General features: G+C 35.1%; 2 protein-coding genes across 4 annotated transcripts in view; both read left to right on the top strand.

Annotated features, from left to right (window-relative positions):
- The first annotated feature begins 13,256 nt into the window (after window positions 1-13,256).
- On the top strand, window positions 13,257-95,707 carry Hen1 (Hen1 methyltransferase). 2 transcript variants are annotated; one of them, XM_089100935.1, is made up of 9 exons: window positions 13,257-13,327; window positions 31,727-31,994; window positions 36,306-36,410; window positions 41,993-42,240; window positions 52,516-52,698; window positions 63,639-63,784; window positions 82,444-82,550; window positions 84,249-84,394; window positions 94,467-95,707. In XM_089100935.1, exons 2-9 carry the CDS (start codon window positions 31,755-31,757, stop codon window positions 94,672-94,674), a joined length of 1,383 nt encoding a protein of 460 aa, XP_088957061.1. In that variant the 5' UTR covers window positions 13,257-13,327; window positions 31,727-31,754; the 3' UTR covers window positions 94,675-95,707. The 2 variants fall into 2 exon arrangements, with proteins under 2 accessions (XP_088957061.1, XP_088957062.1); XM_089100936.1 differs by having other exon boundaries at window positions 13,308-13,423.
- A 17,976-nt stretch (window positions 95,708-113,683) lies between these two features.
- Dcr-2 (Endoribonuclease Dcr-2) overlaps window positions 113,684-115,402 on the top strand; it is a 247,146-nt gene continuing 245,427 nt past the window's right edge. Inside the window, exon 1 of one of the 2 annotated variants that reach the window (XM_089101646.1) lies at window positions 113,684-113,776. The gene's annotated coding sequence lies outside the window, so the exon portion shown is untranslated. The remainder of the gene's footprint in view (window positions 113,777-115,402) is intronic. The other variant, XM_089101647.1, reaches the window with a different exon arrangement.

The following is a 115,402-nucleotide window of genomic DNA, read 5'->3' as shown; positions in this document are numbered from 1 at the left end:
AGAGCCAAACCTTCAGTCAATTTAAATCCAAATAATTACATAGAACTAGCCATCCCCCGGAACAATTTCACTCAAATTCTAAGAATTAAGTTCCAAATATCATACTTCAATCTTTACCACCTGTGTCGCAACCAACCCTAAACTACCGGGAAGATAAACCAGATTCCTTCAACACGTTACTGTAAAATATCATTCAAGATATCTTGATAACTTTTACTATACTTATGTAAAAGCTGATCATACTGAGAACAAAGCTTTTTAAATTGCCAAGTGAGTTTATCGGCGTAAAAACCTCTTACGATTAGCTTCTTGCTAAGTAACATACATCTGCTTCTAAAATCGATGTAATTAGTATAAATTCTTGCATATCTAAATAGTTGAGAAAAATACGATGAATATGTTATATTCGAATGAATATAAATTTTTGGAAATAGAAAATGAACTATTTCAAAATTAAAATCGTCGGTTTTATTGTATATTTTAAAAATTATTGTATTATTAGGTGCCACATTAATCTCTAAATCTAGAAAATGGTCATATTTGCCAAAGAATATATTTTGCTTGAAATCTCTAAGAAATTTGAACAATTTATCGCCAGAAGGTCATCTAAATATCTTGTATTATTTGAGAGCAAATACTTTATGTTACTTTTTATCCATCATATAATCAAATTCTAAATAATTTAAAAACAGGTCTGCTATAACTGGACTGGCATTATCCCCCATAGGAATTCCAAATTTTTGATTATATAGATTACCATTAAATTTTATAAAAGTATTAAATAGAACAAATTCTAGTAGATCTAAAAACATATCTAGGCTATAACATCTTGAACTAGTGGTACTATTAAAATAATTAGTCCATCTCGCCTTCTTATTATACGTATCAATTTTTAAAAACGGCAAATTAGACAAAAGAAAAGCTTTCTTAATAATCTTTTTTAAATTTATAAATTCTAAATTAATGGGTAAATTTGTATATAATGTAGTGAAATCAAACGAGTCCACTCTTTTGGCTGAAACTAAAGCAAGAGAGTCTATTACTTGCAGTGAATTATCAACGCTACAGTATGGATTAAACTTAGACAATTTTTTAATTCCCGAGCAATATGCCTCAAATTTATTTTTGATTTCTCCTAAAATACACGACAGGTCAGTCGCCGCAACTCTGGTAGGTCTTCTTGCTGCACCCGCAATAAGTGTGGTTTCGGGGGATTTTTATGAAATTTTGCCGTCCAATATAAAAAAGGAAAATTTTTATCATTATCATTAACATTAATATTAAATTTTTTAAAAAGTTTATCCTCTATTCCACTCAATAGACTATCATTAACATCTTGAACCTTTTTATATGTATTTGTTGTATTAAGCTCCTTTGTTAAAACATCACAATATAGCTTCTGACAAATTATTGCAAAATTATTTTTCACTTTTTCAATGGGTACAATTAAAAAATCCCTCTTTATATTAGCAATCGCTTGTCTTATCTTAGAATATAGGGTTCACTCCCTAGTCAATACCTCGCTCTTTAAGCCAAAGATTTTTTAGTACTTTCATAAGAGTTATTTGTTCTAATTAACGGCCTTTGTGATTAAGGAGTCATTTTTAAATAATTGTAACAAAATTCAAACTTTAGCGTAAAGAGCCAGGTATTGACTAGGGGGCGAACCCCCCAATATGCGTATTAAAAATATATGAATATAGAAATTCATTACATAAGTTAATTCATAAGTTACGTATATTTATTATTAATAAAAACGTTCGTAAATAAAATTAAACAATGTTCGAGAAAGCCATTTAACCAAATAAAAGTAAAATTAATATGCAAATTTGGTGTTGATTATTCATTTACAGTGAGCCAAAATTGAAACCTGCATTTATGCAAAAACGTTCAAAAATTAAATAAAAAAGACAAGTTTTAACTGAAAGTAAGGAGCGACGCTAAAACTAAAAACGAGCAGAAATTATTCCGTATATGAAAGGGGCTGTCGCCTCCTCAACGCCTCGCTCTTTACGCTAACTTTTTTTATTTTTTAAAAAATAGAGTTGTAGGAAAGTCAAACTTTGGCGTAAAGAAAGAAGCGTTGAGGCGGGGACAGCCCCTTTCATATACGGAATTCTGTTCGTTTTAAGTTTTAACGTTGCTCCTTGCTTTCAGTTAAAAAAAAAACTTGTTTTTTTTTACAAGCACACACTTTCACATAATAACTACACGCACACAATCAACAAAAACTGCATTGATTGTGGTAAGATATTAGAAATGGAGGTTGCGGTTGCAACTCAATTGCCATGCTGAAATGTGTTTAGTTAGAATCCGTTGCTTTAACAACATGCGAAGAAACAATTGGCACACAAATTACAAAAGGTGAGGACATTGGTCTTTTGGTTTCTCTCAACGCACCAGTTTCTTGGTGTTTCATTCGACAGGATTTTATCAGATGGTTCATCTATAAAGGCCAAGACTGTCCACAATCTCCCAGAAAACAAAACCATAATTGATACAGCTCGCACGAAGGGCCTTATCAAGGACTTTTTTCTGCAGAGAATCGGCTTAGAAAATAAGCTCAAAACTACCCATAAGTACTATAGCCAAATCCAAGGACCTAATTGAAATTTCAAATCAAGAAAAATTTTGCCTGTTTGTCTGTAACCACGAGAAGGACTGGGATGTCGTTACAGTTGAATACAATAGAGAGCATTGGGCCAAAGTATTCCCAAGTCTTTTAAGTTTATGGAAAGTGTATTTTACCAGAAATTATTGGTTCACGTGTAGCGATAAAAAAATGGACTGGCGATTGTGGTAATAAAGATGACCGCATCAAATGCAATATTATACTTTAAAGCTGTGAACTTACGCCTTATAAGTTCTCCGATAGCGCCACTTATAGCGCAAAAGACTGCGCCATATGTAATATTATTCTTTAAAGCTGTGGCGATTAAGATGCACCAAATGTGGCAATGCAGTCGGGGGCCACAAATGTAATACTATGATTTAAAGCGGTGTACCCATCGCACCACTCGCTGAAAGCGATAAAACAAAATGCGCAGCTATAGTGAGTTAGAAATTCTCCAACTATCAATTTGGGAGCGCAAACTCACTTCCTCGGGTTATCGCCGTGTCAATTAGCTCTAATATCAATTAGAAATTAGATTCCTGGGAGCGTTACCGATGGAGGCATACGAACTAGTCGCCTGCTTTGCGATCAGATACAGACATATAAATAAAATAAACACAAGTAGAAAAGCGATAGTTTTATTGAGATTTACATTTTAGGCGTACAACAGTGCTTCATTTCAAACTGACAACGACAGAGGCAAGGATTAAATTGGCTCTCAAAAATAATGATGATGGCAATAGAGACAATCAATAATTGAAACGAAAAACAGTTTTTTTTCACTATATCACACAAATACAACTTCTGCGCTCTGCTAGCCTTTTCACGATTGGCCCAAGTCCTGTGGAGGGGGCCGCTACCTTGTACTTATGTTTGCAAACTCACTTCATTATGCTAACTCTCTATCCAATAATTTGTTTTAAATATTTCGATGACTTAAACATTGACATTGCTCTTCTAACTTAAACTTCCTGAGAAACTTTGTTCCTAGCACTTTTTTTATTACCAATTATCTTAGCGAAATTCAAAACCGAATTGCGTCGTTGTTTGGCTGAGGCCAAAACGCAATTTCTCTTTTTGCTGATTAAGAATTTAGACTCTTGGATACGGTATTTGAACTTAATTAGGGGAAGTCTAATTTATATCGGAATTATCTTTAGAAAAAAGGAATTTTATTTTTTTGTATTTTAAATATATCACATATTACTCACGGTGCACACGCCTTGTTATAAATCTAGAACCCAGAGAAACAACTTCTTTTGGAAAAGTTATAGAAAGGGGGGGTGTAGTAGCGGTAAGAAGTAGATTTTGAACCCAAATAATAAAAACCTAAAAAAAAACAGAGGAAAAAAGATTTAGCAGAAGAAGATTTTTTGCCAATCATTTGGTGTGACTCGGAACCTGAGCCATAGTTATTTTTTGTGTTTGATCATTTGTTTTTACGACAATTTACTGAGCGATGAATATATACATCATTTACCAGTTAATTTAATATGAGCTTGAATTAAATTTGCTGAAAAGAAAAAAAATTATAAACATTTAATGCTTATCATATTAATTATCCTTGGTTGATTGATTATGATAAATACACACCCAACTGACGCTCTGGCTTTTGATGGGATAAAAAGGCGTCACGTTTTTATTTGTGATAAGACTGACTTTTCATTGAAATGTTTAAACCTAATAGGGTCCATTTATTCATCCAAGATTAGTCAGGTTAAACATCAATTCAAGTTTAGTCAAGGTTTTATTCCCAAGGCTCTTTAAAAGAAATGTACGAATGCAAGTGACCTCGTGACCTGGAAGATGAAATCCTAATCAACATAAGGTCTGAAATCCCTAGTTTTTTCAGAAATTTCTGCATACTTATTATTCAAATTATCAAACTTTTTTTGTTTTTTGTTTTTGGCTCTCCACGAAAAATATTCATATGCACGTCCCCTTCACTTTGGCTATCAGTTTTCTTCAATCAGTACGACGAAAAAAGTCCAATGACCAACCTGATCTGACTATATCTACATATGCTGGGGGGAGGGGGGCTGGTTATGCGTAAGAGAACTTAGAAATCAGACAAATGAGTATGGTTTGCTTGTTGATTAGTTCTGCAAACATGACCTAAAGGCATTGCACCAACAGGAGAAAAATTATGTTCAGTCAAAAGATTTGAGTGGATTAGAATTTACATACATTGAAATAGAACTTCAATTTCAAATATAAAGTAAACAAGAGGTTTTTGCACCCTTAATACCGTATCTTATAAACTTGATAACTGAATAAAGACCGTTTTTTCGTTGACAGTCTGGTAAAATCATCTGGTTCTTAATGACTGTCCTACAAGATCGCTTTAAACTGCTGTCTGGAATTATTAATTTCTAGACTAAGCATTATAATAGCAAAGGAATGGGACCCCTAGATTCACATTCAACACTATTCCCAAGTTTAATGGCTGCTACCATGATTATTGTGTCCCAGACTAGAAAGGGGGAGGGGGTTGAACGCAATAGTCACGTTAGTGACCATTTGTAAGAGAACATACTACGTCTGTTCTTTGTTGCTACAGTAATGACTTCAAAAGATGCTGTGCACAAGCATGCTATCTATAATAGCCCCCCGTCCCCTAAAAGAAAAAAAAATCAGGAGTTTGTTCAAGATTTGGGGTACACTCAGAGTTACATGTCTTATTGGCATTATCACTATTGCCTGATCATTCAGTTAACATAAAAATACAATAGTAAATTATTATACAATACACTCATAATACAATGAATAAATTCATAACCTTGCGAGGTGAATCTATTAGCGAGCGGGTTACAAATGTGCGTATTTCAAATTCACCTGGTCTCTGAATATAAAGTAATTTAACTTTAATTTCGGATAACTATTTTGTAAAATTAAACTTCCAAACTTTACTTCATTTTTCTGGTTCTTGTTTCGTAATAGTTGATTCAATTTAGGGGCACACGGGTTCAAATAGGAGACGCATAGGCAGAATGCTTGGCAATTATGTAATTTGGGATATATATTTATAAATTAGAGGACAGGGGATTGGCCGTAAAGTATAGAAAAGCTGTATGCCAAATGTGTTGGCTACAATCATTATGCAAATTATGAAGTAAGAATTGTTTTCTTTACATTCCGCTAATTTACATTACAAACTACAAATCCGCTTATCAAGACTTTTAACAAAATTTTGCTTACCCAGAAATATTCTTGCTTATAGCCTTAACTTTATCAAAATTAAATTTAAATAAATAACAGGGAGCAATATTAAAAGTTAAAACAAACCGGAATCGATACATATATGAAGAGGGGGGGGGCGCCCCGTCCTCGATGCCTCACTCTTCACGCTTAAGTTTTCATTATTTTCCAAAAAGCTTCTTATTGTTCTATTTAAACAATCCTGTGTTTCAAGAGTTGTTCTGAAAGGATGGACAAAATTCAATTTAAAACCCTAGCGTAAAGAGCGAGGTATTGAGGAAGGTGCCACCTCCCTCATTTACCTAATAATTTCTGTTCGTTTTAAATTTTAATGTGGCTTTTTACTTTCAGTTTAAAAAAAAATTAATTTAATCACTAATCATTTCTTAAAAAATTCCGGGAAATCCGGCTTCACCTCCATGGAAAGATATTCTAGATAATTCAATGCTACTACTAATAATAATAACTTACCGCAGCACCACGCCGCCAGAAGCAAAGACAGTTCCACACGATCCTCCTCTATTCCAATTCACTGAAAGCCTCCCTCTTCAAAGGCAGATATAGAGTAATATCTCGAGAGGGAGGGGGAAATGTGACAAGGGCGCCAATAATTGACCAAATCTACAATTTTTTTTCAAATAATTTGACAGACAGGGTGGGAGGTTCCTTTCCCTTTTTATAACCTCCTAGGAATTTCCCGTTTTCCTTAAGTCTTTCCTTATTACTTCCTCCCACTGAACCGAGAACGATCAAATATCCGTTTATCCCTAGAAAGTTGGCTGAAAAGACAATCTTTGGCAATCGGTCATCCTTCATTCGCAGAATGTACCCTTGCCATTTCAAGCATTTCTTATTATAGCCTTAGAAAGTGGGACTGAACCACTGACTTAGAGCCTATGTAAAGATCAATCTGTCCAGCCTGAGTTATTTCTGATTATGAAAAGACATCTTTCTATAGATTAGTATGTACAATATCTTTTAAAATTTATGCATATTTTGAAATAGCGCTTAAAGGTTTGAGAACTTTCTGAAAAAAGTGTCTAGATTTTTGAATTAGCATAGCGAAACAGACACTGAAGTGATTCCTGCTGATCTTTTGTTGAAGATCCTGCTGATCTCCTTATTTATTATATGCCAAGATGACCATAACAAGATGTTGGAGCGGACTTATTTCCAAGTCTCATGCAAAAACTCACAATTATTGACTTTCAGTGGCGCAAGCTACCACATGCTTTTAGCAAGGCCATACCCAGAGGGAAGGTTAGGAGGGCTTGAATCCCCCCTCCGAAATGTCTGTCTGACTCGTAAAAACGTAACAAAAATGGATATAAACGAATCTTGTTGGTTTGTTTGTTTTATTTTGTGTAACCCCCTGCCCCCCCCCCCCCCCCTAAAAAAAGTCCGTGAGTAAAACCACCCCCGAAAACAAAATCCTGGGTATGACCTTGGCTTTTAGTGACTACGAAACAAAAAATTTGAGCAAAATGAATGCAGAATTGATGTAGAGAAAAATTTGTGAAACGAGGAAATTCGTCAACGTAAGAGTTTTTCCAAATATAGTGGATTTCATCAAGAGGATTTTGTTGATAGAGCATTAAAATGTAGAATCAGAAATTATTTTTCTTGAATGAATAATTTCAAGACAATAAAGCAGAACAGGTTAGAAAAAAGCATTAAAGCTGGTGTGACCATAAAATTGTGACTGAGAACAAAAGATGCAGTTTGCTGTAAAAAAATCAAAAAAGTATCCGCTATTGCAAAAACGTCTATATAGCCCCTCCACCCCCTAATCAGAAAGACATATCCAAAAGCTAAGGGATAACACTTAAAAAACTATAAAAATTGTGAATAATTAAAAATACAAATGAAACTCAACACGAAGCTTCACGAACAACCCAGTGGCTTATAATAAACCAGTGTAACTTTTAAAACTTTCATAGCCACTTCTCTGGGAATTCGGGATCTAAGAGAGAAAAAGGGAGGCAAAAAAAGCTTCCTGTATATGGAATGAAGGAGGAAAAACCATCGGGTCACCATAGGTTTACCTGCCTCCCTTGTTAGATAAGGGTTTTATTGTATATACCCTTATTCACTGTTCATTCAGAGTTCATGGTGAAAAGACTTGTTTTGGATTCAAACCTATTGCGAAGGATTATATCAATGCAGACGAAAAAAATAGCTTTCTCCTGGATTATAAACAAACCTGTGTGGCAAGTTTATCAAGTTTATCTAACTTAATTTACTTTTATTCAGCGCTCGTCGCCTGACCATCACGTGTACTTCGCGTGTGTTGGTTTAAATTATTTTTGAAGTGAATTTATAATGAGATGAGCGTTTCCGAGCTTTTGTATTCACCACTGTTGAACTTTGTTTTTGAAAATTTAAGTGGTGTTGATGAAGCCGTTATTTTACGGAAAGGAGTGGACTTTTTTAAAGATTTGGAAACTGTTAAGTCAGAGAAAGCAAAGCTATGGAGTTTTGTGAATGAAAATGATCCCCCTGTCAGAAGGGGCACTAATGTAATTCTCAGTCACCTGCAAGATATTATAGAATTTATGAAGAAATGTGATGCCGATGGAAAACAGCTCCCTTGTTTTGTCATCAAAGGCCAACAGAAGTCCCTGTTATCTCTGCTACAGCGTTTACACACGTCGAAGCCAAGCTTACGAGCCTTGAGCAAGCGATTTCGCTAGTTTCTGCTAAGATTGATTCGTACAATCTGAACTTTCCTCAAATACCTGTGACTAGCCAACCTGCTGCGTGTGATACGCATACTACAATTTCGATCTCCGATCCCCCACCTGAGCATGGTGACCCGCTAAAGCAAAAATCAGTAATAGACTCAATTTCCGGTCATCAGCTGGGGTCCAAAAGTGCGAGCGACTAAAAAGCGGTGGACGGTGAATATTGAGAAATCTGCAGCAGAAGATTTTTGAAAATCAGCAAAGGAAGCTCTACCTGGTTCTAGTGTGAAAGTTTTATCTAAAAAACACACTGGTGTTATTCGAGAAGTCCCGTCAGATTTTGACCTTGAAATGCTACGAACCAGCTTGGTATAATCGGGTCTAGTCGATTTGGAACAAGCAAATCGGTTAAGCTTGAATTTGCAGACGCGATTTCCAAAGGATCATTTCTGCGAAACGGTGTGACGATTGGGTATGAAAACTTCCGTGTTTATGAGTTAAAGCAATTGCCAAAGTGTTGCTTCAAGTGTCGTTCCCCTGGGCACTTGGAAAGTGCATGTACTAGTAGCACTCCCAAGTGCGCTCGTTGTGCTGAACCTCATTTATCTACGAACAGTGATCGTTGTACGGAATCTCCGAAATGTGCCAATTGGGGAGGATCTCATCCTTCTTACAGCCTACGATGCCCTGTGATTAACAAGATCACTGATAAGGTATATTCTCAGAAATGAATCCGGACATAAGTAGTACTACTACTACTACTAACAATTCACTGCAGCACCAAACCGCCTGAGGCCAACACAGCTACGCACTATCCTCCTCCACCCCAAACGATTCAAAGCCTCCCTTTTTACACCCGCCCACGAAGTTCCCATTTCCTTTAAATCTTTATTTATGATGTCCTCCCACCCCAGACAGGGACGACCTGCTTTCTGTTTAGCCCTAGACGGTTGGCCGAAAAGAACAAACTTCGGCAATCTGTCATCCTTCATCCACACAACGTGCCCTAACCACCTCAACCTTTCCTTCATTATAGCCCTAGAGAGCGGTATTGAACCACATTCGAAATATTTCTTTCTTTGGTGAAAATCAACTTGGTTTCAGACCTGGTGTGGGGTGCCAACATGCTCATCGTGTCTTTTCTTCTATTCTATTTTCTAATTCTTCTAAGGGTAAAGGCGAATATCTCTGTACACTTGATCTTTCAAAGGCTTTTGATTCTGTTGTTCATAACCAGCTTTTCTTTTCTTTGGCTTTTTCTGGTGTTAATTTTTCGGTTATTTACCTTCTACGGTTCCTTTCGGTGGCTTGGTATTACTGTTTCTAATTCTCTAGCTCTCTTTCGTAAACAGATTGTTGCTGATTCAGTAAGAAAAATTCAGTTCAGTTATTCCAAAATTGTAGCAAACCGTGGAAAATATAACAGAAGAGCTCTTAGGTGCTTATTCTCGACTCTTTCTGATCATTCTGTGCTTTATGTTTCAGGTGTTCATTCTGTTCTTAAGCTAAAGGATTTAAAAAAGATTAAAGTTACTTATTTCAAATTTTGTAAATTTCTTCTTTCTCTACCGCCATGGACTAGAAATCGGTATCTAGTTAAAAATCTTTATGTTACGGATGTAACTTAAAAGCTCGGTGACCTACAGAAAAAGCTTTCTGCAGATGCATTTTGTAAATTTGGCCCTGACCACGGTCTTTTACAGTTCTTTTCTTAGTTTAATTTATTTGCTTGTGTTTGTTGAGTTCTTTTTTGTTTTTCTTTTTTATTATTATGTACTCCACTTGTACTACTTTTTGTTAGTTGTGGGAAATAAATGATTGATTGATTGATTGATTGATATTCATCTGTTCTGTTTATGTTTTCCTTTGTTTATACTCTGCTTTTGTTGCCTTGATGATTTAGGAACAAACAAAACCCCGCCGCCGCACCGATAAGGAAAGACCGGCGGTGGCGGGGACAAAAATAGCAGCGGTGCATTTCCTGCGTGCCACCGGTGTATTTTTGCGTCACCACCGGTGAGATGTCGGCGGTGCACCGCCGGCGCAATCAATGTTGACCGCAAACATTAATGTTTTCATCAGTCTTTCTGAAATCCCAGCTTGAATTTACAAAAGATTCGGGCCTAGTCATGAGTTAAAAATTTCTTAAGTGGCTGGCTGGACGCTTGTCTTCTTCGCCGGCGCAATCAATGTTGACCGCAAACATTAATGTTTTCATCAGTCTTTCTCAAATCCCAGCTTGAATGTATAATAGATTCTGGCATAGTCATGAGTTAAAAACTTCTTAAGCGGCTGGCTGGACGCTTGTCTTCTTCGTTATTTATAAAGAGAAGTGGTAATCTGGTAGAAACAAAATGGCTGTGGTTGTGGTGTTTCAGAAGATTCGCCGTGGCATTCAATAAGATTCAAGGAATCTAATTGAAAAGGCAGTACACACAAATCGGATCGGATTTTTATGCTGACTTCAAATATATAAATTTCATCAAGTTTAGTATTACCCATCAAAAGTTATGAGTCTGAGAATATTTGCCTTATTCTTGAAAAAGGGGGCACACCCCCTAAAAACATAGAATCTTAATGAAAATCACACCATCAGATTGAAAATCAGAATGAAAATCACATATCAGATAGCTCTATTGAAAAGATTTAAAGCCCCTACATGCAAAATGTGGAATTTTGTAATTTTTTTCTGCCAGAAGAAAGATCACGGATCCGATTTTTTTTTATCCATCCAGTGGTTCGTATCCACCCAGTGGTCCAAAAATATCGCATGAGGGTTTATTCAAACGAAAATCAAAAGTTCTAGTGCCCTTTTTAAGTGACCAAAAACAATGAAGGGCAACTGGGCCCCCTCCGACGCTCATTTTTTCCCCAAGGTATTGGATCGAAATTTTGAGGCATCAATTTTGTTCAGCATAGTCGAAAAATCTAATAACTGTGTCTTTAGGTGTAAAATGACCCGCCACAGTCCCCGGGGGAAGGGCTGCAAGTTGTGAACATTGCCCATGGTTAACATATAATATTTGTTATTGGAAAGCGTACAGTCATTTTTTTGGGGCGGGGGTGTGCTTGGGGTGGTTTTCTAAGGGGAGAATCTTCCTTTGGGAGGGAAATTTGCGATGAGTGAATATTCTAGGGGAAATGTTACACTGGGGGGTTTTGACAGAATTACGATACGAAATTCTTTTAAATTGTCGTACATTGTCTTCGCCATATTTGTTATATGGAGATGTTCTGGGGAATTATCTGTTTTTTTCCTTTTGCTTTGTTTTCTGGAAAATAATTTCTACGGAAGGGGGCATCTCTGGAGTGACCGAGAAAATGATTATAGATCAAAGTCTAATTCCAATGAAAAAATGCTAAGCAGAATTTTTCAGGGTGAATCGTCCATTCACCCTGAAAATCGGGGATTCTCAGCAAGGCAGGAACTGTCTGAAGGGAATTTGAAGGGGGGAGGGTGGATAAAATTTCCATGGAGGAGTTCCGTGAGTGGGAGGGGTATTTTTTTAGATAGACGGAGAGCTAGATTTACCGGCATTATTTGAAAAACGAACATAAATTATGCCATATATGAAGAGTTGCCCCCTTCCTCAATACCTTATTCCTCACGCTAAAGTTTGACTTTTTACTAAAGTTGAAACACAATGGCTGTTTAATTAGAATAGGAAGCTTTTTTAAAACTGCTAACAGCTTTAATGTAAAGAGCAAGGTATTGAGGAGGGGTGACATTTTATATCTGGAATAAATCTGCCAAAACTAATATGCAAATTATGTTTAATTTTTCATACATGATGAGCTAAAATCGAACCTGCATTAGTTGAAAAACGTTCAGAAATTAAATAAAAAACAAGTTCTTTTTAACTGAAAATGAGAAGTCACACTAACACTTAGAACCAACAGCAAGTATATGAGAGGGGTTGTCCCCTCCTTAACACCTCGCTCTTTACGCTAAAGTTTGACTCTTTGTCAACACTAATTTTTAAAAAAATAAATAAACTCTAGTGTAAAAAGCGAGGCACTGAAAAGGAGACAGTCCCTTTCATATACGAAATAATTTCTGTTCCTTTTAAGTTTTAATGTCGCTCCTTACTTTCAGTTAAAAACAAAACTTGTTTTTTTTAATTTAATTTCATAAAGACGATACTTTTGTCAACATATGAAGACCCGTCTATATTCCAATTATATATGTTTGGTTTATATGCAAAGTAACACAAGAGACAAAAATTAACGAACAAAATAGTAGTAAAGAATTATAGTATACAAATTAATATTTGGCAGGGATAGTTACTAGTGATAAATCACTAGGGGTGGCACCGTGATTGGGTGATTTTCGGGCATTTGGGGAATTTTTTTTCGGGGTGACACATAGATGTTTGGGGAAATCCCCGAATTCGGGGATAGTGCAAGCCCTGCTTGATTTCTAATTAGGAAAATCGAAACACTTAACCACAGGAGAAAAAAAGCTCCGACTTTGCGGTTGACGCAATAAAAAATTGCCGCAAAATTAATTCAAAGCCAACCGAACGCCACCACCTCTGCCGGAGGCGGCGTTGCGACACTTCGACGGCGGTCAAACGGGCCTCTCGTCGGTGGCGTTTGGTCGATGTTCTGGTGTGGCGCATCTTTAATCAACGGAAATGCCAATATTAAACTTCCTTGTGTACCTGGGAGAACTAAAACTTGACATAAGAAATTTGTCCAAAAAAGTGTAATTTTAGGTTAAAGGAATCACTATCTTTTTCATTGGATTCGGCACAATTCTAAGATTTGGCAAAAGCTTATGAAACTTAAAATCGTTCTATAGATGATGAGCTTTTTATCATGTTGAAAGGTGAGATGGGAGAAAGTACCTTTCTGGAATGAATTTAGGGCCTGAATTATTTCCCAGGAAGATGTTCTGAAGCTCCTATCTCTTTTACATTCTTAGGTAAAGCCTACTGTTCAGAAAATCTGTCTAAATGGACATCCACCACATGGCTATGGTAAAAAACCAGTAGGCTATCCAATAGAGCAAAATTATGTAAAACTAAAAACCTCACATCTTGTTACCAAAGAGGAATTGAGAAGGATTGGGTATATTAATGAATACCTAAAATTCTAAGCTATGCATCAATATGGTTAGCCTATTAGGCCTATTCAGATTATTTAAGATCAATCACTTGAAACTAGCCTATTAGTTTATTGACTTACCTGCAGGGACCTCTTTTTGGAAATACCAATTAATCTCACATTTTCGACCACATTTTCAATTTATGCTGACAAATCATTGGTGAAAATTTGACCAAGAAGGTGGGGTTCTTGTCACTGCTCTCACATTGCTTCATGTTGTAGTAAAAAGGGGTGGTCCAAAAACCCATTGCTATTTTCCTGGAATGCCAAAGAAAAGTAGTCTTTCCCAAAAAGAGGTCTTTTACCCTAACATGGGAGTTAATGTCATTTGTGATGCAAATGGATGTTATGTTTAGATTGAGGATGCAATTCTAGGTATATATTTGCATATTAGGGGGGTGGGGGTATATATACTGTGAATAGGCCTATATAGGTTCTAGAAAATCCATGAATTTCTTAGACAAACTTGAAAAACAAGGAAAGAAGTGAAGATAAAGGCTCTCCCCCTGCAAATGTGTCAACTAGGATTATTCTGCACATTATGGAGTAGGAATTGTTTTCTTAATATATTTTCTTACATCCAGCTGGACTCCTAGGCTTAAAATACTGGTTGGTCAGTTGGCTAATTCAAAGATTTGTATATATATACACTGTCAAATTGGTAAATTTTTACCAAATCATATTATCGAGTTACAAATAAAGTGAATATACCACTTGATGCCTTTTTTTATGCTCTTTACAAATATAAGAATCATTTTGGTTGGAAATGAATTTTAGCCCCCACCCCTATATATACCAATTCAAGGTATATATTTGCACATTTGGGAGATGGGGGGGCAGTTTAACCTTACCTCTCATTTATATCAGAAGTAAAATTTACCCTACCCCCCTAATATGCAAGTATATACCCTGAATTGTATAAATAGGGGTGGGGTAAAATTTATTTCCAACAAAAATGATTAATATAATTGTAAAGAGCATAAAAAGGCATTGAGTGGTATATTCACTTTATTTGTAACTCAATAATATGATTTGGTAAAAATTTACCATCAAATTAGCCATCTGGTGGTATCCCTGTCTAAACAATGGAAATAGGTGCATTTCTGGTAAAATTCTACTTTTGTTACTTTTGATTATCTTGGAAAGGGGTTATTTTGGGAAAATGAAACTTTTGGGGATGGTTCTACAGGCCAAAGTATGTCCTGGTAAGGTATTTTGTAGTACCTACCTCACCTCCTTCACCCTCTAGAGGGTCCTGACATATGATAACCTTTGAAAATCTGTGTGTTATAAACTTTAAACCTTGAAAAATAGATATTCTGCTTATATGAAGTACAACAAAATAGTTTTCAGCTTCACAACTGTGGTCAATCACAACTTATAATTTTTGACAGATTTGCAAATATATTTCCAAATTTTGGAAAAAAAATATTGATATGGCGTAAAGTTTTACTCAAATAACAGGAATTGCATTTTCAGAACTAAAACCAAAGAAAAAGAAACTGAAAATTAAGGTAAAAGGTTCTTTTGTCAAAATTTCAATAGGTATCAAACCTGTCATATAGGCAAAGTTTAGGACCCTCTAGAGGGAGAAAGAGTAGAGGTAGGTACTTCAAAATACCTTCCTGGGACATACTTGAGCCTGTAGACCCATCTCTGAAAGTTTCACTTTCCTAACCTAACCCCTTTCCAAGATAGCCAAAAGTAGCAAAAGTAGAATTTTACCACATTTCTCTTTAATTTTGCTCTGAGTCTACTTTTTCAATTTTTTAGGTTGAGGAATCATTATCCATCAATTTGATAGGATTCCAAATCATAGTCTATTAGAAGTCTGGGTCTAGGCCTAATTAAGATTATCATATGTCCATACCTTTAGAGGTGGAAATGGTAAAGGTACATTCTCTAAAATATCCTCCTTGGTAGGGGTTGGGGAATAGTTGCTTTCCAGAATGAGTTATGCTAGAACAAAAAGAGATGAGTTTTTGATTATTAATTTTGGTAAATTTCTAGTTGCACTATAATTTAGCTAAGGTGAAAGTGAAAATTTCATTTGATGCCTTTTTTACGCTCTTTTATAATCCAATAATTGCTTCTGGAGCTAATTGCATCTTGAACCCATAAAGAGGCCCTGAAGGTATCTTATATGTATTATGAAAGAGCATAAAAAAAGCATTAAATGGTATTTTCACTTTCATAGCTAAATTATATGGTCCACTGCAAAGATACCTAGAAATGTACCTATCCTCACCCCCCTAATATGCATATATATACCTTGAATTGTTGATGACAAAGTTTCAAATTGCAAAATTCAGCACTATTTTTGTTAATGGCATTTGAAAAACTTGAAATGGCAAAAAACAGTTTATATTTGAGTTGCCTAATAAATGAGGTTTGACTGTATAAATAAGTATTTTTCTAATGTATTACTCTTGAACAACTTATTTATAAACCAGTGATGTGTTTTTGACCACTGTTCAACAAATTAACTAGTGTTGATAACCTCTTTGTGTGGTTACAAAAATTAAATACCTTCGGGGCCCCTTTAAGGGCTCAAGATAAAACTAGCCCCTAAAGCAATATTGAACTATGAAAGAGTATAAAAAAGTCATCAAATGACTTTTTCACTTTTATCTTAGCTAAATTATAGTGCCACCTAGAAGTTTACCTTAATTTTATGTTCTTTTATCAATAAATTTTCTATTTCTGACAATTCACTCCAGATCCCCTTATGGTCTCATATATATCCTAAGGCTGTATAGGCAATTAAACAGAAAAAAATAACACAAAGAAATTCTTATATTATGCCAGATTTTGCACATGCCAGATAGATGAGCTTTCTGCTTAAAAAACAATTGCAATATGTAGAAGCACCAAAAAATCAACTATTTCTTTTATTATTCCTATTTTTGTACCATCCAAGACATATTTGACTTCTTTGGTGACAGTCACACCCACTCCTTCTCCCCCCTACTAATAGGCTAAGAATTTATTAATCATGGTACAGTATTTCCTTCAGGTGTTTTCTATATAGACCAGGGCTATGTCAGGCCTCTTTGCTGGGGATTTGATTTGTTTCAATCATCACAATAGCCAATAATAGCAGGGTTGTCATATTGTCAACTTTCCTTAGAATGGAAAAAAAAGTAAATTCAAGGCACTAATTTTCTATACTGCCTTAATATAGTAAGAAGTAAGACACAAGTAAGATTTACTGTCTTTGGAACTGGAAATTTCTACACATGGTGTTTTTTAATGACAATTTGTAGTAATATTTCAGAGTATAACATTATTTTAATTTCTCAATATAATTAAAAATACTTAAATTTTTCATATGTTAATTGTTGAGCTTGCTTATTTTAAGCATAAAATCATAATTGTTCATTAAGTGCATTGTAAAAACATAGCAGCCTAGTTAAGTATAATTGTATAAAACTGAATCCCATAGCCATTTAGGTTAAACAGGAACAATCTCAGGATACAAAATTAAGTATGTGGTCAAAACCTGAAATTACTTAATAAGCTACATTTAACATATGGTACCTTTTTGTAGATATCAATTAAGTAATGGTTTGGCAGTTTATATTCATGAAGTAAGAAACAAGCTTTAACACAAAATCTATAGTTATTGAAAATAATTTCTGAGACCACACTGGCTAATCATGATAAACAAAAAATCGCGAAGAAAGGAAGAAAACAAGGACAATTAAGAGCCAGTGAAAAAAAAGCCAGTTTTTTCACTGGCTGTTAATTGTCCTTGTTTTCTTCCTTTCTTTGCGATTTTTTGTTTATAGTTATTGAAACTCCAAAACAGTTACTTTAGCAAATTTTGGTAGAAGTTTATTACCTTAAATTGCAGCTGGGAGCTATTTGAGGATTTTTCCTTGGGAAGCTCCAGAGATGATAACTGAAGTTCTTTTCTATGTGATTTAGTGATTTGGTGAAGTTAGATGATCAGTAGCTTCCCAATCGAGTTTACTCTCCAGTCAAGTTTCCAATATGAAATTTATCACATTGAAATCCTTAATTCTTAATGGGCTTTGGTTAGTAGAATTATATGCAGCAATGTGACATTTATAAACAAAAACACACCTATAAACCCAAACTAACAAATTAAAGAAAGTCATAACTGCATCTACTAACTTTCCGAACTTCTTAATCCCCATAAACGTCTGTCACTTAATATAAATTAAATAAAAAAAACAAGTTTTTTAAACTGAAAGTAAGGAGCGACATTAAAACCTAAAACAAACAGAAATTATTCCGTATATGAAAGGGGCTGTCCCCTTCTCAACGCCTTACTCTTTGCGCTAAAGTTTTTTATTTGTTTTAAAAATAAAGTTGTGAGAGAGAGTCAAACTTTAGCATGAAGAGTGAGGCGTTGAGGAGGGGACAGCCCCTTTCATATACGGAATAATTTCTGTTCATTTTAAGTTTTAATGTCACTCCTTACTTTCAGTTTAAAAAACTTGTTTTTTTATTTAATTTCTGATCGTTTGTTAGTTAATGCAGCTTTTATTTTGGCTAACTGTCATTGAATAAGTAAACAAAATTTGCATAAAAATTTTTCTTTTCTTTTGCTATATGGATGTCTTTACAAATTAACTTACATAACTAACTTCTAGATTTGTATATTTTTCTTCTGGCAAAAAATACAAAGTTGCAGATTTTTGCAGATATGAGCTTGAAACCTATGTAATAGGGTTTTCTGATATGCTGAATCTGACGGTGTGATTTTCATTAAAATTCTTTCACTTGTAGGGGATGTTCCCCCCCCTCTTTAAAAAATTGAGTAAATTTTCTCAGGCTTGTAGCCTTTGATGAGTAATACTAAACTTAATAAAATTTATATATTTAGAATCAGCATTATAAACACATTCTTTTGATACATTTATTGACATCAAAATTCCGTTTTTAAAAGTTTTGATTACTATTGAGCTGTATTGCTTGTTTTTTTATTGTTTTTTTATTACTTATATGTTATTACATATATGAGGGGGTTCTCTCCTTAGTCAATACGACGCTCTTTACGTTAAAAGTTAAAAAAAAATTTTATTAACAAACCCCTGAATCACAAAGGCCGTTTAATTAGAATAGATAGCTCTTTTGAAAGCACTAAAAAAAGCTGTAGCATAAAGAGTGAGGTATGGACTTGGGGAGAACCCCCTCACATGCGTTATAATTTCTGTTCATTTTAAGTTCTAATGTTGCTTCTTACTTTCAGTTGAAAAAACTTGTTTTTTTTATATAATTTCTGATTATTTTTTTTTCAAATAATGCTAGGAAATCTAGCGCCCCCTTCATAGTAATGTCGTTTATACCAAAGAAACACCCTCCACAGAAAGATTCTCCAGAGTAATCCCCTCCTCTAGCCCCCCCCCCCTCCAGAAAAAAATCCTTCCTGAAAATGTCTGTATACTTCCCAATAACCAATAAATAATGCTCACAAGTCCGGCGCCCCCTTCATGGCAACTTCTCTTCCCCCATGAAAACTTCCTTCATGGACAGATCCTCCAACATAACCCCAACCCACCCTTCCCTCCCACTACCAGAAAAAAAACCTCCTGAAAACTTCTGTATACTTCCCAATAACCAATACTATATGTTAACATTGGGTAAAGTTCATAACTTTTAGCCCTCCCCCTGGGGACTTCGGGGGATTAAGTCATCCTAAAAGACATATTTATCATATTTTTGACCATGCTGAACAAAATGGCTATCTCAAAATTTAGATCGGGTGACTTTGGGAAAAAAATGAGCGTGGGAGGGGGCCTAGTTGCCCTCCATTTTGTTTTTGGTCACTTAAAAAGGGCACTAGAACTTTTAATTTCCGTTCCAATGAGCCCTCCCACGATATTCTAGGACCACTGGGTCGATACGATCACCCCTGGGGAAAAAAAACAACAAAAAAACAAACACACATCCATGATCTTTCTTCTGGCAAAAAATGCAAAATTCCACATTTTTTTTAGAAAGGAGCTTGATACCTCTACAGTAGGGTTCTCTGATACGCTGAATATGATGGTGTGATTTTCATTAAGGTTCTATAACTTTTAGGGGGTCTTTCCCCCTTTTTTTGAAAATCAGCCAAATTTTCTCAGGCGCGTAACTTTTGATGGGTAGCACTAAACTTGATGAAAGTTATATATTTGAAATCAGCATTGAAATCTGATTCTTTTGATGTATCTATTGGTATCAAAAACCCGTTTTCTAGAGTTTTGGTTCCCATTGAGCTGGGTCGCTCCTTACTTATAGTTCATTACCATGAACTGTTTGATTACACCCATTTTCCATGATAAAACAAAAATCTCTCCTCAGTATCTAACTGTTTACCAACACCCCAGAAACAGGGGAAGTTATCCTCCCCATCTCTACACATTGGAAAAAAGGACCTTTTTTTGTGCCTTGCTCTTTGTACCTGCTTTTTTTTGCTTTGTACCTGCTTGCTTTTGTACCTGCTGTCTTTGTGCCTTGCTTTTTTTGTACCTTGCTCTTCCCAAACAATTTTTGTATTTCCAAGTAGTTAAACTTGTTTTACTGGTTTTATCTACTTTTATTTTTAATTTTTGACAAGATCACTTTGGAGTAGCATGTGCTCAAAGCAGAATAAATAAACCAATCATTATTATGTCTACATGGGGAAGGAATTAGCTGGCCTAGTACTGGTTTTGACATGGGGCAAAAGTAGGAATAAAAACATGATAAAAATGAGGTCTCATGTTTCCTCTGAGTTATGATGGTCAAGTGAAACAGTAGGGTGGAGAACTCTGTAACAGGAGAAAAGCTTCAAGATGTAGGGGTTAGGACGTAAGTTCATATGTGCTGCAGAAATAGCCCCAAACTGGGAAAGACACATATTGAGAATCTATATCCTAGGTAAATTACAAGTTTATACATATCTTGAAGAAATTTTCTTTTCTCAGATATATATATATATCTAGCCTACTCATAAAACTTAATTGTCATACTTTTATCACCTGGTCTTATTGGAAAAAGACCATTATCAGTGCCCAGCACCCTTGACAGTTGCATGCATGGCAAAGCTGGTCCTAGATCCCCCTTTTGCTACTGGTGTATGACTAGTGAAGAAAGCACTGTTCTTTTTCAACTGTATTTAAATGTGGCTCACTTCTAACAGAAGCACAGAACCAAAGGACCTGAAATGTTTCTCATGTAAAATTTTTACATATAAAATCTTACAAACAGAGTCAGTGCCATTTTAGCTCTGCATCTGTCTAATGTTGTAAATGGGTATTTTACAGCACATTGTAGTTTTCATCTTGCAATACCCAAAACCTGGGAGAAACAGGCCTGCATATGATATTGTGATTTTTACTAGATATACAGCAGGACAAAAGAAAGTAATATAATTGTTAATTGTACTGATTAATTTCATTTTGAAGTTTTTATAATACATTAGTGTTTAACTCGCCTTTTTCTTGCAATACATTACCTTATTTGTATATGATTATTCTCTTTTAAGAAACAGATTACATAATCTATCCACTAAAATAATTTCTGAAAGCAGTATTATTTGGCCCATTGATCTGTGGCATTGTTACCTGGTCCACAACCCAAGCAAACCTGGCGTTTTTTTTTTTTTTTTTTTTTACCAAGCATGTTTTGTTGTTGCTACTCTAGCATAGATACACTGGGCAGCAAATACTCTACTGTTGTAATGTCAGTCAATCATAATAGATCTGATCTGTCATAGATCATAAATAGATCATAAGCCTTTTTATATTTTTCATTCAAATAATTGAAAAAAGTACAAATCCACCCTCCCCCATATACATTGGAAAATAGATTGTATGCCCCTCTATGATAGGCAGCATGCCAGCGCTGCCTAAGTAAAGAACGATGTGGGTACAATGTGTTGTTGTTGTTGTTTTTTTCTCAATACCTGGACACTTTGTATCAAAGGATTTTTTGTAGAAAGTTGAAAAAAAGGCTCATTTGATTGTAAATTGGAGTGGCTAGTGCCCTTTTTAATAGTCAAAAGTGATTGGAGGGCAACTAGCACCCCCCCCCCCCATGCCCATCATTCCCCCAAGCACATCCAATCAAAATTTTGAGATAGCCATTTTGTTCAGTATAGTTGATTTCCAGATAGAAAATATGTTTTTGAGGAGGACACTCCCCTACAACCCCCGGGGCAAGTGTTTTGAGTTATGGCCTGGGGGCATTTAAGGTTTTTATAGAAGGCGTTGTCAAAGAAACTTCAAACAAGGCTCATTTGATTGGGAACTCAAAGGGGTAGTACCCTTTTTAATAGTCGCCAGTTGAAAGTTGAAACCTTTTTGATAGTTGAAAGTGATTGGACTGTAACTAACCCCCCCTCTCACGCCCACCTTTTCATAGGCAGCGCGCTAGCGCTGCCGAAGTAAAGAACGATGTGGGCACAATGTGTTGTTTTTTGGGGTTTTTTTCTCCATACCCGGGCACTTCGTATCGAAGGAGTCATCGTAGAAACTTCGAAAAGAGCTCACTCGATTGGAAATTGGAGTGGCTAGTGCCCTTTCTAATAGTCCTAAGTGATTGGAGGGAAACTAGCCCCCCCCACGCCCATCATTCCCCCAAATACATCCAATCAAAATTTTGAGATAGCCATTTTGTTTTCCAGATAGAAAATATGTTTTCTTTGAGGACACTCCCCCACAACCCTCAGGGCAAGGCTTTTACGTTATGCCCTGGGGACATATAAGGTTTTTATAGAAGGCGTTGTTGTAGAAACTTCAAAAAAGGCTCATTCAATTGGAAATTCAAATGGCTACTGCCCTTTTTAATAGTCGAAAGGTAGGGGTGGACATTTAGCCCCCCCCCCATGTCCATCAATCCCCCCAACACTTCCCAACAACATGTTGAGTTAGCTATATCGTTCATCAGGGTTGATTCCCAGATAGAAAATATGTTTTTGAGGGGTGCACTCTCCCAATACCCACGAAGAAAGGGTTTTAAGCTATGCTCTAAGGATATATAAGGTTTTTTATAGAAGGTGTTGTCGTAGAAAATTAAAAACAGGCTCATTTGATTGGAAATTCAAAGGACTAGTTCCATTCTTAATAGTCGAAAGTGATTGGAGGGCACCTAGCCCCCCCCCCACGCCCATTGTTTTTTTTTCTCCATACCCGGGCACATCATATCGAAGGAGTTGTTGTAGAAAGTTCGAAAAGGGCTCATTCGATTGCAAATTGGACGGGCTAATGCCCTTTTTAATAGTTGAAAGTGATTGGAGGGCAACTAGTCCCCCTCCCCACGCCCATCATTCCCCCAAACACATCCAATCAAAATTTTGAGATAGCCATTTTGTTCAGCGTACTTGATATCCAGCTAGAATATATCTTTTTGAGGAGGACACTCCCCCACAACCCTCAGGGCAAGGGTTTTAAGTTATGCCCTTGGGGCATATAAGGTGTTTATAGAAGACATTGTCGTAAAAAACTTCAAAAAAGGCTAATTCGATTGGAAATTAAAAGGACTAGTTCCCTTTTTAATAGTCGAAATTGATTGGACGGCAACTAGCCCCCCCCCCCCCACGCCCATCATTCTCCCAAACACATCTAATCAAAATTTTGAGATAGCTCTTTTTTTCAGCATAGTTGATTTCCAGATAGAAAATATCTTTTTGAGGATGGCACTCCCCCACAACCCTCAGGGCAAGGGTTTTAAGTTATGCCCTGGGAGCATGTAAGGTTTTTATAGAAGGTGTTGTCACAGAAACTTCAAAAAAGGCTCATTCGAGTGGAAATTCAAATGGCTAGTGCCGGTTTTAATAGTCGAAAGTGATTGGGGGTCAACTAGCCCTCCCCCCTCCGCGCCCGTTATTCCCCCAAGCACATCTAATCAAAATTTTGAGATAGCCATTTTGTTCAGCGTTGTTGATTTTCAGATAGAAAATATGTTTTTGAGGAGGACACTCCTATACAACCCTTGGGGCAAGGGTTTTGATTTATGCCCTGGGGGCATATAAGGTTTTTATAGAAGGCGTTGTTGTAGAAACTTCAAGAAAGACTCATTCGATTTGAAATTCAAAGGGCTAGTGCCCTTTTTAATAGTAGAAAGTGATTGGAGGTCAACTAACCCCCCCTCCCACGCCCATCATTCCGCAAAACACATACCATCAAAATGTTGAGATAGCCATTTTGTTCAAAGGAGTTGATTTCTAGATAGAAAATATGTTTTTGAGGAGGACACTCCCCTACAACCCCCGGGGCAAGTGTTTTGAGTTATGGCCTGGGGGCATTTAAGGTTTTTATAGAAGGCGTTGTCAAAGAAACTTCAAACAAGGCTCATTTGATTGGGAATTTAAAGGGCTAGGGCCCTTTTTAATAGTTGAAAGTGATTGGACTGTAACTAACCCCTCTCTCACGCCCACCTTTTCATAGGCAGCGCGCTAGCGCTGCCTAAGTAAAGCATGATGTGGGCACAATGTGTTGTTTTTTGGGGTTTGTTTTCTCAATACCCGGGCACTTCGTATCGAAGGAGTCATCGTAGAAACTTTGAAAAGGGCTCACTCGATTGGAAATTGGAGTGGCTAGTGCCCTTTCTAACAGTCTAAAATGATTGGAGGGCAACTAGCCCCCCCCCCCCCCTCACGCCCTTCATTTCCTCCAAAACATCCAATCAAAATTTTGAGATCAATATTTTGTTCAGCATAGTTGATTTCCAGATAGAAAATATGTTTTTGAGGAGGACACTCCCCAACAGGTCTCTGGGCAAGGGTTTTAAGTTATGCCCTGGGGACATATAAGGTTTTTATATAAGGCGTTGTCGTAGAAACTACAAAACAGGCTCATTTGATTGGAAATTCAAAGAGGTAGTACTCTTTTTAATAGTCGACAGTGATTGGAGGGCAACTAGCCCCCTCCCCACGCCCATCATTCCCCCAAATACATCCAATCAAAATTTTGAGATAGCCATTTTATTTTCCAGACAGAAAATATGTTTTCTAGGAGGACACTCCCCCATAACCCTCAGGGCAAGGCTTTTAAGTTATGCCCTGGGGGCATATAAGGTTTTTATAGAAGGCGATGTCGTAGAAACTTCAAAAAAAGCACATTCAATTGGAAATTCAAAGGGCTACTTCCATTCTTAATAGTTGAAAGTGATTGGAGGGGAACTAACCCCTCCATGCCCATCATTCCCCCAAACACATCCAATAAAAATTTTGAGATAGCAATTTTGTTCATAGAAGGTGTTGTCGTAGAAACTTCAAAACAGGCTCCTTTGATTGGAAATTCAAAGGACTAGTTCCATTCTCAGTAGTCGAAAGTGATTGGAGGGCAACTAGCCCCCACCCTCCCCACGCCCATTGTTTTTTTTTCTCCATACCCGGGCACTTCATATCGAAGGAGTTGTTGTAGAAAGTTCGAAAAGGGCTCATTCGATTGCAAATTGGAGGGGCTATTGCCCTTTTTAATAGTTGAAAGTGATTGGAGGGCAACTAGCCCCCCCCCCCCCTCCACGCCCATCATTCCCCCAAACACATCCAATCAAAATTTTGAGATAACCATTTTGTTCAGCATACTTTATTTCCAAATAGAAAATATTTTTTGAGGGGGATACTCCGCCACAACCCTCGGGGCAAGGGTTTTAAGTTATGCCCTTGGGGCATATAAGGTGTTTATAGAAGGCGTTGTCGTAAAAAACTTCAAAAAAGACTCATTCGATTGGAAATTCAAAGGGCTAGTGCCCTTTTTAACAGTCGAAAGTGATTGGGGGTTAACTAGCCCTCCCCCCCCTCCGCGCCCGTAATTCCCCCAAGCAAATCCAATCAAAATTTTGAGATAGCCATTTTGTTCAGCATAGTTGATTTCCAGATAGAAAATATGTTTTTGAGGAGGAAACTCCCATAGAACCCTCGGGGCAAGGGTTTTGAGTTATGCCCTGGGGGCATATAAGGTTTTTATAGAAGGTGTTGTCGTAGAAACTTCAAGAAAGACTCATTCGATTGTAAATTCAAAGGATTAGTGCCCTTTTTAACAACCAGAAGTCATTGGAGGGCAACTAGCCCCCCCCACCCCCTCACGCCCATCATTCCCCCAAATACATCCAATCAAAATTTTGAGATTGCCATTTTGTTCAGCGTAGTTGATTTCCAGATAGAAAATATCTTTCTGAGGAGGACACACCCCCACAACACTCGGGGCCTCGGTTTTAAGTTATGCCCTGGGGACAAATAAGGTTTTTATAGAAGGCGTTGTCGTAGAAACTTCAAAAAAGTCTCATTCGATTAGAAATTAAAAGGGCTAGTGCCCTTTTTAATAGTCGAAAGTGATTGGAGGGCAACTATCCCCCCCACGCCCATCATTCTCCCTAACACATCCAATCAAAATTTTGAGATTGCCATTTTGTTCAGCGTTGTTGATTTCCAGATAGAAAATATCTTTTTGAGGAGGACACTCCCCCACAAGCCTCAGGGCAAGGGTTTTAAGTTATGCCCTGGTGGCATGTAAGGTTTTTATAGAAGGCGTTGTCGTAGAGACTTCAAAAGAGGCTCATTCGAGTGGAAATTTAAACGGCTAGTGCCTGTTGTAATAGTCGAAAGTGATTGGGGGTCAACTAGCCCTCCCTCCCCTTGCGCCCATCATTCTCCCAAACACATCCAATCAAAATTTTAAGAAAGCCATTTTATTCAGAGTAGTTGTTTTCCAGACAGAAAATATGTGTTTCAGGGAGACACTCCCCTACAACCCTTAGGGCAAGGGTTTTAAGTTAGGCCCTGGGGGCATATAAGGTTATTATAGAAGGAGTTGACATAGAAACGTCAAAAAAGGCTCATTTGATTGGGAATTAATAGGGCTAGTGCCCTTTTTAATAGTTGAAAGTGATTGGACGGTAACTAACCCTCCTCTCACGCCCACCTTTTCATAGGCAGCGCGGTAGCGCTGCCTAAGTAAAGAATGATGTGGGCACAATGTGTTGTTTTTTTCTCCATACCCGGGCAGTTCGTATCGACGGAGTCGTCGTAGAAACTTCGAAAAGGGCTCACTTGATTGGAAATTGGAGTGGCTAGTGCCCTTTCTAATAGTCCAAAGTGATTGGATGGCAACTAGCCATCCCCACGCCCTTCATTCCCCCAAACACATCCAATCAAAATTTTGAGATAGCCATTTTGTTCAGCGTAGTCGATTTCCAGATAGAAAATATGTTTTTGAGGAGGATACTCCCCCACAACCCTCAGGGCAAGGGTTTTAAGTTATGCCCTGGGGGCATATAAGGTTTTTATAGAAGGCGTTGTCGTAGAAACTTCAAAAAAGGCTCATTCGATTGGAAATTCAAAGGGATAGTACCTTTTTTTATAGTTGAAAGTGATTGGTGGGCAACTAGCCCCCCACGCCCATCATTCCCCCAAATACATCTAATCAAAATTTTGAGGTAGCCATTTTGTTCAGCGTAGTTTATTTTCAAATAGAAAATATTATTTTGAGGAGGACACTCCCCCACAACCCTCAGGGCAAGGGTTTTAAGCTTTGCCCTGGGGGCATATAATTTTTTTTATAGAAGGTGTTGTCGTTGAAACTTCAAAACAGGCTCATTCGATTGGAAATTCAAAGGGCTAGTTCCATTCTTAATAGTCGAAAGTGATTGGAGGGCAACTAGCCCGGCCCCCCCCCCCCATCAGTCCCCCAAACACATCCAATCAAAATTTTGAGATAGTTATTTTGTTCAGCATAGTTGATTTACTGATAGAAAATATGTTTTTGAGGAGGATACTCCGCCACAGTCTTCAGGGCAAAAGTTTTAAGTTATGCCCTTGGGGCATATAAAGTTTTTATAGAAGAAGTTGTCGTAGAAACTTCAGAAAAGGGCTCATTTGGTTTGAAATTCAAAGGGATATTGCCCTTTTTAACAGTCGAAAGTGATTAGTAATATTTGTTTTTGTTGTTGTTGTTTAGACCTGGGAACTTTGTATCAAAGGAGTTGTCGTGGGAGCTTCGAAAGGGGCTCATTCGATTGAAAATAGAAAGGGCTGAGGCCCTTTTTAATGGTTGAAAGTGATTGGACGGTAACTAATCCCCCTTCCACTCCCACCCTCCCATTTTCCCATTATGTTTAAAAACTAAATGTTGCCTCAAGATTAAATCAAAATGTACTGTGATAATTCTAATTCTCAATAAGGCATCTCAGCAGTATCCCAAGAACGAATGAGGGTATTATGTTCAAACTTTTGAGGCTACTTCTGCTCTTAAAATTTAACCAAATCAAAATAGTGTAAATGTATCAAAGCTATCAAATAAAGTAAACAGATTTTTTGGGAAATGGAATCAAGTTTTCCATTTCAGGTCAAATAGAGGAGGTATGACACTAAGTTAAACAGTACTATTTGTGTCAAGATTTTCAAAATGGTGTATGTTGTTAAAAATTGCTGAAAATTTTTCTCCAGCATACAAATAGCAGGCCAAACTATAAAGTCTTAAAAAACGAAAAGATTTATGGTGGTCTTTTCTTTTTCCCTGAAAAGACTATGTCAATATAAAACGAACAGAAATTAATTAAAAAAAACTTTTTCCACAAAATAAGCTTTTAAAAGAAAAGTAAAGAACTTCATTAAACAAAAAATGAGCAAAAATAAAATCAAATAATCTACCTAGCTCGAAACTACCACAAATCAGCATCGACAAATAAATGAAACCCAAAACGGACAGAAATTAAAATAAAATAACCGAGTGAAACGCAGAACGAGCAGAAATTAACATAAGTTGGGCTCAAAACTCCTATGCCTTCACAAGGTCAGATCATAATTTGCACTTTACTGAAAAAAAATATAAATGTTTTTACTTTTATAATTTTAATAAATCAAATAATATTAAGATTTTGATTACTAAATATCAGTATATGTATATTAAACTGACATTGCAGATTCATTTATATTTTTAGCGTATTAAAGTAGAGGTAGTTATAATTCCTAAATGTTAAAATGTTACCTGAAATAAAATTCTGTTTGCAGTTTAAGACAGGGAAGTAGCTCCAGCATTTTTATCAGGGGGCAAAAGGGGGCTATTTCTGGATAGTCTTGAGGAATGAGCTATATAATAGTTTTTTTCTATTTTTTTAATTTGGGGGGGGGGGCGTAACTGTCCCCCTTGCCCCCCCCCAAGCGACGCCCTAGGTTAAAGATAGTTTACAGTCTTATCAAATAGTTTGTGGTAATGAGCTGTAAGTAAGGAGCCATGCACCTCAATAATAACCAAACTCTAAGAAATGGAATTTTTATACCAATGGAGAGGTATGGCAAAAGTTCTAAAGCTGCCAGTAGCAGAACTTGACAGAATTCCAAAAGCTGCAAAATCTTCCAACAAGTTTCAAAATCTGCCAATAAATTTCAGTATGCCATGAAAACTGCCAAGTAGGATTGCTACTATGCTACACCACTTTTTCCATGGAGGCCTATGGATATGTCAAAAGAATTGGTTTATTATGTTGATTCTAAATGTACAAGATTCATTAAGTTTGGAGTTAATCATCAAAGGCTATAAGCCTGAGAAAATTTGCCTGATTTTCAAAAAAGGGAGGAACACCCTCTAAAAGTCAGTCAATCTTAATGAAAATCACACAATCAGATATAGGGTATCAGAAAACCTTATTGTAGAGGTTTCAAGCTCTCATCAGCAAACACATGGAATTTTGTATTTTTTGCCAGAAAAAAGATCACAGATCTGTATTTATTTTTTCGTTTTTTCCTAGGGGTGACCATATGAAACCAATTGCGATAGGACATCAGGAGAGGGCTCATTCTAACAGAAATTATAAGTTCTAGTGCCATTTTTCAGTGACTAAAAATTAGAGGGCAAGTATAAGTTTTAAGTGTTGTAACCTAAAATAAGTGTTCTAAGTCATGCCCTGGAGGTATATAAGGCTTCTATGGAAGGAACTATTGTATAAACTTTAGAGGGGACTCATTTAATTGGAAATCAGAGGTTTTAAAGCCCTTTTTATGAGTCAGAAGCTATTGGAGGGCAACTAACCCCTCCAAGCTCTTTTTCCCCTAAATGCACCCAATCAAAATTTTTAGATAGCCATTTTGTTAAAAATAGTTCAGAGATTAGACAACAAAAACTCTAGGGTTGACATACCCCTCCCCCTCCCAGAGCCCTGGGGTATATAAGGCTTCTATGGAATGGGTGGTCATATAAACTTCAGAGGGGGCTTGTTTCATTAGGAAGTTATTTTTCTAGTTCCATTTTTAAGAGTCAAAAGTGAATGGAGTGCATCTAGAACCCCCTTCCCCCTCCACTTCTTGTTTTCCCCAAATTTATCCAATCCAATCAAAATTTTGAGACAGTCCAAAGATGAGATATCATTTTCTTTCATCTTAAAACTCTGTACAGCCTTTGGCAAACATAATGTCTTACCTCAAGGTGCTTAATGTGTCTAATTGGCTAATAGTCTATCATTATTGACCACCAATTGTTTTTGTAATTTTTTGGTGAAATGTTGATATTTGTTTGGGTTGTGGTGGCAACCCTACTGGTGACCGTCATTCTTACTGATAAAATAAGTTTTTAGGTATGATTATTTACTCAAACACTTCTTTTGGAAGTTAGCAGACATTGTAGAATAAACCAATATCAGAAATAATCCTTCAAAGATCATTTCTAAACTCATTCAAGAAGAGTCTCAGCCAAACACATCAATTGGGGGGGGGTGGAATAGCCTTCCTAGATGTTTAAAAAAAATGTTATTTTTGGTATTGCCATTATACTTATTGGGGGATTATAATTGACAAAACAAAAAAGTTACCCTCCCCCTGGATTTTGAAAAGCCTGTTTCTTTCTCCTACATTCTTGTGAATAGACATCCCTCGTCTTAGCTTCTGTTGAACTACTATTCTTGCACAGGAATGTACACTGAAAGAGATCTTCAGGCTTTTTACCTTGCTGGATCACATTTTTTTTTTGTTTTTTCTATAATTCTGTCATTTATGATGTGTTTTCTCTCGGAAATCTTCGGGTTTTTGTTGGCAGTTTCTGTATTGAAGTCAAGGAAAAAAATTTCACAAATTACTTTCTGTAACTTCAGTCTCTGATGTAACCTTTTCATTCTTCCATGATCAAAATAAACGAATACAATATAAATTAATCCTAAGGGTTGATCCCCCTCCCTCCAATATTATGTGTTTTCTGTAATTTTTTAAATAGTTTACTGTTTTATCTGTACTTTTTTGGCCAATATCTTTCTCCTTAATAATTTTTATATAATTTGCTCTTTTATAAATGTTGTTTTTTTTCAAATATCCTCACTTTTGAGATAAAACCACTAAATATGTGTCTTGTGCAAGTAACCTTGCATTATTAAAAGTGATTTTGGTTTATTCTGTTGTTTTCAGTATTTATACATTAGTTGAAAATGAATCAAGACGTTGACAAATATTGTTAACATTTGAATCAAGCACGGATTGTCAGATGTCAGATTGACAGATTGTTAACATCTTAATCAAACACATATTATTTCATTTACATATGTTCAAAGTTGATGCAAAATATGGGTAAGGAATCTCAGTTTTCAGATGTTGATGAAAATTGTTAACATTGGAATTAAACAAAGATTGACAGATTGTCAACATTTTAATCAAACATATTTTATTTCGGTTACATATTTTCAAAGTTGATACAAAATTTGAGGGAGGAATCTCAGTTTTCACTTAATCAAACACATAATATTTCAGTTACATAATTTGACGTTGATGCAAAACATGGGGGGAGAAATCTAAGTTTCCAGATGTTGATAGAGACTGTCAACATCTGAATCAAACAAAGATGGAAAGATTGTCAACATCTTAATCAAAGACATTTTATTTCAGTTACATCTTTTCGAAGTTGATACAAAATATGAGTGAGGAATCTCAGTTTTCACTTAATCAAACACATAATATTTCAGTTACATAATTTGACGTTGATGCAAAACATGGGGGGAGAAATCTAAGTTTCCAGATGTTGATGGAGACTGTCAACATCTGAATCAAATAAAGATGGAAAGATTGTCAACATCTTAATCAAACACATTTTATTTCAGTTACATATTTTCGAAGTTGATACAAAATATGGGTGAGGAATCTCAGTTTTCAGATGTTGACAAAGATTGACAGATTGTCAACATCTTAATCAAACACATATTATTTCAGCTGCAAATTTTTGACATTGGTGCAAAATATGGGGGAGGAATCTCAGTTTTCAGATGTTGAAGAAGACTATCAATTAGTGGAAGAAAAGAGAAACATAGTAGAACATAGCTTACTTAATCCAGTAGCTCCCAGCTTCTATCCGTCACCTGTTAAGAAAAAGTTCCGGAATTATACCCAAATTTCTGAAGGTTCTGGAATTGGCTGCTGGCAAACAGTGTATCAGTTTTCTGACGTGGATGTGATACCTCACGACTATGGGGGAGATAGGGTATAATGATTTTTCTTTAATTTTGTCTTAAAGTTTTATTTGTAGTATTTATTTAACTTAAAGATCCATAAAATGTTTTACCAAATTTTAGTTTTAATGACAAGTTTTCATTATATATAGCCTTCATTCCTGTATTACATTTATTATATGGCACGTACACTAGTCTTGTATGTTGTCTATATTTCCTTAACAGGATGCCCCAAGCAGTGGTGTAACTAGCATGGGTGCCACCCGGCTTGGACTCTATAAGTTCTGCCCTCTTTCTGAACATGACACTTAAAATAGAGTGGAACAACTATTTACACAAATAATGAAATATAATAAGTTATTCAATTATGTCCATCAAACTCTGGGAAGAAAGTAAATTAATACTGTGAATACCCGGTTCTTGACTCAATGTGTGTGGGACCACAGTGTCAGAGGTGTATTCTTATCTTCTGCTTATGCTTCTACTGGTGTCTTTTTCTTTCTTGATAGTTGGAACAGGAGGGTTCGATACTTCAGAAGAGTGTGTGGGGGGGGGGCGGTTATTTTTAGTTTGGTTGGGGGGGGGTGCATGAATTGGTCTGAACTAGTGTGTTAATAGAGTGTGGGATCTGAAGTGTAGATGGTTGTTAATTATGTGGTTGAGAGCTGTGGTTAGGTGTTTGCAAATATGAAATTATTACAGTGTATTTAGCTTATTAACAGAAAAACCTTAAGTTATCAAAAATAGCCAAGGATCAAGAATGCGCTCTGAAGTCGCAGTCCTACGTAGGGGCGTAATTTGCTATGGGACAAAGGGGGGGTGGTGGTGGTAAGTTTACCTCCGAGACTCGGTTTTCAGTTTTCACTGTCATATTCACTTGATTTGGTAAAACTGGCTCCAAATCCCCCCCCCCCATGATCTTGGCGAAATTACACCACTGGTCCTATGTATAGTGAGTCACACAGAACAGATTATGTTTGAAAATCTTTTCAGAGACTACTTAAGCTTAAAAGGCCCCATGCCGCAATTTATTTCAGAATATTAGACCAACTGTTTTTCTATTAAAGCTGTAGTCCTTCTTGGCCATCTTTAAATATTACAAGATATTTGTTTCTCTGTATTGAAAATATGAAAGACCTGTAATAAATATGCTAGATTTAAATAGTAAGCCTAACAAAATTTGGTTCCTCCAAGTAGTTGATTTACTCATATGGTTATGAATACCATAGCAAAAAATAAAACGCAAATTAATGTAGAAAAAGCTCAACAATTTGTACAGTAGAATAAAAACAGGAAGAATTGCTTTCTTAGTTTTAACGATGTTTGACTTTCTTAGTTTTGACTTTCTTAGTTTGACACGCCCATCAACAAACTTCCTTAGTTTTGGCTTTCTTAGTTTGTCACGCCCATCAACAAACATCTTTGGTTTTCACTTTCTTAGTTTGACAAAACCATCAACAAACCTCTTCAGTTTTGACTTTCTTAGTTTGACACACCCATCAACAAACTTTTTAAAATTGGACTTTCTTAATTTGACACGCCCATCAACAAACTTCTTTTGTTTTGACACGCCCATGAACAAACTTCTTCAGTTTTGACTTTCTTAGTTTGACACACCCATCAACAAACTTTTTAAAATTGGACTTTCTTAATTTGACACGCCCATCAACAAACTTCTTTTGTTTTGACACGCCCATGAACAAACTTCTTTAGTTTTGGCTTTCTTAGTTTGACACGCTTATCAACAAGCTTCTTTATTTTTGGCTTTCTTAGTTTTAAACGCCCATCAACAAGTTTTTTTTTGTTTTTACACGCCCATCGACAAACTTCTTTAGTTTTGGCTCTCTTAGTTTGGCACTCCCATTGACAAACTTCTTTTGTTTTGACACGCCCATCAACAAACTTTCTTAGTTTTAACTTTCATAGTTTGACACGTCCATCAACAAACTTCTTTCGTTTTGACTTTCTTAGTTTGACACACCCATCAACAAACTTTTTTAAATTTGACTTTCTTAGTTTGACATGCCCATCAACAAACGTTTTTTAAATTTGACTTTCTTAGTTTGACACGCTTATCAACAAGCTTCTTTAGTTCTGGCTTTCTTAGTTTTACACGCCCATCAACAAGCTTCTTTTGTTTTTACACGCCCATCAACAAACTTGTTGTCCCATCAACAAGCTTCTTTTGTTTTTACACGCCCATCAACAAACTTCTTTAGTTTTGGCTTTCTTAGTTTGACATGCCCATCAACAAACTTCTTTTGTTTTGACACGCCCATCAACAAACTTTCTTAGTTTTGGCTTTCTTAATGTGACACGCCTATTAACAAACTTCTTTTTTTGACACGCCCATCAACAAACTTCTGTAGTTTTGGCTGTCTTAGTTTGAGATGCCCATCAACAAACTTCTTTAGTTTTGGCTTTCTTAGTTTTACACGCCCATTGACAAACTTCTTTTGTTTTGACACGCCCATCAACAAACTTCTTTACTTTTGACTTTCTTAGTTTGAAACGCCCATCAACGAACATATTTGGTTTTGACACGCCCATCAACAGACTTCTTTATTTTTGGCTTTCTTAGTTTGACACGCCCATCAACAAACTTCTAATGTTTTGACACGCCCATCAACCAACTTCTTTAGTTGTGGCTGTCTTAGTTTGACACGCCCATTTTCAAACTTCTTTAGTTTTGGCTTTCTTAGTTTTACATGCTTATCAACAAACCTCTTTTGCTTTGACACGCCCATCAACAAACTTTCTTAGTTTTAACTTTCATAGTTTGACACGTCCATCAACAAACTTCTTTAGTTTTGACTTTCTTAATTTGACACGCCCATCAACGAACATCTTTGGTTTTCACTTTCTTAGTTTGACATGCCCATCAAGAAACCTCTTTTGTTTTGGCTTTCTTAGTTTGACACGCCCATCAACAAACTTCTTTAGTTTTGGCTTTCTTAGTTTGTCACGCCCATCAGCAAACTACTTTTGTTTTGACACGCCCATGAACAAACTTCTTTACTTATGACTTTCTTAGTTTGACAAGCCCATCAAGGAACATCTTTGGTTTTCACTTTCTTAGTTGGACACGCCCACCAGCAAACTTCTTTTATTTTAACTCGCCCATCAACAAACTTCTTTACTTTTGACTTTCTTAGTTTGACATACCCACCAACAAACTTTTTAGCTACAAAATGAAAAGAAAAAAAATATCAAAATGTTGTATTCCATTTACGAACTATATCACGTGACGTTCGTGGGGGTCGAAGGCCAGAGCTCCTTATTATGCCAAGTAACGTGAATGTTGTTTACAGACTCCTGAACCAGTCTCTTATGTTTAGTAATAGTGTTAAGTCATTAATCAATCGGGTGTTTTAACTGGAAAAGAAAAAGAGGAATAGGAGGACTTGATGAATTTGGTTTTAGAATGGCTCATAAACTTCATATAAGCAAATTGTGTAACCAGGAAAAGATTGTATGAACTGGTATAGTAATTTTTTTTTGTTTTCTTCATTGACTAATTTTCAATGACTAACTAAATTATTTTCAAACGATTACTTAATAAATAAGTTATTTTTCAATTTATTATTTAATTATCATTGATTAATCGATTTAAATATTTTATTTATTTATTTTTATTCTATTAATTGATTAATATTTGTTAATCATTTCTATTTGTTAACTGCGCCCTCTACTTAATTTTAATAAAATATAGATTGGAAAAATTACAAAACGATTATGACCGTTAGATTATTCGTTAGAAATTTTGCGCCCCTAAAATTTCTGTGCCCGGGCAAAGTGTCCCCTCTGTCATATTGTATTGTTTTTTATTGTTTTATTTTCATTTAAAGTATCAAAGATGGTGAAATTGAAATTTAACTATTTGAACTGGCTTAGAAACTGTAAACAACCACATAAATCTTAATAAGTTAGAAAAAAAGGAATTCATTTTAAATGAAATTAATCACCATATGCAGTTTTTGGTATGATGTGCCAAGTAAAAAAATAAATGTGGCTAAAAAATCAGGGAAAAAATTGCTTAAAACATAAACCACTGATCAGCTTATGAATGTATCTTTCCGTTTAAAGTTATCTTGGGGAGTCAACAGATTGTTAATGTTTGAATTTTTACCATTGTCAAGTTTAGCTAATTAGTTTAGTTTGTTTATTTTAATGGTTCAATGTGGCAATACTGACGGACCTGTAGTATTTTCTTAAGAACGTCTCAGTTTTGAAATAATTCAAAGAAAAACCGTATAAAAGGTGGTTTTCAGCTATGAATGGGTACAAATATCCAGGGAACAAGAAATAATCTGCCGGGATTTAACACCTTCTTTTCTTTACAGCTCAAAGATGATAATGAAAGAATAATCTTATTTGATCCACCCGTATATATACAACGATATTCTGCAGTTGTCAGTGAGATTTTTGACTACCCAAACTATAGACGGGTATGATATCTTTTTTTCTGATTTTTCTGCTTTGCGAAATACCACGATATTTTGCAGTTATCAGTGAGATTTTTGACTACCCAAACTATATACGGGTATAATATCTTTTTATCTGCTTTGCTAAAAATTTGAATCATCTGTATGTTACAAAACCAGAATTATTTCAGGCAATAAAAAAGTTTGGATGTTCTGGAATTTAATATGTGTGAACAGTATTTTGTTACCTGCAAAAACGCTGCACAGTTTTTTGTTACCTGTAACGCTGCACAAAAAAAAAAAAAATTTCAATAACAAAAATTTGAAAAACAAGACAGGGCAAGTAGGAAAATTATATTAGGATGACTGAATTCCTAGAATTCAGTGCCTCTGGATCTAAAAACATAAGTAGATCGTCAACATTTATCTTGGTTGAACAGTCTTCCCAAGTAGTTCTTTGAAGTACTTAAAATAATGTACAGGCAAAATAATAAGAGCTCCCACTTCCCTATAATTAAAAATACTATGAAGTACTTTTGTATTTTTATAAAAATTAAAATATTTTCTAGAATTTATTTTAACTATTTATTTAGAATTATTTATTTAGAATTATTGTTTATTTTTAATTATTTATTTAGAATTTAGAGTTGTTTAATTAGGATTAGAAATAATTATTTATTTAAAATTAATTAGAATGAGTAATAAGAGGTACTGGAACCATTTTTGGTTTATTTATGGGGAATAATAATCCATAAAAAAAACTTTGGAATTTTGCCACTTTTTTGCCATCTCAGTCAAAAACTTGGTCTTAATTGAAATTGTTAATGTTTATTTAGAATTAAAGTATTTTTTAATTAGAATATTTTTATTTAGCACTTTTACTTTTAAAGAGTATTACGAATTACTTTATATGCGAGTTACAGCAAATTTATTCCTTTAAGATATAGGCTTCTCTGAATAGAAAGATATTGCAAAATTATATTCAGATGAAGGCCTTCCTTACCTTGCTTATGCGTCTCCTCTCGGCAGGGTTGCCACCCCTAATGATTTATCACTATTTTTAGTGATTGTTTATATTGCCTAAAGAAAAAAGAACTAAATTAGCGCATAAATCATTAGGTTCTTGAAGAAAATCATTAGATCAACTAAAATATCACTAAAATCTAGTAATTTTTTCCACGGGGTGGCAGCCCAGCCTCTATGGGATTGATTAACCCAAACTGATAGATCTAATCGTCAGTCGGCTTATTGCAAATATTTGAAGTTTTTGAAAGATGTAATTTTCGAGAGAGTAATACTTGCTTTCTGGGATTGCACAGCATGATAGACTTAATAGAAATATTATCTTCTTCTGAATGTTTCTGTTTGATTTGTGACTTCCTTTTTTTCCCCTTATTTTATATTCCACTTTTTTTGTGTGTTAGCAGCCACCAATAAATTATTATTATTAGTACAGAAAACTATTAGAAAATCTTGCAGACGATGAAATGTCGGGCATTAGGGAAGGAGGAGGGGCTGATATTATATCTTTTTGCTCTGCCATCAATTTTGATTATCTGTTTGTTATGGGACAATAATTGTAGACAAATGAAATTTGAATACTCTGGAATTTTACATATGCAAACCTGCTTTTTTCAGTTGTTATGCTGCATATTGAAAAAATTCAGTAATAGAAATTCGAAAAAAAGAAGAAAAGTAGGCAAATTATATTAGTACGTAAATATAAGAAGCAATTCAAAGAACTTATTGAACATTGAGATTGTGGGCATAAAGAGAAGGAGGAGTTTGATATTTAATGTATCATTTAGTGTATCAGCTAAAGCTTAGTTTATTTGTGTTACAGGACCTGAACATTTCAGAAAAATAAAATTAGAATATTTAGAGACTTTGTCTCTTTCAAAATTACTTGCTGGAATTTTAATGTTGCAAACTTAAAACAATCAAAATATTTTTTTGGTATTTTTCAAAATTTAGACTTTGTATGTTTCAACAATTATTTGCTGAAATTTTAATGTTGCACACTTGAAAAAAAACAAATATTTTTTGGCTGATAGAATTGGCTCTAAACTTGGTTGGCTGGTATTCTTGCTTTTAATGTTGCACACTAAAAGATCCAAATATTTTTGGGGTGATAAAGCTGGCTCTAAAGTTACTTTGGCTGGTATTCTTAAAAGAATGGCCAAATTTCTTTCAGTATTGTTCAACTTCATTAGAATTTATTATTGCTTGGAATTTTTGGAGTATTTTTTAGCTCAATTTCACAACGAGTTGTGAAGTCTTTTGAAAAAGACGGCCAGATCAAGAATTTGTGGAAAGGTCAGCGACTTTCTATTATCAGTGGCCTTCTTATGTTTTATTGAGTTGCTTGTAGTTGACTCATTAAGTTGTCCTTTAGTTCTTTAGTGAAGAGTTAGATGGTAATGTTTTGTATATAGAAATAGTCTTTAAATACTGTTATAGTATTTAAATAATCATAATATGCTATTAAAGTACCAAAGACATCAAAATGAAAACCTATTTTTTGGTCCCTCGGTCCATCTTAGGTCTATTCATATCTAAAAAAAAGGTTTTCTGATATCTTTATTTTGATTGTTACAAAGGCCAGAATTTGTGCGCCAGATTTTTCTGTGCCCCGAACCGTGAAAAACAATATTTAGAAACTAATTTGGTAAATTCGATTGATTTTTTAAGCAGTCGAATGATTTATTATTTTTTTAATTAATTAATTTTGTAAATTCGATTAATTCAGTTTTTCGGACTTGAGCATTCAAAGATATTGCAGAAACCCGCAAAAAATTATGAATTGTAATTGTAATTCTGAAAATTGTAATTCCAGTGGACTTTCCCAGTAGGTAAAGCTCACATGAAATGAACAGTCTTAGTTCCTCCATTGCTGGCAAGTTCTGTGGACATGGTCAGCTATAAATCTTTGAATCATTTTTTGAGGAGTCTCCAATTGCCTGACAGTACTGATAGACTAGTTGAATTACCCTTACTCTATGCCTATGTACCTTTGTTGTGCCCTAGGATGGATGATAGACTATCAACAAGTGAAATGAATCATTTTTATACAACTCTATAAAAGTTGCGTCAGCTTTGCTTCCACCAGATTGATTTTAGTTCAACTCACTGATTTTAGTTTAACTCACTTCCTTGTCTTGACTTTCCCATTACAGTTTATTCCATGTTAATTCTACAAGGGGCTGATCTAATTAACTATCATATCATCGAGTCAAACACATTAGGGTGATATTTCAATAGAAGTCCTTTTTGTTACACTCGGAAGTGAAAAGAAATATATTTCTCTTCTTGTCTTCTGAATCGAAACAATTAACTTAATATTATGTACTTTATGTGATACGATTTAAGCAATAAAAATGATAATTTTGAAAAAATATTTTTTAAGAGATAAATACCACAAAATAGGATAATTGGTCTTTATAATAAGGGTGAGGATCTTTTTGTGCTTAAATCACTACTGAAAGTATTTCCTGAAAGTTTCATCTTAATGCCCTCTGCTGTTCTTGAGAATCTGCAGATACTTGCTTTTGACAACTTGAATGCACATAATGTCTTTTGAATTTAATCAACACCCCCCTCATATTTTACTGAATATTACACTCAATACCCTTATTTGTTCCTGAAACTTTTATTGCAAAATAAAACATTTATTTGAGCAATGACCAATTTAATTTATTTATGTGTCTTGTCCATAAATTACGTTGACTTCTAAGTCAATAACTAATAATTCGGAGCCTTGAAACATTTTGATAAATAAGCAAATTAATGTATAGCTTAGAATCTTAGGTATTGTATGACATTTTTTTCAATCCTTATCGGTTAACAATGTGTTACAACTTCAACTTTTTCGTATGCTGACCAGTGGTCTGCGTTGCGCAGGTACCGATCCCATGATTCAATGCCTTCGGCTGGGAGTGCAATACGTGGTTGGGAGCAAATAATCCGATGCTTCTCGTCTTTTTCTCCCAGATTTCCCCAGTTATTCATTTTAGAGCTGGATCGACTCCGGCTGAGCTTACAGAGTCAAAACAGTAACCCCTGCTCAAAATAAAATACCCAGCGACTCCAGGACTCGAACGTCTGACCTCAGGATTTCAAGTCTGGAGCGTCAACCACTCGGCTAGAACGGCTTATTATGCTAGAGTTAGCCTATATTTTTTTCATAATTTTGCTCATCACTGGATTTTTACCTAGTTTACTGCCAATTAATGGTCGTATTCTCCTTCAGCCATAGCAATCAGGTAAGTTACTCTTTCTGGAGCTCCATAATCATTTATTTTTTTTTTAATCTTTTTCTGCTGATTTTTTATTAACGTTCTTCTGATTTTTGAATAAAAAATTGAAGACTTTTTTTTCATTAAAAATCGAATTTTCGGTTTTTCCTAACGTTTTAAGAAATTTATGGGTGGGTAAGTTTCCACTTAACCAATTTAAAGAATCAGATTTCATTTTTAGTATACTTGGTACTTTAATAATAATATACTTTTTAAATATTATTAAAATACTAAGTGTTTTTTTTTTATATAGAAATAATAATTTTTTTGGTGAGTGCACTTTGCAGTGATGTATGGAATTTAAGTTGACTGTAAGTCAAACTAAAGCTATTGTGTGATCGAGCATCCCTTATCTGACTTGTCCGGTTAATAATAATTTCCCCAGATGCAATTTATAAAAATGTAACAACAAATACTTATTCGGTACAGTTTTTTTTTAATAATAATGATTTATTTACCCACCATCTACAAAATATTATGGTGCAGCGAGAAAAAAAGAAGAAATTAAACACAACAAGAAAAAGAAACACTTAAATTGTTATTGGTGAAAAATCATCGTTTATGCATCTTGATCTTGAATTATCGTCTGGAGAACCGATGTATTCCTAAATCATCTTAAATGAGGAGTTACCACAGTAGGTTACAATCAAGGCCATATAATGCAGGACTTCTGTCAGGGGCGGGATTTCTAAAAAGCTTTAAAAACGTATCAACATTTGTTTACATATATTTTGATACTATTTCATAGGTCATGATGTTATGATTTGTGTTTCTAAGATGAAAAATAATCTAAAAAATTTGAAGATAAAAAAATTTTATGTAAAATTTTTTTTGTATCATCATTTTTGTCTGAAGGAGCCAAGTGTTGAAGTTTGCATTATTCTTCTAAAATAGATAATTATTTTTCTTATTATATTCAATATATCATCTTCAATAAATATTTACCTCATTACAATGGTAAAGGCGCTCACGTTTGGTAATGGAGGACCTGAGGTGAACTATTCTGTGGGTGGCTTCATATATTAAATTTTACCTTAAAACTAATTTAAAGGAGCTTCTCTTTACTGAAAAATTTGAGCCAAAAGATGTACTTTTTATTTTACCGGATCCCTTGGATATAGGTAATATTTTATTGAAAAAGAAAAATCTTCAAATGTATTATTTTCATATGATGAGAAATAATCTTCTTATTGTTTTATCTGCTGTTTGTGTTCGTATGATTAAATTTGTTGGACAGCCTAATTTTGAAATTCTTTATTTTTCCGAAATTAAAATTCTCATATAAACTTCAAGAAATATTATTATTTTCAGATGGTAGACTTCGGTAGTTCAACCTGTGCTGTGTTTCGCTACTTGAAAACACTGTCTTTTCTAGAAGAGATAGTTTTAGTTGATGTGGACGAAAGCACCCTTAGAGACAATTGTCATGTTGCCAAACCTACTATTTGTGACTCTCTGGAGCGCAGAACGCAGCCTTTGGAAGTTTTTATAATGTCTGGAGACATGTCTGAATTTGAAGATAGGCTACAAGGTTGTGATATTGTGACTGGAATTGAGGTGTGAGTATTTTAGTTTTATTTTATTTTTTAATTCATAAATTTGTGGTGCCAGTTAAAGTTAAATATCTGATTTGTCACTAGTCTTTTATCAAGGTTTTAGATGACTGTTGAATCTTCTTTTGAAAGAGTCAACAGAGAAATTTTTCAGGGATAACTTCTCCAGGAAGATCATTCTAGATTGAAATGCAACATTGACTGAAGCTGTTCTTCAATTACTCTGTTCTCGGCTTACCAGCCTCAAGAAAATTGGGTTGAACTGTTTGCCTACGCGTCTGTTTTATTGGTTCGATTATTGGGAACCCAACGCGAGAAAGCTCTAAAGAAGGAGGTAAATTTATATATTTGTTGAAAATAGTCATAAACGTTACATCAAGCCTCTCGCTAATAAACTGGAGAGAGTCGTGGGGTATGACTGAACCTGCCTATTAGCTCTATTCTTGATCTTTGGAATGTCGTCAATAACGTTTTCGGAGCACCAGCATACAGCGGGCGTCCATACTCGGTGATGGGTCTGATACAAGACTTGTAAAGTGGGATGATCGAACTGAGTGGTAGAAGCTTTTTGCAATCAAGGGTGATCCCCAGCTTTATTACACAGGAGATTCTCATTTGATTTAGGTGGGTTTTCCAAGAGAAATCTATGGACATGTGGATTCCAAGGAGATGAAGCTCGTCAACTTTCTGTATAGCTTCGTTTATAAAGATGAAGTTGGGTTGTATGCGTGACACTTTTGATTAGTAGATCATCAGCCCTTTTGTTTTTGATGCATTAAAGCTGCTATAAAGCTGACCATCAAGACATCGGACTACTTTTTAATTTCAAAAGGTCCTTCTGTAGGGGCAGGGAGGATTGGATTGGGTCTTCATGTTTTGGTATGACTGAATGTGTTGTGGTGTCATCGATAAACTGATGTAATGATCGGCTTTTTCATTGAAAATTTTATCATATAACATGCAACCAAGAAAATTGAAGAAAAGATAAACAATTTTGAAAACTTTTTCTTCTTTCTATTGTCTTTTGATGTTGTACTTGGTTTGCGGTTGTTAACTGATAACCGATTTCACACTCAACTTAACAAATTCTAATGAATCACCATATACCTTTAACTTACTTTTTTCAGTCTTCCATTTTGAAAATTAAGAAAAATCACATTTTTGCGGGACTAGTAGCGATAAATTCCAATGAATCACCATATACCTTTAACTTTCTTTTTCAGTCTTCCATTTTGAAAATAAAGAAAAATCACATTTTTGTAGGACTAGTAGCGATAAATTCCAATGAATCACCATAAACCTTTAACTTACTTTCTACAGTCTTCCATTTTGAAAATTAAGAAAAATCACATTTTTGCAGGACTAGTAGCGATGTGACTCCATTTTCATCCTTTTTGTGTTGAATTAACGACGCTTCTTGACTACTAAGCTCCTTACGTTGGCTCTGAAGTATGTTGCTACTGCTGGTTTCGAACAAAGGGTCCCGTATTACTAAGCTTAGGTCAAACCCACTGCGCCACCACATCACATTCCTTTACTTTATAAGGGGTAATTTTATTGAACTAAAGGTTATAGAATACTGGGCGAACTTATTTAATTGTAAATTCAAGTACCATCTTTAAATGATGAAATAAATTATACCCTAACAAAGTGGTGCTTTTCTAGCAATTTCTGCTGCAAAACGTTATTTTTGGCTTATTTTGGACCAAAAAAGATGAAAAATGAAAATTCTAAGTAAAACAGTTGGGAAAGGGCCTGTGGCGTCATTTTGAGGGGACAAGGGGGGCAGTGGCCCCCCAATAATTTGTAGAAAAAATTATTATATAGCCCATGTCCCTTGACTTTCCGGATGAAGACCCCTCTTGCCCATTTCCTCCAATAAAAGTACTAGAGCTACGTCCTTGGAAAGGACCACGGTGTGTAAAGCAGTTGGGAAATGACTAGCCCATCAAGGAAACCTTCCCCCTCCAAACATTTAGCAAGTGATGGTTCTAAATTTGACCTTGTAATTTGTCGAAATCAAACTAGATTTACAATGCTAGGGCAATGTGAAGTATTGCAGCAAACTTTGGTCAGTTTCATCAAAAAGAATATTTTGATATGTTTCTTCATATTTGATTAAGTAGTCTAATGTGTCTAATCTAGTCTGTCTAGTCTAATCTGTCTAGTAGGTCTTGTCTAGTCTGTCTAGTGTATTCTGTCTAGTTTTACTAGTCTGTTTAGTCTATCTAGCCCTGTCTAGTCTAGTATGTCTAGTCTTGTCTGTCTAGTGTAGCCTGTCTAGTCGAGTCTGTCTAGTCTGTCCAATCTAGTTTGTCTAGTCTTCTGTGTCTAGTGTAGTTTGTCTACACTACATTAAGTACCTACATTAAGTTTGTATACATTACCTTCATTAAGTACCTCAAAAATTAATGATCAAAATCACTGATAATCAATCTATTCAATCCTCAAAAATTTAAATCCTGTGTCTTAAAAAGAATTTTTCTTAAAAAAAAGTGTATGTATTCAACGAATAACGACGTGTTTTTAAAATCAGCCTTATTCTCTATTTCTTGGCATCCATTTAGCGTTGTTAGCTTTAAAATGCACTGCTAATATTTTATTTGATTGCCCCAAAACATAAATCTTAACACAATCTATGTTGTTTACTTCTGAAATTGCAGCATGCACAAGCTAAAGCTACGTTACCTTGCCTCAAAATATAATATTTACCAATTGTTTTGTATATGTATTTGATGGTGAAAACAATCCGACTCAGCACTTATCACTGACTGATTGTCACATGTATACTTTACTAATAATTACCAAATTACCTTATTGTGTTGGACCATTATACATAATTGCTGTGTAACCACTTGCATGAAGACATATTTTCTTACCCTAAAATGTATTAGAAACAAATAAAAAAGTAGGCCAAATAGTACATTTATGCCTCATTCCTGAGTAGGAACATGGTTTACGGTTGTGGTTCTTTGTGATAAGAGGAGAAAATCACCGAAGAATGAGAACTTAAAGTCTGGTAGTACCAGGGCTATAAAGCCAAGGGTCTACTTGCTTCTCGACTAAACAATTGGCGGTGGAAGGTACTCTTGATTGAAGGATCCACTTTGTGCCCTAGATCATGCAGATACAAACTCATGAGGTAAGTGAGGGATGTGTTTTCGAGGGGCCATGGGCATATTATGGGCCTGAAATCATACAGTTTGAAAATCTTTGTACGTTTTTGATTCAAACAAGGTGCAACATGCCAATTGCCTCCTTAAAATTTCGAGGTGGCAGGGATGGGGGTCATTGAAGGGGTATCTATCCCACTGTGGCTCTTCCATCACAAACATTGAAAAGCCTTGCGTGTTTTCGCTTCAAACATGGTGCAACATGTCTGTCTTTCTACTGAGAAGCTATCGGGGAGGAGGCTAGGACAAGATCTCTCGTCTACTCTGGATCTCTATACGAATTAAAAATCCTTGTGTACTTCTAATTTAAATACGGTGCGAAGAAACAGTTTTTCTTCTGGCAAGTTGGTAACAGTAGGGGTTGGGAAGAGGGAGCGGTTGAAGTAGCCAAGGATTCACTTTTGCCTTCTTTAATAAGAATCAAGAATCACTGCATGTTTAGAATCACTGCATGTTTTTTTCTATGAGATCATGGCACTTGGCCGGTAAAACTTTTGGGTCTGATATACCTCCAGTCAACTTTGTTTTCATTGCTTTTGCTATTATTTTAATTCAGTCTGGTTTGATAGAATCAACATGCTTGTTTTCAGGGACTAGGTTCTCGGGATATCTGGAAAAGCTGAATGTAGTAAAGTAATAATAATAATAATTTATTTACGCCCGCTCATGAATAAAAAATGACAAGCAGAGTACAAAGAGAAAAAAAGGAAAAAAGCAAAAAAACTATAACAATCAAATCATACGCACTATAATACCACACTAACTAATCAGCACAGTCATAAAGGGTGTGCACCGGCAATAACTCAGATAATCTTTCGAATGATCTTTTTCTAGACTGATTTTCCAGATCTGGCGGAACTTCAGTTGGGTCACTCAAATTATACGAGCTCAGGAGACGAGTGTTACGTTCGTATAACGGTAGACGCAGCAAAAATTTAAGATACTTGCTATAAACCGATCGAAGTTCCATTTTTTTTGTTGCCGTTAACCAATCCCATAGCGGTGAGATATATAGAAGATATGGCAATGCAATCGCTGAATAAAGTTGTGATAACACTTTTATATTGTAACTATACTTGAGTGCTGTTAATTTAGCATAACTAAATCTAATCACGGTAGATACTTTTTTGATAAGCAGGGACCTAGAACTGATGATGCTAGAGCCATGCGTAACATCAAAGTACTTAAGTTGATGTACCAAAAAGATTTTCGTTGCATTAATGATGGCATAAGGCTCAATTCTAGATACTAGACTACAAGAGGGAGACCGCGGATAAATAACCATGAACTCTTGTCTTTTGGGCATTCACTTTGAGACCTAAGCAATTGTACCCACCAATCAGCTGGTCGAGGTTACCCTGGAGGCTTGCAAGGCTACTACTTATCATAAGCACATCATCAGCGTAACATAATAAACTAAAATCACAAAGTCCTAGGAAGAACTCTCCATATATATGCTTTGTTACTGACGAAGTAAGAACATTGAACATCACCAGACTAAGAATTGATCCCTGTCGAAGCCCTCTAAAAAGCCTTATAGGACTAGATAATTCTTGACCCAGTTTAACCCGGACAAATGAATATCGATACCAATAAGAAGGAAGTACCATAAGCGTTTACACCATTTTCCAACAAATTAATAAAAACCAGGGCTTGAGTTACCGAGTTGAAGGCAGACGATTTATTAACACTATACACGAACAGGCGGCTCCCCGATCCTCCTGCTTGCGAGATAATGCGCTTCAAAATCCGATGAGCAAACGGGCAGCTAAGGTTTCGACGAAACCCAAACTGACGGTAATCTATAGAACAATTCGAGACTATTTCCGGCAAAATTACTCACAGCACCCACACAAAAAGATTTCGGGACCACTACAGAATCTATGCACATTTGATACAGGAGTGTTAGATGTTCTAATAGTCGTATACAACTATTAGACAGATGTTCAGACTAATTGTGTCAAATCCAGGAGCTTTCCTTCTCTTCTGCTGTTTAATAGCAACCTTAACATCAGCTTTCTTAACTACGAATAAATTTCACTTTTCAAGCAGGGGTTCTAGTTTACTTTTCAGTTCGGACTTGCTAGCACTTTTAAGACCTGGATCTGTAGATCCAAAAACGGATGAATAATGTTTTGACCATTCATCTTCTCTAATATTAGTAGCCGATGGCTTAGGCTGCGGTTTTGATTTTCTAAAGTAATTCCACATATTGGTTGGATTATTTAAAGCGTCACTTGATGCTCTTTCTGCTTCGTTCATTTTGAGATTTTTGACTAGCAAACAATAGTCTTTTTTGTTGAACGAAACAAGTTATATAAAATACCTGACCTAGGCTTGTCTGATTCACGCCATATATGATGCCATAGCTTTACGCGTCATATTGCGACTTTGATTGACGGACACTCACCCCAACCCGGCCGACGAGTTCCTTTTGACACTCGATACTTTGGCACGGCAGCCGATTCTGCAACTTTCATAGCATGGATGATTTCCGAACAGTATATATCTAAAGCGGTGGGGTCTTTCATACCGTGCATCAGTAGGTGGAAAGGCATTTTGATTTGGTTCAAGATGTTGTCGCAAGTTTCTACATATACTTCACAGTTTAACTTACGACATTCAGTCTTTGTGTAGAACATACCACCAGTGTTTCGTATCGAAGTTGGGCTAAACGGAACCTTGAAGTTTAGGCCAAGATGATCACTCACTACGTGATCAGAGTCAACTTGAACTGAACCGCTCAACTTTAAGTTTGACAGTACATGGTCAATATTGCTGGTAGAACCAGAGTTATGAATATATGTGAAATCCTGTGTTTTATTATGTACTACAACACAGTCAGATAAAGAGGCTCTTAAAATGTCAGATAGTTTACCTGGTAGCATGAGGTTGCACTGGAAATCACCACATATAACATACCGTCTGTTACCAAGCCTTCGCGCTAATCTGCCTAAGCGGTTACACGCTTCGGCAAACTTCTGCTCTGATCGGATATTATTCATATTTGTTGGTAGGTACACATTCACAAGAAAAAATCCAGTAGGACCGTGGAATTCCACTGCCGTGTAGAAATCACAAGATTCAAGGAATTGACATTGTAGGCGGTCGTCAACAACCACTGCAGTACCACCGGATGGCCTTCCCCTGCTGTAATGACGCTTAGCCTCATGAATAAATACGGATTGGCCCGGATATTGCTGCAGGAGTCCAAAATTATCACGGGTAAAGAGGTGCTCTTGAAGACAGACGACGTTATAAAATGAATACAGTTCACGAATATAATCGAGCTTTCCTGCATTATGACCATACACGTTACGAGAAAAATGGACAGATCTGTCATTTGTTTCCTTGTTTATTCTTTAGCATAACTATCTTTACGGCAGGGTAGCGAAGGCTATAACAGGGTTGGTCATTACTGCCGGCAGAGCACAGTGCACATTACACAGATTTGGGATTTACACGGATTGTCCTTGGTTGATTTTTGGGGGTTGGCACAGTGGGGGCACCTCATCTGCTGAGCACAGTCTTTAGCTATATGATCGAAGGATTGGCACTTAAAGCACCTTCTCAGCACTTCTCTGTATTCGGTTAATCTAAGGTGAGTATATTCTACATAAAGTCCATGTTTCAGGGCCTTGTCCCGAGAGTATGCGTCAGAGAATAGCAACTTGAGGCTGACCGAGTTATCGTATCTCCGGGCTTCAGTTACACTTGGGTTGCGACTGCAAATGTCATCTTCCGTTGTCTCTTGGGGTACGAATTTCGCTATGGCGGCCAAAATTGGTCTGCGATATTTTACTTTCAGATCAGGCTTATTGGCAAGGGCACTTGAAGAAGATTGGGCAGCATCCTCTGATTTCAAAAATGCCATGATACCACCTTTAACTAAGTCTATTTTCTGAATCTGGTCATTCCCAAGATGGTTAGGCAAGAATTCCTTCTGCTTGAGACACGATTCCGTAATATCGGGAGGGATGCTCCCAATGAAAACTCGGTTCAAGTTCATTTGGGCAGGAGGGAGTGGGGACAGAGGCTATGCACTGGTCACTATCTAACAAGTATTTAGTGCCTGGTGTTTCCTCTTATAGACAGTCTTCGTGGGATATGACATGGCAAATACTTTTAAAAATGTAATATGTTTGGGATTGGGGTGATTCTGAAGCCCCCCCCCCTCGCATAAAAATTATAATTCAATTGCACACAATACACCCCAAAAATCGGTTGCTTGAAGAAACGGTCGCATTCGTAACGGTATAATTTTTGTCTGATAGTTAACTCATCTTTTGTAATTTATTTTAACATGTGTTATGTCTGAGTCCTCTTGACAAAGCACCTGATATGATATTTAGCCAAATTCAACCAAAACTGTTCTTACTAGCAATACCTATTAAACTTAACGGGTTTAATAAGAGATTCGATTTAATAAGACATCTACGTTCATTAATATTAACAATGTTGCTCCTGGCCTTTTCTAAGGCATGTTTAGAAAAAGTTGTCCCTTCGAGTCTTTACGCTCACACATAAAAGAGCAGGTGTGCTATGATATTCCTCCTTATTGTCATACATGTTTTCACTAGGCGGCGTAAATTCACAAAAATTTAGGGGAGAGGGTGTAAAATATATTTTTCCGTATCTAAGGGAGGGGTAATTTTGTCTTTGTTTTTGATTTCTTCAATGAAAATAGAGGTTTTTTTAATGAAAATACCTCTGCGCGTAAATTAACAAAGATTTAGGGGGGAGGGTGTAAAATATATTTTTCAGTATCTAAGGGAGGGGCAATATTGTCTTTGTTTTTAATTTCTTTAATGAAAATATAGGTATTTTCAATGAAAATACCTCTGCGCGTAAGTTCACAAAAATTTAGGGGGGAGGGTGTAAAATATATTTTTCAGTATCTGAGGGAGGGGTAATTTTCTCTTTGTTTTCGATTTCTTCAATGAAAATAGAGATATTGTCAATGAAAACACCTCTACGCGTAAATTCACAAAAATTTAGGGGGAGGGTGTAAAATATATTTTTCAGTATCTGAGGGAGGGGTAATTTTCTCTTTGTTTTCGATTTCTACAATGAAAATAGAGATATTGTCAATGAAAACACCTCTACGCGTAAATTCACAAAAATTTAGGGGGGAGGGTGTAAAATATATTTTTCAGTATCTGAGGGAGGGGTAATTTTCTCTTTGTTTTCGATTTCTTCAATGAAAATAGAGATATTTTCAATGAAAACACCTCTACGCGTAAATTCACAAAAATTTAGGGGGAGGGTGTAAAATATATTTTTCAGTATCTGAGGGAGGGTAATTTTCTCTTTGTTTTCGATTTCTTCAATGAAAATAGAGATATTTTCAATGAAAAGACCTCTACGCGTAAATTCACAAAAATTTAGGGGGGAGGGTGTAAAATATATTTTTCAGTATCTAAGGGAGGGGTAATTTTGTCTTTGTTTTTGATTTCTTAAATGAAAATAGAGGTTTTTTTAATGAAAATACCTCTGCGCGTAAATTAACAAAGAGTTAGGGGGGAGGGTGTAAAATATATTTTTTAGTATCTAAGGGAGGGGCAATATTGTCTTTGTTTTTAATTTCTTTAATGAAAATGTAGAGGTATTTTCAATGAAAATACCTCTGCGCGTAAGTTCACAAAAATTTAGGGGGGAGGGTGTAAAATATATTTTTCAGTATCTGTGGGAGGGGTAATTTTCTCTTTGTTTTCGATTTCTTCAATGAAAATAGAGATATTGTCAATGAAAACACCTCTACGCGTAAATTCACAAAAATTTAGGGGGGAGGGTGTAAAATATTTTTTTCAGTATCTGAGGGAGGGGTAATTTTCTCTTTGTTTTCGATTTCTTAAATGAAAATAGAGATATTTTCAATGAAAATACCTCTACGCGTAAATTCACAAAAATTTAGGGGGGAGGGTGTAAAATATATTTTTCAGTATCTAAGGGAGGGGTAATTTTGTCTTTGTTTTTGATTTCTTCAATGAAAATAGAGGTTTTTTTAATGAAAATACCTCTGCGCGTAAATTAACAAAGATTTAGGGGGGAGGGTGTAAAATATATTTTTTAGTATCTAAGGGAGGGGTAATATTGTCTTTGTTTTTGATTTCTTTAATGAAAATAGAGGTATTTTCAATGAAAATACCTCTGCGCGTAACTTCACAAAAATTTAGGGGGGAGGGTGTAAAATATATTTTTCAGTATCTGAGGGAGGGGTAATTTTCTCTTTGTTTTCGATTTCTTCAATGAAAATAGAGATATTTTCAATGAAAATACCTCTACGCGTAAATTCACAAAAATTTAGGGGGAGGGTGTAAAATATATTTTTCAGTATCTAAGGGAGGGGTAATTTTGTCTTTGTTTTTGATTTCTTCAATGAAAATAGAGGTTTTTTTAATGAAAATACCTCTGCGCGTAAATTAACAAAGATTTAGGGGGGAGGGTGTAAAATATATTTTTTAGTATCTCAGGGAGGGGCAATATTGTCTTTGTTTTTAATTTCTTTAATGAAAATGTAGAGTTATTTTCAATGAAAATACCTCTGCGCGTAAGTTCACAAAAATTTAGGGGGGAGGGTGTAAAATATATTTTTCAGTATCTGAGGGAGGGGTAATTTTCTCTTTGTTTTCGATTTCTTCAATGAAAATAGAGATATTGTCAATGAAAACACCTCTACGCGTAAATTCACAAAAATTTAGGGGGGAGGGTGTAAAATATATTTTTCAGTATCTAAGGGAGGGGTAATTTTGTCTTTGTTTTCTCCAATGAAAATAGAGGTATTTTCAATGAACATACGTCCAAAAGAAGGCATTTTTCAAAGTCTAAGAGGAGACAAAAATATAGGTGCTTCCCTCCCCCCCCCCTTTGCCACTGTTTGTATCATTCGCTTCGAAATAAACGCCACTGTTTCTATCTAATTGGCCTAAGTCATTTTTCCCATTTGCATTCATTATATCTGTGATTGCTCTTTAAATATCGTGTGTAGGGATAGTGTGAAAAAATAAATAATTTCACTAAAATCAACACCAGCTGCATGATATTTACATTCAGCTGAAATGTATATAAATAAAATGCATTAATTAATAGTAATAGAATTGTAATCTAGAATAGAGCATTTGTATCCTGACACTCTTGAAAAAATACCTGAGATGATATTCAGACGAATTCAGCCAAAACTGGTCTTGCTAACAACACCCAATAAGGAGTTCAATGTGTTATTTAGGAATGCTAAAGAAGTGAGGCATTGGGACCACAAATTCGAGTGGACTAGGGACGAGTTCAAAAACTGGTAAGCTCTACTTCTTATTTTACTTTTTTCATTCTGCATACTTTTTAATTCTGCTTCTTGACTGCTATTTCTTTACTCTTCACTTTTTTATCATTAATTTTTTTTACTAAGTTGCTTTTTTGCTCGGCAAGTAATATTGACTTGCTTAACCTAAAGGAACTAAGGACATCAAAATATCCCCTCCCCCATGGAAGTATCTAAGGTCTGTTCACAACGCTCTTTGTCCATAAGAATCCAAAAGTTAGCAATCTGCTGACTCCCTCAGACAGTTACATCTTCAACTGAAAGCCACTGTGTCTCAATCAATTTGGTGTCATTACGAGTTTTTATTGCTTTGACGTTTTGTTGATTTGGCATTGGCCTTTTAATTTTATGAGTTTTAATTTTTTTGACATTTTTACTTATTTGAAATTAAGCCTTTTATAATTTTTGTGTTGTTGTTTGTTTTTGTTCTTTTTTGTTTATTGACGCGGAAGTGCGAATTCGGCCCATTTGGGCTTGTGATAGCCGTTTTTCAGTAATAAATCCTATCTTATATGCTTTTAGCTAATTTTTTGCTGATTTTCACCAACGTTTTTATTTTTAAATTTGGCCTCTGTTACTACCAAAAACGGTATAAGTGTGTTATGGCGGTATTTTTCATGAATTGGATTTTCGAGTTTTCCTTATGTTTTAAGACACATACAATGGTTTTAAAATAGCAATATAAAAATAATAATTTATGAAATAAATTAAATAAACTGCATATAACAATAGTAAAAATTTACTAAAATTAACAAAATAACAATGGTTTTAAAATAACAATATAAAAATAATAATTTATGAAATAAATTAAATAGATTTAATATAACAAATGAAACTCAGAGAGGAAAGAAAATAACAAAAAGAAAAATAAAATAAAAAAAGGTGAAAAAACGAGGATTTTTTCAGCCAGTGGCGAACTATGAAGAAGAAGAAATAAGCAAATGTTTCGACAATGATCTCCGCCGAGTCGTCCTCAGTGCTAAACAAAAAAGAAAAGAAAAAGAAACCAACGAAAATCGAACCTTTCGAAGTTTACTTGCCAACGACAGAACAGAAACTAAATAAGAACCAGGTTGGAATCAATGAAAAAGAAATCTACCAAGGTGATTGGGCAATAATCCTTTGTCTTGCCATAGCTTTGGCTGGCCTACAAATTCGTTCATCATTTGATGTGCAAATAGGTTCTCTCCAGTTATACCGGGTGAAAATATTGATTGAATCCTTAAAAATTAAACTTTTGTAAATTGGGCTTAATGAAATATCTCCAGTATCTCTATTTATTGCTAAATTTTCAGTTCATGTATTTTTTTTTTATCTCAATTACCTCTTTAAAAGTTTGTGGTAGGCCATTTACAGTAGATATTAAGGTTGCTTCGTCAAAAAGAACCAGATGGGTCGGATTTACGAAAATATGCGAAGCCAATGCCGAATCAAAGTTGTCATACTTTGACAACTTTGTCAAATTTTCGTAAAATCACATATTTAAGATCACAAATCACATATTTTCGTTTCTGCTTTCTGCTTTAACAATTGAAATAATCAGGTTTCAATCCGCTTTAATAATTGAAACAAAGTGTTATGGAGGTGTTTGTCAGGAATTGAATTTTCGAGTTTTCCTTATGTTTTAAGACGCATGTGGTTGTGTAAGTTTCTGCTTTAACAGTTGAAACAATCAGGTAACAATCCGCTTTAATAATTGAAGCAATGTGTTATGGAGGTATTTCTCATGAAGTAAATGTTCGAGTTTCCTTATGCTTTAAGACGCATGTGGTTGTGTAAGTTTCTGCTTTAACAAAGTATTATTTTTAAAACCTCTCAACTTGTCTAATTAAATAGAGCACATAATTAATTTGACCTAGTTAAATTTGACAACGCTACTTGTTTGACAATTAAAAAATCAAACTGTCTTTGATATTAACTATTTTCTCTCTTTTTTATGTATTTTTCATTAGACAGGGTCCACAAAGTCTGGTTACATAAAAATTCTGATATTTTATTTGACATTTTTGTATAGAGGAGCTTGAAAATTCTATGGTGGGGTTCACTGGTACTTTGAATATGATGTCACGATTTTTATTCAGATTCCTTGAATTTTACGGGGTGTTTTCCCCCTATTTCAAAAATCAAGAATATTCTCAGGCTCGTAACTTTTGATTGGTAACACTAAACTTGATGAATTTTACACGTTTGGAATCAACACAATAAGTTGATTCTTTTGACGTATCTATTGATATTAAAATTCCGTTTTTAGAGTCTTGGTGAATTTTGAATATTCGTTCATATCTAGATTTTGTAGACACCCTGTATAACTAGCCTGCTTTGGGTTAGTTTTTATATTCTTTCTCCCTACAGAGACTATTATCTACATCCCTGTATTAGTGTTTTACAGTATGATAGTTTCTTATAAACTTTTTTTTAATGATAAAGGAAAAAAATACTAAAAAGGAGCTTAGAAGAATTATGAACGAAGTTGTTCAAACCCAACTCAACATAGCTATCACGATTGAGCGACCAAGGTGGTTTTGACAGATCTCCCAAATAGATAAAGACTGCCAAATACCCGACAAATAGATAATACCCTCCAAATAGCCCGTCCTGTCCCACCAAATTGAGTAGTCTCGCCATGTAGCCTGCACTGTTTCAAGAGAAATATTGGACACCCCAGATTAGGGTAGGACAAGCTTGCAAAGCTCAACTTAAAAAAAAAACTCAAAGTAAGAGCTTTCAAGAAAGGGAGATGGAATAGAAGTGTTTACCAGTGTGACCCTCAAATGACTTTACGGTACTTGTATGATATAAGCCCTACCTAATATTCTTCATCTAAGTAGAACCTAGGTAAAACCGTTTTTTTTTTCTTTAGTTTCTTTCAGTGTGAGACAAGACAGAGAGAAGTGACAGAATAGATGGAAAATATATAATTTAGGCTATATATTTGCATATTATGGGCGGGGGTAAAGTTTTTGGACAGTAAAGTTTAAAAACAATTCTTACTTCATAATATGCAGAATAAGTGTAACTAATACATTAGGCATGCAGACCCGCTATACTTTACCCTACCCTTCCTAATGTGCAAATATATAGCCCAAATTTGTTTTTGAAGTATTATATTTTTATCTTACTTAGGAATATTTCATTGGGATTGAGCGTCATAGAAACAGGTTCTACTTAGATGAAGAATATTAGGTAGGGCGTATTTCATATAAGTATCGACTTTACTTAATGACAAGTATGTAGCAGTAGTCAGAGGCAGCGCTATAGCGTTGCCTATAGTAAAGGCCATACGGCTCCAATGTTTTATTATTTTTTTTTTTTTTTCAGAGGCACTTCTTATGGAAGGGGTCGTCGTAACAATTTTGTTCAACGTGGTTGAAAATTCTGGAAATTAGGTCTATGAGGATGATAACCCCCCCCCAGCCCTCAGGGCAAGGGTTGTAAGTTATGCCGTGGGGGCATATAAGGTTTTTATAGAAAGCGTTGTCATAGAAACTTCAAAAAGGGATCATTCGATCGGAAATTGAAATGGCCAGTGCCCTTTTTAATAGTAGAAAGTGATTGGAGGGCAACTAACACCCCATCCACGCACAATGGAGTCCACAATCAACTCCACTCCACAATGGAGTCCCCTCCCTGTCCACAATGGAGTACCCAAAGATAATCTCCTAGATCCCTTCCTGTTTTCTGTTATGATAAATAGCCTTACAAAGGAATTTCCTGACAGATGGAAATTTGGGGATGACATATAGGTTGTTGAAACCTGCTACAGAAGCTTAGTAAGCAACCCTATGAGCATCTTCAATGATGATATTAATGAAAGGGGTGAGGTCAATGATGAAGCTGCAGACTTAGACATGAGAGTAAACCCCTCTAAATCTATGATAATACCAATATGTTTCCTTAAAACCTCACCCCTTTTCCTCAACCCTATCCCCCCAGTTATTTCTGTCTTCCTTTAAATTACTTGATGTTACAATTTCCTCTAATTTAAAGTGGGATATCCATGTTAAAGATATTGTCCATAGAGCTAATGCGTCCATGTCTCTCCTTAAGCTCTTGAATAAATTTAATGTCCCCCATCCCATTCCTTAAGGATCTATACTTGCTTTGTCCGCCCACATCTTGAATATGCTTGTCCAGTTTTGTATCCTGGTATCTCCCGTGACGAATCAGAAAAAATTGAATCCATTCAAAAAAGAGCCCTGAGAATAATTTTTAAAGAAGGTAAGGTACCATACTCGCTCCTTCTAAAAAAAAAAAAAAGAGCAATCATGGCCCCACTACTAACAGGTAGTGTGCGAAGCAATTGAAATCAAACTTAAGATTAATAATAATATTTCCTTAAATAGGGACTTGGGAGAATATACACTAAATGCTCTATACACAAGTTTAATTAAATGATCTTACAAAATATTTAAATAAAAACAATAGACATTAACACAGAACCGGTCACAAAAAGACCTTTGAGGTTAGCTGCCAAAAAGGCTGGATTAGCAATAAGAACGTGTTTTTAAATTGTTTTTGTTTCCTCTCATTGAATCGCCTTGTTTTACCTCACGTTTTATCAGTCCTGGTCAGGGTTGCCTACTTGCACACTTTTCGTGTGAAATGCACTCTTTTTTTTCATTGCACTCTTTCACACCACGGACCAGATTTGCACTCTTTTTGCCCGTTATGTGCTATTTCCACTCTTTTTTGCACACTTTTATGAAATGATGATGGATAAAAAATATTCAGCGAAATAAAAAATATAATTTAAATTATTTAAGCTCAAAAGATAGAACAGCTAGCCAGTATGATCGTTGTTATATCTGCCTGGGCCGTCCCCCAGGCGTCTTTCTCGTTTTGTCAGCCATTTACCAAGAAGCAGATCAAAGCATAGATAACAAGTGAAAACGTGGTAAACTCAAATCAAGTTTTATAGAAGGAAGTTGAAAGCTGTTGGGCAAAACTGTTCTTCATGGAAAACTGATAACTATAACTTCTCAAACTGATAAAATTCTGCAAAGACTTTAGGCCTGTGCACCATTTTAAAGCGTGAATGACCCCTATCTTCTTGTGATAGCCATTTTTTTTTTAAATAAACATCTTATCTTACCAGCCAGGGGTCTGAGAATTTGGTTTGGATGGGACCCATACTATCAAAATGATATAAAAGGATAAATTAGGAAAATATGGGGTAGCCTAAAATTGTAGTTTAGACTTTGGACACTTCTTGTTATCTTGGAAAACATTTGAGTTTGGTGAATGACACTTTCAGAAATGAATCCAGGGCAAAAACAATTCGAGCCAATTGAAAATGACGATGAAAAATGGGCAAATATTGAGCAGTTCATATTTTTGACCAATGAATAAAGTGAACATACCACTCGATGCCTTTTCTTATGCTCTTTCCAAACAAAAATAATGGTTTTTGGAGCAAATTCCCTTCACCCCACCCCAATATACTAATTCAGGGTATATGTTTGCACATTGGGGTGGGAGTAAAGCTCAAACTTACCTCTACTGTCTGAATTGCATCGTGAATCAAAATTTATCATTCTTTTGCGTCAGAAATGGACTTTACAAGCCCCCCCCCCTAATGAGTAAATATATACCCTAGGGGTTGGGAGTAAAGTGAATTTACGCCAAAAGCAATTAGTATATTTGGAAAGGACATAAAAAAAGGCATCGAATAGTATTTTTACTTTATTCATAGGTCAATAATACGAACTGCTCAATATTCACCAAAAATTGATCAATATTGTACCAAAAAGAAATATATACTAAAAAAATAATACTTTTCTGTTGATGCTAGACTTGTGCGGGCCTATCTTAGGTTTGATAAAATTTTTGAAGACTCAAAATTTCAGTTTGGGCCAAAAACTGTGGCCAGGTATTAAAATCATCCACATCCATTTCGCTTGCTGAATTTTAAGTAGGACTGAGTTTAAAACATCTTTGTCTTTGTCAAGCTTTGCTTATGGACAAAGCCTGGCAGAAGAACTAAGTGCTTATATTCTCAATTTTAAGCAAAGCTAATTGTAGAATAGGCTAATCACCCCTTTTAACATTCTCGAGAGCTTATACAGTAAGCAAGTAATTTTGTACAAGAGACAAGGAGAAAAAAGGTCCCTATTATTTCTACCCAAGCCTTTTTCCTCTTTTGCAGACTGATTTCAGTCTTGGTTTTAAACACTATTAAAAAAAAACAAGAAATTTTCAACTGAAAGTAAGGAGCAACATTAAAACTTAAAACGAACAGAAATTACCTTGTATTTGAAGAGGGTCACCCCTCCCCAGCACCTCGCTCTTCACGCTAAATTTCTTATTACTTTTAAAAAAGTTTATTATTGTTCTACTTAAACGATCCTTATGTTTCAGGAGCCTTTTTTAAAGAATTGGGACAAAATTCAATTTTTAGCGTAAAGAGTGAGGTGTTGACGAGCAGACAAACCCCTTCATATATGTTGTAATTTTTGTTTGGTGGAAGTTTTAATGTTGCTCCTTACTTGCAGTTGAGAAAGTTTGTTTTTTTATTTAATTTCTGATCGTTTTTTAAATGATGCCAGGACTTAGCTTACTGTAAAAGTGTTATAAAGACATATTCGGATGTGTGGCAAACGTGAGGTGCCATCTTAGAACAAACTTCCACAAGAGCAGGGCTCAGAACAATCAGGCATCAATGCTGCAATATCAAGACCTTCCCAAAAAATTAGATGCTGAGTCTGTAATTGAAGCCAGCTTGAAGCTTACGTCGTGGGTCCTCTTGGAAGCCATTCCCATTAGAAAAATGGACACTTTAATACCAGTCCTAAAAAATACTTTTGAGACTCAGAACTTTGTAAAAGTTTCAATCAGGGCAGAATTAAAACTAGTGGGATAATTAGACACGTTATTGTCCCAGCAGAAAGAGATGTGCTTTCTTTTGAACTAAAGAAAGTTCACATCTCTTTAATAGTTGGCGAATCTACCGATAAATCTTGGCAGAAGGTCTTGGTTCTTATAGCAAAGTACAAAGACTCCAAAGATATAGTGCGAGAAGACTTTCTGGGGCTTTTGCCAGTAAGTGATGCCAGTTCAGAAGGCCAAAAACGTCTAATACTTGGACATTTGGAAAGTCTAGGAATACCCTTGCAAAATTTGATGGCGATTACCCTTGACAATGCCAGTGCTAACACTGGACATCAAAAAGGTCTTGGTGTACTGTTAAAAGAATATGTGCCGGATTTACTTGTGCTAGGCTGCACTGTCGATTCCCTTGCTCTCTGTTCTGCATATGCAACTAAGAAGTTACCAGATGGAATTGACATTTTTATTCGTAACGTAGTTGCAGATGTGGCAAATAGCTCAAAAAGACAGGATGAACTAAAGATCTACGAAAATTATTGTCACGTGGAAAGCCATAAGCTTTTGCAGACTTCAAGTACGCGATGGCTCACCCTTGAAGCTTCCGCTGAACTGATCCTTGAGCAGTGGAACCTGCTCCTTTTATTCTTTACCGACCATGGAGAAGGTAACTGCGCTGGAGATAGAGGAGCCGAAGAAAAGGCTAATAAAGTTCTTGCCTTTATGCGTGATTCATCTGTGAAAGTTATTCAGTATTCTCTATCGCTTGCCTTGCGAAAGATCAGTGCCCTAAGCAGAGAGTTTCAAGATAATGGATGACGGATTCACAGGCTTTTGGAAAGTTTGCGACAGACGTATATGTTGTTTCTAAAGCACTTTGTCAAAAAGGAAGAAATAGGGCGTGTATAAGATCAATTTAAAGTTCGGTTTAGCCCAGCTTATTTTCTTGTACTTGATAGTATAAATTTGGGACCAAATGCACTGTGCCTTATGGAAGCCTGCAAAACACTGGCCTATTGAGTGCTCAACAGGTTTATTGTACCCAGATGAGCTGTTTGAATTTGTTTTGGAATTGTGCTCACAAATGAGCAAACGGATTGACTACAATGACCTAACGTTGGAAAATCTCAAATGCTTAAGTCCACATGTTGCCTTATCTGGAGACGTGGACAGTATTGTTCCTCTTCTTCAACGGTTTCCGAATTTGCTGGGTGACATTGAGGCACAACGTGATAAAATGCAAATAAAAATGCAATAAACATCGCAATTTTGTGTGCTGTTTTGAAGGATGATAAATCTGTTTTGTTTCTGTTTCCATTTTCTTTTTCGCTGTGCTGGGGTACAGTACTTGACTTGACTACAGTCAAGTCAGCTGTAGTTCACAGCTTGTTACTTAGACCTCTTATATTCCTTTTAAAACGTTTGGATAAAGTGGAGACGAAACTTTAACTAAACATTGAATCCAGTCAACTATAATTCAGTTAAAGATCTAAGCATTTAAAATAAACACCTGCAAATTTCAAGCAGAGCATTACCTTTTAAGCTTAAAAAAATGATAATCATTATCTGACTTATTATTTAGAGGTTGGTTTCCCAACTTTATTTTAATTACAATTGAAAAATTTAAAGACGATAGGTTAATCGATCGAAGAATAACTGAACATTATGTGTAAAGGGCGTAAGAATGGTCAGAGCAGTGAAAAAGGCTGCGGCGCGGCGGCGCGCGCAAATTTTTTAACCTGCACACGCTTTTAACAACTTGCACTCTTTTTTGGCCTTGATTTGCACACTTTTTCGTCGTTGGCAGTTGGCAACCCTGGTCCTGATTGACCTTCGCTGAAGTAAGGATGCTGGGACTGCTTTGAAAAAAAAACAAACAAATTTTTGGTTTGATTAGTCGCATGTTGTTGTGAGTCTTTTTTCTTTTATATATTTTTGTCTGCCTGAGGACGGCCCTTGGACATACGGCTGAAATATTCATTCAAATTATCTTCACGGTCTTACAAAAAGATTTCCCTATTGTTCTTCTGGCTTTTGTTGTTTGGGGGGAGGTGCGGTTGCTCTCCTGTCATTTTTGACTATTAAAAAGGGCACTAGTCCTCTCAATTTCCAATCAAGTTCTAACCTTTTTGAAGTTTCTACGACAAAACTTTCTATAAGAGCCTTATATAACCCCAAGGGTATCACTTTCAACCCTTGCCCTGGGAGATGTGGGGTGGGGGAGGGTTGACATCCTCAAAGACATAATTTATGGACCTTTCAACTACGTTGAAAAAAATGGCTATATGTAAATTTTGATCGGAAGTATTAGGGGAAATGATTGGTGGCGGGGGGGGGGGTATTTGCCATCTGATCACTTTTGACTATGAAAAACGGCACTAGCCCTCTTAATTTCCAATCGAATTAGCCCCTTTTGAAGTTTCTACGACAACGTCTTCTATAAAAACGTTATAGAACCCCAGGACATATCTTACAATCCCCGAGGGCTGTAGGGGGAGGGGGGTTGTCATCCTCAAGGACATAATTTTCGGATCTTTCAACTACGCTGAAGGAAATGGTTATCTCAAAATTTTCATTGGATGTGTTTGGGGAAATGGTTGGCGTGGGAGGAGGGTTAGTTCCCTCCAATCACTTTCAACTATTAAAAAGGACACCATCCCTCTCAATTTCCAATCAAATGAGCCCTTATCGAAGTTTTTACGACAGCTCCTTCTGTACGAAGTGCTCTGGTCTAAGAAAAAACTAGAAATACATAAATAATACACTGTGCCAACATCGTTCTTTACTTAGGAAGCTCTACCTCCATTGAACTAAAAATGAGCAAAAATAAAATCAAATAATCTACCAAGCGTGAAACAACCACAAATCAGCATGGATAAATAAATGAAACCCAAAACGAACAGAAATTACAATAAATAACCGAGTCAAACTCAAAACGAGCAGCAATTAACATGAGTAGGGCTCAAAACCCCTATGCCTTCTCAAGGCCAGAACATAATTTGGTCTTTACTGAAAAAATATAAATGTTTTTACTTTTATAACTTTAATATATCAAATAATATTAACATTTTGATTACTAAATATCAGTATATGTATATTAAACTGACAATGCACATACATTTGTATTTTAATCATTAAAGTGGAACTTATATACTGGCCTCGGGAAGGCATAGGGGTTTTGAAGCGTACCCATGTTAATTTATGCTCTTTTTGAGATTCGCTTGACTATTTATCGCAATTTCTGTTCGTTTTGAGTTTCATTTATGTATCGATGCTGATTTGTGGTAGTTTCGCGCTTGGTAGATTATTTGATTTTATTTTTGCTCATTATTGGTTTAATGGGGTTCTTTACTTTTCTTTGAAAAACTTATTTTATGGAAAAAGTTTTTTTAATTAATGTAAACAATGGGCAAAGTTCGTAACTTGCAGCCCTTCTCCGGGGAACTGTGGGGGCTGAAGTCATCCTAAAAGACATATTTGTTAGATTTTCGACTATGCTGAACAAAATGGCTATCTCAAAATTTTGATCAGGTGACTTCGGGAAAAAAGTGAGCGTGGGAGGGGGCCTAGTTGCCCCTCCAATTCCTTTGGTCACTTAAAAAGGGCACTAGAACTTTTAATATTCGTTTGAATGAGCCCTCACACGATATTCTAGGACCACTGGATCGATACGATCACCCATGGAAAAAAAATAAATAAACACGCATCCTTGATCTTTCTTCTGACAAAAAATACAAAATTCCACATTTTTGCAGATAGGAGCTTGAAACTTCTACAGTAGGGTTTTCTGATACGCTGAATCTGATGGTTTGATTTTCATTAAGATTCTGTCACTTTAAGGGCGTGTCTCTCCCTTTTCCGAAAAAAAGGCCAATTTTTTCAGGCTCGTAACGTGTGATTGACAAGACTAAACGTGATGAAATTTATATATTAGAAATCAGCATAAAAATGCAATTCTTTTGAGTTATGTACTTGTATCAAAATTCCGTTTTTTAGAAATTCGGTTACTATTGAGCCGGGTCGCTCCTTACTTACAGTTCGTTACCACGAACTGTTTGACTGAATTTTAGCAAATTTCTTCTCTTTTTTTTTAGGTGCGAAAAAATATGTTCCTCCTACCCTGACTATAGCTTTGAAATCAAAGGAATTGGCCAAGGATTTGCAGGATCTGAACATCTTGGCTGTTGTTCTCAAATGGCCGTATTTAAAAGGATATCGCCAATTGGTGAAATTCAGTCAGGTCAGTTCTTCCTCACAGGTCTAGAGTTTTTCATGGCCTATTAATCCACACAGGTGATAAGTGTCTAATTAGTAATACTATTGGTTTATCATCAAATAATTTTGGAATAAAATCTGAATCGGGCTCTTTGTCTTGGTGAATTTTGTCCGTTTTGATTAGTTGCCAATTTGTGTTAAGAGAAAATTTTTGTTAATGTGTTAATTTGGCTAAGAGCCAAATTTCATTTATTTGGTTAATTGTTTTGACAATAATTGATTTGTCAATAATAACTAATAGCTAAATTGTGTTAAGAGCCAATTTGCGTTAATGTTTTAATTTGGTTAAGAGCCAAATTTCTTACAAGAGGCAAGTTTTTTTTGCCTCTCTGACTTTTTTTCCTCTCCAGGACTTATGAAGCTTATTGGGCAGTGTCACATTGTCGTCTGTGACCGCATGTTGTACCGTGGAAATAAGTAGACTAAGCTAAAATAATTATTTATATTTCCAATGCTTTTCGTTCATGAACATTAACTGTCTGCTGATTCCGTAAGAAAAATACACCTTCAAAGGTGCGGCCTTCTTAAGTCGTTTGGCACCATACGTGTTGTACCATATCCATTTGCATGTGTTTTTGCTCAACCATAGGTTTTGATAATTTTCCACCCGCTTTTGTTGTTAATCTGAAGCGCTCTACTGCAAAAAATCGCATAACTGGACATGGTTTTTCATTCATAATTGAACTCTTGATTTTTCCGAATTTTCTTCGACAAATATGGCTGCCTATGCTAATTTCACTTTCACCGCCCTTGGTACTTAAGGTAAGGGAAATTTACCGAAGAAAAATCTACCACAAATGTTTTGTCTGTATAATCAAAAAAGCGTAAAACACACACAAAAAAACAAGGGTTAAAAACAAAATTTAAAATAACGCGAAAATATCATAATACAGTGAGAATGAGCATGACCTACTCGATTCAAGCTTCAAAGAAAGATGTAAAAAAAAACGAAAAGATAAATAAAATGATGACGAAGGATGAGGTTATAATCCAAATCAGCTTGGCGTCCCCGGTTCAACTTCCAAGAAAGGTGCAAAAAACAGCAAAAATAAAAGTCGAGGTAATAGGATTGTAACAAGAATCAGTGGAGGCTTCTATGGTTTGAAATTCAAAGGAGGGTGAAAAAAATTGCAAATCTAAAAACAAAATTCAAAATAATGTAGAATTATTAGACTATAATTAGAATCAGCGAGGCTTCTCCGCCGCAAACTTCAAAATCAGGTTATAGAATAGGATCAGATTCAGCAAAGAGTCCTTGGTGCTAACTTCAAGAAAAAAAATATAACTGAAGTGAAATGGTAAAAACAAAGCTCAAAGTAATACAGAATTATCAGAATACCAAGAAGATAAAAATAAAAAATAAAACGCTGAAAATTCACGATAACAGTAAAAGATGGCTGGCGGTCTATCTGAGGCATACGAGGAGAGGAACCATAATCCTTGAAGATGTCTCTGCTTATGGTGTGGATCGCTCTTGCTCTGAAGCCACTGATGATATTCTCAGGAGTAAAAGCTTTCGGATATGCTTTCCCCAGCGGTTCAGCAATGTTACAAATTGATATAGTTTTACATTTATGTCCAGTCATAAACTTGCAGCTTCCCGGTTGTAGTAGGACAAAAGGGTTTAAAAAAACCCAGCGGGAATCTAAAAACAAAATTCAAAATAATGCAGAATTGCTAGACTATAATCACAGTATATATAATTAGCAGTATGATCTTTCCCTATCTTACCCATTATAAAAACCCGGACCGAGGTGCGAGTGCTCCAGAGAACGTATAAACATAAGCGACATTAGATCTGTCCACGGGTCGACAAGTCAGATCTCTCTTCAACGCGAAACTTGGCTTCAACGATGGAACACTAAATTTTGAAGAAACTAATTTTAAATTAATTTATTCCAATACATATATGAAAATCGGAAATTAGTGCAATGTTATTGTTAGATGTTTTTAGGAATTAAAAATAGGTTTCGAAGTCTCAAGTCGGTTTCAAAGGCATTTTGAGAAAGTTTCTTCCAAAATACGTGTTCCAGGGTAATTGGACCGCTGATGGCAGATCAAATGAGAGGAGCTGTTTTTACGCGCCGATATATATATATATATATATATATATATATATATATATATATATATATATATATATATATATATATATATATATATATATATATATATTATATTATATATATATATATATATATATATATATATATATATATATATATATATATATATATATATACTAAGAAATCTTTACGAAAAAGAAAGTTTTTTTTTTAAAGTAAAGCCCATATTAAACTTAAGATCAGTAGAAATAGAAGCCTACAATAGCTCAAACTCAAAACGATCAGGAATTACTATTAAAGAATAAAAAAGTAAATGTGAATTAATTCTACTGCGGTAAGACTACATATAAATTTATAAAAATGTATATATAGTTTGTTAATATACCGCAGAAGGTAAATATAACATCTGTTTAATACCCAAAATAAAGACAAAGAATGACTATAAAATGATAATCAAGTTAAAAATAAGTTCCTTTTGAACAATGCCATAACGCGATGACATTTGATTATGATATTTGGTGCTTCGCATTGATATTTCAGTTTTAAAAAGTTTATCAATTTTCTGAAAACTCCCTAAGAATTTTACGAATAACACATTTAAAAGACGTTTGGTATTTTTTTGGATAGAGCTACTGTGGCAACATATACCACAGCAACCAATAATTAGAACCCAAGTCATGAAATTGGTCTCAATCAGGAACCCTTATCGCTATCTAAATTCACAAAGTGCAAAGATTTTCAAACAGAGGTGTTTATTGTTTAAAGTTCAGGAAAGGTCTGCCCAGCCCATTTCATACGAAAAGATTGATTGAAAACGAAACTACTCTTATCTCGGCTCTTCGCCAAAACAGGTAATTAGCCTTTTCAAATTTCACAGGAACTACAATCTGAAAAAATAAATATCATGACGTGAAAAAAAAAATAATAACCCAACCAGTGGCGGATCCAGCGGGGGGGGGGGGGGGGGGGTGCCCCCCCCTCCTAAAGTAGTGTAATTTACCTAATTAACGCAAGTTTGCATTAATTAAACTCGCTCCTAGCGTAAGTTTATCGGATCAACCTATTTTGCGCCCCCCCCCTAAAAAATCCTGGATCCGCCCCTGAAACCGTCACACCTGTTCCACCAGTTATTAGAAGAAGAAAAAATTTCCTTATTTTCACAAATTTCATCAACCCCCTGGCCCCTTTTTTATAAAATCCTACATAGGCCAATCAGTTGAGTCCACTGTATATAAATAATAGATTAAGTCATAATTTGTATATAAATTAAGTCATACCTGTGAGATGGGACAGTTGCAAACCACTCAACAAGTTTTTTTCTGCTTTCGCAATTACGAATGCTGCAATTTCTAACCATTTCTCATTGATTGAAGTATACACACTAACCCTCTAATGCATAAATAAGTGGGAGGAGCTTTTTGTTCGCACCGAGAATGAAGAGCCAGAAATCATCTGCGGTAAACTTACTGCCTAATTATATAAACTGTGACTATAATGAAGGAAGGAAAATTCACGGTAACAGCAAAAGATAAAAATCCAAATGTAAAAATGGGTTCCTTCTCTGCAATCCAAAAAAATAACCTTAATTAAACGAAAAAAAGAAAAAAACGGCTGATTAAATCTGTTAGGTAGGTATTAATCCTCTGAACATTATTAATGGTAGCATTTTGTTTGAGTTTGCATGGGAGGAACGGGTGGATATTACATTAAGTGGATAGTATATTTACGGGGATTAGGAAATTCGAAAAGCTTTTGGGTACAGGTATGACACATAGGGACCATTTTCGATAATGTATTTATAAATTAATTTAGATTTAATGGTGTATCTTTTTTTATATTTATTTTTTCGCATTAACCATAGCCTATATTTAGAGTTCATAAATACCATATCGTTTTTGCGAAATTTTATTATTGCTCCATATTTAGAGTTCATAAATATCATATCATGTGGGTTTTCTATTCACCTGTTGTTGTTTTTTAAGTGACAGGGTTAATTACTTTAACAACATGTTCGTTTTTGCGAAATTTTATTATTGCTAGCTTTTGAGGCTATATATAACGCTTAAAAAGAAAAGCTTATTTACTCTAGTTATAGGTTTAAAGAGAATGGAAATGTTATATTAGCTAAGTGCATTTGCTGTTGAAGGCCCGAGTCGCCATCTCTTGATTGGTAGACTGAGCAGGCTCACCTAATAAAGGATTCACTAAGGAAGCTTACCCAATAAGGGACAAATCCCCTGATAGTAAAGGAGTGGTGTCAATGGGGGAGGGAGAATTCCCCCCCCCTCCTCAAGTTGTTTTGCCCCCTCCCTTATAATTTTCGAAAAATACCGTTATCTTCGGTATTTTCATTGAAAAAAATTAAAATAAAACTGCTTCCCCATTTCGGAAAACACATTTTGCACCTCCCTATTACTTTCGTGGATTGGCGCCTCTGGAATAGAGTTTTATTAGACTTGAGTAGATACCTATATTATACTCCTGTCGCTCACCCCTGCTGCCACCTACAACTTTTTTGCACCCCAAATATGGGCATAGAGTCCCTTGAGAGAACACGTGGTTAATGGGGTCAATGACATTTCTCCAGGAATAGATCCAAGTCATTAATGTCTTTGCCTCGGAAACAACTCTTTTGGTCGAACTCCAAAAGATATTAATAACCAAACGCCATGGAAACAATTCTCCAAGAAACATCTTAGCGATGAATTGTTTTAGCGCGGGAATCAGGTTTCTTATTAATTTGAAATGCGTTAGCGCAGAGATGCCAAAAACAAAAGGAACACGCTGAAATTACGTTTAGGGATTATTTGGGCGAAACAGTTTTAGACAGGTTATGGAATTATTTCGGCGAAACAGTTAGAGATATTTTAAAAGATGATTTTTGAAGAGATTTTGGAAGAGGATTTGAGGGTGAAACTCTGTGGTCGTTATACTACACAAGTTCCATTGAACAGTGTCGTGAGGTCCTCTACCCCAACCCCAAAGGGTTCCGATCCCCCTACCCCAACCCCAAAGGAAGTCCCCGGTCCTCAAAGGTCCCCCGGGCTCCCAAAGGACCACCCGGCCCTCAAGGGTCCCCCAAGACCCCCAAAGGACCCCCCGGGCCCCAAAGGGCCCCTCCCCCCCCTTGGCCCCCAAAGGGCCCCTCCCCTCCCTCTCCTCCCCCTCCTCACCGCCCCCTTCCCCCTCCCCCTCCCCCTCCTCCCTGCTCCCCTCCTCCTCCTTCTGCCCCGTTTTTTTAGTATTTTTTGCATTGAGACACAGAAGGGTCCCCCCGAGCCCCCCAAAGGGCCCCCGACGCCCCAAAGACTCCTGAGCCCCCATTTTAATACTTTTTTAAGGCATTATTATATCTTTTCAGAACAAATTATTATTTTAGGGAATTATTTCGGCGAAACGGTTAGAGACATTTTAAAAGATGATTTTTGAAGGTGTTTTAGAAGAGGATTTGAGGGTGAAACTCTGTGGTCGTTATAATACACAAGTTCCATTTGATCAGTGTCGTAAGGTCCCATACCCCCACCCCCAATGCCCCCCGTCCCCCAAATGCCCCCCGAGCCCCCAAAGACCACCGGGACCCCCTCCCCCCATTTTTTTTAAAATAATTTTTGAAATTTTTTTAACATGGTATTTTTTTTAACTTTTTTACGTATCTTAAAATGATATGAAATATGCTTACGGCACTACCAATCGTACTCTGTGCTTGTTCTTAGACACGACTCGGCTTTCCCACTGGTACTCTATGGCAGGTTATCGACACTACCTAGTTTATTGTGTGCATTAAATCAGTATTTTTTTCGCAGTGGAAGGATAAACACACAATTTATATCTGTAAAAAAGTGAAGATGAATTATTCGACAAAAGTATGTACACATGAAAAAATCATCGTCGCGTTGAATGCTGACAAGGAGAAATACCTGAACTATGAAACGAGTGCAAGTGGTAACACTATTGGAAAAATGTGCATGCGTTGTCATGACAGCGAGAAGTTAGATTTCTCTGGAGTACCCAAGAATTTCAATCGTGTAAACGGTGGATATGCGAGAGTAACATTACCAGAGGAATTAGTGCTCAAATAGAATGCAAACTTAAAAATAATTGTAGATGATTCGGGACAACTCCTTGCTACTGTTGCTGGTAACACATTACCTGTTGATACATCCTATCAGCATCTTTCCGGTATTAGCATTTTAAAGAGAACAAGAAGAAGACAAGCATACTCCTGCAATAATGTCATTAATCATATCTTGTCAATATGTCAAACCTGCTATCTATGTAAAAATAATGTGACAATAGACAGTGAAATCGCAGGCAGAATAAAAAGGACATTAGCAGACAGTATCATCAATGAATATAAAGATGAATTGACGGAAAGTGAAGCAAAATTGTACTAATAATGTATAATAATGTATTTAACATATTTTTATATTAATATTCTACATGTCGTTATTTCATTAAAAATATCATATGCATTATTTTGTTAAGTGTTCATTATTTTTAGGGTATGCTAGAACGTCAAACGTTCAGAATATCTATTAAAAAGGTCAGAGATGTAAGAAAAAGAATTTTTAGAGATAAAGATACTACTAGCAGGCTCAATTTTTCATAGAAGATAGAAGAGTTCAAGGTCTCTTCTGAATTTTACCAAAGAACACACTTCAATTCTAATTTCTCCAGAGAAAATAAAAAGCTTAAACTTCAGTTTTAAGTTCACCAAGACATAAAACATTTAAAGTTCAGTTCTAAATTTTTTCATAGAAGATAGGAAAAGTTATACCATGATTGTGATTATTTTCTATGAAGAGAAAAAGATTCACTTTAATTCTAAATTTTCTTAAATTCAGTTCCTACTTTTCACATAGAGATGAAAAAAATTTAAAGTTCTGTTCCAAATTTTTCATAGAATATTGGAAAAGTTATACTTTGATCGTGAATATTCAAGTTCTCTTCTGAATTTTACCAAAGAACACAATTCAATTCTAATTTCTCCAGAGAAAATAAAAAGCTTACACTTCAGTTTTAAGTTCACCAAGACATAAAAAATTTAAAGTTCACTTCTAAATTTTTCCGTAGAAGATAGGAAAAGTTATTCTATGATTGTGATTATTTTCTATGAAGATTAAAAGTTTCACTTCAATTTTAAATTTTCTCAAAGAAGTGAAAAAAAGTTCAATTTTGATTCTGAATTTTCTCAATGAAAATGAAATAAGTTATTGATCATTTCTATTTTCCCAAAATAATATAAAAATTTTCCACTTCAGTTCAGATTTTTCTCACAGATGAAAAAATTTAAAATACTGTTCCAAATTTTCCATAGAAGATAGAAAAGTTCAAGTTCTAATCTGAATTTTACCAAAGAACATAATTCATTTCTAATTTCTCAAGAGAAAATAAAAAATTTCCACATCACTTTTAAGTTCACCAAGACATAAAAATTTAAAGTTCAATTCTAATTTTTTCCATAGAAGATAAGAAAAGTTATACTATGATTGCGGTTATTTTCCATGAAGATAAAAAGTTTCACTTTAATTCTAAATTTTCTTAAATTCAATTCCAACCTTTCTCAAAGAGATGAAAAAATTTGAAGTTCTGTTCCAAATATTTTTCCGGAAGAAGAAAAGTTAAACTTCAATTCTGAATTTTCACAATGAAAAGGAAATAAGTTATTGATCAAGTCCGTTTTCCTAAAATAATATAAAATTTTCCACTTCAATTCAGATTTTTCTCAAAGAGATGACAAAATTTAAAATATTGTTCCAAATTTTTCATAGAAGATAGGAAAAGTTATACTATGATTGTGATTATTTTCCATAAAGATAAAAAGTTATATTATGATTCTAAATTTTCTTAAATTCAAGTCCGACCTTTCTCAAAGAGATGAAAAATTTTAACTTCATGTCCAAATATTTTCCTGGAAAAAGGAAAGTCAAACTTCGATTCTGAATCTTCACCTTGAAAATTAACTAAGTTATTGATCAATTCTATTTCAATAAAATAATATAAAATTTTCCACTTCAATTCAGGTTTTTCTCAAAGAGATGACAAAATTTTAAATATTGTTCTAAATTTTTCATAGAAGATAGGAAAATTTATATCATGATTGTGATTATTTTCTATGAAGATAAAAAGTTTCACTTTAATTCTAAATTTTCTTAAATTCAGTTCCGACCTTTCTCAAAGAGTCAAATTTAAAGTTCTGTTCCAAATATTTCCCCGAAAGAAGAAAAGTTCAACTTCGATTCTGAATTTTCTTAATGAAAATGAAATAAGTTATTCTTTTGATAATTTGATCAATTCTTTTTTCTCAAAATATTATAAAATTTTTCACTTCAATTCAGATTTTTCTCAAAGAGATGAAAAAATTTAAAATATTGTTCCAAATTTTTCTTAGAAGATAGAAAAGTTCAAGTTCTAATCTGAATTTTACCAAAGAACATAATTCAATTCTAATTTCTTCAGAAAAAATAAAAAGCTTCCACTTAAGTTTTAAGTTCACCAAGACATAAAAAATTTAAAGTTCAGTTCTAAATTTTTACATAGAAGATAGGAAAAGTTATACTATGATTATGACTATTTTCCATGAAGATAAAAAGTTTAACTTTAATTCTAAATTTTCTTAAATTCTGTTCCGACTTTTCAAATAGAGATGAAAAAATTGCAAGTTCTGATCCAAATTTTTCTTAGAAGATAGAAAAGTTCAAGTTCTGAATTTTACCAAAGAACACAATTCAATTCTAATTTCACCAAAGAAAATAAAAAGCTTCCACTTCAGCTTTAAGTTCACCAAGACATAAAAAATTTAAAGTTCAGTTCTAAATTTTTCCGTAGAAGATAGGAAAAGTTATACCATGATTGTGATTATTTTCTATGAACATAAAAAGTTTCACTTTAATTCTAAATTTTCTTAAATTCAGTTCCGGCTTTTCTCAAAGAGATAAAAAAAATTAAAGTTCTGTTCCAAATATTTTCCCGGAAGAAGAAAAGTTCAACTTCGATTCTGAATTTTCTTAATGAAAACGAAATAAGTTATTGATCAATTCTATTTTTCCAAATAATATAAAAAGTTTCCACTTCAGTTCATATTTTTCTCAAAGAGATGAAAAAATTTAAAATACTGTTCCAAATATTTCTTAGAAGATAGAAAAGTTCAAGTTCTCTTCTGAATTTTACCAAAGAATACATTTCAATTCTAATTTCTCCAGAGAAAATAAAAAGCTTCCACTTCAGTTTTAAGTTCACCAAGACATAAGAAATTTAAAGTTCAGTTCTAAATTTTTCTGTAGAAGATAGGAAAAGCTATACCATGATTGTGATTAATTTCTATGAAGATAAAAAGTTTCAATTTAATTCTAAATTTTCTTAAATTCAGTTCTGGCTTTTCTTAAAGAGATGAAAAAATTTAAAGTTCTGTTCCAAATATTTTCCCGGAAGAAGAAAAGTTCAACTTCGATTCTGAATTTTCTTAATGAAAATGAAATAAGTTATTTATCATTTCTATTTTTCCAAATAATATAAAAAGTTTTCACTTCAGTTCAGATTTTTCTCAAAGAGATGAAAAAATTTAAAATACTGTTCCAAATATTTTTATAGAAGATAGAAAAGTTCAAGTTCTCTTCTGAATTTTACCAAAGAACACAATTCAATTCTAATTTCACCAGAGAAAATAAAAAGCCTCCACTTCAGTTTTAAGTTCACCGAGACATAAAAATTTAAAGTTCAGTTCTAAATTTTTCCGTAGAAGATAGGAAAAGTTATACCATGATTGTGATTATTTTCTATGAAGATAAAAAGTTTCACTTTAATTCTAAATTTTCTTAAATTCAGTTCCGACCTTTCTCAAAGAGATGAAAAAATTTAAAGTTCTGTTCTAAATATTTTCCAGGAAGAAGAAAAGTTCAACTTTGATTCTGAATTTTCTTAATGAAAATGAAATAATTTATTGATCAATTCTATTTTCCCAAAATAATATAAAAATTTTCCACTTCAGTTCAGATTTTTCTCAAAGAGATGAAAAATTTAAAATACTTCCATATTTTTTATAGAAGATTGAAAAGTTCAAGTTCTCTTCTGAATTTTACCAACGAACACAATTCAATTCTAATTTCTCCAGAGAAAATAAAAAGCTTCCACTTCAGTTTCAAGTTCACCAAGACATAAAAAATTTAAAGTTCTGTTCTAAATTTTTCCGTGGAAGATAGGAAAAGTTATATTATGATTGTGATTATTTTCCATGAAGATAAAAAGTTTCAATTTAATTCTAAATTTTCTTAAATTCAGTTCCGATTTTTCACATAGAGATGAAAAAAAATTTAAAGTTCTGTTCCAAATTTTTCATAGAAGATTGGAAAACTTATACTTTGATCGTGAATATTCAAGTTCTCTTCTGAATTTTACCAAACAACACAATTCAATTCTAATTTCTCCAGAGAAAATAAAAAGCTTCCACTTCAGTTTTAAGTTCGCCATGACATAAAAAATTTAAAGTTCAGTTCTAAATTTTTCCATAGAAGATAGGAAAAGTTATACTATGATTGTGATTATTTCCTAAATTTTCTTAAATTCAATTCCGACCTTTCTCAAAGAGATGAAAAAATTTAATCTTCTGAATTTTACCAACGAACACAATTCAATTCTAATTTCTGCATCAATAAGAGGGAAAAGGATTTGTTGCCCTTTGCCCCCTAGGTGATGAAAAATCCCTTTTAGAGGGATATTTTTGCTGAAAAACAGCTTTTTTATGCTTTCTTGTAAGGGCTAACAAAACGGCAAATTTACACAGACCCCCTAGATATTGGATATTTTCTAATTAAAATAAGTTTCGACTAGCCCTAATATTCCTCATATTACCTGACACCCTCTCTCCTCCCCATGTAAAACATAAAAACAGAAGACTGAAATGTGGGACAGTTAATTGGAATTGCGTCATAGCAGGTATTTACTACAGTATTGGTCCCGCGGTTCAGATGGTATTGAGATACCATCTCAATATTAATCCAAAATTAATCCAAAAGAATAAAGCTATTTTAAATAGGTAATACGCTGCAACGAATATCAGCGACAGTCGAAACTCATTTTAGTTGGAAAATATTACATCTATTTAACCAGAAATCGAATTAAGAAATCGAAGCCAGGCATCAATAAGAGGGAAAAGGATTTGTTGCCCTTTGCCCCCTAGGTGATGAAAAATCCCTTTTAGAGGGATATTTTTGCTGAAAAACAGCTTTTTTATGCTTTCTTGTAAGGGCTAACAAAACGGCAAATTTACACAGACCCCCTAGATATTGGATATTTTCTAATTAAAATAAGTTTCGACTAGCCCTAATATTCCTCATATTACCTGACACCCTCTCTCCTCCCCATGTAAAACATAAAAACAGAAGACTGAAATGTGGGACAGTTAATTGGAATTGCGTCATAGCAGGTATTTACTACAGTATTGGTCCCGCGGGTCAGATGGTATTGAGATACCATCTCAATATTAATCCAAAATTAATCCAAAAGAATAAAGCTATTTTAAATAGGTAATACGCTGCAACGAATATCAGCGACAGTCGAAACTCATTTTAGTTGGAAAATATTACATCTATTTAACCAGAAATCGAATTAAAGGATATTTCCAATTAGCATATCAACATCACGAAATTTTAATAGTAGTCCACAGGCCAGAAGAATAATTTTGTTAAGTTGAACCCAATAAGCTGAATGCAAGCAAAAACTGAACGAGATATTCATACATTTTTACTTGATGAAGTAACTTCTTCTGGGCCCCCCCTATGGGACAGTCATGGAGGGAATAAATGTCGATACCAACACAGGGTAATAATGGGCTATGGGATAAAGACTGAGGTTAATTTAGTTACATACTTATTTGTTCATTTCACAACAAGCGATATCGATTTTTCGAAGCAAAAGTATTAGTTTTAGTGTGCATAATACAGGTTATTAAAACTGACAATTTTACCGATCCTTCAAATACGACATGAAAAATATCTCTTCTGCTATATAGCATAATCACGAGGCACCAAGGATGGCTAAACGGCAGCCACAAACGGCTAAACGGCAAATTTTTGACACAGATAAAAAACCATACAAGATGCACCTGCACAATAAAAACCTTCATACATACAGAATGACAAATGTTTCCGATGGAAAACCAAGTAGCAATTGAAACTATGGCTCTGACGTATATGCTCGGAGTCTAATTACGCGCTATGAAATGGGTTTCATGTTTGGAAAAAGATTTCACTACTGGTATATACTTATACTGTGCTACTATATCAATAACTGCACGGCAACTGATGCTATTTTGACTAGCCAAATGGATTTATTCATTGTTTATGGGTAAAAAAAGTAAATAGGAATAGGTATACTAAGAAGATAGGAAAAGGTATACTATAATTGTGATTATTTTCCATGAAGATAAAAAGTTTCACTTTAATTCTAAATTTTCTTAAATTCAGTTCCGACTTTTCACATAGAGATGAAAAGAATTTAAAGTTCTGTTCCAAATTTTTCATAGAAGATTGGAAAAGTTATACTTTGATCGTGAATATTCAAGTTCTCTTCTGAATTTTACCAAAGAACACAATTCAATTCTAATTTCTCCAGAGAAAATAAAAAGCTTCTACTTCAGTTTTAAGTTCGCCGTGACATAAAAAATTTAAAGTTCAGTTCTAAATTTTTCCATAGAAGATAGGAAAAGTTATACTATGATTGTGATTATTTCCTATGAAGATTAAAAGTTTCACTTAAATTTTAAATTTTCTCAAAGAAGTGAAGAAAAGTTCAACTTCGATTCTTAATTTTCTCAATGAAAATGAAATAAGTTATTGATCATTTCTATTTTCTCAAAATATTTTAAAATTTCACACTTCAATTAAGATTTTTCTCAAAGAGATGAAAAAATTTAAAATACTGTTCCAAATTTTCCATAGAAGATAGAAAAGTTCAAGTTCTCTTCTTAATTTTACCAAAGAACATAATTCAATTCTAATTTCTCCAGAGAAAATAAAAAGCTTCCACATCAGTTTAAGTTCACCAAGACATAAAAAATTTAAAGTTCAGTTTTAAATTTTTCCATAGAAGATAGGAAAAGTTATACTATGATTGTGATTATTTTCCATGAAGATAAAAAGTTTCATTTTAATTTTAAATTTTCTTAAATTCAATTCCGACCTTTCTCAAAGAGATGAAAAAATTTAAAGTTCTGTTCCAAGGTTAGGTTAGGTTAGGTATAAATAAATATTAATAAATAATTAGAAACATTTCTCCATGTTTAAGTTAGGATAGGTTAGCTTATCATGAGCGCTCATGATAAGTTAACCTAACCTAACCTAACTTAACCATGGAGAAATGTTTCTAATTATTTATTAATATTTATTTATTACCTAACCTATTGTTTTTGGTGGTTAGATGAATGAACTGAATTTAAGAAAAATTCGAAATAAAGTGAAACTTTTTATCTTCATGGTAAATAATCACAGTCATAGTATAGCCATTCCTATCTTCTATGGAAAAATTTAGAATTGAACTTTAAATTTTCATTTCTTTGAGAAATTATGAACTGAAATGGAAGCTTTTTCATTTTCATTGGTAAATTTCAGAATTGAGCTAACTTTTTTTCTCCTCTAAGAAAATTCAGAAGAGAACTTGTACATTTTGCACTTCTTCGAGAAAACTTAGAAATAAAGTGGAGCTACATATCTTCATGAAGAATATTCACAATCAAAGTATAACTTTTTCTATCTTCTATGAAAAATTTTTTCATCTCTTTGAAAAAAATCTGAATTGAAGTGTGAAATTTTATAATATTTTGAGAAAATAGAAATGATCAGTAACTTATTTCATTTTCATTGAGAAAATTCAGAATTGAAGTTGAACTTTTCTTCACTTCTTTGAGAAAATTTTAAATTGAAGTGAAACTTTTAATCTTCATAGGAAATAATCACAATCATAGTATAACTTTTCCTATCTTCTATGGAAAAATTTAGAACTGAACTATAAATTTTTTATGTCATGGCGAACTTAAAACTGAAGTGGAAGCTTTTTATTTTCTCTGGAGAAATTAGAATTGAACTGTGTTCTTTGGTAAAATTCAGAAGAGAACTTGAATATTCATGATCAAAGTATAAGTTTTCCAATCTTCTGTGAAAAATTTGGAACATAACTTAAAATTTTTTTTCATCTCTGTGAAAAGTCGGAACTGAATTTAGGAAAATTTAGAATTAAAGTGAAACTTTTTATCTTCATAGAAAATAATTACAATCATAACAAAACTTTTCCTATCTTCTACGGAAAAATTTAGAACCGAATTTTATATTTGTTATGTCTAAGTGAAATTAAAACTGAAGCGGAAGCTTTTTATTTTATATGGAGAAATTAGAATTGAATTGTGTTCTTTGGTAAAATTCAGAAGATTAAATTTTTTCATCTCTTTGAGAAAGGTCGGAATTGAATTTAAGAAAATGTAGCATTAAAATGAAACTTTATCTTCATGGAAAATAGTCATAATCATAGTATAACTTTTCCTATCTTCTATGTAAAAATTTAGAACTGAACTTTAAATTTTTTATGTCTTGGTGAACTTAAAACTGAAGTGGAAGCTTTTTATTTTTTCTGAAGAAATTAGAATTGAATTATGTTCTTTGGTAAAATTCAGATTAGAACTTGAACTTTTCTATCTTCTAAGAAAAATTTGGAACAATATTTTAAATTTTTTCATCTCTTTGAGAAAAATCTGAATTGAAGTGGAAAATTTTATAATATTTTGAGAAAAAAGAATTGATCAATAACTTATTTCATTTTCATTAAGAAAATTCAGAATCGAAGTTGAACTTTTCTTCTTCCGGGGAAATATTTGGAACAGAACTTTAAATTTGACTCTTTGAGAAAGGTCGGAACTGAATTTAAGAAAATTTAGAATTAAAGTGAAACTTTTTATCTTCATAGAAAATAATCACAATCATGATATAAATTTTCCTATCTTCTATGAAAAATTTAGAACAATATTTAAAATTTTGTCATCTCTTTGACAAAAATCTGAATTGAAGTGGAAAATTTTATATCATTTTAGGAAAACAGTATTTAACTTCTTTCCTTTTCATTGTGAAGATTCATAATCGAAGTTTAAGTTTTCTTTTTCAGGGAAAATATTTGGAACAGAACTTCAAATTTTTTAATCTCTTTGAGAAGGTTGGAATTGAATTTAAGAAAATTTAGAATTAAAGTGAAACTTTTTATCTTCATGGAAAATAACCACAATCATAGTATAACTTTTCCTATCTTCTATGGAAAAATTTAGAACTGAACTTTAAATTTTTATGTCTTGGTGAACTTAAAAGTGATGTGGAAACTTTTTATTTTCTCTGGAGAAATTAGAAATGAATTATGTTCTTTGGTAAAATTCAGATTAGAACTTGAACTTTTCTATCTTCTATGGAAAATTTGGAACAGTATTTTAAATTTTTTCATCTGTTTGAGAAAAATCTGAATTGAAGTGGGAAATTTTATATTATTTTGGGAAAATAGAAATGATCAATAACTTATTTCATTTTCATTGAGAAAATTCAGAATCGAAATTGAACTTTTCTTCACTTCTTTGAGAAAATTTAAAATTGAAGTGAAACTTTTAATCTTCATAGAAAATAATCACAATCATAGTATAACTTTTCCTATCTTCTACGGAAAAATTTAGAAGTGAACTTTAAATTTTTTATGTCTTGCTGAACTTAAAAGTGAAGTGTAAGCTTTTTATTTTCTCTGGAGAAATTAGAATTGAATTGTGTTCTTTGGTAAAATTCAGAAGAGAATTTGAATATTCACGATCAAAGTATAACTTTTCCAATATTCTATGAAAAAATTTGGAACAGAACTTTAAATTTTTTTCATCTCTATGTGAAAAGTAGGAACTGAATTTAAGAAAATTTTGACTTAAAGTGAAACTTTTTATCTTCATAGAAAATAATCACAATCATAGTATAACTTTTCCTATCTTCTACAGAAAAATTTAGAACTGGACTTTAAATTTTTTATGTCTTGGTGAACTTAAAACAGAAGTGTAAGCTTTTTATTTTCTCTGGAGAAATTAGAATTGAATTGTGTTCTTTGGTAAAATTCAAAAGAGAACTTGAACTTTTCTATCTTCTATGACAAATTGAGCCTGCTAGTAGTATCTTTATCTCTAAAAAATCTTTTTCTTACATCTCTGACCTTTTTAATAGATATTCTGAACGTTTGACGTTCTAGTATACCCTAAAAATAACGAAAACTTAACACAATCATGCATAAGATATTTTTAAGGAAATAACGACATATAGAATATTAATAGAAAAATATGTTAAGTACATTATTATACATTATTATTACACTTTCGCTTCACTTTCCGTCAATTCATCTTTATATTCATTGATGATATGGTCTGCTAATGTCCTTTTTATTCTGCCTGCGATTTCACTGTCTATTGTCACACTATTTTTACATAGATAGCAGTTTTGACATATTGACAAGATATGATTAATGACATTATTGCAGGAGTATGCTTGTCTTCTTCTTGTTCTCTTTAAAATGCTAATACCGGAAAGATGCTGATAGGATGTATCAACAGGTAATGTGTTACCAGCAACAGTAGCAAGGAGTTGTCCCCGATCATCGACAATTATTTTTAAGTTTGCATTCTCTTTGAGCACTAATTTCTCTGGTAATGCTACTCTCGCATATCCACCGTTTACACGATTGAAATTCTTGGGTACTCCAGAGAAATCTAACTTCTCGCTGTCATGACAACGCATGCACACATTTCCAATAGTGTTACCACTTGCACTCGTTTCATAGTTCAGGTATTTCTCCTTGTCAGCATTCAACGCGACGATGATTTTTTCATGTGTACATACTTTCGTCGAATAATTCATCTTCACTTTTTTACAGATATGAATTGTGTGTTTATCCTTCCACTGCGAAAAAAATACTGATTTAATGCACACAATAAACTAGGTAGTGTCGATAACCTGCCATAGAGTACCAGTGGGAAAGCCGCGTCGTCTCTAAGAACAAGCACAGAGTACGATTGGTAGTGCCGTAAGTATATTTCATATCATTTTAAGATACGTAAAAAAGTAAAAAAAAATACCATGTTAAAACAAATTCAAAAATTATTTTTAAAAAGAATGGGGGGGGGAGGGGTCCCGGTGGTCTTTGGGGACTCGAGGGGCATTAGGGGGACCGGAGGCCTTTGGGGTTGGGGTATGGGACCTTACGACACTGATCAAATGGAACTTGTGTATTATAACGACCACAGAGTTTCACCCTCAAATCCTCTTCTAAAACATCTTCAAAAATCATCTTTTAAAATGTCTCTAACCGTTTCGCCGAAATAATTCCCTAAAATAATAATTTGTTCTGAAAAGATATAATAATGCCTTAAAAAAGTATTAAAATGGGGGCTCAGGAGCCTTTGGGGCGCCGGGGGCCCTTTGGGGGGCTCGGGGGGGGACCCTTCTGTGTCTCAATGCAAAAAAATATTAAAAATGGGGGAGGCGGAGGAGGAGGGAGGGGGAGGAGAGGGAGGGGGAAGGGCCCTTTGGGGGCCAAGGGGGGGAGGGGCCCGGGGGTCCTTTGGGGGTCTGGGGGACCCTTGAGGGCCGGGTGGTCCTTTGGGAGCCCGGGGGACCTTTGAGGACCGGGGGCTACCTTCGGGGTTGGATTAGGGGGATCGGAACCCTTTGGGGTTGGGGTCGAGGACCTCACGGCACTGTTCAATGGAACTTGTGTAGTATAACGACCACAGAGTTTCACCCTCAAATCCTCTTCCAAAATCTCTTCAAAAATCATCTTTTAAAATATCTCTAACTGTTACGCCGAAATAATTCCATAGCCTGTCTAAAACAGTTTCGCCCAAACAATCCCTAAACGTAATTTCAGCGTGTTCCTTTTGTTTTTGGCATCTCTGCGCTAACGCATTTCAAATTAATAAGAAACCTGATTCCCGCGCTAAAACAATTCATCGCTAAGATGTTTCTTGGAGAACAGTTTCCATGGCGTTTGGTTATTAATATCTTTTGGAGTTCGACCAAAAGAGTTGTTTCCGAGGCAAAGACATTAATGACTTGGATCTATTCCTGGAGAAATGTCATTGACCCCATTAACCACGTGTTCTCTCTAGGGACTCTATGCCCATATTTGGGGTGCAAAAAAGTTGTAGGTGGCAGCAGGGGTGAGCGACAGGAGTATAAGATAGGTATCTACTGGCTTGTCCCTCGGGGTTGTAGTCATTTTGGGAATTCATATTTAGGGCCCATAATTCCTTACACTCCTCCCCCCCCCCCAAAAAAAAAAAACAAGAAGGTTAGAGAATCATTAATTGTTAAATTTCTTTCACTTAAATTCATAGATTTAATATTTGTGATTTTGTATTTTATTAAGCCCCTGTAAATATAAGGAAAATGGTGAAATGAATTGCCAACCACCCAATTCCTGCCCCTAGACTAGACTGCCCCTCTGGAACCAAATGTAGAGTCTTCATTTTAGTGCTTTTGTGTATTAATATAATCTTTTGTGCTTCCAGTAATTCACGAAGAGGTGAGTAGAACCCCTCAGGATAAATGGAACAAATACGAAGTTGTGGCACACTACTCTTATCCTGTGTATAGGGAGACCAGAACCCAGGATCAGGTAAATTATATTGCTAGTTATTAAATAATTATTAAGATATAATTATTAAATATTTGGTAAATTATTTTGCGGAAACCTCCATTATTGACGAACTAAAATCATTTACGTGCTGCTAACTCAAACACCCTTCAAATGGGTTCGATAGAATATATTCAAAAAATTGACATCGGCTAAGTTTAGTTTTAATCGACGGAAAATCTGCTAGGCTGCTATTTTGACTTAAATTTATTTTAACTAAGTTCTGAACTTTTAAATGTATGAGTCCTGGATTTCTAAGAATAATGCCCGGGTAGTATTAATGGCATATTTGTGGGCAATACCAAGTTACGCACGACTATATCACTAATTATCTATCCCTTTCGCTATTTGCCGATTTTACCAACGGTTAAATTTCAAATATATAACTTATGATCGATGAATCAGTGTTCAGATTAAGGGCATTATTTTTTTATTATTATAAAAGATGGACGCTTGTAACAGTAGTTTTCCTTCTTGTAAGATGAGAAGATTTGTTAAACCCCCTCCCCTCCTCGAAGAATTTTGATTTTTATTTTAAATTTTCGTTGAAAATGCCTGTTTTTGGATAACCCCTCCCCCCCAAGATTTTAAGGCTGCACTTTTGCCTTGCCGTCCTATTTTCGATGGATTGATTCCACTTGCAGAATTAGAAGGTAATTTTGGGTAAACCCTTGGTAAACCTAACCTAATTGCGTAAACCGTGAAACAAGCCTTATCAAGGTCTCTAGGAACAAATTGGTTGTTAGCAACTTGTAATCTGGTGGATCCGTCCTGGTATATGTAAGAACGTATCCAGGATTTTTTTTTTCGAAGGGGGTACAAAAAACTTTAAAAACGCAAAAATTGGTTTATATTCAATTTTTACGTTTTTAAGAATTGGACAAATGTTTTGGTGAGAGGGGGATACGGCCTTGGGTATACGTAAAGTATAAGTATTGTTTTATCACATAAAGAATGAAAAGATGTTTAAATGCAAGAAATCCCAACGAACGGTATGCAATAATGAAAACTAAGTGGTAAAGGAGTTATCTTTAGAAACCATGGCTCTATTCCTTCTGGCTTTTTGAAGCTAGTGCGTGGGAATAAGAACAAGTTACTATTAGTTTCTTATTGCTTGTTTTTTGTTGCTTCTGCTTTTCTCTGTCTTTTCCTCTTCGTTTTCCGCTTCTTTTTATTTTTTCCTGTTTCTTTTTTTTCTTTTTTTTCAGTTTTAAATTCTCCGTCTTTTGGTGTTTTTGTGTTCTGCACTGAAAAAAAGGCTTTCGGAGATCTGACAAAATACTTCTGCTATCTCAAATTTTACGCTTACTCAATAGTCTGTTTATTTTATCTCCCATTAGCTTAAGAAAATTTTAGGTTCCTTCCTTGTTAGTGGGGGGGATAATTAAATACTTACTGTAGGAGACATGGCTCTAGTCCCTTTAGCCCCCTGAGAGCTAGTGTCTGAGAGTAAGAATAAATCATTGTTAATTTATCATAGTTTTTTGTTTGTTTTTTTTTCCGTGATTTTTTGGTGGGGAGAGGGGCATTTCCTGTTTCTCAAGTTTTTTCGTTTTTTTTTTTCATTTTTTGCGATTCAATCTAAATGTTTTGCTTGCTCCAAAATTTGTTGTCTCTCCCATTAGTTTTGACAAATCATTGGTTCCTTGCTTGTCAATTCAAAATCATAATTTTTTTCAGATAATATTGGATAACGCAAGATTCAAGATCAGCAGTGTAATATGGGAAAACCGAATGGACCGAGGTCTGACCATTTTCGTCCGGGTTTCTGAAATTCTTAACTACCTACTGGAAATAGATAAAGGTGTAGATAAGGGAAGAATATTGTAAGTTGTAACTTGTTACCCTTACCCTTGGTTCGAATTTTTTTATATTCTTACAACTGCCACATCCTTCAAACTTTTTAGCATTTAAAGTTTTCCTTGAGTTATTTATTCTAGATTTACGAGCAAAAAAGAACGTTTGAGTGATTTCTCTCAGATTCTTTTCTTTTTGTTGTCTGCTCTTGCATCATTATTGTTTTCCGGCTGTGTTGAAATATTTTGACTCAGTTGCCGAAAATATTTTTCACTTTATCGTTTCCTCGACGTAGTGCGTTTAAATCTCCAGTTTTGACATCTTGGTGGTTTTCCGGCTCTTTAGAAATATTTTGACTCAGTTGCCGAAAATATTTTTCAGTTTATCATTTCCTCGACGTAGTGCGTTTAAATCTCCAGTTTTGACATCTTGTTTTCTTTTCTCTCTCAGTTGTTCGCTAGTATCCGTCGATGGCAGTTCATAATGTTTTGGATTTTTTGCAAATCGCGGACATTGGCGAATAACTCGCTTTTATGGTTGTTAGGTATTTGGTTTTTTGGTTCTTTTCACATTGACTTTCCGCGTTTATTTTTGGATACATTATTTCGTTTCGCGCTGAAGAAGAGAGGCGTTTGTCCTCTCGAAATATTCGCTTTATTGTGTTTTTTTTTCAGTACTTTCATTTGGCCTATAAAAAACCCCATTTTTGCATCGTTTTTTCTTTCTTTATGTTTCGCTATCTACCCGTTTTTGTCGCCAGTTTTGGCACCAAGATAGTTTCCGGCTGTGTTGAAAGATTTCGACTCAGCCGCCGAAAACATATTGTCACGTGCTGTTCTCAGGGAAAATCTAAAGGCTGCCATAAATGGTGTAAACTCTAATAAAGCCACAATGAAATGTAAAATATGTTCTGAGACCGCACTGGCTGTACAAGATGTTTCACCAAAAAACGAAAAAATACAATTGAAAATAATCGAGGAAATGAGGGTGATTTTCAGCCAGTGCACACAAAAAAGCGAAAACCCAAAGCCGTCATTGCCAAACCGTCCTCAGTGCTAGAAGAAAAAAAACTAGCCTTTTAACTGTGACAAAGCGGAAGAAACCATGAATCACATTGGCAGAACATGTCAACAGCTGGGGGAACGACTACATGAACACTTGCTTTCAATAAATAAATCGCTAAGATATGATAATATGATGATTTTGGTTCTGCCTTGCCCTTCCATCCTTTTGAACATCCTGATCATTTAGTTCTTTTGACGAGGAAATTCTGATTTCCACAGTAAATGGTTTGCCACAATCCCTTAGGGAGGCAATTAAAATTTAAAAAATACAAACCTAGCTTTCAATTGAGATACTGGAGATATTTAAATAAACCCAATTTACTTTTTTCTATCTATTCTTTAGATAGAAAAAAATTAATTCTCTTTTTTATCTCTATCGAGGATGTCTTAACCGTTAAGCAAATCACCGACATATCTGAAGGATGAAAAAAAGTATCGCAAACGAAATTTTAATTGAAGGTAATTTACTATAATTACGGATATTCTTTGTGATTTATTTACAAATTAATCTTTTAGATCGTCATGTATGAACTAAAAAGAATATTCATATCTACAAAGAAGTAGTATATAAATAATTTAAAATATAATAAATAATTCTGAGTTGAATTTTGAATATGAGATTTCTTCTTCCTTTGGATAATTCGGTAATTTCTTGAAACCCAATTTTAAGAGAATCGAATAATATTCTTAAGTATTATCAAATAATATTTTAATCTATAGTACATGGTTTACCACAACCTTTTAGGGAGCCAATTGAAATTCTAAAAAATATATAGATAGGAACCTTGCTGTACATAGAGATACTTTAGATATTTCTATAAACCCAACAATTTACAATAACTTAATGCTGAGAGAATCGCATAATATTTTTATATATTATCAAATAATATTTTAATTTATAGTAAATGGTTTACCACAATCTTGTAGGGAACCAGTTGAAGCATAAAAAATTGCATAGAGATCTTGCTTTAAATAGAGATACTGGAAATATTTCTGTAAACCAAATTTACAACAAGTTAGCATTAAGAGAATCGAATTATATTCTTTCTCATTTTAAATCAAGATTATTTCACCGCATTAATAAAAATGAGATCAATAGGCAAGCTAAGCTAATTTATAAGCAGAGAATTCTTGCCCAGTCTAATTTTCGAATAGCCTTTCAGAGATTGTCCTTGTCGGCCAACCGTCTAGGGCAAAGGGAAAAGCAGGTCGTCCTTGATTGTGGTGGGAGGATGTCGTAAGGAAAGATTTAAAGGAAATAGGAACTCCCTGGGAGGGTGTAAATATGAAGGCTTTTAATAGATTGGGATGCAGAAGGAACGTGCGTAGCTGTGTCGGCCTGAGGCGGCTTGGTGCTGCGGTGAATTGTTAGTAGTAGTAGCTTCATTTGTTCTGGCTTGGTTTTTTGTTTATTTGATCCGGTCTTTCGTCTGCATTGTTACAGTTCACTTCAAAATGTTTTTTTTTTAGCACTGAGGTCCTTGCCGAAATATCTGCTTTTGTTTTCGCTTATTTTTGTCCACATCACGCTTTTTTTTCTTTTTTTCTTTTTTTTTTTGTTAAACTGTGAAATGTAGTGGTAATAAATAATGATATCCGATCATGTAATCTAAATAAATGATCAGTTTAAAAAACTTTCCAGAAAACAAGTATTTAAAGGAAAAGTAAACAGCTCCATTAAACCAAAAATGAGCAGAAATAAAGTCATATTTTCTTCCAAGTGTAAAACTGACACAAATCACCATTAATAAATACATGAAACGAACAGAAATTGCTATAAATTACCAAAAAAAAGTCAAAGGGACCAAAAATTAACATGAATATTGCTGACAACCCCCATACCTTCTCTGACTCTTATAAATGGCAGTATAAATTTGTGATTTAGTTCAACTTTTGCCTAAATATTCCTTGAAAACTTCACCTTAACACTCTTAGTTTGCGTAGTAGCAATAGTTGTAGTAGGATTAGTAGCAGTATGTGCATAGTACCTTTGGTTTCTTCAACATCCACTTAAAAATACGCTGAAAGTTTAAACTTAATACCATCGACCGTTTCTAAAGCGGATTTAATACGTTCTTTTAGCAACCTGTGTGGGTAGAGGGTGTTCTAATTCAGTTCTATACAGTTTCAATATTTTCGAAATTTTTCGCCTTATTACCCTTAGTTTTAGTAGCAGCAGTAGTAGTAGTAGCAATAGAATTGATAGTAGTAGCCTTCGCTTTAGCGGCAGTAGTAGTAGTAGACGAAGTGATGATAATAGTAGCAGTAGTAGTAGTATGAATAGAGGCAGTAATAGGATGCAAATTTATCTTTTGGTCAGTTCGACATCCCCCCCCCCCAACAATCCCAGTTAGTTTCAACTTCACACACTAAATCGTTTGCAAGATATTGCTGTTATGCCCTTTTGACAACCTGCTCACAGACAGCGTGTTGTGATTAAATTCACCTCCCTCCTCCCCCCCCCCAAAAAAAAAAAATTCCTTGAGAATTTCACCTTCATACCCTTAGGCATAGTTGTATTAGTAGTCATAGTGTTCGTATTTGTATTACTAGTAGTAATATTAATAGTAATAGCGGTAACACTAATAGCAGCAGCAGTATTAACATATTGCCTTTACAAGTAGTTGCAATAGAAGTGGTTGTTGAAGTAGTAGTAGTAGTAATAAAAGTAGCAGTGATAGTAGTATTAGTAGTAGCGTGCACATATTGCCCTTTGGTCAATTGATTTTACCCTTTTAGTATTTTCTGAAAGTTCTAACTTATAACTAAATCAATCCTTTAGACGCGCTCTTTAGGCGATGTGCATGTACATATCGTCTTATAATTTAGTTCAAAAATCCCCTCAATCTTGTAAATGGTGCAGTGCGAAAACAGTAGAAGTAGTGGTAGCATGCAAATATTCCCTTTTTGATCATCTTCCTTATTATTTCCTGAAAGTTCCAAATTATTATACCCAGTCATTCGTGAGTTACGCCCTTTTGACAATCCGTATACACATAACGTGTTTTGATTTAGTTCAACAGTCTCCTCAACATTTTCTGAAAGGCTCACCTTAATTCCCTTCGTATTTTTGGAAAATATAATTCCAACATGCATAACTTTCTCAATAATATATACTATATGTAAACAAAGAATGAATTGTGTAACTTACAGCCCTTAACCTGAGGACTGTGGGGAGGTTGTCATCCTCAAACATATAGTTACTGGACCCTTCAACAATGCTGAACAAAATAGTTCTCTTAAAATTTGGATCGGATGTGTTTTGGGGAATGATAGGATTGTGGTGGAGGGGTGGTTGCCCTCCATTCGCTTTTATTTCTTGAAAATGGCACTAAATCTTCCAATTTCCAATCAAATGAGCCCCATCCGATCCGAAATTTATACGGTCATCCGTTCCACAAAAACCTCATATGCCGAGGGTATCACTTACAACCCTCGCCCTCGCGCTCTGGAAGGCTTATGTCCACCCTGAAGGCATTGTTATATGCTCTTTGGACTCTTGCGAACAAAATGACAATCTCACTATTTTGATCGGATGCGTTCGGGGAAAAAAGGGTATCAGTCAGGGGGTCTAGTTGTCCTCCATCGCTTTTGAGTCTTAAAAAGGAACTTGAACTTTAAATTTCCAATCAAATGAGCCTCCTCTAAAGTTCACAGAACCACCTCTTCCATAAAAAGCTTATATTTCCCAGGGACCTAACTTACAACCTTTACCCCCAGACTCTGGGGGAGGGGGGGGGCTCCAACATAAAAGTTTTGTTATATGATCTTTTGACTGTTTTGAAGAGATGGTGTCTTAAAATTACTATTGGATGCGTTTGGGGAAAATAGACAGTAAGGGGGGGAGCTAGTTGCCCGCCGATCACTATTAATCTGAAAAAGGACACTATAACTTCTGATTTCCAATCCAATGAGCCTACTCCGAAGTTTATGCGACCACCCTTTCCATAAAAACCTTATATGCCCCCCAAGGCATAACTTACAACCTTTGCCCTGAGCACTTTGGGGGGGTTATTATTCTCAAAAACATAATTTCTGGACCTTTCAACTACGCTGAACAAAATGGCTATCAAAATTTGGATTGGATGTGTTTGGGGAAATGATAGGCGTGGGGTGGCTGGTTGCCCTCCAATCACTTTCGACTATTAGAAAGGGAACTAGAACTTGCAATTTAAAATCGAATGAGCCCCTTTTGAAGTTGTCACGACAACTCCTTCTATACCAACTGCATTGATCAAAAAAATAATAATAATAAAAATAATACATTGTGCCGACATCACTCTTTACTTAGGTAGCACTATTGCGCTACCTATGATGAAAGAATCTTTGCCCCTATAGTTTAGATGTTGAAATCCTATTTACTCCGGTGAAATTTCACGTGTCTTGATGTATTTTGATGTTTTCGTACAACGTCCGAATTAGTCGCATTTTGTTATTATGTTACCTAAAACATTTTTCTTCTTCCCCAAATGTACTTCTTCTCCAAAACAGTCTGCGCACGTGTCGGTTTGCATGAACTTAACCTGACTTAAGGAGAAAAGATGGGTGCAAATTAACTTTATCCTCCTTGTTGGGCAACCGTCTAGGGCTAACCGAAAAGTAGTTTTGTCCCGAACGGGGTGAGAGGATGCCTTAAGAAAAGATTTAAGGGAAATTTGAACTTCTTGGGAGGGGGTAAAGAGGTTGGGTTGATTGGGATGGAGGAGGAGCATGCATGTGGCTTAGTGCCACAGTGAGTTGTTAGTAGTGGTAGTAGTAAATTAACTTATATTGTCTTTTAGCCTACGAATCCTCTCTTGTGTGGGCCAAAATCTTATTATCAGCAAAAATTAATAGAATTTACCAGGCGTGAGAGTTGGATGAATATGAGGCTTGGATAAAAATCTGTGTTCACCTAGGATTAAAAAAAAATCATCTTTATCGCATCTTCTTTTTTTCCGATAGGAGTGATAAGGACATCAAAAACCATTGATGTGGAAATATTGATTGAACAACTCATCTATTTAAAATTTAATAAATTTAAAATCAAACAATTCCAAGGGGGGATCAACACATTATATTTTGGAAAAACTAATTTTATTTGTGTTACCTGATGCAACATAATCATGTCTAACTTCTCTTTTATAGTGACTTCGACCATAGCAAAATTACTTATCCGACAAGTCCGGTTACTTATATTAAGCATTTCACGAGACGTAAATGACGTCAAAACACAAATTTGACAGTTACACTTGCTAACCCCGGAAAATGCAAGATAAGTGAAGATACGTAGCGTCAAATATTAAAAAGAAATATCAATCTAGTCAAATTGGGAAAAAAAAGTATGAAATTGTATATAAAGAACAAGAAGGGACTGTGAAATTTGATAAACATGAAGAGATTTGTAGATAAGCTATGTTGACAGGGAAGAGTATACGTAATCAATGTTGTTTTTCCTTCGTTGTAGACAGCATTTAAGTAAACAAGCTGCCGGATAAGTATTTGCTAATACAGGGAGGTTAATGTTAAGCACATAAGTCAGACAAGGCATGTTCGAACGCACTATTAAAATAAATTTATAACTTTAAATGATATAAACCTTTAATGATAGTAAACTTAGAACTTCTAAAAACAAAAAACTTTTCTTCTTCTTTTACTCATTCCTTTATCCCCGGTCGCTCTTTGCGTTTTAACAAGGGTGGAACTGTGTTGATATGGCTGCGGGAGACGACATGTGATTGAGCAAGCCAAGTACGTAATGATTTTGTTTCGGGCGTGGGAGCTAATAATAACAAAAAAAACAAATTTTCTTTAATAATTTCAATAAAAATTGCCCAAAAAGTCGGGAAAAGATAGGAATTTTTGGGAGGGTGCGGGGCTCACAGCCTCCCCCCCCCCCACGCATGCCCCTGGGCTGAGATGGTAAATGATGGGATGGGATTTTTATACGGATTTTTTAACGTTTTTTGGTCGATGGGAAGATAAATGATTTTTAGACCATACTGCCTTTCCATTTACAATTGATAATATGTTAATATATTAATTAAATATATTAATAACATGTAAAATTTCTTAATAAGACACTGCAGAATGAAAAAAGAAAACTTTTTAATATGCGAAAGTCCGGATATTTCCGCTTCACATCTGGATGCTTTTATCAACGGAAAAAAACTGGCCTGAACAAAATATATTAAGAAAAACGCAACAAACGCTATACATTAACCGCTGATCCGTGGTAATAGAAACATGACTCACTAATAAAAATGGCGTCTGGAACGTGAGTGGAGCAAAGCCAATTGTTCTTTATATATTTTTACCTTAACTGTCTTGTCTGTGTCAAGATCCTTTTAACCTACTGTGCAAGAGTGTTTTTTTCGCAACAAGCCAGAGTGCAGATGAATGTTTATTACTTTTGCTTTGCTGAATGCATGAAACAAGCTGAGAATCTGGCTGTCACTCAATTTAGACTTAAGTTTAAGCATACTATTAACAATACTTTTAATTGATACAGGGATACCATGACATCGAAAAATTTTAGAAACTAAGACCAATTTAGAAACTAAGATCAATTTTGGAAACTCCAAAGGAGTTGCCAAAAATAAATTTTAGAAACTAAGATCAATTTTGGAAACTCCAAAGGAGTTGCCAAAAATAAATTTTAGAAACTAAGACCAATTTAGAAACTAAGATCAATTTTGAAACTCCTAAGGAGTTGCCAAAAATAAATTTTAGAAACTAAGACCAGAAAATGATTTAAGACCGAGGTCTTCTTTCCGAATCAATCTTCGAGTTTTAAGTTTGACATGGGTGAGGGTGACATTTTATCTGTAATGAAATTAGCACCTAAAATTATTTTTGGCGATTCCTTTGGAAAACATCGAACTAATTCTCCTCCGTCTTACGAAGCACCCACGATTCAAAACATACTTGACCACTATCATCATTGTAGCTTCAAATATTCTAATCTGAATTCGATGACTTAACTTCCTATCCTTCTAAAAAAATTTCAACTGTAAAAAGACACCCATTGCCTTGGCCATTCTACTTTATACATCTTCATGATATCGTCCATCTCTGCCAATAATACTACCCTGGTAAGTGATGCTATCCACTTGGCCGATTTCCTCGTTACCTAAAATCATCTTTTCATTCACTTGTATTTGTAGTCCAACCGACCTTATTCTTCGTAACTACAATTTTCAAACTCATTTTTGTACACTGCACTCTCAACAGTCCGATCGTCTACATAGTCGAAGTCTAGAGATTTTTACCTCTCTTTACATCTTATTCTCCATAGTGTTGTCGTGTTCCTTAGGGATGAGTCAATCAAAATAGTATTTATATATAGGGATAAGGACACAGCCCTGCTTAATTCCTAATTCTACGCCAAGCCAAATATTAATCTGGCTTAAAACCTTAACCGTTGCAATGTCATTCTCATACATACCACCTACTACTTTGATGCACTTATTAGGTAATACCTTTGAAGGATAGAACATTCACCAAAGCTCTTTTATCAGTTTAATTCAAGTGGTTACTCATGATAAGTAAAGGTAATGGTTTGATGATCCAGACAGATCTCGATTACTAATATAAGAATAAAAGTCTGGTGTCCCCTTCCTGAAAATACACTCTTCTTTAAAAAACCTTATTTACGTTATTCCATAGTCTAGTAATTTACTTTCTAGAAACATCAAGCTAATGTCTCTGAAATTACCAAATTCACTTTTAATGCCTTTCTTATCACTGGATTTAATTGAAGTTTTCCTAAAATTACTAGATACTTCCACCATGTCAAAGATCATCTTCGTAATCTTCCGTAATCTACCTCTAGATTTGCATCTACCATATTTTAAAAACTCGTTTAATTTGGTGTTAGCCCCTTTTGCCTTATTATTTTTCTATTCTTATAACACTCCCCCTAATTTTCCGTTACAGAAAAAAAATCATCCATCACTTCAAAATTGTCCAAAAAAATTATTCTTTCCTACATCATTTCCTATAACTTTATGACGGTTTTCGCCCATTCTCGAATTTTTTGTGCACTCTCTTTATCACTAGTTCATATTTTTCGTATTATTTTGCATTCGTATTTTTAACTGGGACAAATCAAGAGTGACTGCTTCCTTTCAATTTCTTAATATGTCAATAGAATACCATTCTATCATACCATCTGGTGGCATCTTCCAGATCTTTGGCAATTTTATTCATTGGCTCCATTTCACATTTCCTAAATTCATGTTTTTATGCCTTCTTTGGTTCCTCCTTCTTTAATTTCCTTTTTATCTCGTAAAATTAGTCATAAAGTTCTTGTACAAGCCTCCTCTGTCTTCTACCTAGCTACGTCCATAACTCTCCTCCCTAAGACATCATCTGCTACTTCACAAACTATTTTTCTAAAAATATATAGAGAGAGAGAGAGCAAGAGAAATTTATTAAAACAACAAAAACCTAAAAGCTGAATGACAACCAGAGAAAAAAATACATAACAAATACTACTGATTTTAATTAACAACTCTGTCTCTAGAGACCTCGATGAGGTCTGTTTTATAGTCAACTAACATTATAACGGTATCATTTTCCTATATTGTCAAGTTCTAAACTGTCAAACTTCATATCCAACTGTTCTTGGAAACTCCCTCTCAAATCATCATCCTAGATTCTATCGACATCACAAGCACCCGCAAGGTAGTTTCCCTTTCTAAGTTTGTGACAATACTAACACTACTAGATGGTGCTCTTTACATCAGTGACGTTACTCTCATATACCCTAGTGTCCGGCTGTTTTGTCCCCTTTACACGATTACAGGGGCTTTTAGCCCCTTCCAGTAACTAGTTCAAATATTCAGTCCTTGCGCTCTTGTTATCGGCACGTCCCGTTTCCATCTTTGCTTGAATTGATGAGTCCATATTTGTTTACATGGTTCCAAAGTTAATCTCTAAAAATTTCACATTTCTTGCTAGAATAGTTGAGCTTCTAATTTAACAGAATAAATATAGACCATATATATATACGTAGCCTATTACTTGTTTATTTATTATTATTTTTTACTTTCAGGTCAAATCTAGTCACCCTTGGAGAACTCTGTTTTGTAAACAGACAATATGAATCCCTTCCTATTTATGACGAATATAGCCAAATAGAATGGAATAGCGTTCCTAGCGATTTTAAAGACGTATTTACACAGGACAATGTTTACTTGAAAATATTGCCCGAGGAAGATTGTAATTTGAATGAGTCTGAGGAAGACGTAAACGATTTTTAATTTGAAAGGGCTTTTTACCTTTCTTTTTTTTGTCCTTTTTAGCATAAAAGTGTAAATTATGGATAGGACTATGTGGAGGACTTTGTTGTAGAAGTGGAAATAAGTTGCCAAGAACTTTCAAAAACACGCAACATGTACAAAAAATATAGGCAATACAGTGAAAAGAGTACAAAAAGAGTAAAGAATACGACATTAGACTTTACAGTCCCTGCCAGCGATGTTGATCTCAAATTCGTGGTCTTCATCCAGGAAGTGCAATGGGGAGCCACCCATCCTGTGCTTTCGCACACCCTTCCTATTTACCTTCATCAGGTTTCTCCAGCTACCCATTTAGAACTGGCTCGACTCTGGCTGAGCTTACAGGATCACACCACTCACCCCATTTCCAAACCAAATAACCAGCGACACCAAGACTCGAACCCCTGTACTCACGGTCAAAGGGCCACCGTGGGAAAATGGGGTAGCCGTGCTACTTGGCAGTTTTCATGGTCCAGTGAAACTTTTTGGCAGATTTGACAGCTTTTGGAATTGTTCCAAATTCTGCTACTGACAGCTTCAAAATTTTTCTATACCTGTCAAAGGGTTTTAAGTCTAGCGTGCTAACCACTAGGCTAGGACAACTTGGCAGAAAAGGGTAAAGAACCAGAAAATAACAAAAAAAAGATAATTCCTTCTAGTGCTCAGGATTCCTGCTGCTCAAATAACGAAAAAAGTTAATTTTTCTAGTGCTCAGGGACTCCTGCTGCTCAAATAACAAAATAAGTTAATTCCTTTTACTGATAAGGGACTCTTGCTGCTCAAATAACGAAAAATAGTTAATTCCCTCTAGTGTTCAGGGACTCCTACTACTCAAATAATGAAAAAAAAGTTAATTCCTTTTACTGCTCAGGGACTTCTACTGCTAAACTAACGAAAAAAGCTAATTCCTTCTAGTGCTCAGACTCCTACTACTCAAACTGATTTTTTTTTATAAATCAAGATCAATAAATTTGCGTAAAACAAGAATTATGTCTTATTACTGATAACCAGGGGCGGCCCGAGGGGGGGGGGGTTGGGGGGACTTGTTTGCCGCCCTCCTCGCCCAACTTTTTTGGCATTCGGTAAAATTTTTGCCGAAGGCAAAAATTTTTGCAGAAAATCTGCAAAATAAGCTGAAATTTAGGAAAATTCTTGAATTTTGGAGAAAATTCAACATATATATCAGGTAGTGATTCCGTAAAACTTATAAAGATCGCCCCCCCAATAAAATGAGCCTCAGGACGCCCCCGCTGATAACAGAGGGATTTAGCATGGGTTTCAAACGAACTAGAAACTCCTGGTGTCACTGAAATTGCAATGCTACCCAGCAAACATGGAAAGTCAAAACAATTTTTTCCATTTATTAAAATTTCAGTTAGAGGTTTAAGTTTATGAAAGAACAGGAATTTATCATAGAATGGTTTGGGCTAGCCTAGTGTACAGAACAAAGGTTAGTTTTTAAAAATGGCAGATTAAACTAACATTAAAAACTGTCTTAGCAATAAATAAAGTTAGTTAAAATAACCAAACTAAATTAAGTCTAAATTAATTAATTAACAATTAACTAAAACAATTAATGAAAAAAAAAATGAACATTAAAAGTATCCACGGTGTGCCCCTTTTACAAAAGGGGCTCTGATAAAGTGGAACATCCAAAACATAAGTGGTTTCAGGTGACTGGGGAACCCAGGGCTCGATTCCCGCAGTTTTAGGGCCAGTGCAGATCATTGTTTTTTAGAAGTGTCGTTAATTCATGGACTAAATCAAAATCTCAATTAGATTTAAGTTTGCTTGGATAAACCTGATATTTTTGAAGGTGCACGGATTTTTTTTTTGTCCGAAGCCTTATTGCTATAAAATAATTTAAGTTAAACTAGTATCTAGAACATAGGCTAATAAAGAGATAACACAAGTACATCTTTGTGCCATTTTGACAGAAGGGTTCCTTATGTTGACAAAAAGTGAATAGGAGTGGAAAGAAATAAATTCGTCCCAGGGCCAGTATTGGCTTGCAGCAGTCTTGCAGTGTCAAAAATAAATTCCAATAATAGAAATAAATGGCTGAAACACTGACAAAATTTTAACTTCTCCTTAGGTAACTTTTAGTATCACGATTGCTTTTAAGTACAATGATTTTCTTATTCCTGATTTTATTTATATGCTTTGTAAACTTCGAGGAAGTTGGTGAAGCATGGTTTGTCTAAAAGCCGTCTACCTGAGGCGGCTATCCCATCAATGCTGTCTATTAGTTTCTTCAACGAAACTCTCCACAGATGTATAAACTTTTGTTTGATTAAGAAATTATTTATTTCTTAGCAACAATTGCATGGTTAAATCATACCCGCCAGATTTCTTAGTTATGATCTATTGCTATACATTCTCGAAAAAGTGACTAAAGACAGTGATTTAAATTTTACATAGGTACGAAAGACACCACCAATTTTCGCTATTTGCCTTTCACTTGTACGATTCAAACTTACTGTTTCTAACCTCTATTCAATGATAGGAATAAATGGTACAGGAAAAATATGGGTTTCTCTTATGGAAAGCCATACAGGGCTTCCATAAGGGTATGAATTAACAGAAAACGGGTCGACAGGGTAGGTTACAGGTTTACATGGGAATACGTAAAATGCGTTTACTGGGTAGGATAAATGAAATAGTACGGGTTTATTAGAAATTCAAAACTGCTAGTGCAATTAACAGTGCAGTGCTGGAAAAATTGCAGTGCCGATGCCACAGCGCTGACAATACAGCTGAACTACGAAAATTCGAAGCAAACTAAATTTTCACTAGTGTTAGTTCGGATCAAACAGTCTGTGGTAATTAACTGCAAGTAAGAAGTGACTCAAAGGTCTAAAAAAGAATTTTCATAATAATTAATACATAAAAAGAATTAGCTTTTTAAGCTGATTCCAATATATAAAGTAAATTAAATTTAATGTTACCCTTCAAAAGCTGCCAGCATGAAAAAAATTTGCCTGATTTTCAAAAAAGGGGGAACCATCAAGGGGTCTTAATGAAAATCACGCCATCGTATTCAGCGCATCAGAGAACCCTGATGTAGAGGTTTCAAGCTTTCATCTATAAAAATGCGGATTTCCGTACTTTTGATCAGAAGAAAGATAACAGATGTGTAATCCTTTTTTCCCCATTGTTATCGTTTCGAACCAATGGTTCTGGAAGATTGGGAGAGGGCTCATTCGAATAAAAGTTTAAATTCCTACTGCCCTTGTTATGCGGCCAAAAAGAATCGGAGTGTAACTAACCCATGTCCCTTTTTTTGATCAAAATTTATAAGGAAAACATTCTGTTATCATAGTTTAAAAATCCAAGAACTATACCTTGTGGATGAAGTCACCCCCCCCCCCCCTTCGTCGCAACGCCTAAGTTGTGTGGCTGTAAGTTCTGTGATTTGCCTATTGTTTATATGTAATATTTATAATTTTGAAATATACTGAAATGTTTTTGGGGGATGAGAATTTTCTGTGAGGGGTGGGAATTTTCCATTGGGACAATTTGACGTGGGGAAGGAATTTTCCAGGAGAAATTTTACACACGGAGGGGAATTCATATACAGAATTCTTTTTATTTGTCTCACTTTCTCTTTGGCTGCACAACCTTACATATGGAGGGAATGTTTAGTGGGAAGATTTCTGCGCGGAAAAAATGGTTTGGAGGAATTATTGGGGGAAGGAGGATTTTACGCGAGATCAATTTTCCGTGGGAGAAATTATTTGTGAGGAGAGGGAATCTTTTCACGAAGGGGGAGGGGAATTTCCCAACATGTTTTAAAAAAAATTAGAAATTAAGTAAAGAAAATTTGTTTTCAACTAAAGGCAAGGAGCAACATTTAAGCTGAAAATAACTAAAAGTTTTCACCCAAGGACCTTTTAATTGGAAATTTTTTTTTAAGCGTTTGACAACTTTACCGCAACGAGCGAGAGATTGGTGAAGGGGGATGCCCCCCCCTATATATTCGTATTAATTTCTGTTTGTTTTTAGTTTTAATGTTGCTCCTTACTTTTAGCTAAAAAAAAAAACATATTTTGTCTGTTTACTTCTAATTTGATCTAAGAAACAGCGCCTTTTTGAATAAAATAGGTCTTCCCGTGTTCGGCCTTATGTAAAGCAAAAGTAATAAATATTTAAAAATTACTCGCAATTTCACGGCCTGTGGTAGCACGGTGGATTGATACTTTACGTAACAATACAAGGCCTGGCTTTCAACTCTTGCTGCTGCAAGGTTTACCGATATGATTGCTAGATGTCCCTGTAAAAAAAAAAAAAAAAAAAAAAAAAAAAAAAAAAAAACACTGAAAAGTTGATTATACGCCCTATTGCGCCATCAATGAGTCCGTAGGATTTACAGCCTTATCCTAACCGCAACCTCTTCTTCTTGTTCTCCTTGTTTTGATATTTGACGCACTTATGCATAATCTCTATGGATAGAACTTCAGGCTCCGTATTGCCAAACAGACATTAATTATAAATAAATGAAATAAGAATTCTCAGCTGTCAATGTTAAAAATAACCGGAATTTTAATTGCTTCTCGTAATTTTGGTAATATTTTATGAATTTACAAAAAAAAAGGAGAAAAAGGGAAAGATTTATGTTCTATATTTTAAATTGAGTGTTCTTTAATTCTGTAGATTTATTTTTCTGACGTCAATCGTTAAATATTTTTTGTCAGTCACACCATTCCTGAAGTGCATGTCAGAAAGGGAAGCCAAATATCCTTATCGTTTTTTTACTCGCTTTTCTATTTACCCATTGTTGTTTTGTTAAATTTCTAGGTAGTAAAAATAACCCTTTCCAACTTAACCCTTGTGTGACTCAGCCCCGTAAACCCAATGTAAATCAATTTTTGTTTGACATAACCCCCGTTTAGCTCAACCCCTATGCAACTCAACCTCATGCAAGTCAACTAAACCCCAGTTCAACTGAACGATAATTCGTCTCAATTCCGTGTAATTCAATCCTGAATTAAGTTAATCCCACGCAACTCGATCCTTTTGCAACCCAACCCCCCTGCAATTCAAACCTCTTTACCTCAACTACCATTTGAATTGCACAAGAATTTAGTCAAATGAGGATTGAATTGCACGGGGATTGGGTTATACGGGGGCTGAGTTAGATGGGGTTGAGTTAAATGAGGTTTGAACTGCACGGGGATTTAGTTGTAGGTAGGTTCAGTTAAATGGGTTGAGTTAAATGGGGCTCAGTTACGCGTAAATGTATTTATATTTCTAAAAATCTTTGTGTCAATGGTTGTGTAATATATAGCTTTTTTAAATAGGGTTTTTTAGTTTTTCTAAATAATAAAAAAGGATTTCTTTGCGATGGGCTTTTCTTATGCACATAAATGCGTCGTTTAAGGGAAAAAAAGGCTGCAGAATATTAGCCACACCTAAGACTTAATCCAGATCTCAGATTGTTCTATATTTATCCCTCTCTGTAGAACTTCTGAAGCTATAATGGAGGGACGCACTTTTTTTATGTCAGTTTTTTAATTAAGCTTGTTAATTTGGTTTCAGAATGACTCATATTCTAGCAAAATTTGAGACTGTACTATTATTAGGAATATTTATAATATATGAAACCAGTATAAAGACCTATAATGAGGGAAGGGGAGGCGCAATCCATTATGGGGGTGTTTCAAACTATAGATATGTGTCATTTTAGCCATTTAATTGAGAACAAGTTAGTGTATTCGATAAAACTTTAGACAAGCTACTTTTTGCTATCTTGGAAAGGGATTAGGTTAGGAAATGAAACTTTTAGTAATAAATCCAGGGCCAAAAACATACTCTGGGATGCTATTGCCAAGCTACTATGTTAACCTTCTTCTGATTCCTATTTTATTTATTTATTATTTATTTATTTTATTTATAACCCACTGTACAATAAATGTAAAATAGTGGAGTAATACAAACACAAAAAAAAAAAAAAAAAAAAAAGAACAGCGACAATCTAACCACAAATATAAAAACTAATAAAAAAAACGGATAAGACTGTGATGTGGGCCCAACCGAAAACCAGCATCCTGACTGATCTTCGCTTGCACCATTTCAAGCGAGGACAGAATTTCTGTTGCACCATAACGACCAACAAGGCGCCTATTTCGCACAGCAAGCGGCAAATATAATAGGAACTTACAATATCTAAAATAATTAACCTTCATTTGTTTCAGATCATACTTAGTAAAAAGCGGATACAGCCCAGAAGCGGATAAAATCGCATGGTCACAGAAACTACAGTAGAGTTTAGCAAGACCATGCCTATTAAAACGTCCACGGTTTGCAACAATTTTCCCATAACCAGCTTTAAGCTTATCCTTCGAATCACAAATAAATTTACGTCGGATACTTCCTACGGATTCACAAATGGAAATACCAAGCCATTTAATAACAGGGACCCTAGGTACCGTAAAAGTATTGCAAGCAAGGGGAGTAGCAGGGGGATTAACAGCGTTAAAGAGTAAATATTCACATTTCAAAGTATTTAATGATAGGCCTATTTCACTAAGCATAGATCCCACCATGCTAACATTCCATTCAAGCCTCCTTTTGGAACGAATAATCAGGAGGAGGTAATCAGAATATGCTAAATAAGACACTTCCGAAAAACCAAAAAAACAACTGGAGGGAATCTTATTAATCACACTCGAAATACAAGCATTAAAAATATAAGGCGAAAGAACTCCTCCTTGCCTAACACCGCTTTTAACAGGAATATTTCCAAAAACACATCCATTCGATTTCAATCTAACCTATGAATTCGAATACCAAAAACGTAGCAGAGAAATAATCAATGGGTTTATACCAAGCTGATGTAAAGAATAAAAAGCCTGAGGGTGCACAACACTGTCGAAAGCTTTAGATATGTCTAAAGCACATATATGTAATGATTGACCTTTCGTTTGTGCATCCTTAAAAAGGAGAGCAAGCACCCGATGTGCATAATGACAAGATGTTCTATGTCTTAGAAATTTACTTGCTTGACAGGTATACCTATTGGAATCTTGACAAAACAGCATTATGCCTTAATTTTCAGTTTTCAATTTCTTTTTCTCTGATTTTAGTTTTGAAAATAAAATTCCTGTTATTTGAGTAGAATTTTAAGCCATGTCAATGGGTTTTTTCTAAATTTGGGAAATGTATTTGAAGATGTTTGAAACATCATAAATTGGGGTTGAGCAAAGTTGTGAAGCTGAAAACACTTTTCTTGTACTTAATTTAAGCAGAACATCTATTTTGCAAAGTTTTAGTTTCATAACAAAAAGATTTTTTAAGGTCAGTAAAGATCAGTGCCCTCTAGAGGGAGAAGGAGTGGGGTAGGTCCTTCAAAATACCTTCCTGAGACATACTTTTTTCTGCAGATCTATCCCTGAAAGTTTCATTTTCCTAACCTAACCTCTTTCCAAGACAGCAAAATGTAGCTCATATAGAATTTTACCGTATATCTTTGATTTATAATATTCATCATTCATTTAGTTATAGTACTTTTATTCATTTTTCTGCTGGTGGTTCGTATCTGCAATCCCTTCTGGGTACAGCTTTGCAGCTGGAATACTTTTGAATGTTTTTGTATTCTCAGGTTTAGTGGGATCGAACCCACTACTAGATTTTGCATGTTATTCATGTGTGAAAAGAGGATTTGTTGTTTTTATTATTATTGTAGTGTCGTTACTAAGTGTGTGCCCAAATAAATTGCACAAAAAAAAACATTTTAAGTCTTAGTTACCAATTGATAGCCAGTGTAGAAGAAAAAGTTTTTTTGCGGAAAGGGGGGAGGGGGGTCTTTTATCCAATAATACAAAAGACTTCGATTAAAAGTGAGTTTGTTAGTACTTTTTGGCAAAGATAAAACATGGAAAACGGTCAAGTTTTTTCCATTTCCTTTCACCGTCCCACTTGACAGTCCAAGTCATGTACAATTTTCAATTCCAACTCCCTAGTAAGGGTGACAATCCGACGGTTTCCTAATTTCGGCTTATTAAAATGCCCAAGAGCTTCGAACAAATTATTGATTAATAAATATCCGAATTTTGGGGATAGAAAAGGTGCTGATGGTCTTGGATCAAGTAATAAAAAGAAAACCTTAATCCGAGGTAAACCGGTTGGCTTTTTTTCATCAAAAGAATATGCAAAAATTCAGATTTTCACGATTCGATCACACCATTTCACTTGATAGCCCCAATCACCAACGATTTCTGATTTCAACTTTTAGTCAATGTACCGACCTGACGTTTTCTTCATTGAAATGCTCGAAATCTCAGCACACATAAAATGGGTAGTGGCGATGAACGAATTTTCGGCTTTTATTGCACGTAATGTTTCTTAGGTTCTGTTTTGTTCATGGAAATGCATTTTAATTATTCGTAGGGAATTATTCCATTGCTCGTAGAAAATGTAGATTAAATTTATTCTTTATGAATTTGTAATTAATAACCATGAAGCACATAGTTTTTTCGTAGTTTTTTTACGAGCTGAATTAATTAAATTCAAAGTAGTTGATTGCGCTTCACAAAAAACTCCTTCCTTCGTTTAAAACTGAAGTTACAATGCTATTGCACTCTAATTTAAAAATAGTTGTTACGTGTGGGGTAAAAAATAAAATAAATTCAAAAATAGATTAAATTCAAAGAAGTTGATTGCGCTTCACAAAAAACTCCTTCCTTCGTTTAAAACTGAGGTTACAATGCTATTGCACTCTAATTTAAAAATAGTTGTTACGTGTGGGGTAAAAAATAAAATTAATTCAAAAAAAGATTAAATTCAAAGAAGTTGATTGCGCTTCACAAAAAAACTCCTTCTTTCGTTTAAAACTGAAGTTACAATACTATCGCACTCTAATTTAAACATAGTTGTTACGTGTGGGGTAAGAAATAGAATACATTCAAAAATAGATTAAATTCAAAGAAGTTGATTGCGCTTCACAAAAAACTCCTTCCTTCGTTTAAAACTGAAGTTACAATACTATCGCACTCTAATTTAAAAATAGTTGTTACGTGTGGGATAAAAAATAGAATAAAAATTCTGCTAATAATTTATTCACATCTAATTTGCCAAATTCGAAAGAAGAATTACAATGAAAATATAGCAATCTGTTGGGACAAATAAATGTTAGGGCTCTTGGCGTATTCCCCCTAGAAAATTTCCCCCTCCACAGAAATTCTTCCCATATGCAATATTGAGCAGCCAAAGAGAAAGTGTGGCAAATGAAAATAATGAAGAAAAGAAGGGATTTTGGAATAGTCTATGTAAACTCCAAAATCTAAGCAGAATTGATAGTGTAAAATATCCTGTAATATAAATTTTTACATTTCCTTTTTTTATTCTTTTTTGTGCTTTTGGGGTTGAGTGTTCATAACAGGGTAGAATATCCAGGGGCGAATTCTCCGTGGGGGGTGGGTCTGGGAGTGAGTTGGCCAGACACCAAATATAAGAGCTTTTATAAAACGAAATTTTTCATGGATATTCAGCATTAAGTATCACCGACATTGCAAGTGACTAAACCACAAGTCAACTTCTTTGCAAGAATAGAAATACGAAATTATGTTCTATTAAATGTTTACCAGCATTGCCTCCAAAATTTTTCTGAGTAACTGTATTCATTTTGAAACTAGAAAGAAATTTTTTTTTCAATCTTATAATTAGAAGCTTCCTTACTTGTTTAAAGTTGACTTCTTCCCATCTGTGCACTAAATATTGTCAAATTGTTACTCAGAAGAGGCGTCGCTCTTGACATCAAGAGTATACACAGACTCAATCAGCCGAAATGAGTCAAGTTTAACTACATCATCTTTTCTTGTTGTCTTTTACTGAAGAAAATGAACACAAAACAATACATTCTTCAAGAAAATACAAATCTAAGTGCAATAATTCTGGAATCTTCTGGATCATTAGACGTGACGAAAATGCCTCTTAATATCATAGTTATTGAGTTTCATAATGCCATACTCATACACTGTTATCATAGGCAGGGCAATAGCACTGCTTTAGTAAAGAACGATGTTGGCACAATGTGTTATTTTCTTTTTCCTTTAGACCAGGGCACTTCGTACAGAAGCAGTTGTCGTAGAAACTTCGAAAAGGGCTCATTCGATTTGAAATTGGAATGGCTTGTGCCCTTTTTAATAGCCGAAAGTGATTGGAAGGCAACTAACCATTTCCCCAAACACATCCAATCAAAATTTTGAGATAGCCATTTTGTTCAGCGTAGTGGATTTCCAGATAGAAATTATGTTTTTGAGGAGGACACTCCCCCACAACCCTCTGGGCAAGGATTATCAGTTATGCGCTGGGGAAATATAAGATTTTTATTGAAAGCATTGTCGTAGAAACTTCAAAAAGAGCCCATTCAATTGGAAATTCAAAGGGCTAGTGCCCTTTTTAATAGTTGAGAGTGATTGGAGGGCAACTAACCCTCCCTCTCACGCCCACCTTTCCCCCAAACACATCCAATCAAAAATTCGAGATAGCCATTTTGTTCAACGTAGTTTAAAGTTCTGAAAATTAGGTCTTTGAGGATGACAAACCCCCACCGCCCTCAGGGCAAGGGTTATAAATTTTGCTCTGGGGGCATATAAGGTTTTCATAGAAAGCGTTGTCGTTGAAACTTCAAAATGGGCTCATTCGATTGAAAATTGAAATGGCTAGTGCCCTTTTTAATAGTCGAAAGTGATTGGAAGGCAACTAACACCCCTTCAACTCCCACCATTTCCCCAAACACATCCAATCAAATTTTTAAGATAGCTATTTTGTTCAATGTAGTCGAAAGTTTTGGGAATGATATCTTTGAGCAGCAAAATCCCCCCATAGTCTTCAGGGCAAGGGTTAAAAGTTATGCCCTGGGGGCATATAAGATTTTTATAGAAAGCTTTGTCGTGAGAACTTCAAAAAGGGCCCATTTGAATGGAAATTCAAAGGGCCAGTGCTCTTTTTAATAGTCAAAAAAAGTGATTGGAGGGCAACTAACCCCTCTCTCACACCCACCTTTTCCCCAAACACAACCAATCAAATTTTAAGATAGGCATTTTGTTCAACGTCGTGGAAAGTTTTGGAAATTAAGTCTTTAAGGGTGACAACCACCTCCCCCCCACACCCACAGCCCTTAGGTAAGGGGTTTTAAATTTTTCCCTGGGGAAATATAAGGTTTTTATAGAAAGCATTGTGATAGAAACTTCAAAAAGGGCTCATTCTATTGTAAATTTAAAGGGTTAGTGCCCTGTTTAATAGTCGAAAGTGATTGGAGAGCAACTAAGCCCCCTCTCACACCCATCATTTCCCCAAATACATACAATCAAAATTTTGAGATAGCCATTTTTTTCAACGTAGTTGATAGTTTTGGAAATTAGGTCTTTGAGGATGACGACCCCACAGCCCTCAGGGCAAGGGTTGTAAGTTATATCCTGGGGGCATATGAACTTTTTACAGAAGGAGTCGTCATAGAAACTTCAAAAAGGGCTCATTCAATTGAAAATTGAAAAGGCTAGAGCCCTTTTTAATAGTCGAAGGTGCTTGAAGAACAACTAACCCCCCTCTCACGCCCTCGATTTCCCCAAACATATCCGAACTCTTGTGATACTGATTTTGTTCAACGTAGTTGAAAGTTCTAAAAATTAGGTCTTTGAGGATGACAACCCCCCCCCCATAACCCTCAGGGCAAGGGTTGTAAGTTATGCCCTGGGGTCATATATGGTTTTCATAGAAAGTTTTGTCGTCGGAACTTCAAAAAGGTCTCATTTGATTGCAAATTGAAAGGCTAGTGCCCGTTTTAATAGTCGAAAGTGAATGAAGAGCAACTAACCCCCCTCTCACGCCCACCATTTCCCCAAACACATCGAATCAAAATTTCGAGATAGCCATTTTGTTTTACGTAGTTGAAACTTCTGGAAATTATGTATTTGAGGATGATAAACCCCCCGAGAGCCCTGAGGGCAAAGGTTGTAAGTTATGCCCTGGGGGCATATAAGGTTTTTATAGATAGCGTTGTCGTAGAAACTTCAAAAGGGGCTCATTCAATTGGAAATTGAGAGCGCTGGTGCCCTTTCCAATAGTCAAAAGTTTTTGGAGGGTAACTAAACCCCCTCTCACGCTCACCATTTCCCCAAACACATCCAATAAAAATTTTCAGATAGCCATTTTCTTCAACGTAGTTGAAAGGTCTAGATATTATGTATTTAAGAATGACAACCCTCCCCTCATAACCCTCAGGACAAGGGCCGTAAGTTTTGCCTTTGGGGTATTTAACTTTTTTACAGAAATTTTTGTCGTAGAATCCTCAAAAAGGGTTCGTTTGATTGGAAATTGAGAGGACTAGTGCCTTTTTTATTAGTCGAAAGTGACCGCAAGGCAAATATCTCCCTCCGTGCCTATCATTTCGTCAAACACTTCCAATTAAAATTTAGACACTGCCATTTTATTAAGCCTGTCAGAAAGGTCTAGAAATTATGTCTTCGAGTATGACAAATTCCCCCAGCCCTCAGGGCAATGGTTGTGAGTTATTCCCTGGAGACAAATAGGGTTTTTATAGAAACTGTGGTCATATAAATTTCAAAGGTGGCTCATTGGATTGGTAATCAGACATTCTAGTGCCCCTTTTAAGAGTCAAACTGATCAGAGGGCAGCTACCCTCTCCCCCTACACACACGTCATATTGTCCCGAAGTGCGTCTAATAGAAATTTTGTGATAGCCATTCTATTGAAAATAGTCTAAATATCATATAACAAGGGTTTTGTGGTTGAAATCAACCCCAGAGACTAGGGGCAAAGGTTGTAAGTTATGCCCAGGGGGTATTAAAGGCTTATATGGAAGGGATGGTTCTTTAACGTCAGAAGAGGCTCACTCTTTCTCCCTGAAAAAGACTAAGTCAATATGAAATGAACAGAAATTAACCAAAAAAAACTTTTTGCACAAAATAATTTTTTCAAAAAAAAGTAAAGAACTCCATTAGATTAAAAATGAACAAAATTTGAATCAAATAATATACCAAACATATAACTACCACTAATCCATATTAGTAAACAAATGAAACCAAGAACAAGCAGATACTAAAACAAGCAAAACTCAAAACAAGCAGAAATTAATTTGAGTAGGGTTCTAAGCCGTATGATTTCTAAGACCCGGAATGTAATTTTTACTTTACTGAAAAAAATTCTTTTAAATGTTTGCGCTTTTATAACTTAAAGAAATCAAAAATTAATTGAGATTTTAAGGAATAAATATCAGCATATGCATATCAAACTGACAATGCACATTTTTTCAGGAAACTCATTCGATTTTTTTCATTACAGTACAAATTATATTCTGGATCTTAGTCTAATTCAAAACTTATAACTTTTGCCCCGAGGGCTGGGGGATTTGTTTTCCTCGAAGACATAATTTCCAGACCTTTCTGATAGGCTTAACACAATGGCTATATCGAAATTTTGACTGGAAGTGTTTGAGGAAATGATAAGCGTGGAGGGAGACATTTGCCTTCTGATCAATTTCGACTAATAAAAAAGGCACTAGTCCTCTCAATTTCACATCAAATGAGCCCTTTTTGAAGCTTCTATGGAAAAAAAATTCTATAAAAACGTTAAATACCACGAAAGCATAATTTACAACACTTGTCCTTAACGTTATGGGGGGAGGGTTGTCATTTTCGAAGCTATATTTGCCAAGCCATACAATAATGTTGAACAACATGGCTACTTAAAAATTCTTATTCGATGTGTTTGGGGAAATGATGATCGTGAGAGGGGGGTTAGTTATCCTCCAATCACTTTCGACTATTACAAGCGGCACCAGCCCTCTCAATTTCCAATTGAAAGAGCCCCTTTTGAATTTTCTACGACAGCGCCATTTATAAAAACCTTATACGCCCCAGGGCATAACTTACAACCTTTGCCCTCGGGGCTTTAGGGGGTTCGTCATCCTCAAAGACATAATTTTGCAGAACTTTCAACTACGTAGAACAAAATGGCTATCTCAAAATAGTGATTGGGTGTGTTTTGGGAAATGGTGGGCATGAGAGGGGGGTTAGTTGCTCTCCATTCACTTTCGACTATTAAAAAGGGCCCTAGCCCATTCAATTTGCAATCAAATGAGCCCTTTTTGAAGTTTCTACGATAAAACTTTCTATAAAAACCACATATGACCCAAGGGCACAACTTACAACCCTTGCCCTGAGGATTGTGGGGGGGGGTGTCATCCTCAAAGACCTAATTTTTAGAACTTTCAACTACGTTGAATCTCAAAATTTCGATTGGATGTGTTTGGGGAAATGGTGGGTGTGAGAGGGGAGTTAGTTGTTCTTCAAGCCCCTTCGACTATTAAAAAGTGCTCTAGTCTTTTCAATTTCTTTACTTTTGGAGTTCTTTACTTTTTTTTGAAAAACTTATTTTGTGCAAAAAGTGTTATTGATTAATCCAAAACAAGATAGTTTTGCATGACAGTGTTATAGTTATCTTAGCTATTGCATACATTTGAATGTTGCTTCCTAAGTTGAAACATTGTATTATAAATTTTGAATATATAGTGTTGTTACAAATACATTAAATTTATTAGTGCTATGTACGAGAATAAAACTGCCGTGGCTAAGGAGGGAATGGGGTTAGTAGCTGGTTTTGTATTATATCAGGTTTCGTATTGTCTACTATCCCCATTCATATTTATCATTTTTGATGGACTTGATAGCTAAAAAGGGAATGGAAGGGGGCTAGTTGCCCTCCAACGACTTTTTAACATCTTCCTCAACATGCCTTAAAAGTTTAAATTTAATATCCTCAGCTATTCCTTTGATATTCCTGAAACACCTTTCTGATAAACAAGATGCACACAGTATGTATCTTCAAATTTAGTTTAACATACCTCTCAACACTCCCTGAAGTTTCACCTTAATACCGTTTGCCTTTTGAACACACTTATAGATTATGAGAAAGCATTTGATTCTGTTGATAGAAGAGCTTTAACAAAGGTTTTGTCCTTGTATGGCATACCAGACAAATACATTAAAGTGATTAGTGCTATGTAAAGGAATAACACTGCTGCAGTTAAGGTAGGAAATGAGGTTAGCAGGTGGTTTTGTATTAAGTCAGGAGTTAAGCAGGGTTGTTTTCTATCCCCCTTTATATGGATTATGTTGATGGACTTTGTTCTAAGGAGCACAGGAAAAGAAATGGGAAAACATGGAATATAATGAAAAAGTATAACTTCTGGATTCAGATTATGCTGATGATTTATCCTAGATGAAAGTGTGAGCAAAATGAATGAACTTTTAGAGGTTTTACGAGTTCAGGGTGCTAGAATAAGTTTGAAAATTAATGTTAAGAAGTCTTAGTCGCTAAGGCTAGGAATAAGTGAAGATGAAAAGGTGACGTTGGGTAACGAAAAGGTCGATCATGTGGACAGTTTCATTTATCTTGGTAGTATTATTAACTATGACTGTGGGTGCTGTGAAGATGTCAAAAGTAGAATTGCCAAGGCCCTGGGTGTTTTTTCACAATTGAAATTTTTTAAAGAACAGGGAAGACAAATCTGCAAAACAAGATTAGAATACAGGAAGCTACAGCAATGACAGTAGTCTACTATGGTTCTAAAGTGTGGTTCAATTCTCAACTGTACGAAAAGTTCAGTTCAATTCCGCTTTCTAGGGCTATAATGAGAGAAAGGTTTAGATGACTAGGGCACGTTCTTCGGATAAAGGATGACAGATTGCCGAAGACTGTCCTTTTTGGCCCACCGTCTAGAGCTAAACGGAAAGCGGATCGTCTTCGTTTGGGGTTGGAGGAAGTCGTTAGTAAAGATTTAAGGCTAATGGGAACTTCCTGGGAGGGTGTAAAGAGATAGTTTTTGAATAAATTGGGATGGAGGAGGAGCGTACGTAGCTTTGTTGGCCTCAGGTGGCTTGGTGCTGCGGTGAGTTGTGAGTTTTGGAACTTTCAGAAAGTTCTAGTGCCTTTTTAGGAGTCAAAAGCGATTGGAGGGCAACCAACCCTCTCCCAAGACCATCAATTCCGCAGAGACATCCAATATAAATTTTGAGATCGAAATTTTGTTCAGCATAGTAGACAGTTCCAGTAATTATTTTGTTTGGGATGTCACCCCCTCCCCCCACAGCCTTCAGGGCAAGGGCTGCAAGTTTTGCATTTCGCCCATTCTTTATATATAGTATTTGTTATTGAGAAAGGTGGGATGTTTAACCTTTAGTTTTCAACAAAACGAAGGGCATTCAGGTGAACATTTCAAAGAATGTTGAGGGGAGTGTTGAAATAACTCAAAACATGTTGGTTGTAAAAAAAAAAGGTAACTCGGGAATGACTGAGTATATTAATTTGGAACTTCCGGGAAAGGATGAGAGAGATGATCAATTGACCAAAAATGCAATATTTGCACGCTACTACAACTACTATTACGATTACTACTATCACTAAAACTACTCGTTCTATAGTGACTACTACGAAGGCTAAAGATATTGAAATAGACATCTTAGAAAACGTTGAGGGGATACAGATTGTCACAAGGTTGTATCAGCAATATTTTTGGAACGGTTTACTGTATCACGGTGAAACTTCCGGGGCATCATGAGCTGGATGGTCAACCGACCAAAAGGCAAAATGCACATGTTACTACTGCTATTAATACTGTTACTGGTACTACTACTACTAATACAAAACTACTAGTGCTCCTACTACTACCACTACTACTATGATACTAGTACTTTCAAGGCTAAAAGTACGAAGGTGGAGATCTTAGAGAATATTGGGGGAAATCTAAACTAAACCAAAGCACATTATATGCATGCAGATTGTCAAAAAGTTGTATCTTAAGAATGGATTAGGACATTAAGCTGGCACTTTCAAAGAATGCCATTGCTTCTTCTGCAACTACTTTAAGGCTTATAGTATTAAGATGAAAATTTCAGGAAGTGTTGATGAGGAAGTTAAACTAAATTAAACACTATGAATATACTTGTTATTAAAAGGATATATTGGCAATGTCATAGCAACGGCTAATTGTACTAAATTGAAACTTCCAGGGTTTGATGAGGAGAATGTTAAACCGATCAAAAGGCAATACGTCAATACTAGTGCTGCCACTAGCGCTATGACTATTAATACTACTGCTAGTGCTACAACCGGTGCAACTACTACTGTGACTACTATTGTAACTGTGCCTAATGGTATGAAGGTGAAATTTTCAGAGAATATCGAGGGAGGGGGGTTGAACTGAATCTCAACACGCTGTCTGTATGCAGGTTATGTAAAGGACGTATCAGCAATATCTTAGGAGCAGTTTAGTGTGTGAAGCTGAAACTTACAGGGCTTGTTGTAGGGGATGTTGAACTAACCAAAAGACAATATTTGTATCCTAATATTACGGCTTCCACTGTTATTACTTCTACTACCACTACTAATACTGCTACTAAAGCAAAGGCTACTACTATTAATTTTACTACTGCAACTACTGGTACAATACTACTACTGTTAGTACTGGAGCCACTAAAGCTTGTGGTATTAGGGCGAACATTTTGGGGACTATTGAAACAGTGCTGAACTTAATCAAGTTACACTATATGCATATAGATTGTCAAGAGGACATATCAGCAATGCTTCAGGAACGATTTATAGTATTCATTTGAAACTTTCAGCGTGTGTTGAGAGGGATGTTGAAGAAAACCAAAGGTATAATATGCATACTGTTACTGATGCTGCTACTGCTACTACGCAAGCTAAGGGTAGTAAGGTGAAGCTTATAAGGAATGTTTTGATGGATGTTGAACTAAATCGAAACGAAATGTGAGCATGTAAATTGTCAAAAGGGTAACAACAACAGCATTTCAGAAATGGCTGGCATTATTAAGTTGGACCTTTCAGGGTATGTTATGGTGGATTGTTTGCTAACCAGAAGGCGTTATGTATATACTTTTAATACAACTACCACGATTTTCAAATTGATGGAGCTAAGGGTATTAAGGTGAAACTCTAAGGAACTCTTGGAAGGAATTTCAATTAAACAAAAAAAATTATATACATATAGGTTTTCAAGAAGAGCATATAAGCAATATCATGTGCAGCGGTATCATAGAAAATTTCCTGATGTTTGATAAAAAGTGAAAACACCAAAAAAGTCAAACGATCTTAATGAAAATTAAACTATCAGATCCAGCATATCACAGAACTTTACAGTAGAGGTTACAATCGCCTATCTACAAAAACGTTGAATCTTGTATTTTTTTCTTTTTCCAGAAGAAAGATTATGAATGCGTAATTGCAATTATGATTGTTGACTGCGTTCATTGCTTCCATTTCTCTTTTCCAAAATCCCGAGAGACACGTTTTTCCACATGTCACTCATCTCTTAAAATAGATTTCATGCCAAAGAAGCTGTTGCTACTACTACTAAATAACTACAGTACCAAACCGCTTGAGGCCAACACAGCTACGTATGTTCCTCCTTCATCCCATTTTATTCAAAGCCTCCCTCTTTACATCCTCTCAGGAAGTTCTAATTTCCCTTAAATCATTCCTTGAGATATCCTACGACCCCATTTAGGGTTGACCTTCTTTTCGTTTGCTCATAGACGGTTGGCCTACAAGGACAATCTGTTATCCTCATCTGCAGAACGCGTCTTAGAAGTAACGTAAATAAAATCATAAAATAAAAAGTTAGAAAAAGAATATAGGCTACAATTTGGTCTACATAATTGCACCTTAAGGATTGCGAGAGTGAAATAAAATGAAACACTTTTAAGAATGATATAATGAAGTAGTATAGGATTTTCTAAAGTTCTTTTCAGAACGATATAATCTAAATTCAGCAATCTAAATAAGATTTCATCTTCTTCAATACTAAGTTTTAGGTCAACATCCTGGCATTAAAGCATTCCGATTGATTGTTCATTTAATTTTCTTTCGATTTGGCAATTATACTTCAATTCAAAGATTAAACATCAGGCGTTTCCGTGTAGAAGGTATAAATCTAAACATTCCATAAAAGAAAACATCAGTTAAACATAAGACCTCCTTACTTAAAGGTAAAAAGGTGGAATTTCTGTGACTATAAGCACTGACAGAATAGGCTTATCTAAAGGTAAGCAGACAAAAAAACCTTAAAACTGGACTGAAATAACCTTGGTCTGCATAAATCATATCATTGGGCTAAGGCATGTAAGAGGTTAAGATGGGTGCTTTTAGGTGCCCTCTTTGATCAAAATTTCAGAATTTTAGTCAAATTCTAAACTAGTCAAAAGGTCTAATAGCTGTAGGCTTAGGCTATTTCCATGAATGCAACACCCCAATAGCTCTTGGGCAGTCAAACTGGATGCACAAAGGGTAAATTCTACTTTTGGCTATCTTGGAAAAAAGTTAGGTTAGTAAAATGCAACTTTCAGGGATGGGTCTACAGGCTAAAGTATGTCCTGGGAAGCACATACTTTATTTAAGGAGAAGAAGACCTCTTCTCCTTAAATAAAGTACAACAAAATTGTTTTCAGCTTAAAAACTTTGCCCAATCTCAATTTACAAGGTTTAAAAGATATACAAATACATTTCCTAAATTTTGAAAAAAAAACTATGGATAGGCTAGGGCTTAAAATTCTACTCAAATAACAGGAATTCCATTTTCAGCACTAAGGCCAGAGAAAAAGAAACAGATAACTGAAAATTAAGGTAAAATGTTGTTTTATCAAAATTTCAATAGGTATAGACTTGTCATGTAGACAAATTTTAGGACACTCTAAAGGGAGACAGAGTGGAGGTAGGTACTTCAAAATACCTTCCTGGGACATGCCTTAGCCTATAGACCCATCCCTGAAAGTTTCATTTTCCAAGATAACTAAAAGTAGCTAAAGTATAATTTTACCTCACATAGTGCCCTTTGGTTTGGCATAAAATAGCCTATCCCTTGATAATTTTATTTTAAACAAAAACAGGATAAGCCATAGGCCTAGACTTGTCACATTTTTTATAATATTCTCCAAAGTTTCACCTTAATGTACACAGCCTTTTTGGATACACCTAGAATCAAATATTTCCAAATATGATAATCATGCATGTAAACAATGGGCATACTCATGGATGCCCATAGGCTGAATTTTAGGGGGGGCAAAATACTGAAAAATACTTTATATCCGTATATTCTTCCAATTTCATTAGAGAGCACCTTATTGTACAAACACACAATTTTCCCTTTTAAAATGTAAAATGTAATTTTGATATTGGCCTTGCTTTCAAAACCTACAAAAACAGAAACAAAAAATACACTGGTGGCAGAAAATTTTGCCAACATTGGTGGGTTCTGCTAAAAATCACATTTGCCCGCTTAGCGAAATTCTCTGTTGTGAACCACATGAGTGAAATGAGTGAAATTGGAGTTCGCAGCATAATCTCAAATTTTTAATCATTAAAAATGCAAAAAATTAAAAAATGGATTTAAGACTTGGATTTATCCAAATCTTACAAAAATTGAATTAACTCATGAAAAGAAACTTACATATAATTTTTAAATCACAAAATTATAACTTTTCAGAAAAAGCAAATTGTAGATTTCATTTCTGTTTGGAAAATTTGTCTATAGCCAACTTTCAAATTGAGCTCTTGTACTCTACACCTGTGAATGCTTAATAAGCTCAAACTTGATAGGCATTCTTCATTTGTAGTGCTCCTCAGCCATGTTTTAATTCACCTCAGGGTGCTAAAGGATCTCTCCACAGTACAT

The sequence above is a fragment of the Artemia sp. Qi Xiang Cuo genome, chromosome 15 (genome assembly GCF_049724085.1).
Source record: "Artemia sp. Qi Xiang Cuo chromosome 15, ASM4972408v1, whole genome shotgun sequence".
In the NCBI taxonomy this organism is placed as follows: Eukaryota; Metazoa; Arthropoda; class Branchiopoda; order Anostraca; family Artemiidae; genus Artemia; species Artemia sp. Qi Xiang Cuo.
The sequence above is the reverse complement of the archived record's forward strand: the minus strand, read 5'-3'. Positions and strand labels throughout refer to the sequence as shown.

Coding starts and splice junctions, on each gene's coding strand:
- Hen1 (XM_089100935.1), top strand. CDS start 31,755: ATGGGGGAGGAATCTCAGTTTTCAGATGTTGAAGAAGACTATCAATTA. Junction 42,241..52,515: donor ATTGTGACTGGAATTGAGGT/GTGAGTATTTTA, acceptor ATTGTAATCTAG/AATAGAGCATTTGTATCCTG. Junction 82,551..84,248: donor AGACCAGAACCCAGGATCAG/GTAAATTATATT, acceptor AATTTTTTTCAG/ATAATATTGGATAACGCAAG.